This window comes from Schistocerca americana, chromosome 2, assembly GCF_021461395.2.
Source record: "Schistocerca americana isolate TAMUIC-IGC-003095 chromosome 2, iqSchAmer2.1, whole genome shotgun sequence".
Lineage (NCBI taxonomy): Eukaryota > Metazoa > Arthropoda > Insecta > Orthoptera > Acrididae > Schistocerca > Schistocerca americana.
In genome coordinates this window covers 163,811,187-163,955,365 of record NC_060120.1, presented here as the reverse complement: position 1 = coordinate 163,955,365, position 144,179 = coordinate 163,811,187, and positions in this window count along the sequence as shown.

Below are 144,179 nucleotides of genomic sequence, written 5' to 3'. Positions count from 1 at the left end.
AGTCCCCTGCTGACATGCAGGGTCCATGGACTCACAAGGTTGGCTTCATAACCATACACATCCATTGGCTGGATACAATTTGAAACGAAAATCATCCGACCATTCAAGATGTTTCCAGTCAACAGTCCAATGTCGGTGTTGAAGGGCCCAGGCGAGGCGTAAAGTCTTGTGTCGTGCAGTCATCAAAGGCACACGCGTGGGCCTTCGACTCCGAAAGCCCATATCGATGATGTTTCGTTGAATGGTTCGCACGCTGACACTTGTTGATGCCCCGGCATTGAAATATGCAGCAATTTGCGGAGGAGTTGCACTTCTGTCACGTTGAACGATTCTCCTCAGACGTCAAGTTGTTGCAAGATCATCTTTTTCCGGCCGCAGCGATGTCGGAGATTTGATGTTTTACCGGATGCCAGAAATTCACGGTACACTCGCGAAATGATCGTATGGTAACCTCCCCCCCCCCCCACCCGCTCATAACAACGTCGGATTTTCTGTGTCCCATCGGTTGTGCGCCGATGATAACACCATACCACCAAATCTGCCATGGTAGCAGCAATAACCTATCTAACAACTGCGCCAGGCACTTGTTGTTTTATATACACGTTGACGACAGCAGCACCGTATTCTGCCTGCTTACATATCTTTGTTTTTGAATACGCATGCCTATGTCAGTTTCTTTGATGCTTTAGTGTGAAATAGAATTTTCAGAATGAGTGTCATCTCCTAAGGGACCAAACTACTGAGGTCATCCGTCCATAGACTTACACACTACTTAAACTGATTAATGCTTAGAACAATACACACACCCATGTCCGAGGGAGACCTCGAACGTCCAGCGGGAGGGAAAATAGCGTGAATGAGCTTTCCTGAGTTTATGAGTCTGGACTGAGTTTTGATTTTTCATGACGAATATTCTTTGCCTACAGACGTCCATGTACTCAATCTAAGATGCGGATTGTAATTATTTTTTACCATTTTCCTTTGGTATCCTAAGTAGTATTTATGGTGCTAATACAGGCTATGAAAAGGCCATTTTTTTGTGCACTAAATATGGTGCATTGCTCTATGATGTATAATTTTCAGAGTAGTTGGGCTGGCCTGAGATAGTAAATTGAACATTGTAATATTTTGATTTTAATAATTTATGAAAATCGTGTAAATATGGTGTATTGGGTTTCTTAGCAATATTCTGTCCTCAAGAAATCATCAAAAGTGTTTTATTAACATTTCAGAGTTTTTTTATATATCTATATTTGGAATCATGCTTGTTTTTCATCTTCATTTGCGTGGGCATATTGTCCCACTTCAAAGCGGGGTCGGCCATGTTACTATGGATTTGGCGATGTTAGAGTCAGAGGGTGGCTGGATGCGCTTCCTGTCGCCATCCCGTAACCCCCCTCCCCCCATACACACACACTGTGGATGGCATTAGTGTACCTCAGCTGTCTGCGTCTAGTGGAAGCCATGAAACAGTGCGAAAGTTTTCAAATGCCTGCGAGTCATGTAACTGAGGCGGGGCATAGGGACCAGCACGGTATTCACCTAGGGGGATGTGGAAAACCGCCTAAAAACCACATCCAGGCTGGCCGGCACACCGGGGGCTGATGACCTCAGATGTTAAGTCGCATAGTGCTCAGAGCCATTTGAACAATTCGATTCGATCCGGGGCCGGCGTGCGTACTCAAGTCTAGTAAGCTGCGCGTTAGTGCCCTCGGTGAACCTGGCAGGAAGGAAGCATGGTTTTTAAAATACATATTTGACGTTTACTGATAGTGTCTGTGTAATGTAGCGACACCTGTTCTGGTTTTGGTCAGTTCGTCTCATGACTGTTGGCATTGCGTGTTACGCTATGGGAACCATGTTTCGGCGAAATGTGATGTACATAGTAATTTTATCTTTGACGTTCCAGTGCATCGCTTATTTAATTTTTTATGTACCTGCAATTTCAATGGAATGATTTTGTAGTGACTGTCACAAGATATTTTTAATAGCCTTTATGAATGGGTGTTGTCATGTGGTCCCTCTATGGGTTAATTCCCCTACGGATTAATGCTGCATTATTTATATAACATTTTGTAGCACTTGTTACAGTTTTATTGCGGACCTGAAGATGGTAACTCAGTTTTACCGAAACCAGTTACGTACAACAAAGTTGTAACCACTACAGATCGCCCCTTCGAGCTCAACATGCGTAAACTAAAAGATTTTAATTTTTAAAAATTTTCTCGTATAACATTCTCTCGAAGCAGTTAGGCCTTGAAATATTGGTGATTGTCGAAGACGTTACCCGGCTGTTATTTGAAAATTTTATGTGTCCGTAAAAACTCAAGTCTTAGAGTTTTGAACCGTTTGGTTCCATTCGTTGCTCCAACGACCTACGATAAACGGCTGCTACAACGAGAGCGAGTTGTGTGACAGGGCACAGGGCACCCACTGGATGCGTGACACAGACACTGTGAAGACAGTAGGAACAACGTTTCTCGCGACTAGATGCCTTGACGCGCCGCTGCGGAGAACCCGTCTCGCGACCGCCGATCCCGAGGCAGCTTCGCGGCGGTCGGAGAGCGGCCGATAGGGTCGGGTTTTTTATGTGCGCCCATAGACCACTCCCGTGAAATGAAACCCTTCAAGTTACGACTGAGCTGGGAAGCGCCGCTGCATGCGAGCCGCAGAGACCGTCGTGGAGAGTCTCCGCGATGGAGTCGGAGGACCAAACGCCGAGGGAACCTATCGGGAGAGAAACGGTCTGCATTCACTGTTAAATGAAAGTAGCCGTCGGATATTGATCTGCCACCGTGACTCTGCGTTATAGCAGCCTCTTATTTCTCACCACCCACAATCTGAAGCTAGGCTGCAGTGCCGGTGCACAAGTGAAGCAGAGCGTGTTGTTTATGTTGGTAACTGATACTTCTTCACAACATGTTAACACCGGCTAGTAACTGACTCATCCGATTTTCTTTCACTTGAACCCACCGACAATAGCAATTTCTTTACATGACTTTATTCCACCATAGCTGTCAGTTCTCGGTTTATTGGAGTTAATATACAACCCTTTCTCACTCGCTTCTCAACGATTGTTTACCTTTCCTCTCCTACGACACCTAAAACTGCAAGTTTTTGTCTGTCCATCCCTCCGATTTCAGGTCTTAGGCCTTCGGCCGTTCATTTATGTAATAAAGTGAAACACCTACAGCCGTCCTTACAATGTTATTTATTATACGGCTACCAGTTTCGGTGCTTCATTTCACCATCTTCAGGCCTTAACCGACCCTGAGGTGTTAACTCTAATGAGTCTAATCGTATACATGATTCATCAGTGGCCAACATGTGTGAACTGATTTTCCCAGACTACCTGTGACAACGATGATATGTCTCCAACTCATCAAACTAGTTAGTGGTTGGAAACAAAATGTAGTTGTGACAGGTAGTCTGCGAAAACAAGTTCATAGGTGTTGCCCACTGATGAATCGTGTATACGACTAGAGTTAAACCTCAGAGTCATTTAAGGCCTGAAGGTGGTGCAATGAAGCACCGGAACTGGTAGCCATATAATAAATAACATCGTAACGATGGCTGTAGGTGTTCTATTTTATTACCTAAAATTGAAGTCTCGCTTCTGTACAAGCAGTGGAAAACTTCTCGCTCCCTGTGTTTTATCCCAGGTACCTTCCTCATTTCAGCGAGATTGTTCCGTGCACCACTGCCAAAATCAAGTCGAGTTATAGTTGTATGAACTTAATTTGTCCGTAGCAAGAGAAAACTATGAAAATTTCCCTGTCAACAGATTGCAATCACTCCTCAGCATCCAAGAGTTGTGTATGTGTAAGCAAATGTGCCACGCGGGATTATCCGAGCGGTCAGAGGCGCAGCAGTCGTGGACTGTGCGGCAGGTCCCGGCGGAGGTTCGAGTCCTCCCTCGGGCATGGGTGTGTGTGTTTGTCCTTAGGATAATTTAAGTAGTGTGTAAGCTTAGGGACTGATGACCTTAGCAGCTAAGTCCGATTAGATTTCACACAGATATGAACTTTTTTTTTTGTACGCAAATGTGAAGATAGGTTCAACTTACGATGCCACAACAGGAAAACTAATTGAATTCAATGCAACTGAGTTCTAATTATGAAATAAATCGTTCGGTTAATAAGGAGATCTGATTATAGGTGCTAAACCCCATCATAATTAGTCAGTAACAAATACCCACTTGAGCACAACTCAAACCAACCAACTTAAAAACGTTGTATTTTGCCCTTCGAAGAGAAAGACTTTCAGAATCTTGAAACGAGTAGCATACATTTATCCACTACATCACTAAAGTTATACCTACACCACCACTAACACACTGTATAATACAAGAAAAGCTAATTTAAGTTTAATGGTACGAAACAAAGGGATAGGATGATTTGTAAATATGTTCAACACAGTTTAGCGAATAGCTGCAAGTACTGTGACTAAATCCGGCACAGATATAAAAGGAGTGAAATGCAACGGAGTATTCTTACTACTTGACTAGAATACAAAAATACATGAAAGCGTTCCAATTAGCATGTCCAAGAAAATAGCTACCGAGAATCCTGAAACGAGTAACATATACTGCGTAACACACGAATGACACGAAACAAAAATTTAGGACAAAATTTAAATATGTTTAACATAATTTAGCGAGTAGCTCTAAGCTACTGAGTGTAAATCATGGACAGATATAAAATATGTGTGATTTAAGCGAGGTTCTCTAAGTATACCGATCTAGTAATGCCCTCCTTCCCGCCCCCATCGCTGCCCGGATTCATTAAACATAGTGCTTTATATACCAGCATAACCTCCGCACTTTAAATATTTTAAATCCCATCTATAAAGGAGCTTCAAAGCTCAGATTACTTTACAAATGAGCTAATATGATAAATATTTGACTTTAAGCATAAAAGAGAGAAAAGATTTAGTTAAGTTTTGGAACTGTGCTAGTTCGTTGAGTCACTAAGTGCTCTCATTATGAAACATTTGACGAGTATAAACTGAGTAATCTGCGCTCCATTTGAAGTTAAAACAAGTTCTTCCTGCAACTCAAAGTTTATGACGTCATACCTCCTGAACTGTGTGTAGAAACATGATATAATTTTGCACGTTCATACTCTGTATGCGGGGTGTTGCGAATAGGATTTTTAGTAAATAAGTAATAAATTAAAAAGTGATGCCTGATGTTAAGGTTTTACTGCACTCGTTTTAAGCTGAAGATAATTTTTCACGCATTTAAATATTTTTGACGTCGTATCTTCTGATCTATGTGTGGTACAATTATATAATTTTGCATATTCATCCAGCGGTATATGTTGATACTGTCTGCAAACTGTGTTACAAATAGCGTTAGTTGTAAAGAAAAAACAAATTAAAACGTCATGCCTCATGCCGAAGTCTGACTGCCTGAGCAGCGAAAATCTAATAACAGACGAACTTTTTTGCTTTAGTCAGTTTGTGGGAGGCATCAGCGAGAAAAGGTTTAATAATGGTTCGAAATTACGCATAAGGTTTGTTAGAAGTCACTCTGCCTCAAATTAACATACATTTTCTAATTGAAATAACTGTCTTATTATGCTAAGCTTTGAACATAAGCTTATACCTCTTAATGAGCAGATTATTACATTATTTTAAATTTTTAAACTTGGTCAGTTACTACGTGAAATTTTGAAAATCAAATTTTTGCTGACTCTGAAGTGAAACTGATACGAGATTCCTGGTATCGGATCTCTGGATAGTGTTACAGTAGTGCTGAGCTGTTACCAAAGGTTTCGCTCGCGTCTCAGTAGTTTTGTTAAGATGAATGATGGCAAGCAAATGAGCTAAAGCACGTGCAATAACGTCAGCTGCCTGGCCTTGTATGAGTGTTCGGATAAGCTTAGCTCGTGATGTGCTACATACAGGAGCTATACATTATAAGATGTGTATACTATGCACTAATTTTACAATGTTTTTATCACGATTTATGTTTCCTGATGTAAAAAATGTTCTATTTCTTTACTGTAAGGGTTTAGGGTCCTATTTTTTTGACTTTCCAACGTAGCCTAAGCTCTTCCACATGCTTCAAGCTACCTCCATGCGAAAATTGACCAATATCGTTGCAGCGGTTTGGTCGTGAAAACGTAACGGACAGAGTTACTTTCACACTCGTTATATTAACAAATGGAAGTGTATATTAAACACTTTTGGGGGTTGTATAAGCGCTACATTCACTACCTTGACTCGTATTATGTAGGACATCGACCAATAAAAGCATTTTCACAAAAATGATAAAGTTCAAAAGTTAGAGAGTAAATGGCTTTTCCAAGGAGTAAATACTTTTCCCAAATTCGCATAAGGTTTTCAGATCAGTAAATATCTTGTACTGCACACTTTTTAATGTATCCTACGTCCTTTCGTAGCGTCCAAGCTATCTTCGTACCATATTTCACCAAAATCTCTCAAGTGGTTTCGTCGTGAAAAGACAGTGTTACTTTCGCATTTATAATAGTAGTATGAATAGACTCCTGAAGCCGGTTACTAAAAATTTAGAAAATTACATTGCTCCTTGGTTCCTTTATAAAAAAAAATTTCGCGCAAGACCTTGTAAACAGTGGTGGAAAACAGTGGTAGCCTCAGCTGATACCGAGGTCACAGAGGTAGAAATATATTTTTATACTTATATTTAAATTCAAATGTTGTAAATTTCAGGTCATGCGGATCATCTTTATGGGTTTCACATGAATGAAAAACTGTTTTCATGTATAGAAATAACGTCCAAAAATACCATACCGACGCTGACCACCGGAACGGTATTAAAACCATTTTTTGTTGATGATGCCCACTGGGTGACAGTTGTAGTATTTATTTGACTGAGACCATGGTCAGTGTACTATGTGAATGATTATTTACCATCCTGAGGCATTTCATAAAGAGTGCACTAAAGCAACATACAGTTTAGATCCCCCTCTTGTGGGCTAAAATACCCTTTGTTAATGTGTAGGCTGTCAAAAGTATTTTGCTGTAGGACGTACCAGAGAGAAAAAAGATACAGTGACCATAGTTTAGCTTCACATTAACACTGAGCGTGGGGGTTGTTGAAGACTGCTCTAATCAGTTTCTGTACAAGAGGTACCTAATGAAATTTCTGTACCAAATTATTCTGCGATGTGAATTATCAGGTACGGTGTACAAATACTGACCAGTCTTTCCAATGAGGTATCTGTAAAGCATACTTTAAAACATGATGCTGACTTTAGGTAGTTGTTAACATCTCAACAACACTACCGTAACAGCACTGTATAAATGGAGGAGAGGTTTGCCTTTTATTCAGGTATCTTTAATATACTTTTTTTCGCTCTACGTTTCCGTTCAGTAAACACGCGGTCAACGTACGTAAATTTAGCGGAACTTGCTAGTATGGGTATAAAGTCTTGAAATAGCAGCTGATGGATTTTAATATTTTTTATGTACTGCTTGTCAGTTGGTTATTAATTTCGGTGAATACAGCGTGCCACATTTTCATGAAATTAGTTAAAAAATGTTCCAACGAAAAACTAATGCGTGTTCTGACTTTATGGGTTCTTTGAGAGGACTTAAAACGAACAAAATTAATGGTACGACACAACATTGACAGTTTATCAAAAGAATATAAAGCTGCAACTGACATTAAACTTTTGATATTCGTCCCACTTCAAGCTTTGACGTCGGTACCCTTTCCTCACAAATGATTTGTGTCTGAATACTGTGTTAATTATATTCACTGCTCCCCGTGGGTTGCACTGTATTGCTTTTTGCGCTGCTGTATTTTACAGACATTACGTAGCGCAGTACTCGTTGAGAAAAAAGAATATTTGTTAAGTAAATATCGACTGGGTAATGATTAACAAGTACTGTGTTGCCGCTATGTTTCAAAAATACTTAGCCAATTTAACATCATTTCCGGATTTGTACCGTAGAACTGATTGACAACCGACTTATAATAAGCAGCCTAACAGCTATGTGTCACCAGGATCGTAACAAGAAACGGGACCATCGTATCAACGACGGGATTTTTTTAAGCATCTTGGACGACATGAATTTTCCTGATATGAGCGATTTTGGTCACAAACAGTCGTCAGGTTTGTTTAAAAAAGGAAATGAAGTGCACTAAAGATACTAACACGTGAATCTACACATACTACTAATTTCTCGCTGCGATTTTCGTTGTGTATATGAAAATTTATCTCAGGAAGTGCTGTACGCCGGCCGCGGTGGTCTAGCGGTTCTAGGCGCGCAGTCCGGAACCGCGCGACTGCTACGGTCGCAGGTTCGAATCCTGCCTCGGGCATGGATGTGTGTGATGTCATTAGGTTAGTTAGGTTTAAGTAGTTCTAAGTTCTAGGGGACTGATGACCACAGATGTTAAGTCCCATAGTGCTCAGAGCCATTTTCGAAGTGCTGTAGAGGTTTTGATACGGCTTTCAGTAGAGAGACTGATTCATATTATAAACACATCATCCTGCCGTAGATATTTCGTGTAACTTATAGGAAGCCGGGGGGGGGGGGGGGTGTTAATACACTGCCGGACGAAGAAAGAGAAACGCCCATAAAGTGATTAGGATACGAAATGAAGAAGTGAAACATCACGGATAGAGAGAATATGTAATGTTATTTCAGTGAGCCACAGAATCGAGTGAAATTTACAAACAGCTTGGAGGCAAGAGGCTGCTAATCAGCATGACTTTTCACCTCTCTGGTTTGGCTGCGTGCACTGATTCGATTGGAAACAGTGTCATAGAGTCAGTATATCATCTTCTGAGTCAAGGTGTCACACAGATTTTGTTAATGGTTCTTCATATTCTATATAATGTCACACGTACTGCTGTGCCACCAGAATTCCCTCAGTCACTCCCAGCCTTGATGTGAAGTCACACTCGACTGCTCCCCACGTCATGAATCGTTGTGCAACTCCAAAGCATTGAAAGAAATGTCACAGCCATAATCGCCAACGATGGTCATACAAGGTAGTGTAGAACCAGGCTTCATTGCTGAATACAATGTGAAGCTGTTCATCAGCAGTCCATCCTTCTCATGCGGCAACTCGTGTCTTGGTGTTAACGACAGCCTACGCATGGATCGATTATTCCGTGGTCAGGTTGTTGTTACTCGCCGATAAATGGTACGGAATGACACAGGATGTTGCAGGGAGTCCATTACTTGATCTATGATTGCAGGCACAGGTGTGAAGAGGCTACAAAGTATGGTGATCGTCCTTCTTGAGTCTCAGACGAGGTCGACTAGAACCTCGAGGAGGAGCATGCCTGCTCCCACGTTCCCATCCAGTCCAACATCGAGCCACGGTTACATCCGAAAGCCACTCATATCCGGAAGTGGCACAATTAGACCATCCGGTCAAATGGAGGCCGAGAGTGAAGACAGTTTCTAACGGTGTCACGAGATGATAACGCCTTCTCACACGCTTACGTGGCACCTCCACCTCCTTCACTGTGACTACTCAACATCTGGCGCTGTTCACGTCCCTTATATACCATATCAAATCTTGTAATGAACACGTACAACGCTAATGTAGTCTCGTGTCCGTACTACCTGTCACAGAGAATTGCAACTTTTATATACACGATGATGCGTATGTGTACCAAGTTGCACTACAGTACGACAATGTCTTCTGGCTGGTTCACATTTTTTGTCAAGAGCGCATATAATTTACAAAGAGAAAATTATCCACTTATGGTGCAAAGTAACATGTCAGTCTGTGTGCTAAGTAAACCCCTCTTACTCTTCCCCTTTTCTGTACGACTATTGGGCGACGTCCTTTAATCACATCAGACTAAGTTACTTTATAAATTCTTGTCTATTGAGCAAAAGCTCAAGGGGTCTCTATCCAGTTGGTAGTGTTGTGATACCGCGACGATTAGACAGATATCATGTTATGTTCTGTGTAGACCCCGCTGGATATATTTCTCAAACAGCTATCTAAAAATGGAGTCGTCATTGTCTGCTAGTCAGAAAATAGAAGAGGGTCTTCCTCTGACATTCCCGTCAGGATTTACTTTTTTCTCCATGTACTTCCTTCTTATTAGAGAAGAATATAAAAGTGTTGATAATATGAGGGTGATTCAAATAATAACCCTTAAAGTGCTGTTATATTTTTAATTGTAACAATGAACTCGAAACTTACATGCCATTTTTCAGAATAGTGTCCCTGACATTGAATGCACATATTCCACCGCTTCGGAGGTTCATAGATACCACGATAAAAGAATTCTTTTGGCCACTATTTCACCTGTTCGTTACTTCTGAAACGTCAGCCTTCCATTGCTTCATTGAGTGCACCGAACCGGTGAAACTCATTAGGAGTGAGGTCTCGTGAATGAGGATGATTTACCAGACATACAGATACAATTTCCTGAATAGTCTCACCTGTCTTACGAGCTTTACGCGGTTGGGCGTTGTCATGATGTATCAATATTCCTGAAGTCAGAAGTTCTCGTTCTTTACTCCTGATATGAAGGCTAAGTTGATTTTTCAACCTGTTTCAATAAGAAGCACTGGTTAAGGTCACTGCCCTATCCATGTAATTCTCCAAAATTACTCCATTTGGATCCCAGAAGAGAATGGGCATGACTTTTCTAGCAGACGGACTAGTGCGGATTCTCTTGGTTTCAGGCGATGACCCATGGCGCCATTCCTTGCTTGAAGTTTTCGTTCCTGGTTGTTGATACTGGACCCAAGTCTCATCCCAGAAATATGTCACCTTACAAATGGAAACGATGCAAAAGTCCTTCTCAGACATCAACACGATCGTCCTACAATTCGTCAGTCAACTGACGTGGCCCTCATCTTTCAGACACCTTATCGAAGCGCAGCACATTGTGAACAATATTCTGCGATGAAACAATACTAATCCTAAAACTAGCAACTATTTCGTTCAGAATAACGCGTCTGTTTTCCTTTACAAGCTCCACCACTAACGCAATGTTCTCGTTCGTAACTAGGTGGTAAGCCTGCCTGGTCTAGCATCATTCACGGAAGTGACACCGCTTTTAAATAGTTACACCACTTTTAAGCTTACTGTACCACTCGTACACTTGCTGCAACGACAAATACGAATCACCATACCGCACTCTTATTTTGCGATGAATTTCGATCGGTTTGACACCTTCGCTACACAAAACATACGTTACAGATCGCTGCTCAATCACTGTGCTTGTTGTCAGTGGAGCGGGCAACTTGTGAACGTTGCCGCCATCTGCTGCTTCGGTCACTTTCTGAACCTCAAGAAACACTATTGCCACCTACGAACTCCATTGCACAACTTTTCGAAATTTTGTGGAACTGTAATAATTTCCATTTGAATCAGCCTCGTATAATTGGTGAATGGGAGATAAATTACTCCTATCGGCAGGCCATTAAGTTGATCAGATAACGGCTAACTTCTCATTTTAGCAGAGATCTTTCTAGTTTTTTATGGAACAACTAGGCCATTCCCGACCTTCGGCAGAGGATGTTGATGGATCAACATACCGAAAGTGAAGCCAGGGGTACGCATTTTCAGCGAAATAAGCTATCAAATACTCTTTTGAGATTCCGCTGCTTTAACGGCCCTTCAGTGCCTCAGTCTATTTACTGTTCATACTCTTACAACAAACAAGCGAGAAAATCGCAGATAAAATTTATTGACACACGGGGTGAAGCACTCAAGACCGTCGAGGTCGATACTCAACATTGTACGTGTTGCGCACGTACTGGATTACGGACGTGAGCTCTTTGCAAGAGGCCTCCCGTCTGTACAGTGCGATATTCGCAGTTCGCGACTATCCAGAGATGTGCACCCCACAGCACACCCGACGGCACTCAATATGTAAATATAAAACGTGATGCCGGCCGGCGCACGCTCCCATCCCGTATGTGCGTCGGCGTCTCTGTCCTCGTCTGTCCGCCTCATTCATTTATTTGTCATTGCCACCGCGTATTTCATTCAAATCCGTCCGAAACACATACGTCGCCGAGAGCTACAACTGCCCGACTCCCGTCTCACTACCACACTCGGGGGCCCGACGCGAAGTTGCTCTCCATCACACATTGTTACTTAAGTAATTACATGCTGCACAGATCATTCAAACGCCTTTTTTCATGTAAATGACGTGGAACAAGTTAGGTTATTTTATATACACAAATTCTTAATTTCACTTTAAAGTACATATTATTTTATCATTTCTGCTCAAGCAACTAGACTTCAGACTAAGTATTTTCTTATTTTTCTCAAATATTTTACAGGATACCATATTTTAAATAAAAATTCTCCGATGGCAGAGTTTGTGGGAACACCGGAAAAATTGTGAGTCAAAGCGTTTTATGCATGGTGTTTCCGCAAGAGCGCGAAAAAATTTTACAGACCATGGAGGATGCTCCACTGAACAGTTTGAGGTAGGGTTTACATCAGTTACAGTTAACTGCAAATACCGTCACTGGCACAACGAACGTACTGTATCGTGCCATCGATCTCAATGCTAGCATGACGTCGGCGAATAAGTTTCTGACGCACCCTCACAAATATTCCTGATGTGTTTGAATCACATAACACGCAGCTACAATTCTGGTAACTAATTCCAACTTCCTATCCACTGAAGGCTCATACACAAGTGGCTTTACATATCCCCATAGGAAATAATCATGGGGATTCAGGTCAGGTGACCTCGCAGGCCGTGGAGTACCACCTCCTCTTCTAAGCCAGCTACCAGGAAACACATTATTGAGATCGTTGCGGACGTCCACACCGAAATAAACAGTTTTCGTGACAGTTGATGCCTGTTAGGAAATCGTCCCCTGTACAGCCTTTCAGCAGCGAGAACGTTGCAACGTACTTCCCTATACGCAATGTGGATGTCAGTGAGTTCTGCAAAACTGTACTGGTACTGTTCCATCGTATTGTACTGTACGTCTATGAATAGTACTGTGTAATGAATGGGTTCTGTCGCTGATTCACAGCACTTTCTGTTATGGGCCAATGTAAATACGATACAATAGAGCCACCTTATGGGCAATAAAGTAATCAAAACCTGCATCCTTGACTTAATAGTAATCCTTGTTTCCTTGTAGGAAATGAAGTATATAGAAGTAAATAAACTGCACAGTACGTGTAAACGTGTATGCATGGTGGTTGCAAATGAGCTGGAAAACAGTAATGCCAAGCAAACGTGTAGACAAGTTTACTTCCATTTACTTCCATGTCTCCCTAAGCTGCCCCCCCCCCCCCTCACTCTCTACGGTTCCCTACCCGAGAATTTTTCAGTGGAGCATTCTCTATGTCCCGTTACATTTTTGCACACTCTAATGGAAACACCATATAGAAGGAACGAGGAGTGCCTCCACAGACTCAGCGAAGAAAGGAAAGCACGGAATACATATCTAAAACACTAACAGGACACGTGTGAAGACATCATAGAATAATTCCAATAGTAACAGAGGGCGGTAGAAGGCTTAAGGGAGGGTATCGAGTAACTGGGAGCGAAATAACTACATCCAGAGAGATTCATGCCAAAAGAAGCTCATTTCTTAAATCCAGTACTACGAAAAAAGAAAAAGTCATGACCGTGAGGCTTCACAATAAGAAACACTGATTAAACCACGAGCCAAAGTGAGACTTCGAGAAATATGGCAATGATATTTAAATCAGCTCAAAATGGCTCAAATGGCTCTGAGCACTATGGGACTTAACATCTATGATCGTCAGTCCCCTAGAACTTAGAACTACTTAAACCTAACTAACCTAAGGACATCACGCAACACCCAGTCATCACGAGGCAGAGAAAATCCCTGACCACGCCGGGAATAAATCAGCAAATCGCAATCGGGTGCCGTATCTGTCAGAAAGACTAGACGCGCACCCAGTCTGGTAGGCGCGGCAATAACACGAGTAAACTGGAGGCAAATGCTAATTATAACATGTAAAAACAATTATCGATAAATACGGAAACGAGAAAAAGGTACAAAGTAAAATTATGAAAACAGATTACTGCAGATTACGCACAGAGTATGTGAAAACAAAAATAATCTTCAAAGCCCTAAATATAACGTTAATAAAACTCTGGTGATACTAAGTGAAAAAAACACATTTAACAACATTGTAACAGGTAATAATTAATTTGATAGCAATGCAATATCGCATATCGGTACGCATGCAACAGCATGCACTACCTACTACGTTCCGAAACGATGCGCATAATAATCGAATTTTTCCCGTGCTCACACCTCGGGTCCTGTTGGTAACAGGGCCAAGAGTTTTAGATAGCCCTTGTTCTAGGGACCATTTGTGTACCCAACAGAAGAATCCTCTTAGTGACGCTATCGTACTCTACAGCGTCGAAATATGATTATTACACATTTCCTCCTGCTTAGGCAAATGGAGCAAACCGATTGGTTCTTTTTTTGCATTTTCTATAGTCTAAGTGCGCCTTAAGGACGTTATGGAGCACCGTTATTTGGTGGGCGGTTCCTTTGAAAGCCTCCAAAAACATTTTTTCCATTTTCTGGTACATCCCGGGCAGTCGGTTCCATCACGGATATACACAGCAAACATCTAACATTTTTACGAGGTACTCCTACGATCTCGATCTTCAATAACTTCCAACATTATCTTCATGCCTTTAGAAGTTGCCGAGATAAAGAGTGTCGAAGTTACCCTATTTCTACATGTAAAACACACACGTAAAACCCACTATGAGGCTAAATCTAAATAATAAATAATCGAAGCATATTGCACAAATTAGGCATTTATCTAAAAGTTCAGTCTTCCCCTTTTTTCAAAAATCCTTATCTTCTATCGAGAAACACCCCGAAAATTCGGTATTTAGATACCAGAACCGAGCTGCCAATTCCAAAAAAGCTAAGCACAAAAAATGGGTGTAATTTTTTCAATATATTCCTAAAATCACTAATGCAAACAACCTTGAAAATTTCTCTGCAGTTTCGGCACATATCTGCAATTTCGCTTTTGCATTGTTCAGTTAGAATCAGCCCAAAAAATAACGGATCTCTACGTGTTTCATGCGATGCTCAATGTCAACTCAAAGCGCTGGTTTGTTTCTCATTAGACACAAAATGATTTTTATAGCGCAATTTTACACACCCATTCCACAGACAGTCCCAAATTAGTCTAGGTGATGATCGTATTATTGATATGTACTAACAGGGCAGTAAAACTCGAAAAATAAACAGCAATCTGGCTGTGGCTCAGTAGCGCTGGTTGGCAGTAGGAGTCAGCGCTGGAGCAGTGTTTATTATTAAAAGTCGCTGCTATTGTACACACATCAAAAAACGTTTTGCGTCACCCCGGTTCCCAGAACTCTTGAAGATAGACGTTGACTGTAAATTGTTTCAGAGACACAGTCCCTTTGACTGTTCAGAGATGTCACTAAATCCGCCCAAAGATGTAAACAACCATGCAGAGCAGCGCCTATTAGATGGAGGGGTCCAACAGCTGATCAGTTCCAGACATTCCACCAGGAAGGAGGTACACGGCTCGTGTTGTCTGTAGTTCAACCATGCCTAGTCAGTCAAAACCGCGGTTCGATCACGTTCGCATTGTTACTTTGTGCCAGGAAGGGATCTCAACGAGGTAAGTGTCCAGGCGTCTCAGAGTGAACCAGAGCAATGTGGTTCGGACATGGAGGAGGTACAGAGAAACGGTCGATGACATGCCTCGCTCAGGCCGCCCAAGGGATACTACTGCAATGGATGACCGCTACCACTTCTCGGAGGAACCCTGACAGCAACGCCAAAATGTTGAATAATGTTTTTCGTGCAGTCACAGGTCGTTTTGTTCGGACTCAAACTGTGCCCAGGAGGCTGCAAGATGCGTACTTCACTCCCGACGTCCATGGCGGGGTCCATGTTTGCAACCACGAGATCATGCAGCGTGGTACAGATAGGCCCAACAACATGCCGAACTGATCGCTCAGGACTGGCATCAGATTCCCTTCAGCAATGAGTGTCGCATATGCCTCCAACCAGACAACCGTCGGAGACATGTTTGTAGGCAACCCAGTCAGGCTGAACGCGACGACAATTCGCGCCCCTATCGTCCACATCTTGTGAATGACTTCGTTCAGGATAACGACATCGCTCGACTAGAGAAGCCAGTATGTTCTCCTCACATGAACCCTACCGGACATGCCTGGGATAGATTGAAAAGGGCTGTTTATAAATGACGTGACCCACGAACCACTTTGAGGGATCAAAGCCGAGTCGTCGTTGAGGAGTGGGACAATCTGGACCAACAGTGCCTTGATGAACTTGTGGATAGTGTGCCACGACGAACACAGGTATGCATCAATGAAAGAGGATGTGCTACTGGGTATTAGTGTCACCGGTGTGTACAGCAGTCTGGACCACCGCATCTGAATGTCTCACTGTATGGTGGTACAACACGCAAAAAAAAAAAAAAAAAAAAAAAAAAAAACATTCAAATGGCTCTGAGCACTATGGGACTTAACAGCTGTGGTCATCAGTCCCCTAGAACTTAGAACTACTTAAACCTAACTAACCTAAGGACATCACACACATCCATGACCGAGGCAGGTTTCGAACCTGCGACCGTAGCAGTCACACGGTTCCGGACTGCGCGCCTAGAACCGCGAGACCACCGCGGCCGGCGGTACAACATGCGATGTGTGGTTTTCATGAGCAGTAAACAGGGCGGAAATGATGTCTAGGATGATCCCTATTCCAAATTTCTGTACAGGTTCCGTAATCCTCGAAACTGAGGTGAGGCAAACTTTTTTTAATGTGTGTATATCGATAAAATTAATATTGCACTAGACTAATCCGAGAACGTCTATCTAACTGGCACGTAAAATTCCGTTTAAAATAATTATTTTGTTTGTAACGGGAAACAGACCGATGTTCTCCGTCGACAATGGACTTCTCAAGCAAGAAATAATGGGCACTATTTGCTTGTGCTGACTCCAGCTACAAAATGCGAAAACGAAGTTGTATATATCTACTGAAATCTGGAAGACGCCAGAGAAAATACACCTGACAACTCCTAGGACGGCAGGTTTGTGTGTGTGTGTGTTCGCGCGCGAAGTGACGAAAGTCTTGCGATAGCGATATGCGCATACACAGAAGGCGGTAATATTGCGTACGCAAAGTATAAGAGTATGAGAGGGCCGTGCGCTTTCGAAGCTGTCATTGGTACTCAGGTCATCCATGTGAAGAGGTTTCCGACGTGATTGTGGCAGCCCGACGGGAATTAGCAGACTGCTAACGCGGAATGGTAGCCGGAGCTAGACCATGCGACGTTCCCCTTTCGAAGCCATTGCTGAATTCAGTATTTCGAGAGAGACAGTGTGCCACAGCAGGTGACCGATGCTAATGACTTTTCTAAGAACACCACATCGGCTCTGTTGGGCTCTTGACCACATCGGTTGTACCCTAGATGACTGGAAAACAGTGGCCTGGTCAAACGAGTCCAGATCTAAGTTGGTAAGACCTGGTAGTAGGTTTATAATGTCACGCAGACTCCACGAAGTCGTGGACTATGACACAGTGCAATCCGTCGGTGCGCCCATAATGGTGTCGGCTGTGTTTACATAAAATAAACTGGGTTCTCTGGCCCAGCAGAACCGATAATTGACAGGAAATGGTTATGTTCAGCTACGTGCAGAGCATTTGCAGCAAATAACGATGAAATATTCATGGATGACAGTGTCCGATATGAGCGGGCCATCATTGTTCACGATTTGTTTCAAGAACGTTCTGGGCAATACGAACGAATGACGTAGAAAGCCATATTGCCGGACATAAATCCCAATTATGGGACATAATCGAGATATATGATGACAGTGGGGAAAGACAAGTCAAGAAAGTCGGTGTTCGTACCATTAAACGTAATATCGGCAGCTCTAGGAGAACAAAATAAATAAACATTAACGGAAGAAAACAGAAAAAATTGTTATCTGTGTTCCGCACTTTCTAGGCGTAGTTTATTTATGGTGATATTCTGCGTATTCAGTCAAACTGTTTTCACAAATCGTGCAGCGTATTTCGATGAGCGACCCCCTCATCTGCTTCAGATGTTGCGAGTGTGGTGTTATGTTTTTTCGCCGCCGGAATTCCACATTGGTTGGAGTCCAGGTTAGCGAGAAAACGTAACATCAAAACTCAAAGCGCCTAAAAAGAAGTCTAGGTCGGTCGTCCGGATACTGTACACAAAATGCAAACAACAACTCAGCTTTATACACTGGCCCCCCATTATTTTTATGCCGTAATCAGTTTACTGTCTGCATCTAACGTCAACAGACAATGGAGTAACATGTTGCGTCGTAGGGTGACACAATGTTGGCAGGTCACTGCCGCGAATTATGGAGTGTGAGGCAAGAAAGAATGACGCTGAGTTGATGGCCGAAAACTCAGTAGAGAGGGAATGTTACGGCTGGAAGTATCGTGAGCTCAGAATCAATATTCAAAAACAAGGCAACAACAGTTAAACAAACACACACACACAAGCGCACACACACACACACACACACACACACACACACACACACACACACACACACACACACAGCCGGCCGCGGTGGTCTAGCGGTTCTAGGCGCTCAGTCCGGAGCCGCGCGACTGCTACGGTCGCAGGTTCGAATCCTGCCTCGGGTATGGATGTGTGTGATGTCCTTAGGTTAGTTAGGTTTAAGTAGTTCTAAGTTCTAGGGGACTGATGACCTCAGATGTTAAGTCCCATAGTGCTCAGAGCCATTCTTCTTCCACACACACACACACACACACATACACACAAACGTCGAGAGAAAGAGAGAGAGAGAGAGAGGGAGGGAGGGAGGGAGGAAGGAAGGAAGGGAGTGAGAAGGGGAGGGGGAGGGGGAGGCTGAGAGAGAGTTAACATGCAAAGTCCAGGGCCAGAAAGAGAAGTAACTGTTGTCTTTGAGAATCGGCTTACAGAGGCTTCAATATCGACATAAAAACAGTGGAACCATCCCCCCCCCCCTCCCCCCCCGAACAGATGCTTATTTTTTCAGTAGCAGACCAACACCCACCTCCACGTGACGTGTTTGCCGCGGCCCCTCGTCTCAAGCACCAAAGCCACCTGCCACACAAGTAATATCTAGGGCTCTGTGGGTCGGTTTCCAAATCGCTGAATCCGCAAAATATTACATGAATAGAAAAATTTCGAAATTATGTATGAAAATCTTTTATAATAATAGGTAAGAAGAGCGGGTTAGCCGCGTAGTCTAGGGCGCCATGCGACGGTTCGCTCGGCTGCCGCCGTCGGAGGTTCAAGTCCTCCTCCAGGTATGGACATGGGTGTGTGCGTAAGTTAGTTTACTTTAGATAAAGTAGTGTGTAAGCTTAGGGACAGACGACCTCAGCAGTCTGGTCCCATAGGAACTTACCTCAAATTTCCAAATAATAATAAATACATGAAACACAAAATCGTATCCATAAAATTAGATTATAGATTTTTGTACGGACATAGGAAGACTTGCAAGAGTTAAAGTAAAGATGACATCAATCTGATGACTAGTTTGAACTCCACATGGTTTACTAGGCAGGTTGAGCGTGATGGGACCTAACTTCTGAGGTTATCAGTCCCCTAGAACTTAGAACTACTTAAACCTAACTAACCTAAGGACAGCACACACATCCATACCCGAGACAGGATTCGAACCTGCGACCGTAGCAGTCGCGCGGCTCCGGACTGAGCGCCTAGAACCGCTAGACCACCGCTACTGCAATGGATGACCGCTACCACTTCTCGGAGGAACCCTGACAGTTGTTTTTCGTGCAGTCACAGCTCGTTTTGTTCGGACTCAAACTGTGCCCAGGAGGCTGCAAGATGCGCTACTTCACTCCCGACGTCCATGGCGGGGTCCATGTTTGCAACCACGAGATCATGCAGCGTGGTACAGATAGGCCCAACAACATGCCGAACTGATCGCTCAGGACCGGCATCAGATTCTCTTCAGCAATGAGTGTCGCATGTGCCTCCAACCAGACAACCGTCGGAGACATGTTTGTAGGCAACCCAGTCAGGCTGAACGCGACGACAATTCGCGCCCCCATCGTTCACATCTTGTGAATGACTTCGTTCAGGATAACGACATCGCTCGACTAGAGAAGCCAGTACGTTCTCCACACATGAACCCTACCGAACATGCCTGGGATAGATTGAAAAGGGCTGTTTATAAATGACGTGACCCACGAACCACTTTGAGGGATCAAAGCCGAGTCGTCGTTGAGGAGTGGGACAATCTGGACCAACAGTGCCTTGATAAACTTGTGGATAGTGTGCCACGACGAACACAGGTATGCATCAAAGAAAGAGGATGTGCTACTGGGTATTAGTGGCACCGGTGTGTACAGCAGTCTGGACCACCGCCTCTGAATGTCTCACTGTACGGTGGTACAACATGCAATGTGTGGTTTTCATGAGCAGTAAACAGGGCGGAAATGATGTCTATGATGATCCCTATTCTGTACAGGTTCCGTAACTCTCGAAACTGAGGTGAGGCAAACTTTTTTTAACGTGTGTATATCGATAAAATGAATATTGCACTAGACTAATCCGAGAGCGTCTATCTAACTGGCACGTAAAATTCCGTTTAAAATAATTGTTTTGTTTGTAACGGGAAACAGACCGATGTTCTTCGTCGACAATGGACTTCTCAAGCAAGAAATAATGGGCACTATTTGCTTGTGCTGACTCCAGCTACAAAATGCGAAAACGAAGTTGTATGTATCTACTGAAATCTGGAACACACCAGAGAAAATACACCTGGCAACTCCTAGGACGGCAGGTTTGTGTGTGTGTGTTCGCGCGCGAAGTGACGAAAGTCTTGCGATAGCGATATGCGCATACACAGAAGGCGGTAATATGGCGTACGCAAAGTATAAGAGTATAAGGGGGCCGTGCGCTTTCGAAGCTGTCATTGGTACTCAGGTCATCCACGTGAACAGGTTTCCGACGTGATTGTGGCAGCCCGACGGGAGTTAGCAGACAGTTAACGCGGAATGGTAGCTGGAGCTAGACCATGCGACGTTCCCCTTTCGAAGCCGTTGCTGAATTCAGTATTTCGAGAGAGACAGTGCACCACAGCCGGTGACCGATGCTAATGACTTTTCTAAGAACACCACATCGGCTCTGTTAGGCTCTTGACCACATCGGTTGTACCCTAGATGACCGGAAAACAGTGGCCTGGTCACACGAGTCCAGATTTAAGTTGGTAAGACCTGGTAGTAGGTTTATAATGTCACGCAGACTCCACGAAGTCGTGGACTATGACACAGTGCAATCCGTCGGTGCACCCATAATGGTGTCGGCTGTGTTTACATAAAATAAACTGGGCTCTCTGGTTCAGCAGAACCGATAATTGACAGGAAATGGTTATGATCAGATACGTGCAGAGCATTTGCAGCAAACAACGATGAAATCTTTATGGATGACAGTATCCGATATGAGCGGGCCATCATTGTTCACGATTTGTTTCAAGAACGTTCTGGGCAATACGAACGAATGACGTAGAAAGCCATATTGCCCGACATAAATCCCAATTATGGGACATAATCGAGATATATGATGACAGTGGGGAAAGACAAGTCAAGAAAGTCGGTGTTCGTACCATTAAACGTAATATCGGCAATCTAGGAGAACAAAATAAATAAACATTAACGGAAGAAAACAGAAAAAACTGTTATCTGTGTTCTGCACTTTCTAGGCGTAGTTTATTTATGGTGATCTTCTGCGTATTCAGTCAAACTGTTTTCACAAATTGTGCTGCGTATTTCGATTAGCGACCCCCTCATCTGCTTCAGATGTTGCGAGTGTGGTGTTATGTTTTTTCGCCTCCGGAATTCCACATTGGTTGGAGTCCAGGTTAGCGAGAAAACGTAACATCAAAACTCAAAGCACCTAAAAAGAAGTCTAGGTCGGTCGTCCAGATACTGTACACAAAATGCACACAACAGCTCAGCTTTATACACTGGTCACCATCATTATTTTTATGCCGTAATCAGTTTACTGTCTGCATCTAACGTCAACAAACAACGGAATAACATGTTGCGTCGTAGGGTGACACAATGTTGGCAGGTCACTGCCGCGAATTATGGAGTGTGTGGTAAGAAAGAATGACGCTGAGTTGATGGCCGAAAACTTAGTAGAGAGGGAACGTTACGACTGGAAGTATCGTGAGCTCAGAATCAATATTCATAAATAAGGCATCAACGGTAAAACAAACACACACAAAAACACACACACACACACACACACACACACACACACACACACACACGTCGAGAGAAAGAGAGAGAGAGAGAAAGAGAGGGAGGGAGGAAGGAAGGAAGGGAGAGAGAAGGGGGAGGGGGAGGCTGGGAGAGAGTTAAAATGCAAAGTCCAGGGCCAGAAAGAGAAGCAACGGTTGTCTTTGAGAATCGGCTTACAGAGGCTTCAATATCGACATAAAAACAGAGGAACCATCCCCCACGAACAGATGCTTATTTTTTCAGTAGCAGACCAACACCCACCTTCACGTGACGTGTTTGCCGCGGCCCCTCGTCGCAGGCACCCAAGCCACCTGCCACACAAGTAATATCTAGGGCTCTGTGGGTCGGCTTCCAAATCGCTGAATCCGCAGAATATTACATAAATAAATTTCGAAATTAGGGATGAAAATCTTTTATAATAATAGGTAAGAAGAGCGGGTTAGCCGCGTAGTCTAGGGCGCCATGCGACGGTTCGCTCGGCTGCCGCCGTCGGAGGTTCAAGTCCTCCTCCAGGTATGGACATGGGTGTGTGCGTAAGTTAGTTTGCGTTAGATAAAGTAGTGTGTAAGCTTAGGGACAGACGACCTCAGCAGTCTGGTCCCACAGGAACTTACCTCAAATTTCCAAGTAATAATAAATACATGAAACACAAAATCGTATCCATAAAATTAGATTATAGATTTTTGTAGGGACATAGGAAGACTTGCAAGAGTTAAAGTAAAGATGACATCAATCTGATGACTAGTTTGAACTCCACATGGTTTACTAGGCAGGTTGGGAGTGGTATGGTTCAAATGGCTCTGAGCACTATGGGACCTAACTTCTGAGGTAATCAGTCCCCTAGAACTTAGAACTACTTAAACCTAACTAACCTAAGGACAGCACACACATCCAGGCCCGAGGCAGGATTCGAACCTGCGACCGTAGCGGTCGTGCGGTTCCTCGGCCAGGAGTGGTATGCCTTTGCCCACTTTCGATATTTGAATTGACGTACTCCGCCAATTGTAGCATGACGCACACTTTAACATGCACTGCGAACCACAGTGTAACTGGCGATTTTTCAGTTCAACAAACACCACACGTTTAAGAAATCATAAATGACATATAAAATATTCTAGGACTGACCGAAGATCGAATCCGAGACATCATGTTGTAATCGGGAACTTTACCCATGAACAGCTCCTTTCGGCTTTTTTTTATTTTGTTAACAAACATCTCCTGAGGCGGAAGAAGAGCTTGCGGGAAAAATCCTCAAAACTGACGTTAAATCGAACCTGAGATCGTCACCTGTATTCCAAGACTCCACTATTCCTTTTTACCCGAGCGAACATAAACAACTCTTAAAAAACAAATTAATGCTCATCAGTTTCGCATTGTCGGCTTCTTCTGCCACGAAAATAAATTTCTTCTTCTTGTTATTTCGTTTCCTTTTTCTTTCGTATGGTCATCGATTTCTGTTCTTGCCGTAATATCAGAATTTTAAGTTTTGCATGTATAAACACCTACTGAACATATAACGAAAATGAGGACATTTTCGTATTTAAAGAAAAAATGGGTAAATAAACTTAAAGTCACAAGTATAAGTAGAAAGTAATTGTCTCCCCTCTCTTGAAATAATTATTGTTTAGTACGTTACTTATAGTAAAATAACGATCAAGTGTCTTGGATATGTGGTTCTGCAATTTTCAGATCCATTTATTCTCTGCCCTTCTACTATCAGAAAATTAACAAAACTTCACAGTTCTTTGTCACTTTTACTTACGATGCAGTGCACATAGTTTCCCATAAGTCATAGTACTATGTTTGGTTTCGTTTTCGGATAGTGTCTCTTCTCTGGTTTCAAAACTCCTTTTATTTGGATGTAAAGGTTTGGTTTCTTCCACTCAATGAAGCAAGTAACTTGCCGTTCTGATCACTTCGGTTCTATACACCATTTCTTCGTATACATCAGCAGCTTTTATGGAAGTATTTTTGTCTTATCCGAGATAATATGCAACTGTACTCCATGTAACATATCGTAGCCCAGTTGGAAACATGGCTGATCTACATTCACAGTTGGGCCCAGACTTTGCGGTCACATCTGTTTCAAAATGTCGGCTGTTAAGCAATTCGGTAGGGCTGTTGATTCCTTCCGCGATCTATACATAAGTAAGGCATCACATCATCTATTAACATCCCACAGTCCTGATCCTCCTCCAACTAAGCAGTAAAGCAAAAATTGACGTTTTATCCTTAATGACATTACACTGCCTATTCCAACCTGTTACAGATCTCTTTCTTCTTGCAGTTAGTTTCGGTATTGTTTTTGCCTATGCCACATATTATAGCCAAAATATCACTACAAAAAACCTGTTTTGGGTAATGAAAGGTCTCTATCGGCGGTTTCCCTCTAACAGTTCCTAATATGTTTCTGCAATATTTCCAGACTTTTGTTATTTAGTACTATACTAGTACTTTATGGCTCTCTTTCGTGGAATCCATGTTTGTTGACTGATCTTATACCCTTTCTTAACACAGGTATCTTGTGAATATCAACTTTAGCACCTGATGCTGCTTTGTGATTGTCGGCCGGAGTGGCGACGCGGTTCTAGGCGCCGCAGTCTGGAGCCGCGCGACCGCTACGGTCGCAGGTTCGAATCCTGTCTCGGGCATGGATATGTGTGATGTCCTTAGGTTAGTTAGGTTCAAGTAGTTCTAAGTTATAGGGAACTGATGACCTCAGAAGTTAAGTCCCATAATGCTCAAAGCCATTTTAACCATTTTTTTGCTCTGTGATTGTCGAGTACTTTCATAACGTCTTCCAGGCGCTCTACTGCTATTCCTGCATCTTCAGCATGAGATTTACATGTAAATTATACAGCAAAGTGTTCTTATATTCTTTACCATCAGCTACCAGTTGCCAGACCTCATACAGTAAGTTTTTCCTTACACATCAGCTTACGGTTTTGCAGTATAAGCTTTGTATGGTCGTCTTGGTTTTGTAGTACTGACTGTGTCTGCTCTGATCTACGTGTAATTGCGTATTATCCCATTTTTGTTCTTATGTATGGCCTAGAACTGAGTAATTTTTAAACGCTCAATCCACTAATAGTATAGCCAACTTTGCACTAGTTCTGTTTACGTTTGCAGATGCGAATGTAACTCCTTACAGTGAATTTTAAGAAGTAAGTTTTAATGTACGTTATAATTTAAACTGATAAACGAACACTGGTTAGTCAATACACTGTGATGCAAATTACGTTTGTACAGCCAAAGTGGGATACCTACCATATCTGTTTTGCTTAAGGCTTACGCAATGCAGTTTCATACGTTGCACTCATATGTTGTGAGAATAAGTTGACGAGGTACCGTGTATCTGTGTTGGACAGATTCATTCTGCTTTTCGTTACCTATGACGTTACCATATCTTATGTAAGTGTTACATTTTATTCAGTTATCATGGTGTGTAGACACATTTGGTTGTCATCGCATGTTTCTTGTAAATACCTTTTTTTTGTAGAATCTCTGAAAATGGCGTAACGCCCAGTTCCGTAAGAGACAATAAAGTGAATGGAATACTGTGATAAAGAAAAATGGAATTATTAAAGTGCATTTAATGGCAAAACTTGGTGTTCTGTGTTCAATAAAGGAGACACAGAGGTATCGCAAACGTTGAAAAGGTCCTGTCATTAAGGACTGATTTACTTTTATTTCTGTTTATTTATCGCAGTTTACGTATTATTGACTAAATCATTTTACTATATAGATGACATTCTACATCGAGCATGTTTGTTACATGCCTCAAATAATCATGATATTCTGTATCAGCGGTAAAATTCGCTCCAAGCAGTTTTTGAAAGTATTTATGTACTGCTTGTGTAACTCCTTTACGATCTCTGACCACACTACCTTTCTTCATACGCATTTCTTTTGCAATCTGTCCATTCTTCCTTTTGTTGTGTCTTAGAAGACACTACATGGATTTTGTTCTTATCCGACTTCGTTGATTACTTTGGCTTTTACTTTCAGACCATCCAGTTGTTTCGATTTGAGACGTAAAATTTTGGCCTTAAATTTATTAATACCTTATCTACCACACACCAGGTGTGTACGTCTGTTATGTAACTCTGGCAGATATGCGCAGTAGAAGTTTAATGTGTCTAATTGTTCCCTCATTTTTCTGTTTGAAAAGCTTATCAAAACTTTAAAAATCCTTAGGTTTCCCAGTTTTACCCACCAGTCCAGTGCTTTAGAATGTTTCTCAACTTGATTTGTACAAGTCCACCTTTTTCTGAGTCATCAGTCTTCTGACTGGCTTGATCCGGCCCGTCACAAACCCTCTCCTGTGCCAACCCCTTCATGTCAGAGTAAAACGTGAAACTTCTCGCCTCAATTATTTGCTGGATATATCCCAATCTCTGTCTTCCTCTACAGTTTTTACCCTCTAAAGGTCCGCCGTACACCATGAAATTCATCTTACAATATTCTGTCAAATACACTACTGGAAATGGAAAAAAGAACACATTGACACCGGTGTGTCAGACCCACCATACTTGCTCCGGACACTGCGAGAGGGCTGTACAAGCAATGATCACACGCACGGCACAGCGGACACACCAGGAACCGCGGTGTTGGCCGTCGAATGGCGCTAGCTCCGCAGCATTTGTGCACCGCCGCCGTCAGTTTCAGCCAGTTTTCCGTGGCATACGGAGCTCCATCGCAGTCTTTAACACTGGTAGCATGCCGCGACAGTGTGGACGTGAACCGTATGTGAAGTTGACGGACTTTGAGCGAGGGCGTATAGTGGGCATGCGGGAGGCCGGGTGGACGTACCGCCGAATTGCTCAACACGTGGGGCGTGAGGTCTCCACAGTACATCGATGTTGTCGCCAGTGGTCGGCGGAAGGTGCACGTGCCCGTCGACCTGGGACCGGACCGCAGCGACGCACGGATGCACGCCAAGACCGTAGGATCCTACGCAGTGCCGTAGGGGACCGCACCGCCACTTCCCAGCAAATTAGGGACACTGTTGCTCCTGGGGTATCGGCGAGGACCATTCGCAACCGTCTCCATGAAGCTGGGCTACGGTCCCGCACACCGCTAGGCCGTCTTCCGCTCACGCCCCAACATCGTGCAGCCCGCCTCCAGTGGTGTCGCGACAGGCGTGAATGGAGGGACGAATGGAGACGTGTCGTCTTCAGCGATGAGAGTCGCTTCTGCCTTGGTGCCAATGATGGTCGTATGCGTGTTTGGCGCCGTGCAGGTGAGCGCCACAATCAGGACTGCATACGACCGAGGCACACAGGGCCAACACCCGGCATCATGGTGTGGGGAGCGATCTCCTACACTGGCCGTACACCACTGGTGATCGTCGAGGGGACACTGAATAGTGCACGGCACATCCAAACCGTCATCGAACCCATCGTTCTACCATTCCTAGACCGGCAAGGGAAATTGCTGTTCGAACAGGACAATGCACGTCCGCATGTATCTCGTGCCACCCAACGTGCTCTAGAAGGTGTAAGTCAACTACCCTGGCCAGCAAGATCTCCGGATCTGTCCCCCATTGAGCATGTTTGGGACTGGATGAAGCGTCGTCTCACGCGGTCTGCACGTCCAGCACGAACGCTGGTCCAACTGAGGCGCCAGGTGGAAATGGCATGGCAAGCCGTTCCACAGGACTACATCCAGCATCCCTACGATCGTCTCCATGGGAGAATAGCAGCCTGCATTGCTGCGAAAGGTGGATATACACTGTACTAGTGCCGACATTGTGCATGCTCTGTTGCCTGTGTCTATGTGCCTGTGGTTCTGTCAGTGTGATCATGTGATGTATCTGACCCCAGGAATGTGTCAATAAAGTTTCCCCTTCCTGGGACAATGAATTCACGGTGTTCTTATTTCAATTTCCAGGAGTGTAGTATATCGACTTCCAGCTTCAAGATAACTCTTGCACATTTGATTTGTATGGGCTACGTCGTGATGTAATTTGATAACAATGGTCAGAGAAGGCGACAGGAGCCATTTGAGAACAAACAACATTTGTATCCAGCGGTTATTTTACGTGTAGTGTATCCAACCTGCTCGATGATGTATTTAATACGTAGGTCGGTTGCGATGCATTTGTTGGTTTTTACGTGTAGTGATTGCCAAGACTTTCATCGGGGACTTTCAGTTCTACTGAATTTTGGAAGTTGATCATTAACGTATAATGCACAATTAAAAAAGTACCTAAGATAAATTTCTGTGGGTTATTATGCTACATGTATACGAACTCCGTTGAAAAAATTTAACTCTTTCGGTTTGGTTACCAGAATGGACATAATGTATTAACTATTAGGATGTTAAGGAAAAGTGCAGATATTCCACTGCTTGAATCCATTTGTTCTATTTACAAAATGTAATTCCTTCCTGACTCGTGTACCTGTCGCTCTACCGATAGATCTACCCAAGCACGATTCACGACCAGTCCTCGCAAGCTTTACTATCGCCAGTACCTCATCTCCTTGCTTCCAAACTTACATATCAGAGCACACTACACTGCAGAGCGAAAATATTATGCGGGGTACTCGTAGCCTATTACCTGGATTTCGTCTTTACAAACCTCTCGCAGAAACATGGCAAACATGGCAATGAAGAAATTTAGCAAGTAATGATATTTTTAATTTACTCCTTAGTTCATTTACATTTATTGTAGCTGCGGTATCAGTCTCCTTTATTAAATTCTAGCTTTAAAAATCTCCCAGTGCGTCGGTAGACTCATCTGCACAGGATCACTACTTCAGAATGCCACTTATTTGTACCATGTCCTCACACCCTTGTGCGTGGATACGTGTGACTGATAGGTCTACTTTATCTTCGTTTCCATCCATAAGGAAGTTAAACCTTATTATGGTGTTAAACTGTTGGAGTCCCAATGCAACGGAATATAGAAATCGTGCTGGGGCTCGGCAGTTGTGGATGCTGTCTGCCTACCTCACTTACGACTTCACATTGAAATGTTAGACGAGCGAGTGTAGTGCTCGTTGCACATTAATTGACACAGATTAGTCGAAATCTTCGAAACGTGGGCGCCTGTATTCCAATAGAAATACCGTCACAGTGACAAAAAAATTAGATATCCAAGATATTAACTGCATTTATTATCTAAAGTTCGCCTAGTTTGGATTAGTTACGGAACAATCGGATTTATAGCTTCAAAGCAAGAATGCACTGAACAGTATCAGTCTATTGCGAACAGTGTTCTACTTGAATCAATGAAAATTATTACGAAGCAGCTACTATAATGAGATTACTCAATTCTCTACGCATTAACGGTAAACAGTGGCTAACTAGAAGCTTGTTTGTAAATGTACCCCTAACGCATTTGAGGATACGTAAAATCTAAGTGGAAGACTGCTTGGGAAGCGCAACAAACTTTCGTAATCTGCACAGTTCGCTAATGCAAAGTAATCGAGTGCAAGACTGCCGAAATAGGACAGGTAATCAAGCAACCCTAGTTGCACCGCAAATCCTGCAAATTGTTAGCTGCGCATATAATGGACAGCGCTAATTGCGAGATGCGAAACTTACTTAGAACTCAGCGAACATGCGCCCCAATGCACAAGTGGGGGCAGAATGAAGAAAGCCTCAGATGGCAGCCGAGAATAGCTGCTACCGATATCAGGACGGAACCAAAAGACCTCTGCAAGCCAAGTCCCGAAATCGTCGCGTCTTTCTATCTCTCTAACTCTCGAAAAATTCTAACTAGAGAGGACTATCTCCAGGAATTTCCACAGTGACTTGCGAGAATTTCGTTCTCTTTTCAGAATACAGGGGAACCCTGCAAAAATTTACCATTGTCGGCTTACTGGATGCATTTTAGCACGCAGACGGTTGGTACTGACATGTAGCCTCGTTACACTCATTGGTCGAGTCCTTCGAGCCATAGCATGATGTCGGACAAGCTTCACATGTTTGGATAATCATATTTTGGTGGCAAGGCAAAGTGTTTTCCCAAGGTAGCTTAGAGGTGCTATAACGTTCTCCTCTGCATTCTGTGTACCTCAAGGTGAATGCGTCACACATGGCACTTCTCTGGGAGCTAAGTGGGAACTCGTTTCAGTGTAGAAAACCGCATTCATAGCCGAAATGGATGGCCGGAATCTTACTGTATAAGTTTTTCCGAAAACCAGCATCCATGAGTGCGGCCTTCCACCACCAGAGCGTTTCTGACAGGCTTCCTGTGGTCACGACGGTACCGCTACGCGACCACTACGCCCGCTCGCTTTCCACCGAGGCAAAAGAAACCTTCCTCCATAGCTAGCCAGACCTGCGTTTTCCTCAAACATAATCAAAAATGATCAAATAAAAAGATAATCATAGTATAGCGACGCGTGACTGCAATGTAACGCCTACGTTCCTCTTTGCCAACACTTGTGTCAGTATCCTTTAGACAGCCTTTGAAAGCTTTTGTGGTGACGCTATTCAATGAATTCCCCCTGGTAGCGACCGGTGAGACCGACCTTTCAAGTTTTATCACGACGTTGTTTCCTAAGTCAACAGCCACAGAGAGCTCCATCATGTCACAGTCGCCATCTGAGTTTGCTTCAGTTTCCTTGTAACTTTTTCTTCTGTTAGTCATTTAGTCCTCACTCGTAGTCTCCAAAATTTCATCCTTCTTTTCGATAGTTATTGACGACTCACTTACTTCTTGATCAAGAACACATGTCATTCCACTTAGTGGGTTCCATTCTGAGTTTTTTCAGCTCGTTTGATAATGCTCGTTTTCTGTACGCTCACTCGAATTTTACTGACACTGTTGAACCAAATTAAGTTCGTCAGTTTTTGGTGCAAACGACTCTGGTATGCTCGCTATTTCCACTTCAAATGTTTTCACTGCAACATTCGTTTCTTTTGCTAGCTTCACTTGATTCTGTTGACTGGATTGCCAAACAGTGATTTAATTCCGCTTTGACAAAATGCAGGAATTGCATTCGCAGTTCATAATACAGGCACCTTCCAGCTGAAGAATAGAACGACTTCAATGAAAATTTGTGCCGGACCGGTACTCCAACCCGGATTCCCGCCTGTCTCTAGAGCCGCCTTAACCATTTTGGGCCCGGCCGTTGTGGCTGAGCTGTTCTAGGCGCTTCAGTCTTGAACCGCGCGACCGCTACGGTCACAGGTTCAAATCCTGCCTCGGGCATGGACGTGTGTGATGTCCTTAGTTAGGTTTAAGTTGTTCTAAGTTCTAGGGGACTGATGACCTCAGATGTTAAGTCCCATAGTGCGCAGAGCCATTTGAGCCATAACCATTTTGGCTATCCGTGCACGCTTCACGGTCAGGTCCAAACTTCCAATGCATCGTCGTAAATGCATCATTAACATGCACTCACACAATTACCGTAATTCCCAAATAGGTGGCACATGTAATCGAAAGTCGTTAGCCTCATAACGGCTGATAAATACGATATGACCTAAAGAGCATTGCATAGTACTCCTTAGAAACGCAGTGACTTCAATATCTTATTTGAAAAAAAATGGTTACCTACGTACTTATCCGCTGGTAGCCCGCATTTCTGTGGAATTGTATAGGCATTCTGCTATCAGAAGAATCCCTCAAACGCTCCGCTGAGCTGGAGACACAACAAGTACAGGACTGATTTTCGTATGTTACATAGGCTGTGTGGCCACAAATAAACATATAGGACGATACAGCTTCTGCAAATCCACTCTAGCTGCAGTGATTCCGTTACGTTTACCTACAGAGTTTTTTCTGATTTTGTCTCCTCCCTGGAATAGTAGACAGCGCGCAAACCTTCAGGCTATCTCTTAGTTCAACAGGGCAACTTCCAAAGGCAAATTGTAAATTCTGACACATCGTGAATCTAAACCAGGGTACTTAATTTCAACTGTGGTTACTAAACTATCGTAGTGCATAAATTTTAATTGAAATAGTGCTTGCTGAACTGTCATAGTGCTTAAATGTACCGCTGCCGTTCGTATTTTGTAATATTCTTTGACAAATTTCAGCAATGCTACATTTAACTAGTATTCTATTGGTATCTTCATGCATCGAAATTCCGAATCATTCAGTTTTACTTCATGTACCAGCCATATTCAAAACGCGAACAGTGGTGGACGTATACTGTTCCTGTCAAAGCTAAATATCGACGTAATTTTCCATGAAAAAGACATTTCCATTGTATTTACGCAGTTCCATCTTTAAAGGATACGACGAACACTGGCGGCAAGTGCGCCAAATGAATAAGACAAGAGAGTACAACTGAGGTTCTATAAGTAACGCAACATTTTCCTCCTCGGCTAATTTCGGTTGAAAAAGTGCGGATTTTGTTGTGGGACATCGTGGGATATTCCCGCTTCAGTAACCGTAGTCTCATGAAGTTCAGACAGGAGGTGGCGCTATACGTCGCCTTCAAATTGGCGTCTGTAACGGAGGTGCATTCCAAGCAGAAAGCTATCATTGAGTTTCCTTTGGTGGAATACCAGAGCACACTCCTGCAGAATGTCTGCGGAGACCTAGTAGTGAACAAAAGCACGGCGAGCCATTGGGCGAGGAGTCTGTCATCATTTCCAACAATACCGCGCAGACCTGTCCGATCTGCCTTGGGGCGGCCGACTGCACACCGCTGTGACTCCTGCAATGTTGGAACGTGCAGGGACACTTATTCGAGGTGTTGGATGCATCAAACACTCACTGCTCAAATGGACGTCTCTGTTGGTACTGCTGAAATACAAGTCTACTAGATGGGGTACTGAAAAATATGTGCCCGCTGGGTTCTTCTCCTCTTAAGGGGCTCCGGAACGGCTCAAAATCATGAAAAGTTCAATATTTACTTTTTTGCGTTTTCTGAATCTGCAGGCTATTACCTTTTAATAGATATATAATTTATTCAATTCCGAAGACTACAACTATTTTTAAATTTTTTTTGAAATGTGTTCTACATGGGCGTGACCCACTGTGGCGCTGTTAAACTGCTGTCAAATGGTGTTATTATTAACGTCCGTGTTCATCAGGTACATTTTAGTGATGTGAGATAAAGTACGTGTTGTGGCTAACCTGTGATGGTTCAATATATATCGCTGGTGTGATTGTCGATTGTTTCATGTTTATTTACTCTGTCGTTATCTCGAAAATATTCGTAATTAATTCTGTTTCTTGAGTCTCTGTTTTGTTGAAGTATAATAATGAGTAAAAGCAAAGTTATTAGAAATCCTCTGAAGGCTTTTAAGAAAAGGAGAAATGTTGGAAAGCCAAAGGTATGTGTTATTACTGTAAACAATAAAGACGATAACCAAGTGAGTGAACCTAACCTCTCAAGTACACCTGCCCATAGCAGTCAAAGTGGGAAAGAAAATACTTCACAGAAGAAGCTTGGTTCAATGAGTGAAAACTATGAATGTTTTATGGGCGAATCGGATGTGAATGAAATATTTGATATGTCGGTTCTCAAAGGAATTTTTTCAAACTGTGTAAGATGTATTCATTGTAGTGAAGTTGGTCTGGAACTCTCCATAATAAAGCACGTAGGACTTGCTAGTGAAATACAACTGAAATGTGATAAGTGTTCATACATGACCACCTTTTGGAACAGTGTTGCAGTAACTGCAACTGAAGAAAATGGTAGCAAAATCTACGAACACAACATTAGATTTGTTTATTCCTTGCGTTCAGTTGGTAAGGGTGCTACTGCAGGTGCAATTTTCTGTGGCATCATGAATCTTCCAAATCCCCCAACCAAGTTTACGACCTATAATAAATTAATAGGGTCTAAAGTAGAAGATGTCTGTATAGAATCTATGAAGAACGCTGTGAAAGAGGCAGTAATGGAAAATAATGGTAACAGAGATTTGACTGCAGCGTTCGATGGTACCTGGCATAAACGGGGACACACATCTCTTCATGGTGTAGTATCTGCTACCAGTACGTATACAGGGAAAGTTTTAGATGTAGCAGTAATATCAAAGTATTGTAGCTGTCCACAAAAATATAAAGGTACACATGAAAATAATTGCAAAGCTAACTATAGTGGCAGTAGTGGAGGAATGGAAGTGCCTGGTGTTGCCAGTATATTCCAGCGTTCTGAGGCGTGTGATAAAGTGCGATATGTTAATTACCTTGGTGACGGCGATTCTAAAAGTTTCAAACATGTTCAAGGACTGAACCCCTATGGTGATGATGTTGTAGTGCAGAAATTTGAGCGTATTGGACACGTACAGAAGCGAATGGGAACAAGACTTCAGCGACTGAAAGCTTCGTACAAAAAACAAAAACTCAGTGATGGTAAAGGGTTGGATGGGAAGGGAAGGTTAACTGACAGTGTAACTGACAAAATACAGAACTATTATGGAATGGCTATCAGGCAAAATACACAAAGTGTCGACGAAATGAAGAAGGCTGTTTGGGCTCTTTTTTTTTTCATACTTCTTCAACCGATGAAAATCCCCAACATAGCTTGTGTCCCAAAGAAGAAGACAGTTGGTGTAAATATAACAAAGGATTGCTAACTGGTGAAGTGTACACTCATAAGCATAGTCTGCCTCATGCAATAATGGAGGTGATAAAACCTATTTTCAGAGACTTAGCAGCACCTGAACTGTTGAAAAAGTGTATTCACGGAAAAACTCAAAACCCCAATGAAAGTGTAAATAGTGTTATATGGTCGAGAATCCCCAAGACTGTATTTGTTGGAATAGAAACACTTCACTTTGGTGTGTATGATGCTGTTGCGACTTTTAATGATGGTAACATTGTAAGGTGCAAGGTATTTAGAAATATGGGAATGAAGGTAGGTTCTAACATGGTACGGGCGATGCTTGCTTTAGACAGGCAACGCCTTCGGGCTGCAGACAGGGCTGTAAAGAGTCAAGAAATACAAGCAAGAGTAAACAGGAGGAGGAACAAGAGGAAGCTGGAGGAGGAGTTTGCAGAGGATGAAGATAATCCATCCTATGGACCTGGAATGCACTACAAAGTTAATCCAATCTTTGTCGCTCGATTCCCAAAACTTTTATTTTCTCATACTAATTACATGTTTTCTAAGGATCTTCCAAACATATTTGTTTCAAACTTTCAGTAAATGTTACACAGTACCTTCTGCATAATTTAACATAGCCTTTTTCCAAAAAAACTGTATATTTTTGAATATATAAATAAAAAATTGCAAAAAAATGTTGTGATTTTCATTACAATTGAAAAAAAATCATCTTTAATAACTGAACAAAAATTTTGTAAAATCCCTGTGTTAAGTTGTAGCCCATATTCCAATAAATAATCTGTAAAATGTTCAACTTCCTACCTCAAATACTGTGTGAGGAAAAATGTAATTTATAAGCGTTATTTTAACATTGCAAGTATAGGGCGTTCCGGAGCCCCTTAACGGAAGACTATACGGTACAACGAAGGACCATTCGTGTGAAATTGGTTGCGCGTTACGAGTCCAGTAGTGACAATGTTTTGTCCAGTATCGTCACTGCATATGAAAAATGAGTTCATGGCTTCGAACTGGAAATAAAACGGTAGTTGATGGAGTGACGCCATACGAACTCTCCTCCGAAGAAAAGGTTCAAAGCCGCACGCGTAGCCCGTAAAGTCCTTTGATGTCTTCCTTTATTCCTTTATGGTCCAACGATAAATTCTAAAGAGACTGTTCTACTGTGCTACACCCTGGAAATCGAAATCGAAGAAACGACTTCCGCGTGTTCATGGCCACAAGAACGCAAACGGACTTCTCCTTCTCTATGACAACGTAAGACATCAAAAAACTTAATGTGGCTGCTCTTCCTAATTCACCCTACATCCCGGAACTCGACTTCCATCTATTTGCCCAGTGAAGGACGCATTCCACGGCACGGAATACGTGCATGTTGAGGTGGTTAAAGATGCTGCAAGAGAAAATGGCTCTGCGCACTGTAAGACTACCAACATCTGAGGTCATCAGTCCCCTAGAACTTAGAACTACTTAAACCTAACCAACCTAACGACATCACACACATCCATGCCCGAGGCAGGATTCGAACCTGCGACCGTAGCCGTCGCGCGGTTCCAGACTGAAGCGGTGCTGCAAGACGTTGGGTCGAACATCGACCAGTGGCGTGGTAACACGATGGCATACAGATCCTCCCAGGAAGGTAGCGTAAGATTGAGGGGAGTTAATGTTGAAAATAGGGTTTTATAGCCAAAATATTGTGGAACAATATGGTATACTGAAATCCTGAATAAAAACAACATGCTTTCTGAAAAATGTGTTGCATTACTTACTGAACGCCTATTTTATAATGGGTTAGTAGTGCTGTAGGCAAGGTAGAGTTTTCTGAGCGACGGTTTGCAAAGAGGCTGAAATGGGTGCTTCTTCTTTAACACGTTGTATGCTTAGCATATTCTGGAAACCTGCTGAGTCACTCCAGGTACCGCAGTATTTACGAGTACTCTGTGGGCGTGTGCTAGATGGGGGTAGTGAGTGGACTGGTGGCGAAGGGGCGGTGATATTGCGGTTGAATATCTGCGGGACCATTTTTGATTAATATTACATACTGGCCATTGCTGGATCTCATCTCGACGTGTAGTCTCTATCGCGGGATTCCGCGCTGAATTTAGCTGATAAGTACCGCGTATCGTCCGTATAGACAAGATTTTCTTGGAGCCTTATTTCTATGGACGCCTCAACTTTTCATTATAAGATCAAGAGGTCGTCATGCTTCGAAACGTCGCGATTCACGACGCTGGCACCCTACTGGAAGCCTGAGAGCTTCTAGTCAGCCTTTAAAGAAGTTCTCTGTTGTTACCATTAATGAGATGTGGAGCCGCTGCACAGGGTCTTTCAAAAATATTTTGAGACTTGATTGTACTTACGAAACTGGAAAAATAAGGTATCTGTTGAAAATGGAAAAATGAGTCAAAATATATTGGTCTGAAAACACGAAGACTATTAGATTTGGACACTCGTTCACGGTGAAACGGTCTTTTCGGCCGCGCCTGGAAGCTTCCGTGGCGTCGTGCGGCCAGAACCCACTCACTGTCATTGATGTGTGGTGTGCGAGACGAATTATGTAAAGTACTGTTTCACAGATTTAATCGGACACGTTTACTCGCGGACCTGCACTAATTCTATACGCTGCTATACACCCAAATTTATGACCTCCTTCTGCGCTTTGATCCGTGATACAGGGTAAAATCTCACTTCACTCCAATATTAAAAACTAACAGCCTTGTAGTAATCCAACCAGCTGCAGACAAACAGAGTAACCTACCAGAGGATTGCGTTATGCTCTCAGCTAACAATTCAGAATACTTCCTCCCACTGGGTGCTAGCAATTGCACGTCTGCATCTACATAAAAACTACGGAAGTCACAGTATGGCGCTTCGCGAAGGATATCTAGCAGCTCTACTAGGCATTCCTTTTCCTGTTCCTTTTCTGACTAAGCGAGGGGAAAGCTACTGACGGTATGCCTACCCAGCGACCTCTTTGATCACCAGTTGTGATGATCCAAGGGACCGCTGTGTTAAAAGTCTACGGGTAGCAGTCACTGACTGCTGGCCCCTATTTTGACTGGAGCAAAGGTGGGATTCTTCTTACACGTTGGTCAAGGAGCCTGAACATGACATAATGAAGCGCTCAAACTGCTTGCTCAAATAAAATAACAAGTGGAAATTTTGACGGCTGAAGGTGTTTTGATTCGACATTTTATACTAAACAGTAGAGATCCTACAACCATGTGTATATAGATTAAGTTACAGAGATTCTCAGCAATGTTCCGCGAAAAGCACGTCGTCTCCCTTCCAGGGGTTCCAATTGGAGTTCCCGAAGCACTTCCATCATACTTGGTTTTCATCCTTTCTCTCAGTAACATTTCTAGCAGCCCGTCTGTGAACTGCTTCGATGTCTTCTTTTCATCCGACCTGGTCGGGATCCCAAACGCTCGAACATAAGAATGGGGCACACTTGTGCTCAATTTGCGATCTCCATTACAGAGGAACCACACTACCCTAAAATTCTCCCAACAAACCGAAGTCAACCATTCGTCTACCCTACTACAGTCCTTACACGCTCGTTCAACTTCACATAGCTTTGCAACTTTACCTCTAGAGACTTAAACGCCACCATTGTGTCAGTCAGCAGACTACGAACGCTACATTGTGGAATTGTTCCTCTTACATATCTGCAATGAGCCATAACTACCTATATTTAGAGCTAAACACCATTTATCACTTTAACTAGAGATCTGTCTAAGCCATCTTAGACGTCCTACAGTCATTCAACAACGACAACTTCTCGTACACCACATCCGCATCAGTTAATAACCGCAGTCTGCTCCTTCCCTTACTGCTTGCTCAGTGTACAGATTAAATAACGTCGGAGACAGATTACAACCTAGTTCACTTCTATACATGACTTAACTCCATACAGATACCTTAGAAAAGACTGCCTAACACGTAAGTCTATGTTCGATGTCAACAAATTTCATTTCTTCAGAAACGCTTCTCTTGCTGTTGCAAGTCTACATTTTATAACCTCTCTATTTCAGCCATCATCAGTTACTTTGCTCCCATACAGCAAAACAAATCGACTACTCCAAGTGTCTAGTTTCGTAGTCTAGCTCCCTCATCATTACCTAATTTAATTCTACTACATTACATTATTCTTGTTTTGCTTTTGTTGATGTTCATCTTGTATCATCCTTTAAAGACACTGTCCATTCAATGCAACTGCTCTTCCAAGTCCTTTGCGGTCTCCGACAGAGTCACAATATCATTGGTAAATCTCAAAGTTTTTATTTTATTTCTTCTCCCTGAAATTTAATTCCCGCTCCAGATTTTCTTTCCCATCACGAAACTCTTTAATTGATAAAAAAACGTTAGAAATTACAAATTTTTACTTTACTCAACATATCTACGTTTACTCAACATATCTACGTTTTCATCCGCGTAGTGCTTGCTACGAGTACTTTCACAGTTTTATTGTATCTTCCCAAAGGAGTAAGTGAATTCTAAAATTTACGAGCCCTTCCTTCGCGGAAATCGATGTCTACAATTTCCAAGTGTGACACTTTTAACATGAAGTAGCCGTGTTTGTGTTTTGATGATCCATTTTACCTAAACGGCTGAAGTGGTTTTAGCTCTTTACTAGATCGTTCTACGAGATGTTTCATGTTCTTTTATTCTGGTGCTAATGAATTTTCTGAAGGATGCATCGTTTTTGAGCTATAAACCTAAAACTGAAAATAACCCAAAAATCCTTTGTTGCTTCAATACAGTTACATTACGTACTGAGATCTTCATTTGCACTTCTCACTCTTATGACGTTGACGACTGCTGCTTTACCTTGCACTTTTCACCTCCTGAAATGTTTTAGAATATTCTGAATCTTCTGACACCTTAATAATGATGATCGAACAAGAGCGTACTACAACAGCTGCTAATCATTTAATGTAACAGTTGCTGAACATGAAAAAGGACTAAGCTGGGCTTCATGCAATTAACAAAAACTTGGTTTACCTTTTAGGTTGTTGTGAAATTGCTCGACAGAAAACAACTTTAAATTTTATGTTCTAAGTTTCGATCAAGCAGTATTAAAAAGGGTTTAGCTGAGTTCTTAGGAATCTTGAAAATTTGAATTGTGGAGTTTTGTAAAAATTTGCTTTGTTCAGGCGCTTTTTACAGTAGCAAATATCCAGTTTTGTCGTATTTTATTTTAGCTATTGTGTGGGCTCTTATAAAAGTACCAATAGCCGTTAAAGACGCATTTTGAAAAACTGGCATTTGCTGAATTTTGTTAAATCGGCCGTCAACTTGTGTTAGTACTTTGCAAACATAACTTTTTAACTGATAGTTCGGTAATTTTCATACCTGTCAGCATGTGCTTTCGTTGGAAGTGGATTTATTACTTTCTCCTTGAAGTCTGAGAGTATTGTCCGTGCTTCATGCTTCTTGCACACCAGATGGAATAGTTTTGTCATGACTGGCTATCCCAAGGCGATCAGTAATTCTAACGGAATGTTGTCTACTTCCAGTGCCTTTTTTCGATTTATCTCTTTCAGTGGTCTATCAAAGTCTTCTCACACTATCATAGCTCCCATTTAATCTTGATCTACGTACTCCTCCACTTCTGTAATACTACCTTCGATATCCCCTCCTTTGTATAGACCCTCTATGTACTACTCCCACCTTGCAGATTTCCCTTCTTTGCTTAGGACTGGTTTTCTACCTGAACTCTCTATATTCATACACCTGCTTCTCTTTCCTCCCAAGGCCTAATTAATTTTCCTGTAGATGGTATCTGTCTTTCCCCTAGCGAAATATGCTTCTAAATCCTCATTCCAGCATAGCTATTTTACACTTCCCCTCAGTCCCATTTTTTGGACATTTGTATTTTCTTTCACCTGCTCCGTTTCCTGCATTTTTATATTTTCTACTTTTATCTGTTAAATTCAGTATCTCCTGTATTTTCTAAGATTTCTGCTAGCTACTGTATTTTTATTCATTTGATCTTCTCCAGTCTTCACTATCTCTTAAAGCTAACCATTCGTCCTACACTGTACCTTTTTCCCCAGTTCTAGTAAATCATTGGCTAATCCTCCCGCCGAAGCTCTCAGAAACCTCTGGTTCTTTCAACTTATCCTGGATCCATCTCTTTCACTTCCGATTTTTTTCCAATTTCTTTGGCTTTGACCTAAGGTTCATAAGCAGGAAATAGTGGTCAGGGTCCACACTTGCCCTGTAAATGTCGTAAAATTTAAAGTATGGTTCTGAGATCTCTGTGTAACAGTTACACAATCAATGTTAAAACTTCCGACGTGTACAGGACTCTTCCACATAAAGAATTTTCTTTCATGATTCTTAAACCAAGTGTAAGAGATAGTAAAATTATGCTCTCTCCGAATTTATACAAGGCAGCTTTCTCTTTCATTCTTTTTCCCCTGTCAATATTCCTTTCCTTCTCCTACCATCGAATTCCAGTCTCCCATTACAACTAAATTTTCGTCTCCCTTAACTATCAGAATAATTTCTTTTACCTGATCACACGCCTCATCAATCTCTTCATCATCTGCAGAGCTAGTTAGCTCATTGCGACGGTACCTAACGTTTTATTCTGGTGGGTTGTTCTTCGAAACACCATTCCATACAAGCAAACCAGTTACAAGGACTTTCGGTACTTGGACTTTGCACAGATTTATTTGAAAAGAATAGCGCAATGTAGTCACAGAGTCGCACCGTAGACGTCTGTTTTCATGCGTCGCAACTAATTCACTGCAAATAATAACCTGTAGCTGTGATCTTGCAGTCAAACAGGCTATGCATTGGCTAGGATTGTGAGTTAATAAAAATACAGAAATATAATATAAAATATAAAAGAATAATATAATAAAAAGAGTTCTGGTCTAACATCTGTAACTGATGTAAACAACAGAGAATTGTGACGAATAACGTTCATTCAAGGAAGAGCATCTCTTATAAACAGGAAGTGGTCCTGCAGCAAAGTACGCTGAGAGTGTTACAAGAATGGTAATAAAATTCCCAAACAAAACAGTCATCAAAGACTCGCGAAAACTAAGTCAATGTCATAATCATAATACATTAAACATTCACCAGTTCAAAACAACTCATTGATGAACATGATGATTCTCAAATTAACACACACAATACAAAGAACAGTAACTCGAACTGTGTCTATTCTCAGTTCCATAAAGCAAGTGGAAATAGTCGGAGTCCTACTCTGGAGAACATTCGGACCTCACGAGATATGAACTCCCTTCAGAAGTTCAAGTATGGTAGAGGCCATTCACTGCCAATAGTCAAACGACTTAATCATGCACATTACCATAGGCAGGGCTGTCTTTTTCCAGAACTAAACACAACGTGTGCAGAGTCAATCCCTTGCGCTCTGACTCTAAAAGTCCAAGTTTCCACTTGACTCCCGTAGTTTTCACCAGTAATTGGTATTCCATTGGCTGAAGGCCATCCCCACCAAAAATGTATAGTTCTGAACATAATATAACTATCTTGACCACTTTCGAGATTAAACAGATATATTACAATAATAATTAAATAATAAAATGTTATAAACATTCTGTCACACTCAGTTAATTTACAATAATTATAATAAAGATATGTCCATAAGCAAATATGGCAGTATTCTTTCACAAGTGTGCTCATGTTAAATGACAACGAATTATTAAATATTATTTAAACAATTATTTATGCCTCTATGACAGAAACGTCTTTTCGTTCTCTTTTGAACTGTAGTGTCCCCTATCACATGTGACGTACTGCCTTCAAATTGGCACAGTTTTTATAATAGCACTTGGAATTAACATTTAAATAAAGTTACTGGAAAAATGTAAACTGTTCATTAAATAAAAACATGCATAAAAAGTATCAGGTATTCATTCTGTACTCATTAGCTGTGTAAATGTGGAGAATACGATGTTCTGACAAACATTTGCGTAGCAGATGGCTATGAAAGACGTCATAAGTCAATATAAAAAATAAATCCAGATGAGTGACTTTTAGGGATGGTAGCTGTCGTGCAAGTGCTTTCATCTCAGTTATAATTTGTTGATATCGCATGAAGCAATTAAAAGTCGTTAATTCAGAGATTCATTGTGAAAATGTTTATTCGGTGTGAAATATTCTCTGCTGTAGTTTTAAAAATATTGAAATATTGTTGTGTCATTGGATGTGCCTCATTTTTCTGAGATCACATATGCATTCAGATTTTTTTCTAACGCTTGACTGTGAGTTCTTGTCGTATGTCAAACAGCTGTAACTTAGCCATTCTTAAGATTCTGACAATCCACCGTTTGTTGGAGCAACTCCTGCACAGAGGCCATGCGAGTAACGGAGGTCCAAATTCCCAGCTTCTGGATTTTCCCCAGTTTCCAGCGACGCTGCTGGTCTTTGTACCTGGACTCGCTCGTATCGGTCACCTTGTCGGAAACCGGTACTGCCGTGGCCCGCCCTGAAACCTGGCCCGCTAGCGTTCAGCCGTACAACAAATCAGCTCTGCTTGTGCGAAATCTAGCCGACCGATTATCTCACCAACAAACACATAACGTTACAATATAAACTTGTACTACTGTGATACTTGCGGGCTTTGTGCCTGTCTTGGCTAAGATAATTCGTTCACTATGCTGTTCATAGTAGCTTAACCACATTCCTATTTTCTTATTCATTATTAAACCCATTCCTGTATTATCCCACCCTGACTTTGTAAGTATAACTCTGACCAGAAGTGCTGTTCCTTCTGCCCACTATGTCTAACGTCAACCTATCCATTTCACTTTTTTCAATTTTCTAACCTACCTGCCCAATTAAGGGATCTAACATTCCACACTCCAACCACTAGAATGTCAGGTTTATTTTGCCCTGATAACGACATCCTCCTGAGTAGCCCCGCCTAGACATCTGAGTGGGGGATCGTTTTAAATCGAGCATTTTACCCAAGAGGACAACATCACCATTTAACTATGCAGTAACACTGCAACCCTTCAGAAAAATTATGCTTACAGTTTCCCCTCACGTTCAGCTGTTCACAGTACCAACACAGTAGGGCCGAGTACTGAAAAGTCTGCTGCCCTTCTTCAGGAATAGCGCTTTAGTCTGACCTCGCAACAGATATTCGTCCATTGTGGTCTCGCCTATGGTGGGGCTATCTGTATCACTGAGTCGATAAAGAAACGGTTGTCAGAAGATCCCATTAAATGGAGAGGAGAGAGCAGACTGGTGAAAAAATAACACTGAATGCCTCTGTGAGGGGAGTAGTAGTCTGATGACGTGATACAAGAAGAAGAAACAGCAGTCGACATGGAAGAGATAAGGGTTCCAGTATTAGAATTTAAAATAGCTTTGAACGATTTAAGATTATATAAGGTAGAAGTGACCGTGACTGCGTCGGAAAATGCAGCCGAAGCAGCTGATAGAACGAGGGGGTTTTCGGCCAATGGACTAACCTGCCCATTCCCCGCGGCTTAAATCGCGTCGAACACATGTGAGAGGCGTTGGTGATACGTAGTGCAAGCAGTAAGTCCATCCGTCCAACGACCATCCAGCAATTGTCAACCACGCTGGTGGAAGAGTGGAATGCTTTACTAAAAATATTCCTTACCAATCTTGCGGCCATGATGAATGCACGTTGGAGGGCAAACGGTGCCGCGCTGATCGCACACCCTGATAAGAACGATCTCCCGCAAGTCCAAGGGGCCATCATAAATCACGGTGACTTTAATGTAATTATTGTCTTCGAATAAAATCGTTCTTTCTGTTCGTCTGACCGCGTATTTCTTTCAGTTACGTTCTGCACTATAGGGAAGAATTTCTTTCTATGTATAGTCCAAGTTTCTTTGAGCTACACTACCAGTCAAATGTTATCGATCACTTGTGAATGCTAAGGATTTGTTGTTAAAGTCGTGATTTTATTCTGTATATTCTATCATATCGCCGATCTGATAACAAAACGAGTTTAAGAATGCAAAGACTAAGCATCTCTGTTGTACATTTGGCTGGTTTTTCGTCTAAAGGGGTACTGGTGACTACCGACAATGGTTTCATTCCGATAGGCCTCATTCCTTCTGCTGTCTGTGTAACAGTCACTTAGCATTGCTTTACAGTACCTTGTGTGCATCTAGCCGTGGGTTTGTGTACCTGATCAGGTTCATACCATATTACCGCCTAATGGGACTGCAACAGGAGAATGGAATGAAAAAAAAACTTGCTGTAACCAAGCCAATGGAAGAATGTTAACAGAAGATCAAAAAATTGGTAGAAGATGGATGGAATACTTCAGAGAATTACTAAACTCTGATGAACCAACCGAACTACTTGAGTTTGAAGAACCAGTAACAGTAGACCCAGAATATCCTCCACCCACCATTGAAGAGATAAGGAACCAGATCAAAAACCTTAAGAATGGTAAAAGTCCAGGTGAGGACGGCATTCCTGCTGAACTTGTCAAGGCTGGAGACGAAATCCTCTGTTTCAAAATCCACAAGCTAATCGAGCAAATTTGGGTAAAACATGAAATACTAGAGGAATGGAAGGTAGCTGTGATATGCCCCATATATAAAAAGAAAGACAAATCCGTATGTGACAACTACAGGGGCATAGCGCTACTCAACATCTGTTATAAGATCTTCTCCAACTGCCTATTAGAACGAATAAAACATATAGCAACAGACATAATTGGAGAAAAACAAGGAGGTTTCCAGGCAGGGCGATCAACCACGGACCAGATTTTTGTCCTAAAACAGGTCTGTGAAAATATGTACGAATACGTACGAGAGATACATCTCCTGTTTGTAGACTTCAAGAAGGCTTACGACAGTATACATAGACCTAGCCTGATTAGAACTATGACAGAGTTTCGTATACCAAAGAAGTTGGTCAAACTGGTAGAGGTATGCCTAAATGACACAAAACTTAAGGTTCAGGTAGGCAATCAAATGACAGAAAGTTTCCAAGTTGTAACAGGATGGGCTATCACCTGTCCTCTTCAACGTGGCACTTGAGAAGGTAATGCGGAATTTCAACAAAGAAAACATCAAGGGCATTCAAACTGGTAATGAACACATTACATATCTGGCCTATGCAGACGACATTGCACTATTAGCATGCACACAAGAAGATCTGAAGAGAAGTATCCAGACCTTGGAGTTATTGGCAGCTAGGATCGGTCTACAAATTAGCTCTGAAAAGACAGAGTATATGACCATAGGAAGAAAGATCCAGAACTCTCAAGATTTAATTGTGAACAACACCAGGTATAAACATGTGAAAGAGTTCAAATACCTTGGATCATTTTTTACAGAAGTAACATCAACTGAAGCAGAGATAAAAGCACGACTGCAGGCGGGAAACAGATACTATCACTCTCTAGACCCTATATTAAAATGTAGAAGTGTCTCGCAACAACTAAAGCTACGGTTGTATAAGACATTAATAATGCCAGTAGTACTTTATGGTTCTCAAACCTGGAGCACTCGAAAACAAGACCTTAAGCGACTGCTAACATTTGAAAGGAAAGTCCTCAGGAAAATATTTGGACCAGTCAGAGATCAAACTACTGGAGAATGGAGAATACGCCATAACACCGAATTAGAAGAGCTGTACAAGGAGCCTAACATCTTGGGAGTGATGAGAAGCAAAAGACTGCAATGGGCTGGACATGTTGTTAGAATGGAGGCAACAAGATGGCCCAAAATCACAGTGGACTGGATCCCGTCAGGCAGCAGACCTGTGGGAAGACCTAGAAAGAGGTGGATTGATGGAGTGAGAGAAGACCTGTTGCAGCTGGGAGTCACGGAAAACTGGAGACAGACAGCAAAAAAAATGGTTCAAATGGCTCTGATCACTATGGGACTTAACATCTATGGTCATCAGTCCCCTAGAACTTAGAACTACGTAAACCTAACTAACCTAAGGACATCACACAACACCCAGCCATCACGAGGCAGAGAAAATCCCTGACCCCGCCGGGAATCGAACCCGGGAACCCGGGCGTGGGAAGCGAGAACGCTATCGCACGACCACGAGATGCGGGCTGACAGATAGCAGAAGACAGAGACGGATGGAGAGCTCTAACTGTGGTGGCGCGCGGTCCTCTGGGCCTGATCGCGTGAAGAAGAAGAAGAAGTAACCAAGCTTAGTATCAGGAAGGCTATTCTATTATTGGCGTAGCATAAGGTACAGTGGTGTGTACTGTGAGGTAATGGGCGAGTTGTGGCGCCCTGAAAATATTCTAAGTTCGGAGTTGGCGTGACTGCACTGGGGCCTCTCGGCAGGTCGCGGGCCGACAGCAACCACGTGGTGCCGAAAGTTAGCTTAGCAAGAGGGATAGCCCCAGAGCGTGGTCCAGTTGCCAGGCTGGGAATTCGACGGTGACGCTGTGTCGATGAAGGAGATTTCTGTGCCGGAAGTGCCAAAGATGGCGGACTATGTGAAACCTTAATGGCAGACATTTCACAGTTCGTGTAGAAATTAATAGTAGCCAGAGGAATCGTGATACCTCAAAAAGAAACACGTACATTACCATTATTTGCATGCCATTTCTGATTGTGTAATCAGATCATTATTTTTAAACTAATAAAGTTTAGTATCTGACTGTAAATTATACAAGTAACACCCAGCAAAGAATTTCGATAATGTAAACGCTTAATCCGATTTCGTCCGTCGACGTGTTTTTAGAAAGCTATTAGTGTAAACCCAAATTGGTATAAATTACAGGCATGTAACTTGAATAGTACACGAGTTATTGGAGGTCAAAGTGGCCGATTACTATCGATCGCATCAGGCCGTAAGTACTCCACAGTTACACGAAAAGACGGAAGCAGCATGCTTATAAATATATTTACTCATCTGTGTCTTTTCTTATATCCGATGTATACTTTTCATGAAGAAATTAGTTAAATATTTACTGTGTTTTGGAAAGCACAGAGACATTAGTCTACTGGCACACCTTTTGTTGCTATTCCTTGGATATAGGTTTATTTAATTTGTTTATATATTTAATAATGTGTGTTAGAGCATGTTTATGGTCCAGCCGTAGGAATATTTATTTAATTTCAAGTTATTTAAATGTAAATCGAGTATTTCGAATGTGTTTCGTTATGTTTGTGTGGGTGCATTGGCTTGAAGACATGCGCGAGCGCTCTAGCCAATCACAGCACTCTTGAATGGGGAGACTGGATGGAACCAGGAGAAGAATTCTGGGCAAGACGGCACGGGAGACGGGCAGTACGAGACAGGACACAAAGTGCTGGACATGAAGGCGAGACGTAGAGTAGCGGGAAAGACTTGGAGTGGAGCAGATTTCGCGTGATCGCGGGACATAGAAATACTTCGGAGTGCCGACTTGTGAACTTTTGAGACTTCCGAGGTTTCTGCAGTGAAGACAAAGTACGCGTTTGCAAATGAATATCTCGCGTGCTACGTGGTTGATCTTAACTAATTACGTGAAGTAGCAATCTATTGTTTTCCTGTTATTCAACTTTTATTTAAATGCTGGACCATCGACACCAATAAGTGTTTTGCAGAAATATACCGCATTCTCAAAAGTACTTCTACTATCGTACTCATCATTTAAAGTCGTTAAGATAGTACCTGCAGATGCTATTCAACTGCAATCTTTCATTTATATAATTCGCAACTGCCGAATGATAGGAACCTTCGACCATTCGATTCATGTGTGTATTCATATTGTATACTGTAGACTCAGCAGTATTTGGCTTGCAATTCGGCAACTGCGTATCCAAGCCCCCAGACAACGAAACCAGCCAAAACTTTTAATATTTCACCTCTGAGTCTGAGGGTACGTAGTTGAGGGTCACCACAACATTTCATTTTGTTATTGAAAGAACGGAGTACGATGCAGCAGTTGAAGCAAACTGCGACCAGTGCAAGTATGTCGCGATCTGGAAGACCCCGAGTAGCATCATACACGGAGTATCAGATCGTAAGTGCACAGACTAAACGTCAGAGGACTCCTACTGAAACTCAAATGCGCTATGAAGTGTATAGTATGTCAGAATCTTCGAGCTCAGTCTCCACAGTGCAGCGTCGTCTTCGTGAACTAGGTTTAAAGGTTTGCACAGCGGCCAAGAAGGCTAAAGTGCGCAAGCAGAATTAGATGAAAAGATGGAAATGGATACATCATCATAGCAGCTGGAGTGTGCAGCGATTATTCATCGACGAATCGAAGTTTTAAGTATTTGGAAGACATCGTCGAATGTTTGTTAGTCTACTGCGTCGAGAACGTACGAGGAGTAGCGTGTGACGCCAATGTTGAAGCGTGATGGATGGTGAGCATTGGGATGGGGATGTTTAACACGTGATATAGTCGGTGGTGTAGTGAGATTTAATGAAACAATATCGAAGGAAGTCTGTCACAAGATACTGATCAAAAGTGCAGCTTGATCTGATAGGAGACTTGACCAGCCGGTGTGGCTGAGAGGTTCTAGGCGCTTCAGTCCGGAACCGCACGACCGCTACGGTCGCAGATTCGAATCCTACCTCGGGCATGGGTGTGTGTGATGTCCTTAGGTTGGTTATGTTTAAGTAGTTCTAAATTCTAGGGGACTGATGACCTCAGATGTTATGTCCCATAGTGCTCAGAGCCATTTGAACCATTTTTTTTGGTAAGAGACTTGTTAGTCGTGGGTTTGTTCTGCAGCGACATGCTTCTGAACTGTGCAGAGGGTATGTCTGTGGGAAACCGAAATGTGTGGAACTGAAGAATACCTTTTGGGCACGTCAGTTACCGCTGAACTCTTATGCAATGAATTTGACAGGGAGGTTAGAAAACGGAGGTCACCTAATGTTGAAGGTCTATGGAAGAATTTATAAACGTGTTGGATTGCAGTAAAAAATCTAAGAGCAAGGGGTGGATACTTTGAAGAGGCTAAAACCGTATAGTAATTACTTAGACAGGGAGAAAATATTTCTTTCGTTGGTCTATTTAGTGTACGTTACTTGACAGTGACACATCCTGCGATAGTTACTTTTTCATGGATAATGAAACACCTTTGACCGATAGTGTACGTTGCTTGACAGTGACACATCCTGCGAAAGTTACTTTCGTCCTTACGTTTTGCACACCAGTGCAGAAAAATAGGCCGAGGTACTTCGTCCGGAAACACATATTTTTTCAGGTGTGGAAGTGTTTCGGTTGTGGTTATGACGACAGAATATTGGTATGATATCTGAAACAATGTTGCGATATCTAAATAGCGTCACGCGGCATTTCATCAGTACTGTGCCCAGGGAAAGGCAACAATCGTAGAAATTCAAAGTCTATTTCATATCAGAAGTGGGTTGCCGATAGTGTATAGCTGCTTTAGGCGACCAGGGAAACGTTGTCCTGTGTTGTGTCCCCGCTACCCTCCCCTCGATCGGTAACCTACAGCTCCTCTCCTCCCCCCTCTCTTTCGCTACAGCGGGCCACACAGACCAGGCCAGGCAGAAGCGACTAATTGCGAGCAGCGAGCGAACCGGCGGCCCTCAATGCCGCGCTCGCGCCGACACCGCTCCTGCATTAGTCGACCGCCGCCGCCGGCGCCCGAGCAAGCGTGCCTCGGCGGGCAGCGTCGCGGCGCTAGCGCTGGCGTCGGCGTCGGCGGCGTCGGACGCGTGTAGCGCGGCGGGTGGGTGGGCGTGTGTGCACGCGGCCAATCACAGAGTCGCATGCACCGCCGGGGGCGCAGCGAGCAGCACCGCACAGTCGCCACTGCTCCACTCGCTGTGCGCATAGCGCTGCAGGAGTGTCGTGCTAAATGTCGAGGTATGGCACAGCGTATGATACACAACCCACTAGCGAGTTTACGGTTTCAAGAATAGCTGCACCAAGTAAAGGAAGCGAAGCGAACTTGACACACTATCCGATGCCTTGGTTCAAATGGCTCTGAGCACTATGGCACTTATCATCTGAGGTCATCAGTCCCCTAGACTTAGAACTACTTAAACCTAACTGTGGTGTTACCGCCAGACACAACACTTGTTAGGTGGTAGCCTTTAAATCGGCCTCGGTCCGTTAGTATACGTCGGACCCGCGTGTCGCCACTATCAGTGATTGCAGACCGAGCGCCGCCACACGGCAGTCTACAGAGACTCCCTAGCACTCGGCCCAGTTGGACAGCCGACTTTGCTAGCGATGGTTCACTGTCTACATACGCTCTCATTTGCCGAGACGACAGTTTAAGATAGCCTTCAGCTACGTCATTTGCTACGACCAATCAAGTTACTATAATCTGAACAGATAAAATTCTGAATCATGTACCGTCAAGAGCGACGTTCAACATTAATGGATTAAAGTTGAGTATCAAACTAATTGCGTCCGCTTTCTGAATTCTAATTCCTTGTCATGTTCCAGACCTCACGTCGGTATAGTTCTTCCCTCCTCACGCCAGCCTGCCTGAGCTAAAACGCGTGCATTTCGGCCTCCATTCGTAACACGGTGTTGGCTCTTCTACCAACACAACACTAATTTCTACCAACACAACACTAATTAGCCTAAGGACATCACACACATCAATGCGCGAGGCAGAATTCGAACCTGCGACCGTAGCAGCAGCGCGATTCCGGAATGAAGCGCCTAGAACCGCTCGGCCACAACGGCCGGCTAACGTGTATCCACAGGTCATCTGGCCTGTAACTGGAAAAGTGTCATGACGATCTCCCCATTGGCGAAATATTCCGGAATAGTCCCCAACGGATCACCGGGGGAATTGTAGACAATACACTGAAGGAAACAAAAATCGCTACACCGAGAAACATTGTGCTACATAAATGGAAGTTTGTAGGTGCTTTCCATACCTGAAGGTTTATGTCTATTCAGATTTCTCTTCAGTCCCATAAAAGTGGCGCTAGTGGCGCCACTACGTGAATGAAAATCAGAAGTGCTTTAAATACAGGCTGTAAAGATCGTGAGCGTTACTTACCTTTGAGATTGGACTTCATCAGTTGATGTGAGTGAAGATGCGTTTAAGACGACAAAGACGACATTATTAAGACTTCACTGATTTTGAACGAGGTCGTGTAACAGGGCTCCAAGAAGCTGAATGTGTCTTCTACAACATTGTTGAGAGACTTGATAGAAATGTAGCGTCTGGAACCGCGCGACCGCTACTGTCGCGGGTTCGAATCCTGCCTCGGGCATGAATATGTGTGATGTCCTTAGGATAGTTAGGTTTAATGAGTTCTAAGTTCTAGGGGACTGATGACCTCAGATGTTAAGCCCTATAGTGCTCAGAGTCATTTTAACAATTTTTTTTTTTTTTTTTTTTTTTTTTTTTTTTAGAAATGTGGGCATTGTACCGGGTGATCAAGAAGTCAGTATAAATTAGAAAACTTAATAAACCACGGAATAATGTAGATAGAGAGGTAAAAATTGACACACATGCTTGGAATGACATGGGGTTTTATTAGAACAAAAAAAAGTTCACAAAAGTCCGACAGATGCTCGTCGTTTGGTGATGATCGTGTGCTCAGCCGCCACTTTTGTCATGCTTGGCCACCCAGGTCCCCAAGACCTCAGCCCGTGCGATTATTGGCTTTGGGTTTACCTGAAGTTGCAAGTGTATCGTGATCGACCGACATCTCTAGGGATGCTGAAAGAAAACATCCGGCCGGCCGGTATGGGCGAGCGGTTCTAGGCGCTTCAATCTGGAACCGCGCGACCGCTACGGTCGCAGGTTCGAATCCTGCCTTGGCCATGGATGTGTGTGATGTCCATAGGTTAGTTAGGTTTAAGTAGTTCTAAGTTCCAGGGGACTGATGACCTCAGATGTGAAGTCCTACACTGCTCAGAGCCATTTTTGAACCAGAGAGCGCCGCGGCGCTACCGGGGGAGAACACCATCGTTTTCGGCGTATGTATCTGAGGTTGTCTAACAGGGCTACAAGAAGCTGAATGTTTCTTTTGCAGTATTGCAAAGAGATTTGGTAGAAATGTAGCCACTGTACGTGATTCCTGGTCCCGGTTGTCACTAGAATGTACGGTCGCAAGAAGATCGGCCTCCAGACTGCGGCGTGGCGCTACCGAGGGGGAACACCATCATTTTCGGCATGTGGATCTGGACCATCGTTTGCATTTGGAGCAGCAATGTGAGCAGCTGTTGGCACTACTGTCACACAGAGAACTGTTCCAAATCGGTCGCTTCAACGACAGCTCCGAGCCAGACGCCCTGTAGCATACATTCTGCTAATCACACACCATCACTACTTGAGGCTCCAGTGGTGTCGAGTGAGAGCCCATTGGAGGGCAGGGTGGAGGTCCGTTGTGTTTTCTGGTGAAAGCCGTTTCTGCCTCGGTGCCAGTATGGCCGTGTGCTGGTTAGAAAAAGGCCAGTTGAGGGCCTACAACCAACCTGTCTGCGTGCTAGGCATCCTGCAATTACACCCGGAGTTACGGTCTGGGGTCCGAATTCATATGACAGGAGGAGCACTCTCGTGGTTATCCTACGCACCCAGACTGCAAATATGTACGTCAGTCTGGTGACTCTACTTGCCATGCTGTCATTCAGGAACGGCATTCCAGGGGATGTTTTCCAACGCTCTAATTCTCACATAATGCTGCACTAATTCAACATGATCTGAAGAGTGTTGACATTTTGTCTTGTTCTGCTCGATCACGAATCGATCACGTATGGGACACAATCGGACCACAACTGTAACTTCATCCACAAGTAGCATTATCCTTTCCTTTATTGACCGATCAAGTACAACAGGAAGGGAACTGACATGCGGCACCTGTACAACAGCCGGCCGGAGTGGCCGAGCGGTTCTAGGCGCTACAGTCTGGAACCGCGCGACCGCTACGGTCGCAGGTTCGAATCCTGCCTCGGGCATGGATGTGTGTGATATCCTTAGGTTTAAGTAGTTCTAAGTTCTAGGGGACTTATGACCTCAGCGGTTGAGTCCCATAGTGCTCAGCCATTTGAACCATTTGAACCTGTACAACACAACTCATGCACGTTTGCATGCCTGCATTCAGTAGTCTTGCGGTTTCAGCGGTTATTAACTTACCATCATTTCATATTTACAATGGATGGTCTCACGCGACATTAACCTGTGATCCCGTAATGTTAACTACTTAAAAACGTTACCTAGACAAATGTATTCCTGAAATTTCATTACACTACCGCGACCGTTTTCTAATGCTGCGATTTCTTTTTGTGTCAGTGTATTTCCAAGTCACATGGTAACACTTTCATCACCAATTATTTTCGGAGTGAGAAACACAACATAGTTATGTGAATCTTCGTCACAACCATAAGTAACTAACATCGCTCCAAGCTATTAGTTCACATTACAGGTGCTCAGCATGCGCGGGGCAAATATCAAAGCTTGCCTCCAGTTCGTTGCCACGAAAATTAGTTCGGTGAGTTGTCTAACTGCAGCTTCGAACAGGTTACGTGTGACAGTGCAGAGTGGATCACTTGACTATGTGTTTTATCTACAGAAGCAGTCTGCAATTACAAGAATTCTATAAGCGATAAGCAGGCTCCCTCTCATAAAACAGTGGGACATAAAAACATAGAAGTAAGATGCATCAGACTCACACTTGCTGTCATCACGGGACGCATACGACCAATGAAGGTAAAAAGGCGAAGGCCGAAAAGCCAATAATACCTAACTTTTGACCTGCATACTGTCCCATAAAGTCCTCAGCAGTTGCAAAAAGTACGAGTCTTTTGACTGCTTTGATAAGCCCGCCACGGCATCCATTCCTGTGACATCATATGCATGTCAGAGTCGCACAGAGTAATCCTGTTGGATGTAATCTAGTCTCTGTCTTCCCCTACAATTTTTACCACCTACAGCACTCTCAAGCACGACTGAAATTATTTCCCGATGCCTTCATACTCACACAAGTCCTATCAGCCTGTATCACCTACCTGTAACGGTTTACCGTAAGTTCTTTCTTTCACCGATTCTGCGGAGAATCTCTTCGTCCTTTTATAGCACCAAATTTTAGAGGCTTCAGTTCTCTTCTTTTCCGGTATTTCCGGAGTCGATTATTCACTACCTTACACTGCTGTCCTCAATTGTATGATAACGAATCAAGGACCGTGAGAAAACTGGGAAGGATGAAAATCGTAGAATTGGAAGTGTTGTGCTGCACTGCATCTACTACAATATTTTTAACATTACCTGGTTTGAGGGCGTTCGACGTCTGTAACATCGATGAACTGCGGAGCCACCATTCAGCAACCTGTAACCACCTTTATTGAAGGTAAACTGGACTTGAATAGAACCGGAAACAGCAAATAATTAATAATTTATTCACGACCGGTTTCCCTGCGTTGAAGGAGCATCTGCAGGTGGTCAGAAGTGCACATAGATTAGCACACAGAGACGCCCTAACATTCGTACTCACAGGACCCAGCCCATTGTAAATTTTTATGCAAGGTGCTCCAAAATAGTGTGAAAAGCTTGTGAGGGTGTTGCGGAGAAAGTTGTACTGAGAAATAACTGTTCAGAAAAAAATTCATTACGTTGCACCATTCCGAGCTAAGTAGCATTGAAATCAGGTAATCTGGCTGTTGCGCCCGCTAATTGAAGAGGCTGCGCACATAAAATTAATGTCAGTTGTTCTCACAGCACGGATGGATAACGCATAAGTCTGGTCACCATTTGGCTAGGGCTCGGTCATTACTAGCGTCCCATGTCCTGTTTTTATATCACTCTCTTGTTTGGTTATAGGAAACCAAACGAAGAGCACGTTTGGCAATACCACTTCGGGAGGCCTAGATGAGTTTGCAGGGGCTATTACCTGACTGGCTAGTTTCAATGCTGATTAACTCGGAAGCGGCGCAACGGATCGAATTTTTGCTTAAAAATTATTTCTCAGCACAGCCTACCCTGCAAAGCTCTTACAAGCTTTTCAAACTGTTTCTGATCACACTTTATATCCACACAAATCCTTTAACTGAAATTATCGAGTAATTGTTGGCTATTAGTAAAAATCGAAGCAGCACTACTGGAGATTTTCATACCACCTAACAAAGCAGCACGATTTTCCGTTTAAAGATTTTTATCATCCCGGAGCTTTCATTTCTACCTCAAATTTCTCTTTGGTTTCCTTTGTCTCTTGGGTTATGTAGAGGATGAATAATGCGGAGGGATCGACTGGAAACTTTTTTCATCATCTCTCCAGTTACTGATTCCGCATAAATTTCTTCGACTCATCACTCCGAGCGAGGTGGCACAGTGGTTAGCACACAGGACTTGAATTTGGTAGGACAACAGTTCAACTTCCCGTCGGGCCATCCAGATTTAGGTTTTCCGTGATTTCAGTCAAGCAAATACCTATGACAAGGTGATATCCGATTTTGTCCTCATCCTTTCGTAACACGAGCTTGTGCTCCGTCGCTAAAGACCACGCTGTCGACGGGACGTTAAACTCAAATCTTTCTTCATTCCTTCTTTACGACTCATGGCCGCAGTCTAATTATTGTCAGCATTATAGACACAGCAGTCACGACGTAAATATCGTCAGCACTGGCGGAATGTTACGTAATACCACGCACTTATACGTTTGTGACTATTACAGCGCCATCTATCAAAAAGCGAAAAAAGTGCTCCAACTAAAACATTCATATTTCTGTACGTACTACACGCATATGTAATAAAAAGTGGGGGTTCCTATTTTTAAAAAAACCCAGTTGATATCCGTTTGACCTACGGCAGCGCCATCTAGCGGGCCAACCATAGCGCCATCTGGTTTACCCCTTCAAGCCAGACGAGTTTAGTTCTTTGTAGCTTTTTTCTTTGAGACTTATTTAGCGAGATATTTGGCCCGGTCACTGTAAATAGACCACCCTGTATATGTCACGACGTATATATCGTCAGCACTGGCGGAATGTTACGTGATACCACGCACTTATACGTTTGTGACTATTACAGCGCCATCTATCAAAAAGCGAAAAAAGTGCTCCAACTAAAACATTCATATTTCTGTACGTACTACACGCATATGTAATAAAAATTGGGGGTTCCTATTTTAAAAAAAAAACCAGTTGATATCCGTTTGACCTACGGCAGCGCCATCTAGCGGGCCAACGAAACTCGTCTAGCTTGAAGGGGTAAACCAGATGGCGCTATGGTTGGCCCGCTAGATGGCTCTACCTAGATCAAACGGATATCAACTGCGTTATTTTTAAAATAGGAACCCCCACTTTTTATTACATATTCGTGTAGTATGTAAAGAAATATGAATGTTTTAGTTGGACTACTTTTTTCGCTTTTTGATAGATGGCGCTGTAATAGTCACAAACGTATAAGTACTTGGTATCACGTAGCATTCCGCCAGTGCTGACGACATTTACATCATGATACATTACCCGTGTTAAAATGGACCGTTTACCAATTGCGGAAAAGGTCGATATCGTATTAATGTATGGCTATTGTGATCAAAATGCCCAACGGACGTGTGCTATGTATGCTGTTCGGTATCCTGGACGACATCATCCAAGTGTCTGGAACGTTCGCCATGTAGTTACGTTATTTAAGGAAACAGGAAGTGTTTAGCCACATGTGAAACGTCAACCATGATCTGCAACAAATGACGATGCCCAAGTAGGTGTTTTAGCTGCTGTCGCAGCTAATCCGCACATCAGTAGCAGACAAATTGTGCGATAATCGGGAATCTCAAAAACGCCGGTGCTGAGAAGGCTACATCAACATCGATAGCACCCATACCATATTTTTATGCACCAGGAATTGCATGGCGACGACTTTGAACGTCGTGTACAGTTCTGCCACTGGGGACAAGAGAAATTACGGGACGATGACAGTATTTTTGCACACTTTGTATTCAGCGACGAAGCGTCATTCACCAACAGCAGTAACTTAAACCTGCATAATATGCACTATTGGGCGACGGAAAATCCACGATGGCTGCGACAAGTCGAACATCAGCGACCTTGGCGGGTTAATGTATGATACGGCATTATGGGAGGAAGGATGATAGGCCCCCATTTTATCGATGGCAATCTAAATGGTGCAATGTATGCTGATTTCGTACGTAATGTTCTACCGATGTTACTACAAGATGTTTCACTGCATGACAGAATGGCGATGTACTTCCAACATGATGGATGTCCGGCACATAGCTCGCGTGCGGTTGAAGCGGTATTGAATAGCATATTTCATGGCAGGTGGATTGGTCGTCGAGGCACCATTCCCTGGCCCGCACGTTCACCGGATCTGATGTCCCCGGATATCTTTCTTTGGGTAAAGTTGAAGGATATTTGCTATCGTGATCCACCGACAACGCCTGACAAAATGCGTCAGCGCATTGTCAATGCATTTGCGATCTCCTTGCTGTTGAGAGGAATGTCGTTACACATATTGCCAAATGCATTGAGGATGACGGACACCATTTTGGGCATTTATTGCATTAATGTGGTATTTACAGGTAATCAGAAATGATAAGTTCACACAGGTACATGTATCACATTGGAACAACCGAAATAAAATGTTCAAACGTACCTACGTTCTGTATTTTAATTTAAAAAACATACCTGTTACCAAAATTGTGAGCCATATGTTTGTGACTATTACAGCGCCATCTATCATCCAACATTCATATTTCTTTACATACTACACGAATACGTAATAAAAAAATGATGGTTCCTATTTAAAAGAAACGCAGTAGATATCCGTTAGACGTATGGCAGCGCCATCTAGCGGGCCAACCATAGTGCCATCTGGTTTCCCCCTTCAAGCTAGACAAGTTTCGTTCTTTGTAGTTCTTTCGTTTGACTTTTATTTCGTGAGATATTTGGCCCGGTCACTATCAATGAACCACCCTGTATATTGCTCCGGAACTCAGAGTGATAATCATACACGTCGTTTCCAATGAGACGTTTCATTATGTTACTCTTTCGTTATGGTTTTTCGCTATAGTCCTTCTACATTTTCCGCTCACTTTCAACAAAAAACCAATAAGCAGGTGGCATGATGAAATGCGTTTCGGTTGGAACAACAGCCGTTGTGCTACTGCGAACCTCATCCATCCCGCACACATCAAGACTGTCCGACGGGAGCCACATTCACACAGCGGCGTAAAGCCGGTGGCTCGAGCGCCCGCTGGCGGTCACTCACACGCCGGACTACCGTGTCGGAGCCCTCTGGGCGAACGTGTGGCCTAACAATCCTGCCGGCAGGTTAGCGCGGCGGCGCGGACGTCCGTACTAAGCCGGCAGCCACTGTTCCGCCTCCAGTGGCACGACCGCAATGCCTCCCCCCACCCCTCCCCCCACTGTGTCGTTACACTAATGGGGCGGCCGCCGCTGTCTAGGCCCGCCGCCTCCCCCGGGCCCCCGATCTCGTCAGCAACACCTTTGAGCCAACGTCCGCGCACGTATTTTTCCTTTATTTTTTTTTTTTTGCCCCTGTTAAGGAAACGCCCCCGAGGAAGGCGAGCCGACACCAGCCCATCCCCACACCCACCCCTTTCTCCCTCCCCTATTCGCGCTAAGACTTCATTCTTAAACTGCACTCTTCCTCCCCGCCCCTTGTGAAGGGAATGAAAGAAGCCAGGTTCGAGTCGAGTGTGAAAACGAGGCGGAGGGACTAGAAAGCCGGAAAGTAAGGGAGGGAAAAAAAATATGAAAAGGAAGTACGCTTTCTCGCAGCTCCTCCTGTCGAATATCTACAGAATATCTCGACGAAATGAATAACTCCTCTGAGAGCGTGCACACTTAATACGGAGGTTTTCTCGTCCGAATGAAACGGCAACACTCGGAGAGAAATTTCCTCTGAATGGCACCAATAAAGAGAACGGACATTTCTGTTCCGGGAGATTGTCCTGGTTTAATGGTAGCATTCACAGCTTCTTTCATGATTTCCCAGAGAAGAGCTATCAAAATGTTTATTATTCTGTAGAGAGGCTATTTCCGGACTAAATAAGAAAAGTATACAACATTCACATATGATGGATAATTTTCTTTCTTCAGATGACGGGATCATATAGTATTCTGTGCTTTTACTTTCGACATACCGAAAAACGCCATTGTTACTCAGTCAAGGTTTTACTGAGGTTACAGCAGTTCTCATTCTTTTCACTATATGGCGTTATTTATTTATTTATTTTCTTATCTAACTGTTACAGTGACTGGTTCTGCTCTTATACTTTATTTTCTCTTATTTGTTCCTTTCTTAGTTACCAGTCTCTGGTTATAAGCTCCATCGGCAGGGGCATACCGTCAACATGGCAGCACAGCTGAGTAGAACAAGCATGAACACTTAAGAAAAAGGCTGTAGCCGCGGAAGTCTTAATAAAGGAGAAAAACACATGCAAAATATCATGTTTAAAAATTATGCGTATCATATGTTTTCCAATCTCAAATGTAAATTTTTACAATATCACTCATTTCAGGTCCTGGTAGTTGTGTCAGCATCCCGTATCGGAATTGCACATCAGAATATTGGTATGCAGTTCCGATAAAGGCACAACGAATAGCTGACGCAACCGCATACATATATATATATGATCTAGCTACTTAGAATCTAGTCATACTGTAAAAAATGTGGAACTTGAGATGGGAAATAAACAATAAACGAATTTCTTAAAATATCAATAGGGTTGCTGAATTCTCTCGCGACGTAAATGTCGACTGCAATGAGAAAATTAAGTGTTTCTGCTGAATTGTCATCTGAAGGAAAGAATACAAATTCTCCTAATAAAATATTGGAGGAGCACCTGGATTAAACCGTCTTAAGATCAGTATTACAAATAAACTGCGACAATTTTTTTTCTTTTGAAGCGATTTTATATGGAACTTTTTTTTGTTATCATCACTCTTCTCGCTGGTTAGATGTGGCCCGCCACGAATTCCTCTCCTATGTCAACTTCTTCATATCAGAGTAGCACCTGCAACCTACTTTCTCAATTATTTGCTGGATGTATTCCAATCTCTGTCCTCCTCTATAGTTTTTTCTCTCTACAGCTCTCTCTAATACCACGGAAGTCATTCCCTTAGGTTTTAACAGAGGTCCTATCATCCTGTCCCTTCTCCTTATCAGTGTCTTTCACAAATTCCTTTGCCCTTCGATTCTGCACGGAACCTCCTCATTCCTTTTCTTATCAGCCCATCTAATATTCAATATTTTTCTGTATGACTACATTTCAATAGCGTCGACCATGTTCTGTTCCGGTTTTGCCACCGTCTACGTTTCACTACCATATATATAAACGTACATACTCAGAAATTTCTTCCTCAAATTAAGGCCTATGTTTGTACTAGTAGACGTCTCTTGCCTCAGGACCGTCTTTTTCCGCTTTTTTTGTCCTCCTTGCTTCGTCCGTTATTGGTTATTTTGCTGCCAAGGTAGCAGAATTCCTTAACTTCATCTTCTTCGTGACCATCGATCCTGATGTTAAGTTCCTCGCTTTTCTCATTTCTACTACTTATCATCACTTTCGTCTTTGTTCGATTTACTCTAAATCTGTAAAGCGTACTCATCAGACTGTTCATTCCATTTCACAGATCATTTAATTCTCCTGCACTTTCACTCAGGGTAGCAATGCCATCAGGGAATCGTATCATTGATATCCTTTCACCTTAAATTTTAATTCCACTCCTGAACCTTTCTTTTGTTTCCATCACTGGTTCTTCGACGTACAGGTTGAACAATGGGGGCGAAAGTCTACATTCCTGTATTACACCCTTTTTCATCCGAGCACTTCGTTCCCGGTCGTCCACTCTTATTATTCCCTCTTGGTTCCCTTACGTATTGTATATTACCCGTCTCTCCCTATAGCTTACCCCCACTCTTCTCAGAATTTCAAACATATTGCACCATATTACTGTGGCAACATAAACAATAAAAGCTGTTCTCACCTGTCACAGAAATTGTCAACATATCGTTTCTCAACCACGTCCATTTTACTGATTACTATGTGCCGTTTTCTTCTTTCGCGAATATACTTCAACATGTCGTAGAGGAACTGAGTAAAGCAAGTTTATAAAATTATTTATTGACGTCATGACAAAAATTATGTACATACACTCAGGCCATTGAAAATAAACTGTACAAATTGAGTTGAAATGCTAGGAGCAGGTGTTATTAAGGCCAGTTAAGGACAGCAAAAGAAAAACGAAGAATAAAATCGACCTTAAGTGCTTTTACAAAACTGAACTGAATTGTATAAAGTAAGTTTTGAATGAACGGGAAATTAAAAGTAATAATTAATGTACCGTCTTTGAGATATGGCAGTGAGGCATAGACGTTCAGCGTTTCCTGTTTCATAAGCGAGAGTCTTCCTGTTGGGAATTACTAGTCAGTTCGTTTCCCTTTGTGGCATACGACATACCTTAGTGAGTGTACTAGAGTAAACACACAGACCTCTAGCAAGGCATCTAACAGCTAATGACTGTGAAAAATCGAATCATTAAGACTACGACCCGTCACTAAGCGTAAGTTATATCTTGGTGCTCTGCAGTGTACAGTGCTGCTATGTAATGTGATTAAAAACCTTTTCCAGGAAGCACTGTGCGTTTATGGAATGGAAGTAACCCAGGTAAACCGTGAGACGCTACTAGATGTAAGTTCATGCATTCATCGCGTTAGTAGCCATAGTGTGAAGCACCATGGTGTCAGAGCAGCTTTCTGTGTGCTCAGACTGTATAAGTGTGAAACAGTGATTACGGTCCAATGTGCTTATAGTCAGCGATTTAAGGTTGTTTGACCTGTAGTGAAAAACAGTTCATCGTTCGTAACGCCAATTTGAGGGGGAAAGGATGTCTTGCAAATGTAAGAGCACACATGGACATCGAACTTCTGATGTAAGAGTAGAGACCAATGTGAACGCGTCTGAGAGGAGTCTACCAAAGTGGTACTATTAATAAAGGAACTAGTAGTAATTAGCAAATAATAAGCTACTCTCGAGCGCACTGTCTAGCGAGTATTTAAGGGAAGTTTAGTCTACGAAATATCCGACTACTGTTAGTGAACGCGCTTCGTATTGATTATAAAAAGCGTATCAACGTGAACAGCTGCCGCTTGCAGGACATCGAAGACGCAGTTAGTTTTCAGTGATGAAGCCGTATTTCATGCCAGCGGAAAAGTTATGGAGCATTACGTACGCGTACGGGGATTTTAGAATTCCTAGGAAATGGAAGATATTCATATAAAGTGAATGTGTTTGGCGCGACTATATTTTGAGTGACTAAAAAGGGCCGGTCTTGAAATGCTACAGATCCGGTTTTTCCACAACTACCGTAGGTCACAAACGATTTCTTACTGATTCAGTAACATACAACATCGCAGTGACGCACTGTGCCAAAAGTAATCGGGACCCATGGAATCCCGAGCAAACCATCCGAAATCTTCAATAATGTCAAAACGCAACATTTTCTTACTTTAAATAGTGACATAGGCGAGCTCAAAAACAGGATAGCGGCAGTAGAGTTTTATACCAAAGCAGAAATCTTACATGAAATGAATGACGAATTATTAAAGTCAGGTCATTCTTTCTGAAACACCTCCATCGCAATACCAAATACCTAGTTCAGTATTCTATATTAGAAAACGAAAGTAGATTTTTGTTGCTAGGTTGGGTCGTTTCAGAGATATGAAGGTCAATTTTTTTTAATTTTTTTTTAATGGGATGCTATAGTTCGGTACTTATTTCCTGATCGTAGCTATCAAGACGAATCCAATGATGCATAACAGTAAGGTCTTTGAAGTTCAACGAAGGTCACAATGACTGAAGGTGTTCGAAGGGATGACCATTGGTATGCAGTGCTGAAATCATCTTATCACGGACTGTGTGGTATTCCTTATCCCATCGGTACTTGTCGCAGCACATTCTCTTACAATTCTCTGTCGCATATTTTCAAGTGTAGTTGGAACGTATTTGTAAACAATGTCTTTTACAAATCCCCACAAGAAAAAATCCAGACGCGTCAAGTCTGACGAAGAAGCCGACCACGACACATCTCCTCCGCGTCCAATCCAGTGATTGGGAATTGTCTCTGCAACTCATTTTTATCCATCAGTGAGAAATGTACCGGACACACATCTTGTTGATACCACATACTGTTCCTTGTTCCTAAAGGTATTTCTTCCAATAACAGACATAATGTTTCTTGCAGGAATGTGGTGTACTTCCTATCATTAAGATATCCTTCTATGAAATAAGGAACTATAATTCTGTCCTCCAGAATCCAACACCATACATTCACCGACCACGGTTTTTGGTGTGCAACTTACCACAGTCATAATGTGTTTTTAGTTGCCCACTAACGCATATTATGCCAATTTACATTTCCATGGTTCGTGAACGTAGCATTGTCAGTAAATAAAATCAAATTAATAAATGTGTCACCCCTCTGAATCTGAAGTTGACCCCACCGGCAGAATTCAATGCGACGCGTACAATCCCAACCAGTTAATTCTTGGTGGAGATTGATATGGTAAGGATGATATCTATGGCAATGCAGAACACGAACAACACTACCCTGGCTCATGCCAGATTCCCTTGCGATTTGACGCGATTTAGCACAAGAATCTCGAACCACATTGGCAAAAGTACCAATTTCCGTTTCCTCGTTAGCAAATTTCCTTTGCCGGAAATGTATCCGGAGCCTTAAATATCCATTTGTTCCCAATTTATCATACACGTATTTAAATGTACGACGTGCAGTGTGAGTACGTTGAGGATATCTTTCAGCCTATAAGTCTCTAGCTCTCACTGAATTTCGTTAGCATTCTCTGTAAATGAGAAGCATATCGACTTGTTCTTCGAAGGAATACATCATTTACATTCGCTTGATTCGACGATACTAGTCCTACCGTTCCTATTAGTGTTGTATTGCGAAACCATCGAATTGTGTTCACATGTTAATAGCATGTTGGATGGAATATTTACTATTTGCACAATATGCGAGAGAGAGAATTGTCAGACCATGTGCTTCGATAAGAGCCGAAGTGATAAGAAATACAACTCAGTCCATGATAAGAAGATTGCAGCACTGCATTGGTACCAATGGTCTTCACTTCGAACACCTCCTGTGAATGGACGGTCATGCCACCTTCTTAACCTTCGTTGACCTTACTCTACAAGTCATTGGATTCTTCTCGATAGCTCCTATCAGAAAATAAGTACCAAACTACATGATCCCATTTAAAAAAACAAAGTTGACTTTCATATCTCTGACGTGACCCATCCTAGCAAAAAAAAAAAAAACCACATCATATTATTTCCCCCATGTCGGATGCAACATTTGTTCCAAAAACTTTTCAGCAACTACCACACTTTCAGAATTATTCCAGGTGGCAATAGTTAGTGACTCAACCTATATATATATATATATATATATATATATATATATATATATATATATATATTGTATCTCCTCCCATACCTCTGGATCGTTTTCAAGCAAATTTGGCACGCAAACAGAAAACTTGGTAAGTATCCTCTAACTCAAATAAGATGGGCAATAATATAGGCAAAAACGTGTTTTTTTTCTTTCCTGTCCTGCATGACAAGTGTTTTGTTTCATAACAGTATTGGACTTCCATATTGACTTGCTTTGCAGGGCAGCCTGCATGTCAGGGATAAGAAATGATTTTTCCAGCCCCAAACGTATAGGCTGAACCGAAAAACAGGTATGTGTGTTGGAGAACGATTGGCCAGCTTTATCGATGTGTTCTGAATGTTTATCTATGTATGAAGAGTTTTTCAAGCCTCTGACAAGTGGGCTCCCCTTCATGGCAGTTGTGTTGTGGGTCTAGTATCAGACTGCTTTATCTATGTGATTTCCAGGGTCTACATGTGCAAATGGGAAATGGTAGGGGTAGGATGAAATGAATAGAGATGCAGATGGACAGGTAGAGGGAGCCAGAGGGTACAGATAGTGAGGGTTGGGGGAGGACAGGATGGATTATGAGAGGGGCCTGGAGGAGATGGACAGAGTTAGGGAATGAATGGAGGGACAGAAAAGGGCACAAAGGGTATGACTGGGAAAGGGGAAAGGAGAAGGGAATGGACTAGAAGAATGAGGAGGAGGAGGAGATGGTTATAGAGAGGAGAAACGGGATGATGGAGTGGGGGAGGAATGGATGGGGACAGGAAGGATAAGTGGTGATGCAGGAGACAAGTGAAAGGTGTAATGGAGTAGCAGCATGGTGGAATACAAAGAGAAGGGAGGAGTTGAACAGAGAGAGAAGAAGAGGAGGAAAAAATAGACAATGGCCAGAGAGAGGAGGTTGAGGAGATGGACAAAGAAAGTGGGGAGGAGTAGCTGTAGAAGCAGAGAGTGGGGAGAAGGAGACACACAGGCAGAGTTGGGAAGATGAGGTGGACAGGAAGATGGATGGAGGAAGATGGGTGAAGATCAGGAGTGAATGCTACACAGTTATAACAAAGTTCCCTTACAGGGGTTGTAGTGGGGACCAGGAAAGTTAAGTTTAGCAATTAATGTCCAGAAACATCTTTCCCTTCCTACATCCACATAACTCAACCGACATTCAAATGTTCTGCATTTGTAGCGCTTCATTTGTAGCGCTGGTGTTGTGCATGTGGTTTCTCTTCATACTGCACTACCATACACTAGTGGTCATTCACTGCCGTTCAGAATACAAGTTCCAAGTTGTACGTACATTTCTATTCTAGTGCGTTGCTGTTGGCCATTTACGGATTCAGCCGATGATGTTACTATACAGCAAAGCTGAGTGCAGTGGGAGTGCTGCTCGTCAGTTGTATGCGGAGCGTTTTCCACACCGCCAATCACCTTCAACCTTCCTCTTTGTTAAGGTTTACCAGCGGGCCCACCAGGGTCGACTGTGATGCTCCACTGTGAGGCCGCGTACCCGATTTTGAAGAGACTTTACATCTATCTACTTCCACATGTACATGAATACTCTGCAAATCACACTTAAGTGCCTGGCTGAGGATTCATCCCCTTCACACCAATTCTCTGTTATTCCACTCTGGTACAGCGAGAGGAGGAAACGAACACCTGTATCTTTCCGTGAGAGCTCTGAATTCCCTTATTTTATGATGATGATCGTTTCTCTCTATGTAGGTCGACCTTAATAAAATATTTTCGCATTCAGAGGAGAAAGTTGGTGATTAAATTTTCATGAGATGATACAACGAAGAATGCTTTTCTTTTAATGATTTTAACGATCCCAAATTCTGTATCATACTCGTGACGCTCTCTCCCATATTTCTCAATAGTGCAAAACGAGTTGCTCTTTTTTCAACTTCCACGATGGACTCCGTTAAACCTATCTGGTGAGAATCCCAGAACGCGCAGCAGTACTCCAACAGAGGACGGACAAATGCAGTGTAGGGGGTTTCCTTAATAGGTCTGTTGCATCCTCTAAGTGTTCTACAAATAAAACGCAGTCTTTTTATCACCTTTCCCACAATATTTTCTGTGTTCTTCCCAGTTTAAGTTGTTTGTACCTTTAATTCGTTGGTACTTAGTTGAATTTACGGCCTTTAGATGTGATTGATTTATCGTGTAGCTGAAGTTTAGCGGATACCTTGTAGCACTCATGCGGATGACCTCTCACTTTCCATTATTTAGTGTCTGTTGCCAGTTTTCGCAACATACAGATATATTATCTAAATCGTTTTGCAGTTGGATTTGATCTTCTGATGACTTCACTAGACGATAAACGACAGCATCATCTGCAAACAACCTATGGTGTCTCCTGTCATTTATGTAGATAAGGAACATCAGAGGGCCTATAACACTGCCTTGGGGACAGCCAGAAAAACACTTTAGGTTTGCTCAACGACTTTCCGTCAATTACTACGAACTGTGACCTATCTGATAGGAAATCGCAGTTCCAGTCACATAACTGAGACTATATTGAACAAGCATGTAATGTGATTAAAGCCGTTTGTGAGGTACGATGGTACGATGTAAAAGCCTTCTGTAAATCTGGAAATACGTGGTCAATTTGAAATCTCTTGTCGATAGCACTCAACACTTCACGTGAGTAAAGAGTTAGTTGTGTTTTACAAGAATATTGTTTCATAAATCTGTGATGACTCTCTGAGGTAATTCATAATGATCGAACACAATCCATCTTCCAAAATCCTGTTGCATATCGACGCTAATGATTATGGGCAGGTAATTTAGTAGACTCCTCCCATCGCCTTTCTTGAATATTGATTTCACCTGTGAGACGTTACAATCTTCGGGTACGGATCTTTTGTCGATCGAGCGGTTGTATATGATTGTTGAGTATGGAGCTATTACATCAGCATACTCTGAGAGGACCCTAATAGGTATACAATCTGGAGCGGAAGACTTGCTTTTGTTAAGTGATTTAAGTTGCTTCGCTACTCCGAGAATATCTGCTTCTAAAGTTACTCATGTCGGTATCTGTTCTTAATTCGAATTCTGTAATATTTACTTCTTCATTGGGAAGGAATTTCGGAAGGCTTTGTTTAGTAACTCTGCTTTAGCTGCACTGTCATCGGTAATGTTTCCATTGCTGTCGTGCAAAGAAAACAGTGATTGTGTCTTGCGCTAGCATACTTTACATACGACCAGAATCTCTTTGCATTTTCTGCCGGTTTCGAGACAAAGTTTCAGTGTGGAAACTGTTATATGCATCTCTGATTGAAGTCTGAACTAAATTTCGAGCTTGTATAAAATATGGCCATTCTTGGGGATTTTGCGTTGGTTTAAATTTTGCATGCACTTTTCGCTGTTTCTGAAACAGCGTTCTGTCCTGTTTGGTGTACTTTTGGGGATCATCCCCGTCTTTTTTAATTTATTTGGTGTAAATTTCTCATTTTCTGTCGGTATTACTAGTCTGAATTCAAGTCAAATCTGGTCTAAATTTACATTGTTACTTTGAGAGGACTGGAGATTGTCTATCAGGAATGCGTCAAGAGAATTTTTATCCGTCTCTTTTTTTTTAATAGATATATTTTTCGTTTATTTTTGGAGGATTTGGGAGTTACCGTATTGAATCTCACTACAACAATCCTGTGATCGTCAGTCCCCTTTTCCGTTTTGATTCTTGTTTTTTGCTGAGAATTTTTTGTTGCTGAGAGGTCAAGTGTGTTCTCATAACCGTTTACAATTCGAGTGGGCTCATGAAGTAACTGCTCGAAATAATTTACAGAGAGTGCGTTTAGCACAATTTCGGATGATGTTTTACGCATGCCTCCGGATTTAAACATGTATTTTTGCCAACATGTCGAGGATAAATTAAAGTCACCACCAGTTACAATTGTATAAGTTGGGTATGTCTTTGATATTGGACTCAAGTTTTCTTTGAACCTTTCAGCAATATGCGATCTGAGTTTCGAGGTCGGGAAAGGATCTAATAATTATTTTATTTCGGTTGCCAAGAATGGCCTTTACCCATAATTATTCACAGGAACTATCTACTTCAATTTCGTTACAACCTAAACTACTTTAATAGCAACAAACACACCACCGCCAACTGCATCTGGTCTATCCTTCCTGCGTAGCCTTAGTTGCTTTTCAAAAATTTCGGATGCATTTATCTCAGGCTTTAAGTAGCTTTCAGGCCTATAACGATTTGAGCATCAGTGCTTTTTATTAGCGCTAGGACTTTTGGTGCTTTCCCAGTACAGCTACGACAATTTACAACTCTTATACCGATGATTCCTGTATATACGTTCTTCCTATTTTCGACCTGCACGTTTTGAGACTGGCGCCGTTTTTGTGATTCCCCAAGACCCTCCAACCTAAAAAACCGTCTACGCCACACAGCCCTCGATACCAGTGTTGTCTCCTGCTGCGTGTAATGAGCTCCTGAACTATTTTGTTGGGCGCGTAACCCCACCACCCTACGGCGCAAGTTGTTGAATTTACAGCCTACACGGTCGCAGAACCGTCGGAGCCTCTGACTCAGATCCTCCAATCGCCTCTGTACCAGAGGTCCGCAATAGGATCAGTCGACTATGCTGCAAATGGTGAGCTGTGCTTTCATCTCGCAAGCCCGACTGGCAGTCTTTACCGCTTAACATAGCCGCTCAAAACCAGAGAGAATCTCTTCCGATCCAAAGCGACACACATCATTAAACCAGATGTGAGCTTCCACCAGCAGCTGACTGACTGAAGTCCGTGTAGTGGAAGATGGCTCAGCGACAAGCACCGAAAATATACCAGACAGACTGAATGTGGACCACAAAACCAACTGGCGTGTTCTGCATGAACAGCAACTACACCTGTACGATCTCCAAAAGCTACAGGCAAAGGAGCCACCCGATTCTCAGTCACGAGAACACTCCTTCGAGTGGTTCTTGCAACGTTGTGTGCTCAAGCCTGACTTCCCATGGCAGATCCTCTTCATGGATGAATCAAAGTTTCCCAGGAAAAGTGTTCTACTCTCATACAACTATCATGTATGGGCCAGCGAAAACCTACTTTCTATTTACTCCTATGTGTTTTAGGAATGATACTGTCTGAACATCAGGGCTTTGTTCTTAGATGGACGTGTGACTGAGCTATACTTCTTTACCTCATCTCACTGGTGCTTGCGGTTCGGTGAGGCTTACTGTATGGGCTCTTGGAAGGTGGTGCGTCAAAACATGTGGTTTCAGCACGATGGTGCACTATAATCAGGTCCAACGATTTGCGGAACACTTCATAGATTCAAATGGCTCTGAGCACTATGGGACTCAACTGCTGTGGTTATCAGTCCCCTAGAACTTAGAACTACTTAAACCTAACTAACCTAAGGACATCACACACATCCATGTCCGAGGTAGGATTCGAACCTGCGACCGTAGCAGTCGCTCGGTTCCGGACTGCGCGCCTAGAACTGTGAGACCACTGCGGCCGGCACACTTGATAGGCCCATAGGCCCTGATGGGCCAGTTCCTTGGTACTTGTGGATCCATGATGTCATACTGCATGGGCGCTTGGAAAGTGTGACACTGCATGTGCATCAAAACATGTGGCTCCATTGTGATGGCGAACAACCTCATTCTTCAAGGACTGTCCGTGATCATCTGGACCAATGGTGTGGGCAACAATGGATAGGTCGTGGTGATCCAGTTGCTTAGCCTGCTCGTTCTGTCGACTTGAGTTCACTAGACTGGTACCTGTCGGGTCACATGAAATCCTTGATTTACGAGACGCCAGTGGCATCTGTGGAAGACTTGCTCGCATCGGTTATGACTGCAGTGGATGCTCGTGGACCAGGCACTGGTGACCGTGTGCATCAGAACACAGTACGTAGGTACCGTATCTGTGTTAACGACGGTGGTCGTCACATCGAGTCCCACTTGTAAGCAGCGCAGACAGCAGGCAAAATGAGTCAGAGAGCAATATGTGTTGTGTTTTACAAGTAGTGGGAAAACGGTACTGTCCCGGACATGAGTTCCTATGCTAAACTTAACCATCTTAGTCCCCACTTCAAGTCCTCAAAGGTTGTAAAGGGAATTTATAGTAGTTACACCCTGTATGTGTCGAACGGATACGTGGGCTAAGCCAGGGGAAAACGCTAGTGTATGTACAGAATGTCCGGGTTACAAGTACATATATTTTTATTGGTGACTAAGAATAAAGAATAGTATACTGAAAAACATGAAATCAATCTTTGCTTCAGTTGTGGAATAACAATAATTATAACTCTTAGCACTAGTAATATTTTAGGTGGCATGTGTGAGCGTTAATCCTTATTTTGCCCTGTGCAGCATGTCAGGTTAGTAAGTGTGGACGCATGTGCGCTGAGCTGTTAGTATATATCGACAGAACCAGTGACGACCGTACGGAAAATATCAGGTAGTAAATTATGTGACCTGTTTGTGGAAAGACTGTTAGACATGGAGAAAAACACAACTGACACACTGAAGAGGGTACATATTAAGGTACCCCTAACACCCTGAGCATATATGGCATCCCAGCAGGAACAGTGAAATGCACAGATATGACCGGTCCGATCACTTGAAGCAAAAGCTTCGAATTGACATACAGTATATTCAGAATGGTTTCTGAGACAGAATACATTTAATGTACCTCGATATTTATTTTCTGTACTAGTGAATCCACTGCTATCTTTTATAATCTAGTACAGTAGTATAGAAGACATCGGGACGAACAATTTGATATGGGATACTTGTGGTCTGTCAAGCCTTGAAACTAAACAAAATTGGCCTACAAAAGCTATTTACCCCAAAAAGTTTGCGTGACGTGCGATTTTCAGTATTCTCTCGCTCTCTTCGCACAAACTATTAGCCCTAGAGAAAAAAGGAATGGGGTTATTGGTGTAGGAAATTCAATATAGTTTAATTTTATACTATACAGGGTGCAGCGAAATTCGCGCACTCGGGCTTCGCAGCGCAACTCCTTACATGCCAGCGATAAAAAAAATGTTGCTCAAAAAATTTCGTCTGACGAGTACATCCGACATAAAAAGGACGTTAAAGAGTGGCAATCCGGCAACACTGTAACCACATGTATGGTAACTACCTCTTTCAGCACATTGTCCTTCTGCTGTACAGTTGGTGCAGTGGATAGAGTTTTGGGTTAGCATGCACCAGGTCGATGGTTCGATCCTGGGTTGAGGCCTATGTTTTTTATTTGGTACATGTAGTTCAGATGCTGCGGTATCTGCCACGTTAATCGTCAACAGCGATTGCAGCAGGTCCTCTAGGAAACACTTGCACTTACATACTATAATCGTAGAAATGGAAGATTGGTCAGCTATGAAAGAAGCCCATTCCATGTCATGGAATTTCACCATTACCTCATCCACTACATGCGAAACCTGTTTTCTTTGTGTCCTCCTCCAATGGTCCCAGAGATTAGTAGCAACTATTATTCTTGCCTCTTTCAGGTCCACACATTTCGTTAGAGCCTTACGTTGCCAATAGGACTACCAATGTGGTTCGTGAAAAATGTCCAAACTCGGTTACTATTTGTATGTGTTATCACCATGGTCCCATGCCATTCAACACTGACTCTGGTAACCGCATGCCGATTAGTACGTATTTCAATGCATTATTATTATTCTCTCGATGGGATTGTGGAAACATCACATCTATTACCGTTAGGGACACAGTGTAATTCGAAACAGAACATGTCACAATTAGCGATGTCGCTATGAATCATGCAGAACAATATTTGTCAGAAGGGTAATGCGCATTACATGGAACAGGCGTAGCTTTAGCATCTCGAAATTGATATTGTTTTTGTAGTTATTAAGCCCTATGAGAGGTCATTTACTTCAAGTATCTATTTCTTATTTGTCTAACCACGTATTTGTTACGTTCAGATTTGCAAAATGTTGTAAATTTAGGATATATGTGAATTAAGAAACGGCGTATATTAAAGTATGAAATGTCAGGATGAAATTAGAAAATAAAAAGAATGCGCCCCAACCCAGGATCAAACCCACGACCTCCTGCATGCTAATCCAAAACTCTATCCACTCTACCAACTGCACAGCACACGTAACATGTGCTGACAAAGGTAGTTACCATACATGTGGTAACAGTCTTGCCAGATTGCCACTCTTTAACGTCCATTTTCTGCCGGATGCACTTTCCAGACAAAATTTTGGGCGAGACATTTTTTCTATCGCTGGCATGTAAGGAGTCGCGCTGTGAAGCCCGAGTGCTCGAATTTCGCTTCACCCTGTATATAGAGGCTGTGGTTTCCGAGTCAGTCACGAAAATCGTACAGAAGTGTTAGTAAAACGTGTTCTATCTCGGAAATCATTCGGAATAGAGCATACGTTGATTTGAAGTTTTTTTGCTTCAAATGAGTGATCCAGTCATATCCCTGATTATTGACCACTCTTCGTGGGGCATCGTGTGTATGGTGGAAGAACAGTTAAAAAGTCTTTATGAGAATCACTAACACCGTAGTACACAAGTGTTCAAGACGAAGCTTGTGGCGACTTAAAAAATTTACGCAACACATTTACCTCGTACACGTTAAATTAAATTAGCACTTTTTTTCTTTTTTACCATACCTGTGGAAGAGATCAAACTCATGTGTTTGTTTACTAATAGGAAACTAATAACTTTTGCAATAGTTATTTCGAGCGACTATCGCAACTGCTATTCATGTAAAGGAAAATGATGAAATCATGATTTTGATAAATTATCCTCTTAACTGGCGCCATCTTAACTTTACTTTTTAACATCGGACCAGTTCCGTAATATTTCGGTTCAACTAATACCTCGATTTATGTAATAACATTTGCAGACGCTCCATGGCTTGGTTCAAATGGTTCAAATGGCTCTGAACACTATGGGACTTAACATCTGTGGTCATCAGGCCCATAGAACTTAGAACCACTTAAACCTAACTAACCTAAGGACACCACAGACATCCATGCCCGAGGCAGGATTCGAACCTGCGACCGTAGCAGTCGCGCGGTTCCGGACTGCTCGCCTAGAACCGCTAGACCACCGCGGCCGGCTCCATGGCTTGGAGTTACTATCTACCCAAAATCGAAAATAAATCATTCGAATTGGTCGCCAGATTTCCGTCATCAAATCCAAGCAGAGCCTCTGATTTGATGAGTATCTTTGTTAAATGCAACAACATATTTTGCTTTATAGAGTGTTCTATTTTCTAAGAAGTTTCAATGTAAATGAAGGGAAGACTTTTTATGCTGAAAAAATTCAGCTGTTTCCACTTTCGCTCATACGTAAACATTAAAATTCTGTGTGGCCATGTTTCTGTTTACGAAGGACAACAAATTTGCAACGTTGTAGAAATGGGAGTTGATGAAGAACAATTCAGGTATGTCATACCACAGGAACAATTCTACTGAGCACTGAGAGACCTTAATCGAAACAAGGCCCCTGGCGTAGACGACATTCCTCAGAATTATTGAGACCTTTGGGAGTGCCAGCGTTGGCAAAACTATTCCATCTAGTGAGCTAGACATATTAGACAGGCGAAGTACCCTCTGTTACAAGAAGAATGTAACAATTCCAAATCGAAAGAAGGCAGATGCTGTCATTTTTAAATATTACCGAATCATCATTTAATAATTCATGCTTGCTACAAAAATGACATTAATTATTTACAGAAGAATGGAGAAACAGTTAGAAGCCGAAGAACAGCATGGCCGTCAGAGAAATCTAGGAACTCATGAGGCAAACCGAACCTATGACTTATCGTAGGGGACCGACTGCAGATAGGCAGATGTACGATTATACCGTTCGTAAATTTCGAGAAACCTTTTGACAACATTTAATGGATAACATACTTTGAAATTCTGAAGTTAGCTGGGATGTAACAAAGGAAGCGAATTTTTTTTTTGCAAATTGTACAGAAACCAAATTGCAGTACAAGAGTCGAAGGACATGGAAAGGAAGCAGTGGTTGTGAAGGGACTGACTGAGGTTTGTAGCCTAACGCCGATGTTATTCAATCTGCAAACTGAACAAGCAGTGAAGGAAGCCAAGAACAATTGTGGCGAAAAAATACGAGCATTGAGGTGTGCAGATGACATTGTAATACTGTCAGAGGGAACAAAGGAGTAGGAAGAGCAGCTGAATGTAAAAGATATTGTTTTGAAAATAGTGTATAATATGAACAACAAGAAAAGTAAAGTATGAATAATGGAATGAAGTCAAATTAAATCTGATGATGGTGAAGGAAAGAGGAAATGAGACAATAAAAGTTGACGATGAATTTGGCCATTTGGGCCGTAAAATAACTGACTATGGCCCGAGTATATTGAAAATATAAAATGCAGACAGACTAAGGAACGAAACATATGTCTGAAAAGGAGCATCTTTAGCACTTAATACAAATTCAACTTTTTGTAAGTTTTTTCTAACAGTGGATTATAGCAGTATATGGGAGTGAAATGTCGACGATAAGCAGTTCAGACAAGAAGAGAAAGAATACTTTTGAAAAGTAGTGTTACAGAAGAATGCTGAAAAGTAAGTGTGAAGATCGAGTAACTAATGAGGAGTTAAAGAACTGAATTGGAGGAAAAGAATTTCATGGCGCAAATTGTTGAAAAGAAGGGATCGGTTCGTTAGAAACGTTCTGGGGCTCGAAGGAATCGTCAGTTTGGTAACTGAGGGAATGGTGGGTCATAAAATTTGTAAAAGGTGACCAAGGGGTAAATACAATAACCAAGCTACACCAGCTGTCAAAACTACTTCTGCAATTACGTCATAATTTCCTACGGAATAGTGAATCTAGAACTCCAGTAACTCCACACACTTTCAAAGTGCAACTGATCAGCAACGGAGCTACCCATTTGCCCGGACATAAATTTTCAATCGTGAAGGGAAATACGTCCGTGATCCCTGTCAGTAGGCGATTGGTGTAGACGTTGAGAGGCGCAGAGGGAAATTGATATCACGCACATACCTGTACAGGAGATGCCAGCTGAATGATTCAATGGCTCTGTGACAGGTGCAGGTCGCTGGGGAAATTGCAGCGTCGCTTGGTCCCCTACACTGCACTGAGATCGATAGGCACTTTATGTGACATATGAATATGAAAATCGTTTGCATGTTTGTCATTTTTGTGTGAACTGCCTTCGGTTGTGGTTAACGTAATCAGGAGAACAGCATTAAGCACCGATACCAGTTACTGTTGTTGCTGTTTGTCCTTTACTCAACAATTATTTTCTATTCGCCTTTATTGAATTACTTTAAAAAATAGTTTCCGTGTCTTGTCATCTGTTCATTTAATATATTAGCATTTTTCTCGGTAGGTATCGCAATCTAAAACCGGTCCAGTAGTTCCAGTTTCCTATTCTTATCCTCATGCACAAAAATTGCGCAATAAAATTTAATACACCGTCGAACAACAAAAAGAGGTAACTTTCAGTTCCTTGATTTAAATATCATGAAGTGTAATGGTGGGCGTGCCTTCAGAGAGTACAAGAAGCCGACAAAAACGGCTATTTTGATGTACAAGAATTTTTCTGTCGAGAACAGTGTGGTTATAATTAAACTTCCGATACTTGAGCGGGCCTTCGTGAAAACGAGTGATAATATGACAATGAATTTCTATGGAAACATTTGTGAGATCATGCTGAAGAGGAAAAACAAATAAATCATTAAAAGGAACACATTAAAATTTCCACATGAGAGAGAAACAATTGTTAATAGCGTACCATGTTTACGTTCCAGGGTACAAACGTTGCTCAATTTGACGACCACCTCCATTGGCCGGCCGTAGTGGCCGAGGGGTTCTAGGCGCTTCAGTCTGGAACAGCGCTACCGCTACGGTCGCAGGTTCGAATCCTGCCTCGTGCATGGATGTGTGTGATGTCCTTATGTTAGTTACGTTTAAGTAGTTCTAAGTTCTAGGGGACTGATGACCTCAGATGTTAAGTCTCATAGTGCTCAGAGCCATTTTTGAACCACCTCCATTCACGTCAGCCTGGAAGTGTAGTAGGAAGTGTAAAAAGCCATTCAACAGCCAAGATCACATAAAATACTACTTTTTGTATTTTTTACTTAAGGTAAACGGTTCCAACAGACTTTGCTTTATCTTCAAGTCTTAAAACTTTATTTGTAAAACATATTAATTTTGCGCTGAACTCACGCCAAGAAATCAAATGAATAAATCTGAGCTTATTTTTATCCACTTGACATCTTGTGCGTGAGGTTCAGCTTAAAATGAACATGTTACACAACAAAAGATTTGAAGACCTGACGATGACATCAAAGTCTGCAGAAATTGTACAATTAAAAGAGATCATCCTTCAGTTCTCTCACAATAAGAAAAATCAATCAGTACAAATAACTCTACTGCTTCCCGAAGCATCTTAGATGGGATGTTGGCTACGTCCTTCACAATGCTTATCTTCAGTCTCCAACGGTTGTTAGTGTCCTGTATACAAACCCCTGTCCTTCAGGTAAACCCGCAGTCAGAAGTCACAGGGTTCAAACCTGGTGGTCTTGATGGCCACGCAGTTTGGAACGATCTGCCAATGATTCGGTTTTATCTAAAAGAGTTATGAAGTAACCTAGTAACTTGACGAGTAACTTGAGGTGGAGCTCCCTTGTGTATCAGAACAATTAATTCAATATGGATCGACAATCAATGATTTTCCTGATTAGACTTATACAATCATACCAGTGTTACAAGACTGTTAATGTTTAAGGCCAAGTTAATTACGTAGCTTCGCTCAAAATGATGTTATTTATGTTGACAGAATGTGGGCGTGGTACATGCGTGACGGTACAACGGAACACTTTCACAGGATTATTCGGGAATGCGTAGCAAGAATTTACAAGTGTAAGGGTGTAATCTAGTCCTGTTGGTAGTGTCGATGAACCTCGGGAAAGGGGTGTTGATCGCTGCCAGTGGCTGTGGAGGACGCCTGGATTTTATAAAGTATATTGGAATCGATGAGAAGACGGGTTGAAACCTGTCCTCTCATGTACGGTGGCCATTTGGACCAGCTGCTGTAATGTCTTTGTCTAAGCTGCATGTCTGCAGTTTTCATCCTCGGGGGCTCTGTGGCAACATGTTCGTTTACTAAGTCGTAATCCGTTGTGTAGTATAGGGGAAATTATTAGTTTCGGGACATACGTTTATCGACATTATCTGCTTGTTTCATTGTCCTTCATTTGTCTCTTCCATTTACTGCTACTATAATCCAACAGTCTCTGAAAGGCAGCTAAACAGATACCATGAAAACATAGTGAGTAAATTAGTAGGTAAGAAACAGGAAGGTAAATGGAGTACCACGTAGAATGTAATGAAAGTCGCATTACCCGGCCGTTGTGGCCGTGCGGTTCTAGGCGCTTCAGTCTGGAACCACATGTCTGCTACGGTCGCAGGTTCGAATCCTGCCTTGGGCATGAATGTGTGTGATGTCCTTAGGTTAGTTAGGTTTACGTAGTTCGAAGTTCTAGGGGACTGATGACCACAGATGTTAAGTCCCATAGTGCTCAGAGCCATTTGAACCATTTGAAAGTCACATTCCGAATTTTGGTAATTTATCTCAGGTAATAGGGAACATTTAAAAACCGTTTAAAACTGGAGCTGCAATCAAAACGTTCGAAATTAAGAAATAATTTAAAACTTGAGGTTGATAAACCTGATAAAGCTGGTATCTACAAAGCGCAGAGTAACAAAATGTTCAATAAGGGACCAAACTGCTGAGTTCATCGGTCCCTAGACCTACACACTACTTAAACTAACTTATGCTAAGAACAACACACACACCCATGCCCGAGGGAGGACTGGAACCTCCCGCGGGAGTATCCGCGCTGTCCATGACATGCCTCCTCAAACCGCGCCGCATCTCCTCGCGGCTCAGTGTAACAGCTGCAATGTGAAGTACGAGGGCGTACTGGAAAGTGATGCCTCCAAATTTCTTATTCTATTTTCAATCTCGGTTGAAGTACGTGTATTACATGTCATGCATATTACTGAACCGACTTTCCCGCTTTGCTCGCGATAGTAGCAACCTTCTGCCGCTATATAGCTCCGAATTGTCGCGTGTAATGTGGCAATCTGTAAGGTAACTACGTCGGTGCGTTAGAAATGGAATTAATGAGTATAAAATTATTTAGAACGTCATAATTGTTAGATTTACCGCAATTTTACTCAGAGAAACAGATAGTAGCATAAGCTGGAGGAATTATGTAACATTCAAACTTTGAACCGGTACTGTAGGATAGTTACACTAAGACGATCCTGCCGCTGTGTTACAAATGGTCCCTAGCACAAAGACTATCCATAATAGTGGACCCTGCCTTTCCATCACCAGGAGAACCCGAAGTATCAGACTTGATAAAATTCCGTTTGTATTCATGCCGTTTTGGTACGTCTTAGTAGCTCATTCTGTCGCACACGTACCAATAACGGCTTATCATTGTTGCCTTTTAGGAGTAATGTGTTGCTGAGCCCGCCCGGTTAGCCGTGCCGTCCAACGCACGGCTTACCGGATTGGGAAGGAGCTCCTGGTTCCCGGCACGAATCCAGCCGGTAGACTTGTGTCGAGGTCCGGTGAGCAGGCCAGTCTGTGGATGGTTTTTAGGCGGTTTTCCATCTGCCTCGGCGAATGCGGGCTGGTACCCCTCATTCCACCACAGCTACACTATGTTCACGATTGCTGTACAAACAAGTTCTCCACCTACGCCTACACCACCATTACTCTAACACGCAAGCGAAGGGGTTACACTCGTCTGGTGTGAGACGTTCTCTGGGGAGGTCCACCGGGGACCGAACTGCACAACAACCCTGAAAGTGTGGTTCGGTGTGGGGCGGTGGAGGGGTGAAGTGTACTGCGGTAGTCGTCGTGGGGTTGTAGACCACTGCGGCTGCGGCGGGGACGGAGCCTCTCCGTCGTTTCTAGGCCCCCGGTTAACATACATTACAATGTGTTGCTGTGAGGATAGCGCGAATTATGATTTAAGTAGGGATGTCGTGGTGTAATTGATAATAACTGAGGACTAATGGAGAAAGGACTGACTGTTAGTTTTATGGGCGAGTACGCATCAGTTGCAGTAATGCTACTTAAACGAAATCGCAACGAAATTGACGGCTTTGCGGTGTATCCTCTTTAATGGCATGAGGCTTCCTTCTACAGGTTCTGTTAATAGGCATTAGATTCCAGTGCGTCATAAGAGAGAGACAGGAACCATGAAGTCAACAAATATTTTTTGTCAATGATCTCCCAGAAACTCACCCTAACTAGCGCTGAATCATTATTCGGGCCCAAAGAGGGCTATTTTTCGGAACGGAATGAAGACGTAATGGTTGTCGGCCTCAAACACCATTTCAGATGGGAAGAGTAATAATGGTGGGCCAATATTTGCGGCCGGCAGATTGTACGAAATCAGATGTCACATATTTGTAAAGGAACGCCACGGTTACTACGGAAGATTTAGTTGAGAAACATGTTATCACTCTCCTCTATGAATCTTTCGTTTCTTCAACAACGTTGAAGTGATATTTGAAGTGCAAAGAAATCCCTCGGACAGAACGAGAACGTACTTCTAACGAGGATATATCTTTTAGAGACTTAGCACCCAGGACAGTGCTGTGCATTCCTCTCTACATCTACATCTACATCCATACTCCGCAAACCACCTGACGGTGTGTGGTGGAGGGTACCTTGGTTACCTCTATCGGTTCTCCCTTCCATTCCAGTCTCGTATTGTTCGTGGAAAGAAGGATTGTCGGAATGCCTCTGTGTGGGCTCTAATCTCTCTTATTTTATTCTCATGGTCTCTTTGCGAGATATACGTTGGAGGGAGCAATGTACTGCTCGACTCCTCGGTGAAGGTATGTTCTCGAAACTTCAACAAAAGCCCGTACCGAGCTACTGAGCGTCTCTCCTGCAGAGTCTTCCACTGGAGTTTATCTATCATCTCCGCAACGCTTTCGCGATTACTAAATGATCCTGTAACGAAGCGCGCTGCTCTCCGTTGGATCTTCTCTATCTCTTCTATCAATCCTATCTGTTACGGATCCCACACTGCTGAGCAGTATTCAAGCAGTGGGCGAACAAGTGTACTGTAACCTACTTCCTTTGCTTTCGGATTGCATTTCCTTAGGATTCTTCCAATGAATCTCAGTCTGGCATCTGCTTCACCGACGATCAACTTTATATGATCATTACATTTTAAATCACTCCTAATGCGTACTCCCAGATAATTTATGGAATTAACTGCTTCCTGTTGCTGACCTACTATATTGTAGCTAAATGATATGGGATCTTTCTTTCTATGTATTCACAGCACATTACATTTGTCTACATTGAGATTCAATTTCTATTCCCTGCACCATGCGTCAATTCGCGCAGATTCTCCTGCATTTCAGTACAATTTCTGTTCTGTTGCTTCTTATGTTGTTCCCAGCATTAATTTCTTCACTTTCGTACCGCTCCTGTTTTGTAGTCAGTTCCCCAGAATTAGAACGTCCTTTCCACATCTTGAATAAAATTTTACTGTGTAATAGTTATAGATAAGCCAGCGAATTTTCTCGCATGCGTCTCTCACATAATCACACAATAACGCTGTAGTGCAGTCTGCTTCGCAGACAATACATTGCTGATACCTTCAAGTGTAGTTTCTTGCGCGTAATAATATGTCTGCCGGAAAGCAGTCCCCATTCGGATTACAAAGCAGAACGTGTTCTGCGGCATGACGAAGTAATCTCTCTCCCACAAAGCAACAAACGTATTCCGCAACCTCTGGACTTAATAGCGACATTATTTAGATCCACAGGACATTTATGGCCCTTTAAAAATCTGTGCGGGCTTTGTAGTATCTGTGGCAGCGAATCTCGTAAGGCAGCGTAACGGTCTGCGGCACACGAAAGCTTAAACCAGCGGTAGATTTTATTGCCCAAATGCTTGAAACGGGGGGGGGGGAAATAAAACTTCCAGAAAAGTTTCATCCGCTCTGTGTTCCGACATTTTCATTCTGAATCAATTTATCGTCTACGCGGAAAATTATTTTGACAAACATTTACTATTTTAGGAAAGGAGCTTGACACAGTTTGTATTCCCTCTTCCGAGAATTCAGCGCAACAAAAGTATTTTTCTGTTTGCCAGCATTACGAAAAATTTAGCTGTTAGTGGTTTAAGAAGTGTAGCCGGACACACAGATAGGAGACATTGTGGCTATTGGTATATTATTCGTATTTCAGACTGCATTGCATTATTATACACTCAACACAATGGCATGTTAACTAATAAATTAGTGAATTACTTATTGTTTTACTGATTATTACTTCAAGTTTGAGAAATATCTCATATTTAGATGAGTAATTTCCGAACGAAAGACATACTACTGTCTACGCTGTGTTATCATCAGCTGCCGCGTCATACAGACCAGATGCTGTGCCAAGTGCCACATTCTCGTCTGCCTTTTAACTGCATTGAGTAAATGTAGGTGCCCTGCATGCCGTGAGAATCTGATAACAAACACCCCATCGTTTTTTCTCTTACTGGTAGTATTCTGCCGTGCCTCTTCTCTACAGCAACGTATTCTTCACATGATCACGAAAATGTAACAAACTTCAGCCATTCTCCCCTTAATTCGTAGTTATCGTTTCAGATAGGAAAGATCCCCTCTTTCTCTCACCGGGCAGCGGTCTTGCCGCAGTGGATACACCCGTTCCCGTCAGACCACCGAAGTTAAGCGCTGTCGAGCGTGGCTGGCCCTTGGATGGGTGACCATCCAGGCCGCCATGTGCTGTTGCCATTTTTCGGGGTGCACTCAGTCTCGTAATGCCAACTGAGGAGCTACTCGACCGAATAGTAGCAGCTCCGGTCCAAGAAAATCATCATAACGACTGGGAGAGCGGTGTGCTGACCACACACACCTCCTATCCGCATCCTCAACTGACACTTCGGTCGAATCCTGCCTCGGGAATGGATGTTTGTGATGTCCTTAGGTTAGTTAGGTTTAACTAGTTCCAAGTTCTACGGGACTAATGACCTCAGCAGTTGAGTCCCATAGTGCTCAGAGCCATTTGAACCATTTTTGACACTTCGGTCGGATGGACCCGATGGGCCACTTGTGGCCTGATGATAGAGTGATTTTTCTCTCACCAGGTCATACTCTGCAATTTTTCTCCACACACCACACTCCAAATTGTTTAAGTACTTCCTTGTTTCGGTCAACAAAATCCAGAAATTCGTTAAACGTCATCGAGTTATTCTGTTGTCAGAATTCAAGTAAATTTCATCATAAATGTGAATGAAAATTGTATAAGAACTGTACCTGTCTCTCACTATAACTGTATTAATGCCTGGAATAAAGCTGTCATTTTAGAAGTGACAGGCAATTCCTCCTCTCTTTGTGATGCTGGGATAGGTAAAATGGGTGAAATAAGGGTGAAGAGAAGAGAAGAATAGGAAAAAACATAATGCACTAGACAGGTCGCAGTCACAGCAGTGCACTGAAATAAGTGTGCAACAAACTTTATGTGCAGCATACTGGTTTTTCATGCAGAAAGATGAAATAAATCTCGGTCAGATCCACGTGGTATATTAAAGTTTGTTGGCTGGGTACATACGCCACCCAAAAAGCTCTAAGTAAGTGGTTTTGCACCTTTTCGTTTAGGCTATAGTGTAACTTCATGTTTACCATAGATAGGACGATCTACAAACACTCAAAATTTTAACACAATATTTACACAATTGACATATGGCACACACAGATTTCCTCCTTTACAATAAATGGTGTCAGGCAGCTCATGTAGCAACAAAATTAAAATACAATAACTGCGAAGTTACATTATTAGTGGATCGTACCAGAGCGGAATGAGCGCAGGAAAAAATGAAGGCAAATGCTGAATAGATGTTAATACGAGTTAATGATACTTCATCTAACGATTTCTGATAATCCGCATTCTTGTGTGTTTAAACTTCGTCGAACAATAGATTCAGTACAATGATAAAAGTCTAGAAAATGGTGTTCTTTAGTAGTTCTCATGTTGTAGATTTTCATACTCAAGATGGTTCGCACATTCTAACTGCATATTAAGAAAATTAAAAATTAATTATAGTTAATTATGAATCAGTTCTAATAACAGTGGCTATTAACAAAACAAAAGACTGAAATTGATCGAATTTAGCAGTTTGTTCTCTTCGTAATTCTCTTTGGTTTATGGCTACCTCAGTATGTGTCTAGTTTTTCCCGTTTTAGAAAATATTTTTACATCTATAGTCATGAGTAGAGTTACTACAGATATAACTGAAAACCGTATGTGTATTATTATATTATAAAACAACTAACAATCATATAATTTCAGTGTTATTGGACACTTGTAATCATCTGCTATTCATGGTTACGGTTACTTTCATGGCATAAGAACAGATACTCTCTCAGGTTCAGCATTAATGTCTTATCCTTATTACCCTCAATCATTGGAATCTACACAATCATTCACCTTATCTCATCAGTTAATAACTCTCACGACCTGAATGTCTGTTACTGGTCTTAATATTCCTGATGTATTTGTTTAGTTAGCTCTTGGACAGGTTTCTTGTTACGAGGTTCAGTCATGTAAATATCTCGACAGTCCTAATTAACAAGTATATTTCACCCTGAGGGGGCGCCACTTGAAAACGTCATCCGAAAACGACATGCTCACTTCAACCTAAGCTACCATACTGATGCCTACTTACCTACTCTGCATATACATCTGAACTCCGCAAGACAACTTACTGTGTCTTTCGAAGGGTACTTTACATGCCACTGCATACTTTCTTATCCCCGGAGGGAATAGTGCGCGTGAAGACAGATGTTGATAAGCCTTTGCGTGAACTCGAATATATCTCATTTTAGCTTCGTGGTGTACTCTTGAGTTACTCGTAAGAGGCAGCCATATATTACTCACTCTTATAGGAACGTACCATCTCAGAAATTAATAATAAACCACACAGTGCACAAAACCTCTGTTCTAGCGTCGTAGGAAGAGATACCCAGTGATGTTTTCGGGGTTACTGAGCGTACTTTAGATGATACTCGATGCTATTCTTTAGATCTTCTCTGTTTCCTTTCTCGTTACTATCTGATATTGGTCCCAGGTTGATGCGTAACACTAAAGAATTTTGTAAGCTACCCCATTCTTGAGCAGACTGCAATTCCTCCATCTTACCTCATACAAGCATCGGTTTTCTCTGTAACTAGTTTTATGCGTCATTAGGTTAGTAAGTACTGGAGGCAGCCACCATATCCTGCCTTAAAATGAGCAGTAGCTGCTGCTGAGAAGTTTGTGATTCTTTTCTGGTCTTTTTCTGACGATCTGCAACCGAAACGTCACATTGAATATCCGTAGCACTGCGGAATCATTAAGGCCCGTTACAAATGTTGGTGTACTGGCAGCAAATGAAAAATTTACGAGACGACACGAAACGTACAAATGAGAACATTTTTTATTAGAAATTAGATGGTTTTGATCCACACTGTGGGACAGATCTGTCACCTGACACTCATACCTTTTTGCTTTTCTAAACTGTTCATTGACTTTTCCACTTTCTAGATGTTTGTGAGTATAATAAATCCCTCGTTAGATTTGCGTATATGATAAATGGTATTCTGGGTCTACATTTCTTAGTTCCTTCCTAATCCAAGTAATATGAAAACCGAGTCCGACAAGAAACGACAAAGCGGTAGATTAATAACACGAACGTGGGAAAATGCTGGCGCATACCTCACTACTTGCACTTTGACCGAGACATCCGCCTGCTGTGGTTGAAAGTCGTTAAGACTGATTTCCACCAGCAGTTTCATTGCGAGTGCAAGCGGAGCAGAAACAATTACAGGCATTCTCGTAATTAGCTCTTTCAACAGAATCTAGACAGACAATTTTGTGCTCCTCTTAACAAGTCAGGAAGAAGCAAGTAAGATCTTATTGACAAATTAAAGTGTAGTTCTTATGAGGCAATGTTCAAATGGCCAAGTTGCACAACCGAGTCGTATGTCCCTATCTTCAAGGCTGCCCGTTGTGCTTTGCGGATAATAGAGAGGTCAAGTAATTTATACAGGAGAGTCGCTACACAGGAGAGTCGCTTTTCAAGCCCTGTAGGGATCCATCATGATCCGTTCTTGTCAGTAGGCACGGAGGACACTTCATTGATTAACTGTGGAGATACGACTCTTACTGACTCAATGGCTCCAGATCAGAATAGACTTCTCAGGAACGGATGATGGTTTGTGCCAGCAAGCGACATGCTGGCGTCAGTAGAAACCTAACAGCCTTTTGGTTAAAAAGGAAGTGACACCCCGACAGACATGCCGACGTCTACGGTGTTTACCAAATCCGTGGGAAGAGTTAGAATCCCTTCGAAAAAGAGTTCAGAATGGTGATGGGAGAAACGAGCGTTTGTTCATGTCTCACAGACTAAAGCCAAGCCTACGGCTGTTATTGGCCACTAATTTGTGGCAAGAATCTTTTTATGCTCATAGGACGAGAGACGGGGAGTTGTGTGGAAAATAAACTCTCTCCAAGTTGTTGTTGTGGTCTTCAGTCCATAGAAATTTCTTCTCTTTAGATTGTTGTTGTGTGTTGTTGTTGTCGTCTTCAGTCCAGAGGCTGGTTTGATGCAGTTTTCCATACAACTCTATCCTGTGCAAGCTTCTGCATCTCCAACTAACTACTGCAACCTACATGCTTCTGAATCTGCTTAGTGTACTCATGCCTTCGTCTCCCTCCACAATTTTTACCCTCTGCGCCTCCCTCCAGAACTAAATTCATGATCCCTTGATGCCTCAGGACATGTCCTACCAACCGACCCCTTTTTCTAATCAAGTTGTGCCACAAATTCCTCTTGTCCCAAATTCTGTTCAGTACCTCCTCATTAGTTACGTGATGTACCCATCTGATCTTCAGCATTCTCCTGTAGCATCACATTCTGAAAGCTTCTATTCTCTTCTTATCTAAACTACACTCCTGGAAATGGAAAAAAGAACACATTGACACCGGTGTGTCAGACCCACCATACTTGCTCCGGACACTGCGAGAGGGCTGTACAAGCAATGATCACACGCACGGCACAGCGGACGCACCAGGAACCGCGGTGTTGGCCGTCGAATGGCGCTAGCTGCGCAGCATTTGTGCACCGCCACCGTCAGTGTCAGCCAGTTTGCCGTGGCATACGGAGCTCCATCGCAGTCTTTAACACTGATGCCGCGACAGCGTGGACGTGAACCGTATGTTCAGTTGACGGACTTTGAGCGAGGGCGTATAGTGGGCATGCGGGAGGCCGGGTGGACGTACCGCCGAATTGCTCAACACGTGGGGCGTGAGGTCTCCACAGTACATCTATGTTGTCGCCAGTGGTCGGCGGAAGGTGCACGTGCCCGTCGACCTGGGACCGGACCGCAGCGACGCACGGATGCACGCCAAGACCGTAGGATCCTACGCAGTGCCGTAGGGGACCGCACCGCCACTTCCCAGCAAATTAGGGACACTGTTGCTCCTGGGGTATCGGCGAGGACCATTCGCAACCGTCTCCATGAAGCTGGGCTACGGTCCCGCACACCGTTAGGCCGTCTTCCGCTCACGCCCCAACATCGTGCAGCCCGCCTCCAGTGGTGTCGCGACAGGCGTGAATGGAGGGACGAATGGAGACGTGTCGTCTTGAGCGATGGGAGTCGCTTCTGCCTTGGTGCCAATGATGGCCGTATGCGTGTTTGGCGCCGTGCAGGTGAGCGCCACAATCAGGACTGCATACGACCGAGGCACACAGGGCCAACACCCGGCATCATGGTGTGGGGAGCGATCTCCTACACTGGCCGTACACCACTGGTGATCGTCGAGGGGACACTGAATAGTGCACGGTACATCCAAACCGTCATCGAACCCATCGTTCTACCATTCCTAGACCGGCAAGGGAACTTGCTGTTCCAACAGGACAATGCACTTCCGCATGTATCCCGTGCCACCCAACATGCTCTAGAAGGTGTAAGTCAACTACCCTGGCCAGCAAGATCTCCGGATCTGTCCCCCAATGAGCATGTTTGGGACTGGATGAAGCGTCGTCTCACGCGGTCTGCACGTCCAGCACGAACGCTGGTCCAACTGAGGCGCCAGGTGGAAATGGCATGGCAAGCCGTTCCACAGGACTACATCCAGCATCTCTACGATCGTCTCCATGGGAGAATAGCAGCCTGCATTGCTGCGAAAGGTGGATATACACTGTACTAGTGCCGACATTGTGCATGCTCTGTTGCCTGTGTCTATGTGCTTGTGGTTCTGTCAGTGTGATCATGTGATGTATCTGACCCCAGGAATGTGTCAATAAAGTTTCCCGTTCCTGGGACAATGAATTCACGGTGTTCTTATTTCAATTTCCAGGAGTGTATTTATCGTACATGTTTCACTTCCATACATGGCTACACTCCCTACAAATGCTTTCAGAAAAGACTTCCTGATACTTAAATCTATACTCGATGTTAACAAATTTCTCTTCTTCAGAAACGCTTTCTTTGTCAGTCTACATTTTATATCCTCTCTGCTTTGATCATCATCAGTTATTTTGCTTCGCAAATAGCAGAACTCATCTACTACTTTAAATCTCTTATTTCCTAATCTAATTACTTCAGCATCACTTAATTTAATTCGACTACATTCCATTATCCTCGTTTTGCCTTTGTTGACGTTCATCTTATATTCTCCTTTCCAGACACTGTCCATTCCGTTCAACTGTTCTTCCAGGTCCTTTACTGTCTCCGACAGAATTACAATGACGTCCACAAATCTCAAAGTTTTTATTTCTTCTCCATGGATTTTAAATCCTGATCCACTTATTTTCTTTTTTTCCTTTACGGCTTGCTCAATATACATATTCAATAACATCGCAGATACGCTACAACTCTGTCTCACTCCCTTCTCAACCACCGATTCCCTTTCGTGACCGTCGACTCTTATAACTGCCATCTAGTTTCTGTAAAAATTGTAAAAGCCTTTTGCTCCCTGTATTTTTCCCCCACCACCTTCAGAATTTGAAAATAAGTATTCCAGTAAACATTATCAAACGCTTTCACTAAGTCTACAAATGATAGAAACTTAGTTTTGCCTTTCCTTAATGTATCTTACGAGATAAGTCGTAGGGTCAGTATTGCCTCATGTGTTCCAGCATTTCCACGAAATCCAGACTGATCTTTCCCGACGTTGGCTTCTACCAGTTTTTCCATTTGTCTGCAAAGAATTCCTGTTAGTATTTTGCGCCTGTGGCTTATTAAACTGACACTTCGGTAATGTTCACACCTGTCTACACTTGCTTTCTTTGGGATTGGAATTATTATATTCTTTTTGAAGTCTGAGAGTATTTCGCCTGCCTCATACAATTTTCTCACCAAATGGTAGAGATTTGTCAGGGCCGGCTCTCCCAATGATGTCCGTAGTTCTAATGGAATGTTGTCTACTCCCGGGGCCCTGTTTCGATTTAGGTGTGTCAGTAACCTGTCAAACTCTTCACGCAGTATCATATCAATCATTTCATCTTCATCTACGTCCTCTTCCATTTCCATAATATTACCCTCAAGTACATCACTCCTATATAAACCCTGTATATATTCCTTCCACGTTTCTGCCATCCATTCTTTGCTTAGAGGTGGTTTTCCATCTGAGTTCTTGATATTCATACAATTGGTTCTCTTTTCTCTTTAGGTAGGTGAAACAAACAAACGCGAACACTGGTTGGTTGACGCTGGTCTTTGGTGGAACTGTTTTTGGAGAGGCGCAAGAATTAGACAACCGAAAAAGTGCAGATAATATTCGGTTTTGGTATATTGAGATGGTATCTGTTCTTTCGGACATATTGGAAAGAACAGATACTATCTTCATATAGTTAAGGCTAACCGGCCATTGACCTTCTTCTTCTGCGCTGGATGCACACACATTGCCCGAACTCTTATGGGGCTCAGTAAGATTGTCTGCCGCGAGTAATGAATGTAATAGGCAGGGGCACTGCGAATGTGGTGTGTGGACATTAAGTTGGGAATATGGGTTTCACGGGGAGCACGCAAGGGATAAATCCCTGTAGTCGCACTATCCTGTGTGCCCTCGGTGGCTGAGATGGATAGAGCGTCTGCCATGTAAGCAGGAGATCCCGTGTTCGAGTCCCGGTCGAGGCACACATTTTCAACTGTCCCCGTTGATGTAATGAACGCCTGTCGACAGCTTAGAGTCTTGATTTAATTATCATTTCATTTGGTTTTGGAGTGCAGTGGAAAGAATATTCGGGTTCAGAAAGCTGTGGAGAACAGGGTTTCTTGGATCTGAGACCAAAGGTGGACAATCGACGTTCGTTAGAGATCTTAGGCGGCCGCTAGGATTTAGAGTACGCTAGCTGAGATATTAGGATTTTACTGAGTCAGCACCTTGTAAAATATATCTTACGGTCAACTCAGAGTCATCTAAAGCCGTAGTCATCACTTTTTTCTTGGTTTTTAATATCAGTTTTTCGCTATTTGGGACATAACGATTGTCATCGTGAATCTTGAGTTACCATGACTTGCTCATTAACTTTCCTGGTGCACTTATGAGCTCCAGTGCATGTACAGCCCCTCCTTAATACCAAAAGTAAATCAGATGCATCTGCCACAACACTCCAAGTCGATTCAGTTTCGATATGTGTCAGTAATGCCACGTTCACACTGAGTACCCCAGTACCATACAGACCCATCATAAACGCTTTACCTGCAATAGAGACAGTTTAATACTTCATGTATATTTTGGTATTCTTGAACGAAGACGTTCGCCGTGTTTGGATTCTCCCATGTGTGTAGATCCTAGTAAAATAAATGTGTTGTGATCGAATTCTTCTTGAGATCATTTCGGTAGTTAATTAATACTACATCATTCGAATGTAAATTAGCCAAAGTAATCAGCCATACGTACATGTGAGGCATATTGTTGCTTATGATAATTCTGTGCTGCAAACGTTCTTTCAGATAACAGATCATTTTCCTTTACTTTGTATTAACCATTGATATGGACTCATACAGCGACTCATGAGTAGAAACAAACAGCAACAGGATTCGTAATTCCTTAGGTGTGATTCTTTCAAAGAATGTAATTGGAGTGGTGGGTTCAGCGAGTGAATGATTTTTTATTTTACTTATTTCCTAATATTAATGCACTCAAGTTTCAGTCTACGGGATCTGACCAGAACAACGAACTTCCAACTTCTTGAGACTGAACATGGTTCGAGACGTCGGAATTAAAGACAATTCGACCATCATGGTGTCGGTATAAGCGACGGCGTAAACCTCAGAGTTGCTGAAGGTGCCAGAGATGTAGAAGGCGGAAGTGAACTTGTTCTGAAACAGAAATCTGAGTGACTAATGTGATCTACTGAACGCTTTCAGTTTCTATCTCACTCCAACTAACAGCACTGAAAATACGAACCAAACAAAATGAATCAGTTAACCAATGATTTGCAGAATTAATCACCAGTAAATAGGCATCAAGAAAGCAAACTTATAATCGAAGTGAAAATTAAATGACAAGGCAACAAAGCACTCCATTACGATATCAATGGGTTTGTAATTCTGCCTGCATGATAAGCGTATCCCGTTTCACACAAACAATACCACAGATTGGCATTGTTAAATACAAGATCAACGGTCAGCAAAGGTTAATAATGGCAAATCACGTCCATAGCTGAGTTTGTTGTCTATATAACGTTGATATTACCATCTATGCGACTAATCATCATGTACCAGTTAGTTGTAATGGTTATTATGAATTAACGCACACACACACACACACACACACACACACACACACACAAACTAGCAGCCACTCACTAAGAGACAACGAAGGCTAAATCTAGAACGCTAATTCAGTTTAATTAGTTGTAAAGCTCGTCACTTACATCTAAGATACTAGTCGCTTATCATGCAAGATCACGACGACTGTCGGTTGATAACCTACTTCCACTAAATGATACTAGCTGTAGCTTAATCTAAGTTTTCAATTAACACCAGGAACCTAATCGCTTTATAACAAGCGAGGCGTTAGGCTAATCAAACTGTCAGTGGAACACAGGCATACGGCGGTAGCCTTGCTGGTAGTCAGTACCCAAACGCTGATTTATCGCTGATAGGATTGGAGCAGCGCTCCCTATAGAATACTGTTGCTGACAGCACAGGACACCCACTGGGCAAAGTGGACAAGCACGATAACAAAAGTACGTTCATGTGAAATAGACAATGGGGAAAGAAACGGACTATATGGGTGGGAATTCGCGACTTCCAGGCGCACAGGTTATTGTGTTAATGCTATTGCAAAAGTTGAAAACTTTACCGTAGCGGGACTCGTACCCGCATTTACCGCTTCTCATGAGAGGCAGCCTTAACAGCTTCGGGCATCCGGAGATGCTCCCTGACCAACTCAGACTTCCAGCTTATCGCACGCTGCAGTGCGGTGACACTCTTCCAGTAACTTAGTTGACAGTAATCAACTCGAGGCAGAGAACTGACCAACAAAAACCATCAACTTCAATTACATACGCAAACGTGTGTGCAATGAAAATCCATTTAATAAACAATGCCAAAAGAACTAAAGAATTCCATAAAATACGGCCAACAAAATCAATAAAACTTGATTAATACGGCCAGCGAAACGAATTCTCGCTCGGACACGGCCTTTGCGAAGCACACATATTCGGAATTTCCAAACACGGATACACCCGATGGAATGAAAATTCAACCAAATGTGATATAGCCGATGTTAGTTATGACAACCACGTTCATTTATAATCGTTTAAGATTTCATAAAGTAGGCCTACGCAAGCGAGATTTACTGGATTATTTCCTCCTAAATGACGTGAAAATTCATTTCCCTCATAAAAATATTAAACAAATCATACAAAAATAAAACCAAATGTACAGGAAATTCTTCATTCGTTACATCTCTGTGTGAACTAATCAACCCAGAGTTTAATTCGTCCATATTTATCAGCTACGTAGTAACGGAAACAAAGAATTGTTGTTCCCATATTTCATATTTCTCTCCTTGCAATGAGAGTACCCAGCAAAGTATAAATAAATACCAGGAGAGATCATCACTCATTTTTCATATATTACTGTTATTATTACATATTTATTGTTTTTAGTGTGAGAGTTTCATTCTTTGCACCACTACGAAATCTCATCGGGATCTGACTGTATACTTGCGGCATCGTTTTAAGATATTACTTAACTGGAGACTCATGCATCATTTTTTAAAACTCTGTTATTACTATTAATAATGTCTGTAACGTCATTAACAAACAAATCATTAACGTGCAATGGACCACGAGGACCCAACACGCTTCCCTGGAGCAGTCCTGGATTTACTACCATAACGGTCAATGACTCACGATCCCAGATAACATGCTGAATATTCGCTGTCAAGAAATTAATAAAACCAGTCTCAAGTCTTGTCTAAGACCCCATAGGTCATACTTGAACTATTTAAAATTAATGCAGTGTCGAGTCAAATGCTTTTCGAGAGACAAGAAGTACTGCATCCTTGGAGTACCTAGATACAGGTATTTAAGGACGTTACGTGGGGAAAGTGGGAGCTATGTTTCAGATGACCGAAGATTTCGGAGACACGGGGGATGTTGCTCTGGCCGAGGTAACTTTTTATGTTCGAGCTTATAATACGGACTAAGGTTCTACAACAGATGGAAGTCAGTAAGACTGTACGGTAGTTTTGTCGATCACTTCTGTTGTCCTTTTACGCGGGATCCCAGTCACTGGACACTCGTTTTGCTTGAAGGAGCAATTTGTTACAGTTAATGCTAGCGATTTTATAAACACTTACATACGAATATATCTTATCCCTCCTATTGAATAATTCAAGAGCTATGGTGCCTCTTACATCGAATGAAGCTGTATAGTTGCAATATTTTAGTGTGTTAGCTAAATTGTTGGATGGCTCGCCTATACACTGATAAGCAAAATCATTATGACAACTGCCCACCGCGACTTCGTATGCCGCCTTGTGGCGTTGCGGGCACGTGACCTGGTAACAAAAGTATCTAAGCGGAGTAGACACGGAAGGGGAATCACGCCAGATAAGCTATGGGCTGCAAATGAGGAAATTCATTGAGGAAAGCGACTTTGACAAAGGGCAGATCGCTATCGGGTGCCGTCACCTAGTTCGAAAATCTGCCACCCGTTATTTGCTCGAATTACATGACATATGCTTAGACATAGAATGCCACATACCTCCATAGACCTACCAACAAACTGTTGGATCTGATACTCAGAATAAATAATGTATTTCCTTCCGAAGACGGACAAACAGCAAGCTGTCATAATGTTTTGTCTTGTTAATGAATATGGGATAGTACATAAGGCTTTTTCTAGTTATGGCTGTTACACTAGAATGACCATAAAAATAGGGCACAATCTTTATTCTGTCTTTCCTATGCAGAGTGTTACCAAATAACTCATGGCTATAGCCATAAGGAGATGCAACAAATTAATTGTTTCTCTTTCCATTTGAAAATCTTGTTTCTAATTTGGCGTGCATGAGAGTCTGCTGAGCACAGAATATTGATTGAGAATAAACTGAAGAAAGATGAAAGTAATGAGATCAATGGTAAATTCGGCATCAATATTGGGGCCTATTATGTAGACGAAGTAATTCTGCTGCCTTGGAAGCAAGATAACGCATGACAGACGAGGCAAGGATGGCACAGAAAACAGATTAACACAGGCAAGGTGGCATTCCTAGTGAAGTCCACTAATATCAAATATCGATCCACGTTTCAGGACGAAATGTCACAGAATGTAGTCTCGATCACAGCACTGCACCGTAGCGGCTGCGGGGGGGTGGGGTTGGGGGGTGCTGAAAATGAATCGTTTGAAGTAGCGGAACATGGGCTGCGCCGGGGGGGGGGGGGGGGGGGCTGAAAAGGAATCGTTTGAAATTTGGTGCCACTGGATAATGTTGAAAATTAGATGGACTGATAAGGTAAGAATTGAGGAGGTTCTCTCCAGAACGTCAAGGACAGAAATATGAGGAAAAGAGTGACAGGGAGGAACACGATAACAGAGCAAGTGTTACAACATCAGGGAATGACTTCCATGGTACTACGTGAGGCAGTACAGTGTAAAACTGTAGGAGACAGAGACTGACGTATATGTAGTAAAAAGAGGCTGTTAATGGTAAACATTCTACATTCCATTTTTTGCGTAAACGTTTGTTCAGTATTGTTGTGCTTCCGGTTCTCTAGACTACGTCCAGGTGTCAAATCACGGAGAAAATGTTTGAAACATTCATTAATATAGGGCGCAAGGTCTTCCCAACGAAGTTCCAAGGGCCTTGCGTATCGGTCTCCTCAATTAGCTTTGGATGGTCAGTAGAGACGAGTATATGGCGACCGGACATGGCTTTTCGAGCTGCGACAGGTGTTTGGCAATTATAGACGGACGAAAATACTTACTCAAGATCTTTGTTACGCAGGATTTACTCAAGACACCTGAGTGAGCTAAGGCTATGAGTAAATTCCGTGTAATTCTAAGGCATACAAACAACTTCTTTAACTTTAAAGGTGCTTCTGAAACATCGTTGTCAGTGCAGGCGGGGAAGATACCCAAATGCAGTAAGATAATTACGACTCATACTCACCTATCTCAAATGGCTATATAAATTTCATATTCTGAAACAGAAATATGGAGAAATGCCAATGTATTCAAAAGAGATGTAAGGCACACCGTACTTCATTTGAAAGACCAGCCATGTTTATGAATTGACGATGATGCCATTTCTTCCTTAAGGGCGCAGGAAATTTAACAGAAAACTTTGCAAAATCTAATATCAAGAACAGGGTAGTATAAGAAAGACAAGTCAATACTGACATATTTTCTTCCTTGGAATTAATCACGTCATTCTCTAGTAAAATATTTCAAAGAAATGAGAAATAGTTTTTGTTGACTAGTGTTCTACTAGTTGAGATATTACTGATGTATTTCTGCACCTGTATTATCAGAAATAAGAAGCAGTGTACCTGTATTAATGGTATCTGAACAAAAATTGTCTTGTTGGCAGTTATAGCCAGTCTCTCGGTCTGACATTTGCGAAGTTCTTAATGCACTATGGTGACAAAAGTCACGGCATAGCGCTTTACACGTGTGCAGATCGCGTCAGTATCGCGTACACAAGGTATAAATGGGCATTGCATTGGCGCATCTGTCATTTATACTCAGGTGATTCACGTTAAAAGGTTTCTCGGGTAATTATAGCTGCGAGACTGGAATTAACAGACTTCGAAGGCGGAGTGATGGTTGGAGTTAGACGTATCGGACATTCTATTTCGGAAATCGCACAGTATTCCGAGATCCGCAGTGTAAGGAGAGTGCCTAAAATATCAAATTTCAGGCACGACATCTCACCACGGGCAACACAGTGGTCGACGGCCCTCAGATAACACCAAGAGTAGCGGCATTTGCGTACAGTTGTCAGTGCTAATAGTCATGCAACCCTGCGAGAAATAATCGCAGAAATTAATGTGAGACGTACGACGAATGTATCCATTTCGATATTTCGGGGAAATTTGGCATTAATACGCTATCGCAGTAGACGACCGATGCGAGTATATTTGCTAACAACACGGCATCGCCTGCAACGCCTCCCCTGGGCTCCTGGCATCGGTTGGACGCTAGAGGACTAGAAAACTTTTGCCTGGTCCGATAACTCCGGATTTCGTTTGGTAAGAGCTGATGGCAGTGTTAGAGTGGGGCGCCGACCCCACGAAGCCATGCGCCGAGGTTGTCAACATGGCACTCAGCAAGCTGGTGGTGGCTGCGTGATTGTGTGTTGTATGTTTACATGGAATGGGTTGGGTACTTTGGTGCAACTCAACCGATCATTGAGTGGAGATGATTACGTTATGCTACTTGGAGCCATTTTCAGTCCTTCATGGACTTCATGTTGTCTTCATGGACTTCATGTTGCCAAACAACGAAGGAAGTTTTATGGAGTGCTCGCGATTATTTGGAAGAACATTCTGGACGATTCGAGTGAATGATTGGCCACCCATATCGACTGACATGACTCCCACCGAACATTTATGGGACATGATCAAGAGGTCAGCTCGATCACAAAATCCTGCACCAGCAACACTTTCGCAGTTACGGACGCCTATAGAGGTAGCATGGCTCAATACTTCTGCAAGTTACTTCCAACATCTTGTTGAGTCAGTGCCACGTCGAGCTGCTGCACTACGCTGGGCAAAAGAAGGTCCGACACCACATCAGTAGGTGTCCCAAGACTTTTATCACCAAAATGTAAATTATTTACATTCTCATTTGTATCATTTTCTTGCTGTAATGAGGTAGGCAGTAATATTCAGTGCTACCAGAATACTTTTGCTTTATTTTTATATATATGTTGTTGTTGTTGTTGATGATGATGATGATGATAATAATAATGTCCTCCTCGCCGTGTCCGGCGACAGCGACTCCGTCATTCGTTGAGTCCGTATTGCGGCGGGCTCGGATTTGGTTTGCAAAGCCGAGCTTTGCTTTGAAAAAAAAATGGTTCAAAAGGCTCTGAGCACTATGGGACTTAACATCTATGGTCATCAGTCCCCTAGAACTTAGAACTACTTAAACCTAACTAACCTAAGGACATCACACAACACCCAGCCATAACGAGGCAGAGAAAATCCCTGACCCCGCCGGGAATCGAACCCGAGAACCCGGGCGTGGGAAGCGATAACACTACCGCACGACCACGAGCTGCGGGCTTTGCTTTGAAGATCAGGTCGCACGAAGAGCAATACAGTTGCCCAGTGGAGTTATACGTATAGATGTAATTAGGTTTAGGCTTAGATTTGCTGAGCTTTCGTTTATCGTCTAGGTTCTTTAGGCGGATATGCTCGAATTGTTCCACACTCATGTGTACAGTTGAGTGCCATTCTGATCGGTGCAATGCAAGGTCCTCCCAACGTTTGCTCGGAATGCCACAGGCTGTGAGGTGGCGTTTGATGGTGTCTTTATATCGCAGGTGTTGGCCACCCAGCCGTCGGTTTCCACACGAGAGCTCTGAGTAGAACACCGCTTTGGGAAGTCTACTGTCGTCCATGCGTATGATGTAGTCACTCCAACTCAGTTGGTGTTTCATTAAGAGAGCTTCAATGCCAGGCAATTTCATGCGACGAAAAACCTCCGTGTTTGGAACACGGTCTTTCCATTTCATGCGGAGAATTGATCTCACACAGCGAAGATGAAAGATGTCTAGCCTCCTAATGTCAGCTTTATAAGAGACCAGGTTTCCGAGGCGTAGAGTAAAGTTGGTTGCTTTGTAGACCGCAATTTTAGTTTGTAGTCTGCGATCATGTGATTTCCATACTCGGTGATTCAGTTTGCCGAAAACTGAGGCTGCATTAGCTATACGAGATGCAATATCTGTTGTCAGGCTGTTGTCACTTCTAATTTGGCTACCTAGATATTCAAAGTGTGACACGTTTCCCAAATGTTTACTGTCCAGATTAAAACTGCAGTCTTCTGTATTGGAACCCCTAAGTGATTGTTGAAGGAGTTGCGTCTTGGTGATGCTTATGACTAAACCAAATCATCTGCAGGAGTCATTTAGCAGGTTCATGTATGTTGGAAAGATTCAAGAGAATTAGCCATCATACATACGTCATCTGCGTAAAGAATTTCTAAGGTAGAAATTTTATTTACGCGACTTTTTGTTCTGAGGCGAGAGATATTGAAGACAATTTTGTCTGTTCTCGAGTGAAGACCCATTTGACCACTGCAAGCTTTGGTCGCGTTTCTCACAACAGCTGCGAAATAAAGTGAGAAGAGTGTGGGAGCCAGTACACAGCCTTGTTTTACAACGCATGTCACGGGAAACTGGTCTGAAAGCTCGTTTTCATGACGGTTTCTGCCATCATGGCTCAAAACGGCTCTGAGCACTATGGGACTTAACACCTGAGGTCATCGGTCCCCTAGAACTTAGTACTACTTAAACCTAACTAACGTAAGGACATCACACACATCCATGACTGAGGCAGGATTCGTACCTGCGACCGTAGCGGTCACGCGGTTCCAGACTGAAGCGCCTAGAACCGCTCGGCCACTCCGGCCGGCTTTGTCATCATGTTGTCATGTAAGTTAAGACGTTGGGTGTAAGTGCTGCTCTGAGATGGAGACTAATTAGTGGTGGACCTCATCGTACCATCCAGAAGGCTGATAATTCAAAAGAAAAAGAAAGTGGATGTGAGACCACGCCCCATGGAAGCTATGTCGTGGTGCGAAAATTAAGCTGGGACAGCACTTTCCGCTCTTCCTTTCTGAAGGAACAATTGCTTTCGTAGTCAAGTGATGACAGCGACCGCGAACTAACCCAGCAGGTGACTGCATGCTACCCCACGAGCGGTACGCCCGTGCGCCAGCCCAGCGGGAACACGTGTAGCACCAGCTCCTACACCCGAGCGGCCATCCATCAGCGTCGGCACCTCGGCCCGGTTCGGCCTTGGGCGAGCGCGCACCGGATGGCCTAATCCGCAGCTACCAGCTCCCATCCCGCCCCGTTAATTGTTGGCGCGGTGCGCGCGCGTCCGACCTGATAGTGGGAAATTGAAGGCGAGCGCCCGGCCCGTCGGCTGCCTTGTCGCCCGGAGTGCTTTAGCCACGCCTGGAGGAACATATCGAGCTGCCGGCGGCCCTACCGCGTTAACCTGCCTCATACCCCTGGGGCTGTTGCTTCCGCTTCTCCTTGCGGCTACACCGTTTGTCTTCCTTCCGCACCTGGATCTTCTTACACAAGACTGATGAGTGGCTAGACAGCAAGTTGTCCACTTACTTTTCGTGTAGAGTGTCAGTGCCGTTCAATTAGTTCCCCTTCTTACAGTGAAAACTTTCCTTTCATCCGTTCTCCGGAGAGTAGGTCGTTTAGGGCGAAGGCTCCACGCGACCAGAGAACACTCGTTATTAGTGTCGTACGGTGCGCGCGACAAATTACACGATGTTCAGAGTTATTACAATCACAATTTTGTTCCACAGATTCCCAGCCTAAAGCAATCAAACTGCTTCCAAAAGACTCTCAGGTCGACCACTGGATCGAAAAACGAGCACTGCGAAGAGTCGCTACACCGTCCCCACTAAACCCGTTTATCCGTAATTCCATCTTGTGTAAGTTTAATGAGACTGCGGCTGGTCGAAGACTTGAAAAATATCGATACCAACAGACATAATTTTACTTAAACTTTTATTTAGCTACCAGTTTCAGTGCCTCAATGGCATCATCTTCAGGCCCATGTACACGTAGAGGACAAGTTATTTAAACGTTTCTGCTATTTCAGGAACTAGTGCGCCAATGAGACATCGAAACAGGTACATAAATAGAATTATTAAATAAAATTACGTTTTTTAGTAACTGTTTTATTCAGGCTGGTTTATAGTTTCTACTCGCTAAACAAAAACTGAATAATAGTCTAAAGTTAAAAGGGAGAAGGACACACACAAAAACATCACAAATAACCACTGGAAGAATTGAAATTTGCTGTTTTCTGCAAGACTTCACGAAGACCACCTCGTGGTTATGAAACAGTACCTCCAGCCATGGGTATCCAAAGAATTTTATTCCATGGTCGGAGTCCGGCGGGAAGGGGGAGTGGGGTTGGATGGGAAACTCAAAGATTGCCATTTCTGATCTGATTAGTTTTCCAGTTTAGAGACAGAAGTAACGTAATGCTACATTTGGCTGCTCGGGACATTAAGCAGAATCACAGAAATCGCTTATAGATTTGCGTGAGAATCCTGTAATTAATGAAAACTCTGTACGGCAGATTCAGGGTTCGAAGAAGAAGTTCCTGTCGCAGTTTCCAAACTCAAAACTGGGGAGGCACCTGGTCTCCTTCGTGCCCACCATGAGGTCGGGCGGATTCTAGGTCCACTGATAGTGCCATATTTGATAGCATTACTAAAAGAGGCGTTGAGAATAGGTAGAATCCCGGCGATATGGAAAAACAGCTAGAGCAATAGTGATTAAAAAGGTAAAAGATAAAAATGTGGCATCACGGAAAAGCTATAAACCTATTTGCTTACTAAGCGTCTTGGCCAAAGTTCAGGAATGCCTGCTGTCTGGTTCGTTGCAGGCGCACAGGAAGGTCTTGGATCTAAACCTGTATCAGGATCGATTCAGAAAAGGGAAGTCTGTAGACGATGCGGTTAATGGAGTTCCTCAGATGATTGCATATTCAACAGTGAAGTATACAATCGCGCTCATGACTGAAATCGCAAGCTCATTCAACAGTCTTTGGTAGCCCGTGATGTGCGCACGCGTTCAAGATCTCAGGGTCCCTAAATGTCTTCATAAGAGCTCTGTAGGTTACTGTAGTGCACATAGGTACTCAGAAAGCTGCCAAGAGCTGTCCTCAAGGCTCCATAAGTGGTCCACTGATCTGGAATCTTAGTATTAAACCCCTATTACATCTGTCAGTCGGGATAGAAGCTATAGAAAAGGCTGTTGCATTGCAGATGACATCCTAGTAGCTCTGTCTGCAGACCCCTGGGCGAGACTTGAGAGAAAGGCGAATTATTTGCTTGCTCAGACGCAGCACTGTGGTGAGAGCTACGAACTAGCTGTAATTGTTCATAAAACCAGATACATATATCTGAAGGGAAAACTTTCTTGGTTCAAATGACTCTAAACACTATGGGACTTAACATCTGAGGTCATCAGTCCGCTAAACTTAGATCTACTTAAACTTAACTCACCTAAGGACATCACACACATCCATAGCCGAGGCAGGATTCGAACCTGCGACCGTAGCAATAGCGCGGTTCCGGACTGAAGCGCCTACAACCACTCGGCCACAACGGCCGGCTCTGATGTACTATCGAAAGTGCATAAAAACGACAAAGTAAATAAGCACTAAAAAGGAAATGGGTGAGTGACCACATATGATGCCTAAACCTACGGTGGTAACTTTAGGTAACTGATAATATACCAGTGTACCAAGTTTGAGGATCTTCAAATTGCTCTGAGCACTATGGGACTTAACATCTGAGGTCATCACTCCCCTAGAACTACTTAAACCTAGCTAACATAAGGACAGCACACACATCCACGCCCGAGGCAGGATTCGAACCTGCGACCGTAGCAGCCGCGTAGTTCCGGACTGAAGTGCCTAGAACAGCTCGGCCACCGCGGCCGGCGGAAAACTTTCTCTTGCCAGAAATATTTCCCTGCGGGTTGATGCAGTAACTGTAAAACGCAGCACTGTTTGTAGATATTTAGGCATTCCTCTACACAAGAAAGAAAGCTTTCTAGTGCACGTAAAATCTGTTACTCAGAAGGTGAACAGAATTACGCAAAACAATGCACGTGTTGGCACTGCTGACGATAAATTACCGTCACACATTGTGAGGTCATATCATGAAACTGTATTCAACGCCATTGTGGGCTTCGTTGCCAGCGCCAGGGCGCATCGCGTTGTACTAGGTAGCTAAAAACAATACTGCGACGAATTCCGTAGAGCGTACTTCTGAGGCTCGCCAGGTCCTTTCGCACTACATCTATGTGGAGTTTACTGGTGAGTCTGGGGGTCTGTCCGATGCTTATCGTAGCATGTTGCAGCGCAGTGCTGATTTGATTTTAGGCGTGAGTAATATGACCGAGTATACGAGATCACTGGAACTCATATTAGAGATAAAAGATATTTACGGGCCAGGAAGTCAGATGAATGGCAGTCTGGCGGGGTCACTAGGAGCACTGCCAGGTGTGTTTGCAGCGCATTCGCAAGCATCAGGAACAGACTCAGCAGCGTTGAGCATCCAACACGTCTTCGCTCCTGGAAAGACAGTACTATCCACTAGGAGACATGTTAAACTGAGCAGTCGAAAGTCACAGGATGGACGAAATTAAATGATCATATGACGTTGTAGGTAGGCAGACATCGGGTCGATCCGTTCAGGCGCATGGAGCCAGTCTTCCTATTTCACATCACTTCGGCAACTTGCACGTCGATAAAGGTGAGATAAAATGATTAGGACAATACAACCAACCTTTTTATGAGCGAACAAAATCACCGATCCGGCTGGGAATCTAAACAGGGATTCTACAAGCTAGAGACAACCAGGCTAAAAACTAGACCACTAGACTTTGAGATGCGGACATAGGGCGGGTTGTCTAATTTCTCGGTCTACGCGATCTAGAGGCAACAACACTCGCCACTAGTCACGAGCTGCGGACAAAGAAGAGGTTGTCGCAATTTAAAAACAACGCGATCTAGAGGCAACGACCCTAACCGGTAGATCACGAGCTTTAGATACAGGATGGGTTGCCTGATTTGAAGATTTACATGATCTAGACGCAACTATGCTATCCACTGAGCCCTTAGTTGTGAGCACAGTACGGGTTCTCCCATTTGACGCTCTATACATCCTAGAGGCAACTACGTTCACATTAGACCAGGAGCTGCGGACACAGGAAGGGTTGTCCCATTACAAAATGTGCCTTGTATGATACCCAAATCTTCTGACTAGATGTGGTGTATACAGCGAGTGTAGACGAACTATTTGAGCAGTCTTTTATAAACACGTGCGTAGTGAACATGCAAGCATACACTTTGAACACGGGATGATAAGCGGCGCAAGAATTGTGACCATAGCACATCGGCGGGTAGACTAAAATTTGCATTTCCGAGATCAAAGGTACAGAGACAATATATCAACACGCATAAGGCGATATGCAGCATGGTCATCGGTTCTTGAAGACGAACATCGTGATGACGGTGTGATCCAAGTCAGATCGCCGCCGATTTGAATGTGGAACTCATATCTACATGTACTTATACGTAGAAGAAGGCATTGACGTCAGCAGCAGGCGACCCACTCGTGCCACAGTGCCGTCCAAGGACTTAACACCACTCAGTGTTTGATAGATCATGATCGGAAAATTATTCGTCATCGTGCTTGGTCATGTAACGAAATTCCCGAGGAGGTGGTAATTCGACCGTCGGATTCAGGGGTTAAACACCGCGGTTTGGTGTGTGCTATCCTAGAGTGTTTAAGGTATGTACTGGCTTTCCCTCCGTTCTCTCGCCGTGAGGCACAACAAAGCTCTCTTCAGACCATCTTCTCATCATCTTCAATCACAGTGTCAAATTTCCTTTTAAGTAGAAAATGTGACATATCTGGTGATAAAAGCCACGTCATTGAGGTGAAGTACAAAAAGTGTCACAAGATGGAGGAACACTAAGCGGTTCTCCCAGTCAACAGTTACGCATTTTATGATTTTAAGGAACAACCGTACTCAATGTTCACACGAATAATACCATTATGAGCAACTCTAACCGCAGGCTCGTGATAAACATTTTTTTCGCGTAGTGAATTACTATGCAACAGAAAGGTTGTAATGTGAGACAAGTCCGTCTTCAGAGCTGAATTCTGATTTCCCTGGTGATATTTTGCGTCCATTCGACTCACGATTGCCCCGATTTAGAGAGGCTCCACATCGAAGCTGCAGCGTTTACTGTAAATCCATAGCCGCACGGGGTAGCCGCGCGGTCTCAGGCGCCTTCTACGGTCCGTGCGGCTCCCCCAGTCGGAGGTTCGAGTCCTCCCTCGGGCGTGTGTGTGAGTGTGTGTGTTGTCTATAGCATAATTTATTTTGTTAGTTTAAGCAGTGTGTAGACTTAGGGATCGATGACCTCAGCAGTTTGGTCCCGTAAGACCTTACCACAAATTTCCAAATTTCATTGTAAATCCCAAGAGCGCTGTTTCATGGCCCTGCACATTTAGTATTACTACCTTGATGTGAACAACCACAAAGATGTCGTTTGCGAAAAATACAAACAGCTTTCAGAGCAAAAGTTAGAATTAGTACACCACGAGAGTAGCTACCCGGGTTTGCAATTGCGTTCCCTTCTTTGTACTTCAGCCGCTTCTCATTCCCTTTCAGGACTCAGTGGTTTACTTTAAGGACTTTACGAACTCGTCGCTTTTCCTCTTAAGAAGCTGTGTTCACTTCAAACTAATTTCTCGATTACTCGGCTTAGATAATTACCTTCCATGGCCGTTTCTACCGAGCCACAGACATGATTCCCTCTTATTAAGTTAAACACCTATAAAAATAATTGTCAGCAAATGATCACTTCCTGAATTAATCAGAATGTTAATTTCTAATACAAGATCATCTTCGTTAAATCTGTCAAGATATCACGTCGACATGTCGACAAAAAGTGCATGATTCCTACCTGATTAGTGACCTGAGATGAATTTATTGGAAGTCATATGCACATTGATCGTCGTCTGAGAACAAACTTTTGCGTGATTATCCAATTGAAGACCATCTCCTGCACTCAGATTGGAGAAAGAAAAAATGTATAGACTGTTTTTTTAGCTACCAGAAACAGGACAGGGTGTACTTCCATGGTCACATAAATTCTCAATAAACTTCCAAGCATCGTCAAAAGAATACTCTCTAATAGACGAATCAGCAGTTACAGTGCAATGGAGTTACATTCATCAAAATGTGTTTGCCAAAAGTATTTTAAAAATTTTCAGACATGTTTTGACGAGTGGATATCTTCGTAACAACTGTACAAAATAGAAAATGTATCAAAAAAATGATGCAGTCACTATCCTTAACATGGTATGATAAAAATTAGATACAGCATATATCGCACATTTGCTAATGAAACATACGCATACGTGTAAACTCACAGACATGAGGACAATACAAACATGAGTAAAGTACGAGTAAAAATGTAAAAAAAATTAACTGAAATAGGTTGATACATAGCATCTCGTCAGTGCAGTCGATAGAAAGGATAAGCGCAAAATAATAGAATTAGAAAAACACTGTCCCATAAGAAAACAATATGGCGCTACAGATCGCTAACCTCAGAACAAATTTATATAAAGTAAAAGACAATTGATTAGCGAAATTTAGACGTATCAATGTATTACCCATTTCAAACGCTACACTGTGCGTTGAAATGAAGACTTAATACCTTTGAAATGTATAGCTCATCGATGCATCGAAAACGTGCTAAGTGATTTTCCTTTATTTTTCTCTGTTTGCCAATTACTGTTTCCGTTACGGTTTCCGTTGCGGTGGTTACCGACAACACTGACGACATACTTTCTATCAATGTGTGTATGAACTTGCAGTTGTTAGTTAATCTACATAATTATCATAGTTTTCATCGGTTTATAGTCCCCGACGTCTTTTAGTTTACATCCATGTTTCATTTCTATGTGACAGACTGCGTTGCATTGATTTTTCACATCTTGTGGAAATTAATGACTGGTAATATGTACACGTATATGACTGTTTTTCTGATACTTCTCTTTCTTTGCACAGGCTTTCTGGACGTGGCCAATTACCTTAAGCAGTCAGGAAATTAGTAAAATATTTGTCGTTCAGACAAATGTATTATCAAATTACATAGTGCAACTATGAACGATGCATCTCATTTTTGCATTCATGTAACATATATTCTCGAATATCTTACTTCCTAGAGATTAGCCCTATTGCAGCTTGACAAAAAGCAAATCCGCTGTCATGTTACTCGTAATTCGCTTACTTATCAAACACTAATTTTGCTCAGAAATACTATGTACCTGTATTCACTGATACTTTCCTACACCAACGTTGCTAGACACTAGTGTTTCTTTAATTGTAAAACGTTCCTGTTATTCCTTCCACAGGAGGCTATCTACCAGTTTTTGAAAACGCCGTTGACTACACGCAGTACTTTGCTTCAAGGTGTTTGTAAAATTCACGGTGACGTCAGACACACCACTCATGCGTAGACGAATATACCATTACTTGTTGCTCAGATAAAATTAGAAGGTGCCATCTGAAGATAAGTAAACAGAGCGTACGCCAGAATTTATCGCAGTCTGTGTGTTTATACTACAGCCCCAGCAGTTTTACACACTGCAAACCTTTCATCAACTTCCGTAGAGAAAAATGTAAAGTTTTAATGTTTGCACATTTTCTTACACAGTAGCTGCTCCACTAATTCCATAAGATACGTAATGAATGATATGGTTTCCTCATACGTACTCGCAATAAAAATTGTGCGATTTATCATAAATATTAATTAAATTAACAAGCTTCATGCTTGGGACGAAAGTGCAACGGCATACAATTCTTCTTTCAGAAAGTTTCATTGTTCGACTGTTTCCATTAGTCTCCGCATTCAGAGTTACCGATTATACAAGCGAACACGCAAAAACGTTTGATAGAGCTTTGGTAATACGCACTATCCTAGTAAGTATGTCAACATCAGAAATACAGGGATACAAACATCCATCGAATGCAAATCTCACTTGCGTCAGTTTCGCTTTCATCCGGTACACACACACACACACACACACACACACACACACACACGCAGAGAGAGAGAGAGAGAGAGGGAGAGAGAGAGAGGAGAGAGCGAGAGAGAGAGAGAGCTGTGCAAACACAGGTAAATTAAATTGTGATGCAGTAAGTTAATCATTTGCTCAGTTATAAAGCGTTAGTCAACGCGGATTTTGTTACAAAGTTGCTAGCGAGCCCATTTCATCATTCACTGCGAAGGGCGTATAAATGTGCCACATGGCTGTACACAGACTGAACGCTAGTTTCTACAAATGAATGCGTGCCTCGTATCCTGTCGAAAATTGTGTACGCACCTGTGACTGCAATAATAAAAAGCGCATCTAAAACAAAACAATAGCTTTGTATCTTCATTGTGAGCATTAAATGACAAGAACCTTATTTCGCGATGCTCTGTCATATTACATTATGAGATCAAAAGTATCTGGACACCCCGAAAAACATACGTTTTTCAATTAGGTGCATTGTGCTGCCACCTACTGCCAGGTACTCTATATCAGCGACCTCAGTAGTCATTAGACATCGTGAGAGACCAAAAAAGGGCGCTCCGCGGAACTCACGGACTGCGAACGTGGTCGAGCTGATTGGGTGTCACCTATGTCATACGTCTGTACGCGAAATTGCCACACTCCTAAGCATCCCTAGATCCACTGTTTCCGATCTGATAGTGAAGTGGAAACATGAAGGGACAAGTACAGCAGAAAAGCGTACAGGCAGACCTCGTTTGTTAGATGACAGAGACCGCCGACCGTTGAAGAGGGTTGTAATGTGTAATATACAGACATCTATCCAGTCCATCACACAGGAATTCCAAACTTCACCAGGATCCACTCCAAGTACTACGACAGTTAGGCAAGAGGAGAGAAAACTTGGATTATTTGGTCGAGCGGCTGTTCATAAGCCAAATAGCACGCCGGTAAATGCCAAACGACGCCTTGCTTGGTGTAGGGAATGTAAACATTGTACGACTGAACAGTGGCAAAACGTTGCTTGGAGTGACGGATCACGGTACACAATTTGGCGATCCGATAGTAGGGTGTGGGTATGGCAAATGCCTGGTGAACGTCATCTGGCAGCGTGTGTAGTGCCAACAGTAAAATTCGGAGGCGGTGGTGTTATGGTGCGGTCGTGTTTTTCTTGGAAGAGCCTTGAACCCCTTGTCGTTTTGCGTGGCACTATCACAGTGCAGGCCTACTTTGATGTTTTAAGCACCTTCTTGCTTCCCACTGTTAAAGAGCAATTCGAGGATGGCGATTGCATCTTTAGACACGATCGGGCACCTGTTCATTATGCACGGCCTCTGGCGGAGTGGTTACACGACAATAACATCCCTGTAATGGATTGGCCTGCACAGAGTCCTGACCTTAACCCTATAGAACACCTTTGGGATGATTTGGAACGCCTACTTCGTGCCAGGTCTCACCGACCGACATCGATACCTCTGCTCAGTGCAGCACTCCGTGAAGAATGGGCTTCCATTCTCCAAGAAACCTTCGAGCACCTGATCGAACGTATGCTTGAGAAAGTAGAGGCTGTCATAAAGGCTAAGAGTGGACCAACACCATATTGAATTCCAGCATTACCGGTGGAGGGTGCAACGAAATAATAAGTTATTTTCAGCCAGGTGTCCGGATACTTTTGATCACGTAGTGTACATAACGCAAGATGCCTTTTTCTATGTCTAAAACGAGTCCTCTTACAAAGACTGCGAAATACGTTTAGCATACTTTCGTAGATGTTACACATGCCACAACGTCGCTATAATAGCAGTGATAATGGGCTAAATGAGTCTACAGTGCCCCAACCGTTACTGAGATACATGAGACATTGTGTAGTGTGTCGTTTTACAACATATTTGTTCTCTTTTGATAGTAAAAGGAAACATTTGCTCATGTACATATGTAATGTGTTATTCGAGGTAAACGTGATATCTGAGTACTTTTTTATTGACATGTATGTGAACATGACAGGATGTAGCTGTTTAATCGACTTTGAACGCGGGAACATAATTGTTGCACGACAAATGAATTTCAGTGGTTGGATAGAAATATTGGGACACCGCGAGAAATGCATGCTTGATCTTAAATGCAGTTGTATTGCCGTATTTGACCACGCACAGAACCTGTGCAATGGCCTCAATTCGTTGCAGGTGTTACTGTTGGTCGGAACAGCGTTCTGTGTAGCTGTCAGTGGATCATGTCGACCTAAGTGAATTCGAAAGAGAGAAAATTGTTGGTGCTCGTGTGTTACGTGCTACTGTAACCAAGGCAGCCGAAGTGTTCGTTGTTCCAAGAGGCACCGCATCGAATATTTATACCGTGTACAGTGGAGGTGGAAAAACGTCTCAGCTAAGTCACAGCAACGACGAAAGGGTGTGTTGACAGTTAATGACAAATGGTCAGAGAAGAGGACTGCCTAACCAAAAAAGTGAGAAGACAACAGCTGCGAAATTCACGGCAGAATGGGCCGGCCGTTGTGGCCGAGCGGTTCTAGGCGCTTCAGTCTGGAACCACGCGACCGCTACGGTTGCAGGTTCGAATCCTGCCTCGGGCATGGATGTGTGTGATGTCCTTAGGTTAGTTAGGTTTAAGTAGTTCTAAGTTCTAGGGGACTGATGACCGCAGATGTTAAGTCCCATAGTGCTCAGAGCCATTTGAACCACAGCAGAATTGAATGTCGCTTTCGCGAACACTGTCTGCATCAAAAGGACACGGAGGAGGCTCTAGTAACTGGGAACTGCAGGGCAAGCTGGAATTCCCAAATCACTCATCAGTGGCTGAAATGTCCCTAACAATAAAACGTAGTGCCGAAGCACTAAAACCTGCACACGGAGCAATGGGAGAAAGTGATGTAGTCGGATTAGTCTTGTTTCACACTTTTTCTAATTTTTGGTAGTGTTTACGTCACAAGAGTGAAGTATGGCTGGCGTTCAGTGATCATATGGGCAGCCACATTGTGGCATTAGATATGCACCATGCCTACTTTCCAAGGTCGCATTACTGCCTAGGATTCTGTTAACATTTTGGCTCTTCAGGTGGCCCATTGCACAATATTTGTTCCCCTATGGTGATGTATGTTCCGAGACAGCACGGCTTCTGTTCACACAGCTCGCTTCGTCCAGGAATGTTTTCTCAAGCACGAGGGTGAAGAGTCACATCTCCCCTGGCCATCCCAGACAATATCTGTCAATATTATTAAGACCTTGTCGTTTACTTTGCAGAGGAGGATGCATAATCACAATCCATCTCCATCGACGCTACGATTTACTTTCCAGGACGAATGGTATAAGATTCTCTTGAAACCAGTACAAGACCCGCATTTATCCATTTCGTGGCAACTGGAAGGTGTTCTGAACGCCAATGGTTTTCCTACTCGGTAAAGAGCGTAGTAATGGTTTGGTGTTTACGTATTTTGCCCTAAGACATTACATGCTGCCAGGAAGTACGAAAGCTATTTGTTTTTCAGCCACTGATCGGTAGCGAAGATGAAACTTCGAGCAGATATTTTGCACATTGTTTCTGCTACGTCCTTCTAAAGCGTCACCTCGCAATTTCCTCTTCTGAGTGAACAGTGAGCAAGTGAAGATGCCAAGGTCTTCCTGCTGAGGGGTTTCGCCTCACTTCATGCAGTCCACACAACGTAAATTCCACGCGTTTCCTTCTTCATGAGAATTCCCAGCTGCATACAACCGGTGCAACGATGATGGTCCTGGAGCGCTGCCGGTGGTTCAAATGGCTCTAAGGGCTATGGGACTTAACATCTAAGGTCATCTGTCCCCTAGGCTTAGAACTACTGATGGCCTTGGGAGAGCCAGTCATGACAAAACTCTACCATCTGGTGAGCAAGATGTATGAGACAGGCGAAATACCCACAGACTTCAAGAAGAATATAATAATTCCAATCCCAAAGAAAGCAGGTGTTGACAGATGTGAAAATTACCGAACTATCAGTTTAATAAGTCACAGCTGCAAAATACTAACGCGAATTCCTTACAGACGAATGGAAAAACTAGTAGAAGCGGACCTCGGGGAAGATCAGTTTGGATTCCGTAGAAATGTTGGAACACGTGAGGCAATACTAACCTTACGACTTATCTTAGAAGAAAGATTAAGAAAAGGAAAACCTACGTTTCTAGCATTTGTAGACTTAGAGAAAGCTTTTGACAACGTTAACTGGAATACTCTCTTTCAAATTCTGAAGGTGGCAGGGGTAAAATACAGGGAGCGAAAGGCTATTTACAATTTGTACGGAAACCAGATGGCAGTTATAAGAGTCGAGGGGCATGAAAGGGAAGCAGTGGTTGGGAAAGGAGTGAGACAGGGTTGTAGCCTCTCCCCGATGTTATTCAATCTGTATATTGAGCAAGCAGTAAAGGAAACAAAAGAAAAATTCGGAGTAGGTATTAAAATTCATGGAGAAGAAGTAAAAACTTTGAGGTTCGCCGATGACATTGTAATTCTGTCAGAGACAGCAAAGGACTTGGAAGAGCAGTTGAACGGAATGGACAGTGTCTTGAAAGGAGGATATAAGATGAACATCAACAAAAGCAAAACGAGGATAATGGAATGTAGTCAAATTAAATCGGGTGATGCTGAGGGGATTAGATTAGGTAATGAGACACTTAAAGTAGTAAAGGAGTTTTGCTATTTAGGGAGTAAAATAACTGATGATGGTCGATGTAGAGAGGATATAAAATGTAGACTAGCAATGGCAAGGAAATCGTTTCTGAAGAAGAGAAATTTGTTAACATCGAGTATAGATTTAATTGTCAGGAAGTCGTTTCTTAAAGTATTTGTATGGAGTGTAGCCATGTATGGAAGTGAAACATGGACGATAACCAGTTTGGACAAGAAGAGAATAGAAGCTTTCGAAATGTGGTGCTACAGAAGAATGCTGAAGATAAGGTGGGTAGATCACGTAACTAATGAGGAGGTATTGAATAGGATTGGGGAGAAGAGAAGTTTGTGGCACAACTTGACTAGAAGAAGGGATCGGTTGGTAGGACATGTTTTGAGGCATCAAGGGATCACAAATTTAGCATTGGAGGGCAGCGTGGAGGGTAAAAATCGTAGAGGGAGACCAAGAGATCAATACACTAAGCAGATTCAGAAGGATGTAGGTTGCAGTAGGTACTGGGAGATGAAGAAGCTTGCACAGGATAGAGTAGCATGGAGAGCTGCATCAAACCAGTCTCAGGACTGAAGACCACAACAACAACAATGGCTCAGACTTGTTTCCCTGTGATTTTCACCTCTTAGCTCATATTAACTGCTGTTTATGAGGATGGCAAATTGGCACAGGCAAAGAGGTGTAGACAATCTTATGGAATCAGAGGCGGCTGCATTCTATGAAGAGGGTACCATGCTACGACAAATGTCTAAATCGCAGAAAAGCAAGTGGAAGGTGTAGCTAAATGTTGCCAAAAAGATGCATTTGACCTAAGTCAAATGGAGCTATACTGTTCCAGAGACCTATACAGGTCTCAAATATTTGTGATGCACAGAAACAGAATGAATCTGGGCCTCCTGCTCACCAGCAGATGCGCCACATTCACACAGCGGCTTCTCAGAACTGCACGGACAATTCTGGTCCCTCCTCAGTGCAAATTCCCACTCACACCTATACCCAACTGGAGTGTCCCGGAGTACGAACAGAATTGCAAAGGTTCTGGAAGTGTATTGGCACCTCAGCATCAAAAGAAACAGGGGATACGGTCTGAAAATCAGGCATAGGTGTTTGAAATCACATGACACTATATGGCTCCAGAGACCTTTTCAAGTCTGATTTTCACTGTAGTTTCCATTTCGCTGCCGTTAAGAGGCTCTAGTACACTATGGTGATAAAAGTCATAATATACCTCCTAACTTCGTGTCGGACCCCTTTTTACCCTGTGTACTGCAGCAGCTCGACATGGGATGGACACAACAATTCACTGGATTTCTCCTGCAGAAATAAAAAGCCATGCTGCATCTGTAGCTGTCCGTAATAGCGGAAGTTTTGCTGGTTCATGGTTTTGTTCATGAACTGACCTCCAGTTTATGTCCCATAAATGTTCAATAGGATTCATGTCGGGAGATCTGGATGGCCAAATCATTTGCTCGAATCGTCGAGGATGTTCTTCAAACCAATAGTGATGAAATGCGGCCCACGGAAATGGGAAATGTTCTTCCATATAACTTCGATCGCTGTTTGGGAACATGAAGTTCTTGAATAGCTGAAAATGGTCTCTAAGCAGCCGAATACAACCACTCCTCTTCAGTGATCAGTTTGACCAGAGGGCCCAGGCCATTCCATGTCAACACACCGCACACAATTAGGGGACCACATTACCAGCTTGCACAGTGCCTTGCTGAGAACTTGGGTCCGTGCCCTCATGGCGTATGCGCCACACTTTAACTCTGCCAGCAGCTCTTACCAACAGAAATCGGGTATCATCTGAGCAGGCCAAGGTTCTCCAGTCGTCTAGGGTCTAACCGATACGGTCACGAGCCCAGAAGAGGCGCTGCAGGCAATGTTGTGTTGTTCGTACAGGCACTCGCGTCGTTCGCCTGCTACCATAGCCCATTAACGCCAAATTTCGCCGCACTGACATAAAGGAGAAGTTCGTCGTTCGTCTCACATTGATTCCGGCAGTTTTATCACGCAGTGTTGCTTGTCTGTTAGCATTGACACCTCTACGCAAATGCCAGTCGTTACATGGAGGCCGTTGGCCATTGCGATTCCGTGGCAAGAGGTAATGCCTAAAATTTAGTCTCACAGTCTTGACAGTGTGGATCTTGGAATATCGATTTCTTCAACGATTTCCGAACGAAAAAGTCCCATGCGCTTAGCTCCAACTACCAGTTCCCGTTAAAAGTCTTCTGGCTCCTATCTTGTGGCCATAATCAAGGCGGAAACCTCTCCCATGTATCACCTGAAAATAATAGCTCCGCCAATGCTCCGTCCTTTTACACTCCTGGAAATTGAAATAAGAACACCGTGAATTCATTGTCCCAGGAACGGGAAACTTTATTGACACATTCCTGGGGTCAGATACATCACATGATCACACTGACAGAACCACAGGCACATAGACACAGGCAACAGAGCATGCACAATGTCGGCACTAGTACAGTGTATATCCACCTTTCGCAGCAATGCAGGCTGCTATTCTCCCATGGAGACGATCGTAGAGATGCTGGATGTAGTCCTGTGGAACGGCTTGCCATGCCATTTCCACCTGGCGCCTCAGTTGGACCAGCGTTCGTGCTGGACGTGCAGACCGCGTGAGACGACACTTCATCCAGTCCCAAACATGCTCAATGGGGGACAGATCCGGAGATCTTGCTGGCCAGGGTAGTTGACTTACACCTTCTAGAGCACGTTGGGTGGCACGGGATACGTGCGGACGTGCATTGTCCTGTTGGAACAGCAAGTTCCCTTGCCGGTCTAGGAATGGTAGAACGATGGGTTCGATGACGGTTTGGATGTACCGTGCACTATTCAGTGTCCCCTCGACGATCACCAGTGGTGTACGGCCAGTGTAGGAGATCGCTCCCCACACCATGATGCCGGGTGTTGGCCCTGTGTGCCTCGGTCGTATGCAGTCCTGATTGTGGCGCTCACCTGCACGGCGCCAAACACGCATACGACCATCATTGGCACCAAGGCAGAAGCGACTCTCATCGCTGAAGACGACACGTCTCCATTCGTCCCTCCATTCACGCCCGTCGCGACACCACTGGAGGCGGGCTGCACGATGTTGGGGCGTGAGCGGAAGACGGCCTAACGGTGTGCGGGACCGTAGCCCAGCTTCATGGAGACGGTTGCGAATGGTCCTCGCCGATACCCCAGGAGCAACAGTGTCCCTAATTTGCTGGGAAGTGGCGGTGCGGTCCCCTACGGCACTGCGTAGGATCCTACGGTCTTGGCGTGCATCCGTGCGTCGCTGCGGTCCGGTCCCAGGTCGACGGGCACGTGCACCTTCCGCCGACCACTGGCGACAACATCGATGTACTGTGGAGACTTCACGCCCCACGTGTTGAGCAATTCGGCGGTACGTCCACCCGGCCTCCCGCATGCCCACTATACGCCCTCGCTCAAAGTCCGTCAACTGCACATACGGTTCACGTCCACGCTGTCGCGGCATGCTACCAGTGTTAAAGACTGCGATGGAGCTCCGTATGCCACGGCAAACTGGCTGACACTGACGGCGGCGGTGCACAAATGCTGCGCAGCTAGCGCCATTCGACGGCCAACACCACGGTTCCTGGTGTGTCCGCTGTGCCGTGCGTGTGATCATTGCTTGTACAGCCATCTCGCAGAGTCCGGAGCAAGTATGGTGGGTCTGACACACCGGTGTCAATGTGTTCTTTTTTCCGTTTCCAGGAGTGTATATTTCTGTACGCGATGCTGCCGCCATGTATTTCCGCTATCGCTATCCATGACTTTTGTCACCTCAGTGTATGTTGAAAACAGCATTAGGAGGTCTTTAGAATTTTATTATGACGACGTAGGTTCAGGATCGCCTTCACTGGAAGGACCTCGCCAAGCACAAAGCTCACATATGCGTTCTGCGTCAACGTTATCGACACGGAGTATACTCGCATATGCACGACGTACTGCACTGGAGAAGAGTTCTCTTACAGAGACTCTTTTGTACTGGATAGGTCGAGCGGGCGGAAAAGAGGGACGAGGTGGCGGCTCGCATAGGTTGCGGGCAACACGAGAGTGCTCGCGTGTCGCAGGGAACGGGAGAGGGCCAGCGTGCACCTACCTAGGCCTGGCAGGCGTGTGCGGGGCGGTCAAGAGCGCGCAGCGGGCGCCGTACAAAGAATCCAATTTGCGGGCACCGAACGGAGCAGGCGCGGCTCGCGATTCCAGCGGTGCGCGGGCAGGACCTAGCAAGCGCCGGCACGGCGGAACGGGGCTTTGTAGGGGCGGCACTGGCCAGGCCAGGCCACGGACGGGGGCACACGGCACCAAAGCGGAGCGCCGCACCTCTTCATCCGATCCCCACTGCGCGCTCCTCGCCCACCGCTTTTTATGCGAGACCCACCGCAGTCGTACGCCGGCGAGGGCCCTCCACGGACTCTCGAGGAGCCGTGGCAGCTGCCGCGCGGCGCAGGCCCACAAAGAATGAGCAGCGACAAATGACGAACAGGCGCGGCGACAACGGGACCTGCCAGTGACGGCTGCTCTGCGCACTTCCCTAATCACGCGGTCGAATCACTGCAGATGACTCACGCGCCAGTCAATCTTCTACACCTTTCTGGTCCATAAAACGGACGAAAAATACCTAACAATAAAATACATCAACAAAAAAGTCCACGGGTGGATTGCATGTTGCCGACGTCTAAGGGGTGCAACATTTCGGAGATAGGTCCTGACGCTATTCAGTTCCCCTGAATACTGACCCTGGTAATGGGCTCTGCAGCTACGCCACATCGCGTTTTACTAATCAAGACTTGGAGAGATGCTTTACCAACTGATGTGTGTCATTTTCCTGTACATTTTGCAATTTTTGGGCAGCCGTCTTCTAATCTCCTGGAATTATTTTTGAACAACTATGGACGTTTTCTTTTCAGAACTCATATTCCATGCGACTGCAACAGTATTGCATGCTTCTTCATCTCCGTTTTTCGAAATGTGTAATATAACTACAATTCACTGCACTCGGTCCGGAGTTTTCACATTCACTATATTGTGAGACCGAAGATAATCCGTTTCATATTAGTGGGTATGCTACTATCTGGCGGTTCTTCACGTTTCCACCTGCGAGCTCGTGTATCTGCACTTTGTCATTTAGACTCTATACCACTCAGCCCACAGTTAAGGTGCAACTAGTAGTTAACGGCTTTCCATTACATCTCCAGCCGTCGATAACTTTTGAACTACGTATGTAATTACGACGACTGGAAGTACAAATCAAATGTGGTTTGCAGTTATCTGGTTACCTAAGATCGGTGTATCTCTTAGCCAGAGGGAAATATTGGAAATTTAATTTACAGGTATCATAGACGGATGCGTTTACGCTTCACTTTGCAAAACTTAGCGTCATCTTTCGATGATGTTCTGCCATCCAGGGACACCAATGGAATCCTGAAAATGGTGTCAGCAGAGGGATCGAAACGTCGGGCACTGAAGAAGTTTGAAGAGGAATGTGACATAACCTAACTGCTCAAAATGTTTTACTATTAAAACATTTTTTCCTTCAACTTTTCGCGAAATAAGCACAAGGAAAATATTAGAGAAATTAGAGGTTAACGGAGGTTCATGGACCACCGTTCAACCCACGCACCAATAGTGAATGGGGCAGAGAAGTGGAGAAATGAAAGTGGTATCAGACGAACCGTCTGCAGAACACTCCAAGATGACTTACGGAATATAGATGTAGAACGAGCAACGCAAGGAATGCGTGAAAAACGCTGTAAAAAGGAATGAAGTGATAAGGCAAGAAATTAGAGAATAACTTCCATAGCTCTAGAGGCCGCCGTACCAAAAAAAAAAAAAAAAAAAAAAAAAAAAAAAATGTTGTAGCGGAAGACAGAGATTACAAAATACGTCTACTAAAAAAAAAAAAATTCAGAACGATGAGTGAAGGTGCTGCTCTGAGGTGAAGAGATGAGACGAATCCACTGCAGATTTCGTGAAATTATTCATAAGACTCACAAGCTTAAGGAAGCCTACCATATAATTTTCTATTATCTTTGTAAGAGTGACTTCAAAGAGAAACTGAAACTGTGATAGCATTGGTCAGTAAAAATCATATTACAACTGTGTCGTTTATTAAAATTTCTCTTGGTGCTTAGTTAGATGTATGCATTGTTGTACCCTTGTCGAAAAATTGGTTTGAGACCTAACACAAAGGACGCCATGGGACACACATATGACGCTAAAGTTCCAACTTAAGGTACCTTTACACTGTGTTAATCTGCTGTCCTCTTACTCGACAGAACCTAAGTACAAACGTCAGAGAGGACGTTCTGTTTTAATTTGTATACGTTTTCCATCAGTGACTGTAATCATATAATTTCGTTATCAACATGCTGAAAATTAAAGCCTGATTAACAATGCAAATCTCCTCATAGCACTAATATAGAAGTCGAAGAACTTTTTATTTATTTAAGGTTTTGCTTGATCAGTTTGTCACTATCCGCCACCAAAACTTTTTCAGTAATTACTCGCCATTCTCTGTTTCAGGTAAGACATTGGCTGAAACGATATCAATGTCATTCGGATTAGTGGTGAGTAGTATGCATTTCGTCTTCCAACATTTTCTTCCACCAACATTTGATAAAACCCCATGACTGTAACAAAAATTATGGACATCTATAGCTTTTGCTTTTATCAGGTTATATTTGGAAACTCAGATATTTGAATGAATATAAATGCAATAGTATACTTCATTGTTAGTAATTTTTGAACAGTTCGCTAATAAGAAACGAACAGCAAATGAAAGACAAATCTGATAGGTGACATGAAACTGTGGGGACACTAGGAGCTATGGTCTCTACAGGGACAGGATGCTTATCTCTCAGTCCAGGAATGTCGTCTAGAGAAGAGCCTGAGAGCTCACTGATATAGTGTTGCTTGTAAACACATTTATATCAGGATTCATACATTGCTAATAGTTCCTCCGTAGAATTGACCAAGAACACAAAGTCCTTTCATCCATACATGAAGTTTTTCATCATTACTGACTTTTCTGCAGGAACGATTATACAAAGAAAATCGCATATTACTATATACATAACGAAGGCGGCAGAGCGGCCTAGAGGCCTGAAGTTTCTGACTCATCCAGCAGCTCAGCCGTTCTCATTCTATGCCGGAAAACAGTAACTGTATCTTCAGCAGGGGTGTGTCATGCGGGATGCCGACCCGGAGGTTTGTAGGCATTGTCCGCAAGGGGCTGGGACGCTGGCAGCGCAGCGCATTGCCTTACAGGGGTGATCTCAAAGTTATTATCGTCTGGACCTAGGCCAGCGGTCAACAACCCCCAATTGAATGAGGGTAGTTGTGCAGAATAATAGCCTGACCTCCCAACAAAAGACATCCAAGACTTCAGTAGCTGTTCACAGGTAAACCCGATGGGCAGGATGAATGTGGCCCTCCCGGATAGCGTGTGTGACCGGCAGCCAGCACATCACGCTCGCTGGACCCTCTTCAATGGGATCCTGGTCGAAGACGGTCAGCTCTTCACATCACTAGCAGCAGTAGTATTCCATGGCAGTGGAATGCATCACACTGGGCGGTGTCACCTGGTTGACGTCACGATACGAATATTAGGCAGCACATCATGGAACATCCTCGGCGTGGATTCGTTGTAACTCACAAGACCATCACTCAGACTGACTGCAAGCGACGAAACAGCAAGGTTATAGAATGGAATGACTGACATATTTCAGAAGATCTAGTATTTATGCTGGTCTGCTAATGCCGATGACATTGATTTGTTGTGTCGGTGTGCGAATTTGGTCCCATTTTTTAAGATCTGAACATCGTACTGCAGTGTCCCACTTGTTTGTTTCAGCTCTTCAGCGGGCTGACAGTCATTCTTCCATACGATTTATATGTTGTTAAGGCGCCTTGCAGTACTATCAGAATGGCGTTAAGATGTGGTCATTCTGCTAAGGTCATACTTTGCGCTCTGTCTTCGAGCATGGTGCGACAGTGCCCCAGTTATATGCCTCGCTGATTGCTGTATTAACTTTTCTTTTTGGTTACAATCAAATTCTGAATCTGACACAGCTCTCAGGCCTGCCTTGGCTCAGCTCTACATTTTCCAAGGAAAAAAACGTTAAAACTTTTGCGTTCACCGAGAATTTCTTAATGCGGTGCAAGAGAACAACAGAATCAATTACTACATTTATCTTCGAAAGTATGTTGAGACAAATGTTCGATTCTAGCAGACACCTTTTGGCCAGGAACGCCCTCTTTGCTTTAGCTAATCTGATTTTTATTTCCTCCTTGCTTCAGGCATTATGCTTCGCTTCGCTTCCAAGGGGGCATAGTCCATCAGCTGCGTCAACTTAGTAGTCACTCTTTTCCGCTACTCTTCATTACTTTAGCCTTTACGAGAAATGTACTCACAAATGCGAATGAGGCTCCAGCTGAAAATATTGTTGGCGACATATGAAAATCCCCCCCCTCCTCCCGAGTCCTTTTGCATTCCCTCCTCTGCCTTGCCCCACTCCCTCTCGCGTCTGCCCAGCGCCCCCCCCCCCCCAACCTCTTATGAGTCCTCATCCACCATCAGCTCCTTCCCCCTACACCCCCTTCGTTTTTCATCTCCTTCCCCCCTTCTCTTTCCCATAATCTGTCCAGATTCCCCTTGTCTGCCCTCGGCTGTGGTGTGTCATACTTGTGCCAGCTTTTTAGTGCGGTGTTCAAGTGAGTGTTCAGTGTTGTGCGTCTTCCCAAAGTGTTGCGAGCAGAAATCATTCTGTCGCTGGGTGTGATTTTTATATCTCTTGCGAACAGAAACTAGACTGTCGCCGTGTTTGTTAATTGTCTGTCTATTATTTTACCTGTCTGCTTCCTGTTTATTTTATTAGCATCACCATACCCTTCTTTTATATTTTAAGTTCCACAATTTTCCGCCATTTTACCATTTAAGTCACCGATTTTATCGCCTGCTTTTATTATTTATTATCTTCATTTTGTAAAACAAATTCTGCAGGCTGAAGAGCGGCGTACTAAGATGAAAATCCTTACCATACTGGGACTCAAACCTGGATTTCCCGTTTTATGCCAGTGATCGCCTCGTCAATTTCAGCTGTATGAGCACGCTTCGAGGATCGACCCAAACCTTCATATGTCACCGTGTGTCTACGGCCTGCATTCGCACATTTCAGACTCGTTTAGAAAATTTTACGCTATTCTACCTCCTCCAGGCTGCCCTATCCTTATCATCACACTGTTTCACTTCAGCCTTGTACGAGTATAATCTTTCCTGTACAGCAGTTAGGATTACAGATGTCAGATCTAAACTATTGCCTCGTAAATCTTATACTTCCCCGGAATACGACAAATTTGTTTACATCACCTCGAACAGTAGGTCATTGAGGGGAACTCCTTCTATAATGACAATAATGACAACAAACTTGTTTTCGTCGCGATAATTTTTTTCTTTATTTTCTCTCACCAATCGCCCTTCCATCAGATCTGTGGCGAAATAATGCACTCTAAGACGAACTATAGAAATGTATATTACAAAGAAATAGTGAAATTGTTAACATACCTTTAACATTGACACACTCTCTCTTGTCACTTATAACCATTCCATTAGAGTTTGGGCACTGATATTGCAATGGAATGATTACAAATGCCAAGGTTCTGTATACTGCTCTTAAGAGTACGCTACTCGTCTTCACTGCTTCCTTGTAATGCATATTTCTCTATTTCGTAGTACACTGTAATCTTATGCCACATATCTCTTGGTAGAGTAGCATGAAACGCATCGTATCAGGATAAAGAAATAATTTTGGTGACCATGAAAAATGTATAATCATTAATGATATGTGAGGGTTGCCCAGAAAGTAATGCACCGCATTTTTTCTTCAACTGTTCTTTATTGAACTTAGTGAGGACTACACATACGAGCGAATGGTGTTTTATCTACACACCGTATTTTTCCACGTAATCTCCATCGTGTTGTAAGGCCTTCCTCCAGAGCGAAACAAGAGCGTGTATGCTCTGACGCAACCAAACCATGTTCTGGCGATGAATCCGCTGCTTTACTGTGAGGATCACCTCCTCATCGTCCTCAAAATTCCGAGTCGTAATCCGTCTCTCCTCGCTCATGACAACATCAGTTCGCTGCAACATGTCAGGAGTGACAGCCATGGATGGTCTCCGCCTTTTGATGATCTCACCCTCCGTGCCCAGCTACTAACTGTACTTCTGTCGACAGCAGAGGCTCCATAGACTTAGCACGCGAGCTTGTGATTATTCCCCATAGTTTCTTTCTCTGCAGTGAGAAATCCAATGAAGGCACGTTGTTTGTAACGTACGTACACCACCTACAGACGCCATTTTGAAACTGTCCTGCAGCTACGCTGTCTCGGAAGTGACGGACACTTAATGCGCTAACTCAAGAGACTTCAAATAATACATACGTAACGTTTCGCATTGTTAGCATTGCTTTTGGCAGAGAAAAAGAATGCGGTGCATTACTTTCTGGGCAACCCTCATAATTTATTCAGTTTAGTTTCTTGGATTTAAAAGCAGATTTTTTCGGTTTTCCTTTACCGCTCATCACTTTTGCTATCGAAAAGACGCTCAACTGAGCAAAACGAATTTCCACTGCCGTGTCACTGTCACATCTTACGACCTACTGAAAGGGAAAAGAAGACTACCTAAAAATGGCATTCTGGCACTCATCGGCTTTTGTTGGTATAGAGTGTACGTAAACTGAGATGACCGTTCGCAATTATAAAGGGTTTGGGACTAAAATATGATGAGCTCCTTAAATATCTGCGTTTCGTACACTACTTTGGTATTACCCTCTAACGCTATCTTTTTACCCTCTGCCAGCTCAATAACCAGAAACTGCGAAAGAGTGGAAGAACGAAAGAGGTATGACAATTATTTTATAGATTCAACAATTTCATTATTTTCTTGGGGCCCATGGCCTCTATAAGGAAAGAAATTCGAATTATTTTTCAGTAAAAGGTAAGGTGATGCAACGGTAAAACCTAGCAGATGTCCTGAAGCAATTAAAAGGCACGAGCATATATATGATAATGGATTGTACACAGGAAGAATATCTTCTATCACATACAATAAAACAAGCCATAAAGTATGCTATAAATGATATTTTTAAAAACATGCGATGGCAGTAGGCAATAAGAAATGTTTATTTAGTTGCATAATGCGGTGGATGTAATGACACAGTTTTGTAAAGTGAATGTGATTGCCATATTATTTGCAGCAAAAGAAACTGGGCCGCAATGAAACACAAATATACCAAACTAATCGCTACTTCGTAAATTGTTAAAGAAGCGTCAAGACTATGAGAGAATGATAATTGTAAAGTCACTGCTGCTCGCAGCACTTTGAACTGTGGACCCAGCCTTAACATCACCTCGGGAATTGCTACAGATTCCGAGAACATCCTTACGCTATACGCTGCTACATTACAAATTTATTGCGTTTTTATACGAAAATATTCCCAGTAGATTCCCATTCTCGTCTTTTCCGCAAGAGGCGATACATTTTGGACGATTCTATACTACATGAGTCGTTTTTTATTAGCAATTTTCCTACCGTCCAGATTTCCCGTTGTTAAAATACTTATTGATATCCATAAACATTACAGGTATTTTCTCTTCTGTTTTGTTTTCGACGTATAACTTTCTTAAAGAACAAATAATAATGTTTCTATCATTATAGGAAATACTTCGAAACACTTTATAGCGTGATCCGGAAGGAAAGAAAAGGTTTCAGTTGTTTATTACACGCAAACTGTGAAAGGCAGAAGTACATAGCACATGTCGCTGGACAGGGGAAGGTTCAAAGCTTTATGTTCGCACCGACACTATAACATACACTCAGCATGAGCACCACGCGTAACTCGAGGAACATCGAAATGGTAGTCCATTTCATTCCACACACGAATCAACAGGTCCCTGTTTACTGAATGGGTGGTTTCAACAATTCGATTTCTCAGATCTTGCTAGTTGCTGCCATAGCTATCGCAAATACTCTGTCTTTCTGTACCTCCAAAGAAAAAACTAACGCAAGATGTGAGGCCTGGTTACCATGCAGGCTAAAAAAAAAAAAATGAACAAGATCTGGTTGTCGACCCCTTTCGATCCAGCGTTGTGGGACAGAATCTTATGATAACACCGAACCAGGAAGTGAAAACGAGGCGGGACGCCGTCTTGCATAAAAATGAAATCAGTGGAATCTTCGTGAAGTTGAGGAAACAACCACTTCTGCAGCATGTCCTGGTGTGACACTGCTGTCACAGATTCCCCGGAAAGAAATAAATGTCCATAAACTTTTTGAACAAAAACGGCACAAAATACGTTCAGTTTCGGTGTGTCTCTTTCATGTTCGACGACGACGCTAGGATTTTGTGACCCACAAAATTATGGCGGTTTACTTTGCCCGGAAGGTGAAAGGTCGATTCGTCCAAAAAGATGAGTCTTTCGAGAAACGTGTACTCTGCCAAATCGTGGAGAAGTTAAATGGAAAATTCGTATCTTCTGCTACAGTCACCAGGACGCACTTGCTGCAGTAACTGAAGCTTGTAAGCGTCATTACAGGACAGCCAAAGCGTTATTTGAAGTTACAGTTTCTCGGCTGCCGGTCTTGTGGACTTTCGAGGGTTTCGTGTGAAACGTCCCCTTTTGAACAATTATACATGACTGTGCTTAAACTGACACACAATATTTTGTTAGCGCAACGCAATCTGACTTTCAAAATTCCCTACAAAAGAATGGCCCTGACTAACATTAAACTATACCTTTCACAAATCACTTACCTCACAAAAATCTTCGCTGCTCAAGCTACTGCAATACAGCGAGCGCCACTACTGCCAGCTAAATAAAAGATTCAAACTTTGGAAGGCACTAACTACTGATAGGGATAGTTAGCAAATCAAAGATATTAATAGAGAACAAACAATGTATTTACCTTGATATCATCATATATAAATATAGCAGTTCATGACAAATTTCAAACCTCCGCCATCTCTCTCCCCACATCCACCACTGCTGGCGGCTCACCTCCAACTGCGCAACGCTACGCGCTGTTCACAGCCAGCTGCCTAACACTACAATGGCGAGTATTACAACAATGCAAAGCAGCCACAGACTGCACACAGCACAGCCAGTGATTTTCATACAGAGGTGGCGTTACCAATAAAAAAACCTAAACAGCCTACTTACATAAAGAAAACATAAACAGCCTACTTACATAGCCCCCATGCTCCCCACAAAAAATTTTTACAAATGGTGTTGGGCACTGGCCAATACAGATTTGACAAAAATTTTTCACAATTACAATAACAAAGAAATCAAACGCACACACTTATTGATACAATGTTGGTCAAAAGCTAAAAATTTCTCACAGTCCATAAAGACAGTCCTCATCATTCGTCACAGTAAAATTGCAGTGTTTTTCTCAAAGTCTGAGCAGTAAAAGAAAATGCACACGGAAGTAGTGGATTTCCATGCAGTCTTGAAGAAGTAGTGTTGTCCTTCCAACGGAAAGACAGTGCTGACTCTTGACATGCTGACAGATAATGGGCCACAACAGAGCAAACCCACAGCAGAGTCAGTCGTAGTTTGGAAGAATATTGGTAGGTAGGTCATCACAGAGCAGACCCACTGTAGTCCTGGTAGAGAGTATGGTATTGGTGGGCCACCAGAGGTGCAGACCCACTGCAGACCTTGTAGAAATAATGGCGTTGGTGGGTCATCAAAGATGCAGACCCACTGTAGTCCTTGTAGAAATAATGGCGTTGGTGGGCCACCAAAGATGTAGACCCACTGTAGTCCTTGTAGAGATGGCCAGCAGCCATCTGTTGTGACTGTGCAGGTGCACAATCACTATTGAAGAGTCTTGCGGAGAATATAGCAAGTCCATAAACCACCACTTGTGCACTCACAAAGTTTTTTGGAATTGTTCTTAGAACCAGCAATGCTGTTATCCAGTCCCTTGCTGAATCATTAACACACGTGCAAACACTATCAGTCCCTACTTCTCACATATTGTCCATATACTATGACCAACAGAAACGTGTGCAGTGAAATGTAACTAACAAGTTAATAATATCATGAACTGGTGACAATTACAATTTTATAACATAAGAATACAATAACAAAGGTACAAAATACATCATTAAAAACATAACAATACAGATAACATTTGTAGTAATAGGGGCTTTACAAAAGAATAGAAATAAACATATACATCAGTGTTACAGGAATTATGACATAAGTAAATACATAAAAGATCAGAATAACTTTTGAAACATCAACTTTACACATGAGCATTAAAACAAAACAGAATTAATAATGTCTAACATCTTTACAAAGTAAATAACATATTATTAACGCAAATTATATTTGAGGATAACAGTATTCCTCATCATAGTTCATGTAGCTGAGTATGAGAAACATTTTTCTACAACAAAAGTCTGATGAGGTAAACATATAAAGACAGGAAGAACATATATACACAAGGGTACCCAAACACATAGTGGGATAACACAAAAGGAAAGGACAGGGTTTGTTTCATTGCAGTATTTTGCAAACAAAACTTTCTTTGCTTCTTGGAGATCTCCCTTCATTCATCATTATTCCCAAAAGTCCTATCTAAGCCTGACTTCTGTATTTCGTTCACATCCTCTGTCAAAAATAGTTTTTCTCTCTGCTTCCTGTATTCTGTTCACATCCTCTGTCAATAATAGTTTTTCTCCACTGTACAGTATCCTTTTTATTTTGCCAGACCATTTTCTGATAGCTTCTCAATGCATTTCTTACAAATTTATAATAGTTAGTTTCTTATATAGTCTCCTCTTAAGCTAACTTAAATCTACTGAGCTCAGATACTAAACTAAGGGACGAGGCAATGCAGCAGCACATAACAAATTATCACAAACAGCAATGACAAAAAAATGCCAATTTGCAAAGCAAGCAGCAGCAAATCTAAATTAACAGATAAAATGCAAAATTACAACTAATATGAGCCAATGTGCAGCAACATGAAAAATAAATGAGTAGTAAAATTGGCTTAGCAGAGTAACACAAAGTCAAATTCAGTAACACTACGCCTGGCAAACAGCAGTAACTTATACCTAAACATGACATAGCTCAAGCAGAAAAAATATTACAGTAAAAACAACAATGCAGATAAGGGAAATGTATATTCACATCTTAATATCTATGTAATTAAAGTGGTGCACCACAACAACTTATTGTAAAAGAAATATTACCATGTACTTGAAAAGAATATTATGTATGCAGTTACTGTTGCTAGTTCCTTCTTATTGTTCTTTCCTTTCCAAGAGCTCCTTTATCGAAGAATGTGGGTCATAAAATAATTATTTAATAGATCTGTTGACAGAAAGTGTTCACATTAGCAAATGCATTTTATTTTATAAAAGCAATGCTGCAACACAGCGGGAAACCAGATGTCAAATGAAATAAGCAATTACGCAAACCAAAGCATAAAAACATCATTCAATAGTCATGTGGCATTTCGTAACTCAGTAGCTCTCAACTCTCGTAGAAAGACACTTGTCATAATCAGGTGTGCAGATGTACGAATATTTCCCATCAACTCATAAGCATTTCAGTAATTAGCACAAAGTACGAGTAGTCATATGTTTTCAGGTAATGAGCGTGTAATATTTGCGATGCTTTCTACAAAGGAATGTCAATAGCAAGGTTAATGGAAGTAATGAGGGTGTCGCATTTGCAATATTTTCTCTAAAGGAATGCCAATGGCGAGGATAAAGGCCTGCCTTTTTTCTTTTTTTTTCTACCTGTGCTTCCGGAAAGGCACACCCTAATGGCTTGGTCTCCAGGTGTTTGACACAGCTGCGTGCCCACGACGCATTACGTGCAGGTGGTCACTTAACTTTCTTACGGAAATATTTACGACACCAGTTTCCGCTACAGTGACAGTCTCACATAAAAATATTTCACAGGTCAAGAATTAGCGTTGCAAATCTGTAGAAAGAAAATCCTATGAATATAACGTTGTCCAAAAAATTTTCGCCGGCATTGTGATACATTCACGCATTTACACACATTTCATAACTCTTAAAGTACGATTCTTGGTTTCCAACATCCTTTTTCACAAGTCAAGAGTCCCTACCCACTATTCATTACTCCTTACCTTATTACACATATACGTATCCATCGACACTCGTCAATATTTCGTCATTATAAATATGAAGCATAATCAAATAACTCATATAGCCTCAACCTATTAATCATAAACATACCTCAGCAGCATAATACACATCGTCGTCGTAAAAATAACATCATAACACCTCAGTCAAATCTCAAAATCGTCGTAGCTTCCTCCAATAATTAAAAAAATTCTCTGCTCATGTCAAAAGTGTCATCTGCCTCAAACGTACTTTAAAAATCATGAATCCATACCAAATACATCATTCAAAGCTCTCATAGTATCACAATGGTTCCGAAAATATATGAACAGTTCACAAAGTACAAACAACATACAATTTTGTAAGTGTGAAGTTATCCAACGGTGTAATTACGTAAACGTCTGTCAGTGATGTAGTAAAATAAATGCTTGTCTCTCTCAGGTAAATAATCAGACAGCTGTGTAATTTGTGTGTTAGAGTAATATGGTACCGATGTGTAAAGTTGTATAAGCAAATACCATATTAGCTAGGGTTCCTTGTGGTTGCCACACACATGGTACACAAAGTAAGCATGTACCCCCCTGAGGATAAATGTAATTATACCCTCAGGTGTTACAGATTACAGCAATAGAATGAAATATATCACGGAAAACTTTCTTTGTAATTCAAAAATCTTGAAAAATAAATGGCTTAAGTACAAAATTGATCACTCAAATACGTGTACTGTAGCGCTAAATGTGCGTCTTGCTGTAAGATAATTCTGTGGAAGTGTCGTAGTTATCGTCCTCCGAAAGCTAAGTTCTGCTGAAGTCAATGTACTTACCTCATGATAAACAAAAGTGAAATGCTTTGCGTATAGATATCGTAGTTATTATGCTTATTGGCGTGATGAAGAAAGTACTGTACAGTAACGTATTGTTGTGCCACGAAAAAGGCTGTCTCATTGTTGCTATACCACAAAAGTTACTACTAAAACATGTTTTTCTTTCCAGAATAAAACAGAAAACTGTGCAGATATAAAACAGATACACCGCAAAAGCAACATTGTAAATTGTCACTCATTAGTAGCGTCGTGATAAAACCGTGTAGTTGTCACATAAACTAACCACTGTGTCGACTGGTATCTCACAGAAAGTACTTTAAACCCAGAATGTATTTTCAAGTAAACCAAAATGTTGCATTAAAATCTCATTAGCAGTACCAGTATAGGTTCCAAGTATGTAAGCCTGATAGTCGTTACGTAATCGTGCAACTAACAAGCAAGAATGTACAAATACAACATTGTGTCGTCTGTTCACTATAACAATGCATTCGTCATTTCTGTTTAAATAAGTTCTCTTGGTTCTTGATTGGATATTTAACTTCAAACATTGTTGTATGTTAACAGATTCTAAATCTGACAAAGCATACTAGAAATGTGAAGTGAAAAGTTTTATGGCAAAGACAAAGTTAAAAAGCAGATTATCTTCCAATAAACGGTTTTACATTTGAAACCTGGTGTAAACCTTTACTCTTCATAGTACTCAGAGTTTGAACTTGAATGCAATTGTCATGCGGTATACGTCGGCAAAGAATACTGGAATTTTTCTCAAGGTTAGCGTCTATGTTATTTTTCTCTGAGCCAGCCGGCGCACGTGGGTGCCTGCGGCGCGAGTCATTGTCTGTCTCTTTGTTGGCGCGCGTTGTTATTGGGATTAGGAGACCTAACTTCTGCAAATTCGCCTTGCCGAGAGGGCCCAGCTCTGTTAGAATCCCGCCAGTTCTGATGAAATTCACGTCTGTCGTTTTGTCGGTAGTTTACATAGTTTCTTGTTTGTCGGTCATGTGGTGGAGAATTTCTCCCTGAATCGTAACTCTGTGCCGAACTGTTGCGTCTGAAGTTATTCTGCCTTCCTTGATAATACTTGTTTTGGTTCCCATATTGTCTGTTTCTCTGATTGTCTCTGTGATAGTCATTACTACGGAAATGCGATCTTTCTCTGTAACTATTATTACTCTGCCAACGGTTGTCGTACGGGTGGTGTCTATTTTGGTCACGATTTGCGTTGTGAGAATAGCTTTGTCGTGTCCAGTTATTATTTCTTTCATCGCGGAATTGCGACGGATGTGATCTGTAATTGTTGTGCTCCTGCGTTCCGCGATTGTCAGTGTCAATTTCCAGTTCTTGTAACAGTCCCTCAAATGCTTCAATGTCGTCTTTGCAACGTCCTGCCAAAATAATATGTCGTAAATGTTCAGGCAGTTTGATTAAGCAGATGCGGATGAGTTCTGAGGGGCTGTATGGGTTTGAAAGATACTGATTCTTATGCAACATGTCTTCAAAATATTTCACAAGACTGGAAAATTCAGATTGTTCGAAACGTTTCATCATTATGATGCTACGTTTTACTCGATCTTGTGTGGCTTGAGACCAATATGCTGAGAGGAAGGCATGGTAAAACTCTCCTTCACTGTGGCAATCGTGAATTACCGATCGCATTCTTACAGCTGGTTCATTCTCCAAGTAGCCACACATAAATTCTAATCTGTGCTCTAATGACCAGTTGGGAGGAAAACAATGAGAGAATTGATGGAGCCATGCTTGTGGATGAATGTCGTTGCCAGAATTCTTAAATGTTTTGAATTTACGTGTAGTAATGAACAGCTTATAGTCAAAGTCATCATGTCGGCGAGTCGCATATCGGTCATTGTTACGTCGTTTCGGCGGTTCCATTTCAAAATTCGGTGCACCTTGCCAATTTCTTTCATAACTTTCGAAATGCCCTGTGTTATTATTTTGTGGCTGTTCCGTATTTCTGTGTCCCTCTTCCCGTATTGGGGCGCGAGTATCCTCTGAAATACGTAATTCTTGTATTACCTGTGTCAGCTGATCTTGTACTTCTCGGATTTCTCTTTTGTACTGTGTATTGATTTGATTTTGATTCTGTTTGAATTTTCTAATTTGTTCATACTCTTCTGTGTCAGTGAAGGCTACAGGTCTTGTGTCATTCAGATCATCATCTACCTTTGTAGATAAGTTAGTGACCTTATCCGAAAGTTCGGCTACTTTCTCCGATAGTGAACACATTTTTTCAGCGTGTTTTTCTGAACCAAGTTTCAGAGTGTCCATTTGTGTTGAAATCGTATCTACTGTGTCCTTTAAGTTTTCTTGAGTTTTTGCAAGTTGCGTAACCGAATCGGTAGAAGCAACTGAGTCAATTTTAGCTTGCAAGGTGTTGTGATTTTCATGAACAATGGTTTGCAGTTCTTTTATGGCTGCTTCGTGATTCTGTAATACATTTTCATGCCGCGAAAAAATGGGTTGAAAATGCTCACAAATTTGTGTTTTTATGTCACTACAGACTTTTGACATTTCGATTCAATGTTATGTAACTCACTAGTTAAATCTTCACGTGTTTGTTCAAGTGTGGTGTCTAACTTTTGAAGATTTTGTCCCATTGCGTCTAACTGTTGCTGTGTTTGTCTCTGGTGTTGTTCCATTGTGTCTAACTTTTGAAGATTTTGTTCCACTGTGTCTAACTTTTGCTGTGTTTGTCTCTGATTTTGTTCCATTGTGTCTAACTTTTCAAGCTTTTGTCCCATTTGTTGCATTAATTGTAATAACAATGCACTGGTGTCTGAAACATGGTCCTCAGTGCTTTTCGGCAGTGAAGTTGCACCGGCAACATTCACATTTTGACAAGCAGAAAATGTGTCTTGACTCATTTGAGAAAACGGTGAGAACCCAAAACCTGAGTCTACAGTATTTGCAAAATTGTGTCCTGTCATTCCCGATTCCTGAGGCAAGCTGTTGGCGACCGATCGATCGATAATGCGTCCCTCTCCACTAATTGTTTCACTGTCCACGCCATTGTTTGCCGCCTGCTCCATTTCCCTATGCACAGTTACCAAATTACTACTTTGAATGTCTGTTAATTCATTACTCTGCGGCGCTATCACACTGCTTTCGTCTTCACTGTCATTTCTCAGTTTACTTTGGAGCCTAGTATTACGTTTTTCACACGCCATTATTGTCACAATATTTCACACGACAACACAGAAAAGCACAATTTGAAGAGCAAAAATAAGAGAACACATTAACATAGCACTGAAAATAATATTTAGTTAATTGCAAGCGCAGCTGTGAAAAACTTGCTGCAAATCTACATGCATGCCACAACTGTTTTACTGTACAACAATGAAAGGCTACAACTACAAAGGGGATTCTCTCTACAATTACGCGCTAGCAATAAACAAAAGCTACACTAAATACACAAACTACAAGAAAAAATCAGAAGATTCCAGTGAGGTATCCTAGGCTAAGGGTCGACATATGAAACGTCCCCTTTTTGAACAATTATACATGACTGTGCTTAAACTGACACACAATATTTTGTTAGCGCAACGCAATCTGACTTTCAAAATTCCCTACAAAAGAATGGCCCTGACTAACATTAAACTATACCTTTCACAAATCACTTACCTCACAAAAATCTTCGCTGCTCAAGCTACTGCAATACAGCGAGCGCCACTACTGCCAGCTAAATAAAAGATTCAAACTTTGGAAGGCACTAACTACTGATAGGGATAGTTAGCAAATCAAAGATATTAATAGAGAACAAACAATGTATTTACCTTGATATCATCATATATAAATATAGCAGTTCATGACAAATTTCAAACCTCCGCCATCTCTCTCCCCACATCCACCACTGCTGGCGGCTCACCTCCAACTGCGCAACGCTACGCGCTGTTCACAGCCAGCTGCCTAACACTACAATGGCGAGTATTACAACAATGCAAAGCAGCCACAGACTGCACACAGCACAGCCAGTGATTTTCATACAGAGGTGGCGTTACCAATAAAAAAACCTAAACAGCCTACTTACATAAAGAAAACATAAACAGCCTACTTACACGTGTTAACACATCCCGGATACGCTCGACATTTTCATCGGACGTGCATGGCCGACCAATGCTCTTGCCTTTGGAAATGCAATCATCTTCCAAGAATTCTGTATGCCAGTCATCAAACTGCTGACTCGACGGCATATTCACGTTCATTTGAATAATGAGATGGCTTCGCGCAAATTGTAACACACAAAGTGATTTCTCCTGTGGTTAGTTGTCATGTTGCTATAAACAACACCACGGCTGTGTCAGAACTTTGAACCTACCTGTAACCAGTGATATGCGCAATGTTTCTGTGTTCTATATTTTTTCTCTAATAAACCAGTTAAAACTTTCTAGCTGTCAAACCTTCCGCATGGCTTTGAACGTGTCTAAGGACTCTTAATAGTTTACAGCCAGCCTGATTATCCGCTACACGGGGCTAGTGACAGGTGAGCAGAGTAGCCAGCAGCTCGCAGGCAGCAGGTAGTGGCCGCGCGCGGCTAAGTGGCAGGTGACGAGACAGCCGGACCCTGGCCGTCCGGGCCGGCACTCTAGGCGGTGCGTTCCCGGCATCTAATTGCCGCTGCCTAGCAACCGAGCCATTGTCCCGGACCGCACAATGCCGCCGACCCCAATGCCCACACGGGAATGCCATTGTGCGCAATCCTCTCATTATTATCAGCTCATGGGAGAAGGTCTTTTCATCTCGCCTTCTCCGCCTCGCCGGTGAGGAGTCGATTATTATATCTCAGGCATTTTTGTTTTAATGATGAGACATACCATGATTCCCAGTTTAAGCTCCCGGTGTGACTGTACAATCGGCAGTTAATAGTTCGTGACGATGTTCCAAGCATTATCTAAAGAGGACTGCGTGAGAAACAGAAATGCTATCAGACTCAATAAGCCCGTAAAGTTTCATTTCAGTGTGCCCTATACGAAAATAATGAAGAACTAAACAAGTGATACATTCTGAATCTTTATTATTCAACATGCTTTGGAGATCATAATATAAAGAAGGCGGTACTAATACCGATACGTCGTTACACAGCACAAGAAACAAGCGGAATTGGTATAGTATACCAGTAGTTATACTTGTATAATTCTGCTGCGTAAATAAAACATTAAACTTTCTAGGTAATTGGATTCTGATTGTTAGATTTTCTGTGTGCTGCACACGGCGGAAGCCGCGCGTGAGAGCTGCTACTTGCAGAACAAAGACATTGCCGAGTCTCGGAAGTTGGGCTTCCACGAGCAGCGTTGTCTAGTCAAGAGTGTACGCCAAATACTGTATCAGCAGCCGGCCGCGGAGGCCGTGCGGTTCTAGGCGCTTCAGTACGGAACCGCGAGACTGCTACGGTCGCAGGTTCGAATCCTGCCTCGGGTATGGATGTGTGTGAAGTCCTTAGGTTAGTAGGTTAGTTAGGTTTAAGTAGTCCTAGGGGACTGATGACCTCAGATGTTAAGTCCCATAGCTCTCAGAGCGATTTTAACCATTTGTCTCAGCAGATTAGATAACAGAGTAATATATCAACAATTATTATCGATGTTTGTAATACACAAACAGTAGGTTGAGATCGATAAGAGAGTGACACAATAAAAACGAAATTTAATGTAAGTAAATACAGAAAATGAATATCAAAAGTAACCATCAGCCGACCATTTCCTCTCTCTTCTGTCGGAGACTTGGTGGCATTCAGTTCGTACGGAGACGTGATGCCATACAGTTCTACTTGAAATTAGCGGGAAACAAATCAGACAAATAGGCGGAATGCTATACCATCAGAGTAACTGGTGCCGATAGTGGAACTCGTTTCTGGACTAAAACCATAAACTGCACTTCATTACCTAGGAAAAAATAGATGAAGCCCCCAAAGGACAGAGCCGAACATCAGTGTAGCTTCGTACACGAATACACCATTAGTGGGTATGGAACTGACTGGAGCTGCAACTATCTATGGTAGACTGGAAGTTACCAGAATAAAATAGCGTTATTCGTGTTCGGGGTTGTTACCGGACATGGTAAGACATATAAGGGATTTGAAATGAGACAGATATTTTTTTTTTTTTTTTTGCAACCGTGCACAGGCGGGGTGACGACTCCAGCGAGCGACCAAATGGTGTAAATTGCCCTGAAGATGACCCCATCACAGGGTTGAAACCGGTTGGGGGCAAGACAAATAATGCGATTGTGACTGCCATTTTGAGTAATTGATAGACAAATGTTGTCTGATAACTGTGAAGAACGCAGAGATATCGCGTACTCATGTAAGGCAGCATTACCAGCACCTGACAGTGTTTGATAGCGGCCTCTTTGTGGGTCTCCTTTTGGCCAACTTGTTGAATCGTGGAATATCCAGAGTTGTGCGACACCTGGATGGGGTAGTGGTTCGATGTTGGACAGCATGTGGGAACTTGAGGACAGGTACACTGGATGTCAAGGTACAGTTCGATCACGTCTTGACCTCGACGAGGGAGGATCGCCGTGTTGTTTACCAAGCATATGGTAACCCCATCATATGTGCGTCTGCTATCCAAGAACATGTAAGGACTCCCGACAACAATCTGTGTTATCCAGCACCATTGGTCTGAGACTACCACATGTGCTGGGCAAGTACCGTCCCATGCTTGGTTGCGGTTAACATCACAACACAAACAGTAGTGTTTGGAGTGGTGCTATAACCGGAAAGTATTGTCTTCCGATGAAAGGTGTCAGAAATGAATCGTGCTTCTGGGTCACCAAAGATGACCATCGTCGGTAAGAGTGGCGATGACCTGCGAAGACGTCCCCATTTTCCAATGCTTTAGAGAGGCTGAGCAGAGTTATTCCTGGCGTCGTGGTGCGGGGAGGCATCGGGTATGACTTCCACTCACAACTTGTTATTGAGGGTACTCTGACAGCACAAGATACGTCACGTCATTACGTCCTAATGCTCGTCCACAGGCGACAAACGTGTTTGTGAACTGTCTGCGTGATATTGAGGGACTCCAGTGGGCAATAAGATACTTATATCTGTGTCCGACAGAAATTGTGGGACTAGCTCGGACGTCAGCTATGTCCTAGTGCCAGTAAGCGTGATATCAAGCGCCAAAAAGAACAGTTATGGACCGCCTTGATTGAGGAGATTACAAATTCCGTTCTGAAGCTGATCCTCTGTTTAAACCAAAAAACTCCAAAATTCGTACTGATAAGTGGGCTAACACTCCCAAGCTTTCTGTAAAACGGAGTCGATTTTGTAGATACTGTAAGAACACTTCATACGCCTCATACTTGGAGTCAAGCGATAAAGTCTGTAGAGCAGATCATTTCTTCGCGGATATCAAGGAACGTCTGAGACTTACCCACATCAGTCCCAGCCGCGTATGGTTCACTTTCTGACAGATCACAGCCTTTACCCGGCGCACTTGCACCGTGTAGGCCGTTACCAGAGTGCTACGTGTATCCCCAGAACACAAAACTTTTCACGGTAATCGACACATAGCAGCACACCCGACACAAACGCGGTACGAGAATGACATTATTCGGGCAGTAAGAGACAAAGACGAGTGGGAGTTAATAAAATCGATGATGATTTCTCAAGGACACCACATAACGAATATAGACGGACTCAGCTACATACGAGGGTTGGAACTTAAATAGTGGCAACTATTTACTCACAACCGATACAAAAGAGTTACATGTTTGCACCTGTTACTGTCCTTCACAGTAGTCACTAGCGTTGTATACAACCCGTTGCCAGTGATGTGGAAGGCATAGTACACCGTTATCAGAGCCTGTTCTGTAGATATGGCGAATGTAGCGGCCTACTGACTGTCGAATCTCTGGAACCGCCCTTCATCTCCGGAATTAAATCAAAGTCACAAGGACTTAAGTCAGGGGAGTATGGTGGATGGTACAGTACTTCCCTGTCTCATCGACCGAACAGAGCAGCCACAGCTTGCGCTGTATGTGACTGCGCACTGTCTTGCAAAAAGATGGATGGGTTGCGCAGAAAGTGTCACCTCTTCTTTCGCAAAGCCTTGATGACACTGTTGTGATGTACAAATTCTGGTACTTCAGTCGTGATCCAACTCCGTTGTTCCTGTTTCGAAAACATAGTGGCACCGTTAAGTTAGACCGCTCGCTCACAAGTGACTGTGTTTCCCACGATTGTGCGCACGCTGGTGATGTGGGACGGGCGAGTCCATTTACTCGGAGGTTAGGTGGGTATGTCAACAATGTGTGCTATCAGCGACAATAGTACATTACATTGCATAGTGTCTCCACAGCAGTGTTGCCACTGTTTAAGTTCCAACACTCATAACAGAACACCGCAACACACACGAAGCACGCAAGACAGCAGCTCCATTCGTGCACCAACACAGACAGCAGTCCCGAAATACACACTCACTTAAACAGCGAACACTCACTTAAACAGCAAACACTTTCACCAACACGTACCGCAGAGAACTTCACACAACATCTAGAATAATTAAACTGTGTTGAACTAAACACTGTAATGTCAGCGACCCTGTAAATCTTTTCTATCTTAAGTATAAACAGCAGGAATATCCATAACGCGGTCATTATACCGCTGTTGGGATGTACCACATCTAACTGAACACTTAGTATAGAAGCAACATAATGTGTGAAATTCAAGACATAGGAATTGAAGGTTGATTAACAACCCTAAAAAATAAGATACTTTACACTCACACACCACAGCGCTTTCCACAATGTACATAATACTAGTGTTTTTGTAAATAGTGTTTAGGAATATTAATCCGTAACTTAAACTTTAGCAAACCGGGACTGCGATGCTCGAAGTAGTTCCAAGGCTTTCAGACCGGGCTGGTTCAGATAGGGTGACATTACTCTCTCTCCTTCTATCCAAATCTTTCATATCATCATATCTTCTTAAAATTTGAAACTTATTTGTGCACTTTTAATTTATTATTGCTTCCATTGTGATTGCTGTTTTTAATATGGAATATGTTTTGTAACACACATGAAAAGCTATAAAATGTAAGACCCTTTATAAAATGTAAGGCAATAGGTCTCTTAATGAGCAATAAATCAAATTCAGAGTCAAATTCATATTGTTTCAACACATTATGATTAGTTTTGTGGCCTCCTTCACTATTTTCCTGATATTTGTATTACTGCGCTAATGTTGTTGTCAAGATGTTAATATTGATTTAGTAAACTTAAATCTACTCAGTCATGTCTCTTATATGAGCATTCCACTGTAGAAGCGAGGGCCTTGAGCTGTTTCGCCACGGTAGTTAAGGTGAACAGACTGTTTCTCTGTTTGAGGGCATTAAGGTTTCCTCGAACCGATGGCGTCTGAACTGGCGTGGCCTGCCAGCCATTTCCCGCAGTTCTGCGAAGCCGTGATATTTTCTGTAGAGCAGCTCCAAACTGCTATTGATCATCCGCATAGTGGACGTGGGCGTCCATTCGGCAGTTGGCACCTCCGGGAGCCTCGGCAGGATAAGATCACTTCGTAACGTGGCAAGAGAAAAACTCTAGCATTAGGACCTGCTTTGAATCTTGCCGTTACATCCCAGAGACTGCAATTAAAAAGACAGTCCACGTGGAGCTTATCTGGAGAAGGAAGGGTGAGTTACGATTCTTCGGCATTCGGAAACTATAGGAACCATGGCTTACCATTTGTCGGGAGCCCCAGAATCCAAAACAAAAAAAACAAAAAAAACAAAAAAAAAAAAAAAACTGAGCGCGCCATTTTTGGGACATGAAATCCCACTGACAGAGTTTTACGCGTTAATTTAGATTGGATTACCAACAGTTTTGGTGGCATCACGAGAGAAGAAGCGGAGAGTGCATGTTTTTCAGAGGGCTCCAGGACTTAACTTTAAGACATGTGACGTTACGTCCCATAAATGGACATTTGGAGAAAGAGAAAAGAAGTTTTTGTTATGTGACGTGTGAACCATAAATTATCTAAAGACTAAGTACGCCTGCGTGATGTATAACAAATATTGAGGAATATAAATTATTACTATCAAATATCGATGTAATTAACAACGAACCGCTTTTGTACAATACCTGTGTAACATAGGCCATGAAGATCAGACAATGCTTGGATTGAACTCTCTTTCCTGTTTTTTGTTTCGTCTAGATGTAGGCCACCATTGTAGTATTGTCTGATAATTAATCAAAGTTTTTTCTGTATTTTAGCAAAATATAATAGAAATTTCTATTATAAAGTGTGTATTATTGATTTAGTTGTTACCTCTCACGGTGGCAACCATTAATTACCATTAACCAAGTTTTTTCAGAAGTTCGAGTTGCGGGGAGCTCTTCTTCCCCAGCAGCATTTGGTCGGCCATTAGGCTGACGATATTTTATAAATAATAATTTATGTTATAATATTAAATGTAAATGTGACAGACTTCTCAGTTTTTATCTTTCATTAATTACAAAATTAAAAAAGAGTAGCGCGAAATTTCATTTACTAAAATTCACAGCACTGAATGAGTTCAGTGTGTTCCATTTTGGCCGCTTAACGGCAGATGAGATTCTTTCCAGTATTGCCTTGCAAATAATGAAAAATAAATATTGTAAATCATTCCATTCAATAAGCTTCGTAATATCTCAGTTAATGTTTGTGACATTTGGCACATAAATAACCAGAAGCTCCTGAGACCCACATTAATAATTACAGTTTGCGCAAGAATACGCACATTTTCTTTTCTAAATGGCAACAGTCACGCAAACTATTTATTAGAAGGCGGTGAGTCGTACGTTGTGTTTAAAAAATATTATATCGTACGTACTTCGGGGCAGCCGATGTCCGTATGAGTGTTATCGCGGTATAAGTTAATTAAAAGTCTCATGCTAGCCCACAGTATTAAAAGACACCCCAACCAAAATCATAAAATATAATTTTCAAAATAATATCATATAACTTTAGACAAACAACAAGGAGAATATCAGGGTGATTTTCGAAAGGGAAGATCCTGTGCAGAACAAATTTTTGACTTAAAGTCAATAATTCGCCATAGAATGTTAACCAGCAAATCAGTACTAGTGTCATCTATAGATTTAAAGAAAGCTTTTGATTGTATAGACAGAGAAACGATAGATAAGGTCATTAGAGAATTTGGTGTTAAATCAAAACTATCAAACATAATTCGTGAAACACTAACAGGTACAGTATCTAAAGTCAAATTTATGCGAGAAGTATCTCAGTCTTTTGAAAAAAAGAAAAAAACTTGTGTTAGACAAGGTGATGGTTTATCACCTTTACTGTTTAATTGTGTTCTAGAAAAAATTGTAAACATCTGGAATTCGGAGCTAAAAAATCACAAAATTGAACCAATAACTCTGGGAAGGAAAACAAATAGAATTAAGGTAAACTGCTTAGCTTTTGCGGATGATTTCGCAATACTTCACAAAATCTGACAGAAGCAGTTACTCAAATAAACATTCTGGAAAAATTGTCAAACAGAACTGGTATCAAAATTTCAGCTGAAAAAACAAAATTCATGATAAATATAAAAAATGCACTAAAATACATAGAAACACAAATAGGTAAAATAGAGCGAATAATAAATTTAAATATCTTGGAGAAACTATAGAACAGAATGGACTAGAAAAATCTGCAATAGATGTAAGAATTAACAAACTGGAAAGAGCATATGGTTTGACCAAAAATATTTACAGCAAGAAATGTATGGATCTGAATGCCTAACGATGAACTATAAGATGGACAAACTAGAGGTACTGGAAAGAAGGATTATTAGAAAAATAATGGGTGCAAAGAAAACTGCAGATGGTTGGAAAATAAGAAGTAATGAGGAGATCTACAAAAATATAGAGAAAATACCTGAAGTAAAGGCCAAACGAAGATTAACCTTTTTTGGACATCTCTACCGAATGAATGGAAATAGACTAACAAAACAAATACTCCTATATTTCTGGAAGAAAAAATCGACAATAGCATGGATTACAGAAGTAAGAAAAGATCTTGAAAGAAACAACATCAAAGAATCAGAAATAGCAGAACGAAACCGTTTTAAAAGCAAAATACTAAATTTGGAATGCTTTCAAAGCAGAAGAAATAAAAAATCGGGACCAACATGGACAGAAGAAAGGAAGAGACTTCATGGGGAGAAAATGAGGGAATACTGGAAAAATAGGAAACAACAACAAAGGAAGAAGAGGAACTGAAGTTGTTAACGTGATCCTAGCTGGTCAATACGATTGTAAAAAAAAATTATCCTGTGATATGTGGCGCATATATACTTATACCGTGATAGTGGCTCCGCAAGTTGGGCGTCCGACGTTACGCGCCTCTAATTAATGCTTGCGACCATGAGAGGTGACAACTAAGTCAATAATACACACCTTATAATAAAAATTTCTATTATATTTTGATAAAATACAGAAAAAACTTTGATTAATTATCAGACAGCACAACAAAGGCGGCCTACCTCTAGACGAAACAAAAAACAGGAAAGAGAGTTCAATCCAAGCATTGTCTCTGATTTCCATGGCCTATGTCGTACAGATATTCTAGAAAAAGTGGTTCTTTGTTAATTACGTCGATATTTGATAATAACAATTTACATTCCTCAATATTTGTTATACATCGCGCAGACGTACTTAGTCCTTAGATAGTTTCACACGTCGCATAACAAAAACTTATTTTCCCTTCCTCCAAATGTCCATTTATGTGACGTACCGTCACAGACGCTTTACGGGGTTAAAACAGAGGTCACAAGCTGATGTCACCCATGCTTCGCAGACAGTCAAACACTGCCACTTTGTCTCACCTTGCCGCCGTCTAAATTTATGCAGCAGTGTGGCGAGCGAGCAACATTCGCGAAGGAATAGATGTGTTTTGACACTAATCGTCATGCTTCGTTCTTGACCTCTAGGCTATGACCTTGTTGTTGGGTTTTCTTGCATGCTTATCCACCATCCTTACCAGATCGACGTAATCATCATGATCAGAACGGCTTTGGAGTTAAATTCAGTCAGACCCTTTGTGAAGCTTTGTTGCTAGCAGTTTAAAGTACTGAATTTAGGTTCTGCTTTCATTTCTTCTAAGAGAGAGTACTTTCTCATTTGTTTTTGTTCAGCGGTAACCTCAATTCAAATAAATGTTAGTAAATCTGAATAATGTATCTGAATTCCTGTCTCAATCCAGTAGACATTGATCTCCACCGCTACTTTCTTATTTATTAGCCTTCTGTAAGACTCACAGCTGCAGTTTATATGTCGGGGCCATTCTTCTCTTTCATTCCCTTTTGCTTACGTCATTACCGTACATTTTAAGCATAGTGGGGTGACACGCATGTCGAGAGGGGATACTTGGTTAATAACAAAAGCTCGTTTAGTAAAGTATAGGCATAACCCCAGCGGTGTCTTGCATACGAAACGGCAAACCTTGAGCTGGATCATACTGTTGGGTAATCTTCTGATCAAGTGAAGTAGTAAAATTGTACATGTATCGTGTCATTATCTTTTCGATGATTGTTTTGATTGTGAGGAAAGTGAGGGTGAGTGTGGAAATATTTTAAATTCATTTACAATGTGAAGGGAAAGTTCATAGCATATGCTATACAAAAGGAGAGAAATTAAAACTAAGAAGTGGTGTTAATTCCTTGATTAGCTACGCTTATTTGAGCTCTGATATGCGTTGTTCCACTTGTTGTTGTCCTCCATTATCCAAACTGAAAGTCTGCAAGGATTTCTTTACGTAAATGACACATTCGCTGGCAAAGTGAGTAGATATGCTGAAGAAAATAGAGGCCAGGTTGTAATACGTCTGACCGCAGCCACTTTCGACAACGCGCCGCGAGCTGCCGAGGAGGAGGAGGAAGCAGGACCTGCAGACATTCTGCAAACATACAGCGGGAAGCCCGGCCCACGTCCTCGACCCGCTCAAGAAGGGACACGTTACGAAGCGCCCGTCTGACAACGAGAAGCGTGACGAGAGCTGATGGACACCAGCAGCCATTAGGACGGAACGCCAAGAAAGTACACGCGAAAGCAACTGTGTTCTTCTGGCCTGGCGGCAGACATATCACCTGACTTGGGAAGCAGGACTGTGCCAGCAATTCCAGCACCCCAGGGGCACAGGGAGAAGCGTACAAGAAAGCGTGGGGAATTGGGGCAGGAAGGCGTGTGAAAGAAACCAGCATTGTTAAGAAGATGTTTTTCTCGACTGTGTGGACATTCCTTGTAAATGATGGACGCCAGCAGATTTTGAGATGGAGCCCAAACATGGGTCTGTCCAGGGCTCACGATGAGAGAGCGGTTATAAAGAAGCGTTGCGTAGCTGCTCTCCCAACAGCCTCGGAATGCAGGAAAACATCTGAAGAATGTGAAATCATGAGAAAGATACCGATTCACGACCCACACGCTAGTCCACGCCAGTGACAATAGCGAAAGGAAAAATATTTCGAAGAGGAGTTGAGCTGGGAGATGGAGCAGAAGCAAGAAAGGAGACTCGTGGAGACACCGCAGAAGTGAGAGGACATGCGCACTCTTCCACCAATCGCCAACATCCGACTTCCGACGCCGTGATAGGACAGCTTCGGCCACGCAACCGACAACGGGAAGACAAAGCGGAGATCGTGGCTGGTCCCCGCCGCAAAGCCGCGATTGCTGGAGGGCAGACAACCCGTGCAGCACAGCTCCGACGCGACACGCCGAACAGACGCAGCGCCTGCCGCCGACGGCACTACACGACGAACGATCAAGAATAATGGTGAGACGATTGGTTCCCTCCTCCTTCCCTTTAAAAACCGAGTCGTGTCACCGCCCAGTCAAATCGGCCCTGAGATTTGTAATTTTGTTAGTTTTTTGTGTAAACAGCACGAAAATAAATACATTTCTTTCATGTTTTTATCATACAAGCAATCTTTTACATTCATACATGAACTCCTTCATTTTGTACCCTTTGTGTTTGATTTCATTTAATTACTGATATGAATTAATTCTTGGCTCCCAACGTGCGCAATCTCATTAGTCATCTGCCCGCCACATCGCGTCAGACAGCAGAGAGAGCGTA